The 139,397-nt window shown below is 44.5% G+C and overlaps 1 protein-coding gene across 5 annotated transcripts; it reads left to right on the forward strand.

The window, feature by feature from the left end:
- The first annotated feature begins 60,663 nt into the window (after positions 1-60,663).
- On the forward strand, positions 60,664-121,376 carry XDH (xanthine dehydrogenase). 5 transcript variants are annotated; one of them, XM_060169259.1, is made up of 36 exons: positions 60,664-60,705; positions 65,944-66,001; positions 68,867-68,963; positions 70,268-70,376; positions 73,596-73,722; positions 74,659-74,720; positions 78,204-78,272; positions 78,591-78,677; positions 79,720-79,861; positions 82,154-82,246; positions 82,831-82,982; positions 84,236-84,329; positions 85,948-86,057; positions 88,175-88,359; positions 89,810-89,984; positions 91,384-91,467; positions 93,305-93,474; positions 95,088-95,211; positions 96,899-97,018; positions 97,498-97,594; positions 98,575-98,699; positions 99,693-99,826; positions 100,241-100,328; positions 101,568-101,654; positions 106,857-107,048; positions 107,227-107,372; positions 108,163-108,244; positions 108,753-108,848; positions 109,485-109,613; positions 110,203-110,277; positions 112,557-112,609; positions 114,408-114,522; positions 115,165-115,230; positions 116,687-116,875; positions 118,178-118,354; positions 119,952-121,376. In XM_060169259.1, exons 1-36 carry the CDS (start codon positions 60,664-60,666, stop codon positions 120,000-120,002), a joined length of 4,002 nt encoding a protein of 1,333 aa, XP_060025242.1. In that variant the 3' UTR covers positions 120,003-121,376. The 5 variants fall into 5 exon arrangements, with proteins under 5 accessions (XP_060025242.1, XP_060025244.1, XP_060025243.1 ...); XM_060169261.1 differs by lacking the exons at positions 60,664-60,705; positions 65,944-66,001; positions 68,867-68,963; positions 70,268-70,376 and adding an exon at positions 68,993-69,023 and having other exon boundaries at positions 78,588-78,677; XM_060169260.1 differs by lacking the exons at positions 60,664-60,705; positions 65,944-66,001; positions 68,867-68,963; positions 70,268-70,376 and having other exon boundaries at positions 73,517-73,722; positions 78,588-78,677.
- The last annotated feature ends 18,021 nt before the right edge of the window (positions 121,377-139,397 follow it).

The following is a 139,397-nucleotide window of genomic DNA, read 5'->3' on the forward strand; positions in this document are numbered from 1 at the left end:
ATGACCCAGAAATCCCACTTCTGGGCATATATCCTGAGAAAACCATAATTCAAAAAGAATCATGCACCACAGTGTTCATTGCTGCTCTATTTACAATAGCCAGGACATGGAAGCAACCTAAGTGTTCATTAACAGATGGATGGATAAAGAAGATGTGGCACATATATACAATGGAATATTACTCGCCATAAAAAGAAACAAAATCGAGTTATTTGTAGTGAGGTGAATGGACCTAGAGACCGTCATACAGAGTGAAGTATGTCAGAAAGAGAAAAACCAATACTGTATACTAACACACACACACACACACACACACACACACATATATGGAATCTAAAAAAAAAAATGGTTTGAAGAACCTAGGGGCAGGACAGGAATAAAGATGCAGACATAGAAAATGGACTTGAGGACACAGGGAGGGGGAAGGGTAAGCTGGGACGTAATGAGAGTGTGGCATGGACATATATACACTACTAAATGTAAAATAGCTAGTGGGAAGCAGCCACATAGCACAGGGCGATCAGCTTGTTGCTTTGTGTCCACCTAGAGGGGTTGGATAGGGAGGGTGGGAGGGAGAGGAAAGAGGGAGGAGCTATGGGGATGTATGTATGTGTATAGCTGATTCACTTTGTTATACAGCAGAAACAAACACACCATTGTAAAGCAATTATACTCCAATAAAGATGTTAAAAAAAATAAAAAGATAATACCCAGCTCATAATGAATAGCCATGATGGAATTGTACCTTGAGCTCCATGGTCAGGCATTCAGTCTCAACTAGGGCTCAGTAGTAAGCCAGAAGCTGTTTCTCAAAGGCGAATAGACATTTGAAGAGGAGGACATGGCTTTGCTTCAAAACCTTAGGGTTGTGTACCTCTACTGGGGCTGGACAGAAATTCCATTCAGTATCCTTACCTGCTGCAGACACTGTGATCATTGCAGGCTCTTCTGGGTTACCAGGCCCAAGTGGCCAAGCAACTTTCATTAATCGGACTAATTGCAGAGGCTTCTCTTGCTGTTGGCTGAATTTGAATGAGGCAGCCTTGTGGGTTTCTCAATGAGTCACAGTAACTAATGCAATTAAATGTGGCATATGTGTAGCATGACCTTCCATTCCAATCTGCCCAGGCCAGTCCCAGTTGATTCTAAAAGATAAAATCTCAACCACCACAGCGTCTTTAATGTTTTATTCTCTTGGATGCTTTTACTTTTATATAGATCTTCACCATTTTACTCTGCTGGTAAAATACTTTGACTCTTTTATAGAGCTTCAGTACTTTACTCCCTTGGACAAATGTCATAGACCTTTATAGATGTTTATTATTTATTGGGCAAATACATGTCTCCTTTTGAATGTTTGCTATCAGCACCCATTTCAAATAGCTTATTTGGAAATTATCTAATTTATGATGGCAAAATCTAATCCCACCCTCCTGCTGAGGTCTTATCTCCCCTTTCTGGGGCCTCCTCCTCTGTTGACCTCAAGGAAATTCTTAGAGGATTCTTGGATTATATTTATGTAGGAAGGAAACATGAATGTGTTAAGGGTGTGGTAGTTAATGCCCCAAGCTGGTAAAAACTCACCACCTTTTTTCCTGCAGACAGTTTTTACAAATATGAGTCTTATTTTTTAACATCTTTACTGGGGTATAATTGCTTTACAATGGTGTGTTAGTTTCTGCTTTATAACAAAGTGAATCAGTTATACACATACATATGTTCCCATATCTCCTCCCTCTTGTGTCTCCCTCCCTCCCAGCCTCCCTATCCCACCCCTCTAGGTGGTCACAAAGCACCGAGCTGATCTCCCTGTGCTATGCGGCTGCTTCCCACTAGCTATCTATTTTACGTTTGGTAGTGTATACGAGTCTTATTTTTAAATTTGAAGTCTGAAGATTATCTGTAACAGTTGCTACCTGCCATTCCCATGCAAATGCTTTTCTAAGCCTACATGGAAAGTCTTGGTTAGGAAATTAAATTTTTTTTTTTTTGCACTTTGCCAAATGATTGTACTTCAGGCCTTGGAAAAAAATGCTTTGCATTTCAGGTTAAATATAAAAGCCTGTAACCATCAGTGACTCAGAACAGTAGAGTAGATCTGTAAATAACAGCCTTTCTGTTTAGGAAAAATAGTGCTTTCTCTCTGCAGGTGTAGAAAAGTCCCATGTCAGATGTGTAAGGCATCATTTTATACATGCATTAAGAATGCTGGTTTATAGTACTTTTAATAAGAAAATGAAAAGAAGTGTTCATAATGTAAAGGTTTATTTAAAGTGTAGTTGAGTTCCTTCATTACAAACAGTACTCCTAAAAGCATGCTTACCATATCCTTCAAATTTTACTATATATACATTTATCCACAAACTTTCGAGAGAATCTTTAAATATTACATTTCCCATTTTTAAGACAGATTATTTTGTGGATCGAAAAACAGTTATCTTTTTCGTAGCTCTGTTCAGAAAGCATTTCTTTTAGTTTTCCCCTCAATTTCTCAGTAAGTCATATTGTCACAGTATCACTGGCACTGACAGAGACTGATGAGTACTTTCTTTTTTTTTAAATAGTGTCATTCGTTTATTTATATATTTATTTTTAGCATCTTTATTGGAGTATAATTGCTTCACAATGTTGTGCTAGTTAGTTTCTGCTGATCAACAAAGTGAATCAGATATATGCAAACATATATCCCCATATCCCTTCCCTCTTGCGTCTCTCTCCCACCCTCCCTAGCTCACCCTTCTAGGTGGTCACAAAGCACTGAGCTGATCTCCCTGTGCTATGTGGCTGCTTCCCACTACCTATCTATTTCATATTTGGTAGTGTGTATGTCACTGCTACTCTCTCACTTCATCACAGCTTACCCTTCCCTCTCTCCATGTCCTCAAGTCCACTCTCTACATCTGCATCTATATTCCTGTCCTGCCCATAGGTTCATCAGAACCATTTTTTTTTTTTTTTTTAGTTTCCATATATATATGTTAGCATACGGTATTTGTTTTCCTCTTTCTGACTTACTTCACTCTGTATGACAGACTCTGGGTCCATCCACCTCACTACAAATAACTCAATTTCGATTCTTTTCATGGCTGAGTAATATTCCATTGTATATATGTGCCACATCTTCTTTATCCATTCATCTGTCGTTGGACACTTAGGTTGCTTCCATGTCTTGGCTTTTGTAAATAGAGCTGCAATGAACATTGTGGTACATGACTCTTTTTGAATTATGATTTTCCCAGGGTGTATGCCCAGCAGTGGGATTGCTGGGTCATATGGTAGTTCTATATTTAGTGTTTTAAGGAACCTCCATACTGTTCTCCATAGTGGCTGTATCAGTTTACATTCCCACCACCAGTGCAAGAGGGTTCCCTTTTCTCCACACCTTCTCCAGCATTTGTTGTTTGTAAATTTTCTGATGAAGCCCATTCTAACTGGTGTGAGGTGATATCTCATTGTAGTTTCGATTTGCATTTCTCTAATAATTAGTGATGTTGAGCAGCTGTTCATGTGCTTCTTGGCCATCTATATGTCTTCTCTGGAGAAATGTCTGTTTAGGTCTTCTGCCCATTTTTGGATTGGGTTGTTTGTTTTCTTGTTATTGAGCTGCATGAGCTGCTTGTAAATTTTGGAGATTAATCCTTTGTCGGTTGCTTCATTTGCAAATATTTTCTCCCATTCTGAGGGTTGTCTTTTGGTCTTGTTTATGGTTTCCTTTGCTGTGCAAAAACTTTGAAGTTTCATTAGGTCGCATTTGTTTATTTTTGTTTTTATTTCCATTTCTGTAGGAGGTGGGCCAAAAAGGATCGTGCTGTGATGTATGTCATAGAGTGTCCTGCCTATGTTTTCCTCTAAGAGTTTGATAGTTTCTGGTCTTACATTTAGCTCTTTAATCCATTTTGAGCTTATTTTTGTGTATGGTGTTAGGGAGTGATCTAATTTCATACTTTTACATGTACCTGTCCAGTTTTCCCAGCACCACTTATTGAAGAGGCTGTCCTTTCTCCACTGTACATTCCTGCCTCCTTTATCAAATATAAGGTGATCATATGTGCGTGGGTTTATCTCTGGGCTTTCTATCCTGTTCCATTGATCTATATTTCTGTTTTTGTGCCAGTACCATACTGTCTTGATTACTGTAGCTTTGTAGTATAGTCTGAAGTCAGTGAGTCTGATTCCTCCAGCTCCGTTTTTCTTTCTCAATATTGTTTTGTCTATTTGGGGTCTTTTATGTTTCCATACAAATTGTGAACTGTTTTTCTAGTTCTGTGAAAAATGCCAGTGGTAGTTTGATAGGGATTGCACTGAATCTGTAGATTGCTTTGGGTAGTAGAGTCATTTTCACAATGTTGTTTCTTCCAATCCAAGAACATGGTGTATCTCTCCATCTGTTTGTATCATCTTTAATTTCTTTTATCTATGTCTTATAGTTTTCTGCATGCAGGTCTTTTGTCTCCTTAGGTAGGATTATTCCTAGGTATTTTATTCTTTTTTTGCAATGGTAAATGGGAGTGTTTCCCTAGTTTCTCTTTCAGATTTTTCATCATTCGTGTATAGGAATGGAAGAGATTTCTGTGCATTAATTTTGTATCCTTCTACTCTACCAAATTCATTGATTAGCTCTAGTATTTTTCTGGTAGCATCTTTAGGATTCTCTATGTACAGTATCATGTCATCTGTAAACAGTGACAGTTTTAATTCTTCTTTTCTCATTTGGATTCCTTTTATTTCTTTTTCTTCTCTGATTGCTGTGGCTAAAACTTCCAAAACTATGTTGAATAATAATGGTGAGAGTGGGCAACCTTGTCTTGTTCTTGATCTTAGAGGAAATGCTTTCAATTTTTCACCATTGAGAACAATGTTTGCTGTGGGTTTGTCATATATGACCTTTATTATGTTGAAGTAGGTTCCTTCTGTGCCTACTTTCTAGAGAGTTTTTTATCGTAAATCAGTGTTGAATTTTTTTTTTTGGCGGTACGCGGGCCTCTCACTGCTGTGGCCTCTCCTGTTGCGGAGCACAGGCTCCGGACGCGCAGGCTCAGCGGCCATGGCTCACAGGCCCAGCTGCTCCGCGTCACGTGGGATCTTCCCAGACCGGGGCACGAACCCATGTCCCCTGCATCGGCAGGCGGACTCTCAACCACTGCGCCACCAGGGAAGCCCAGAATTTTTTCAAAAGCTTTTTCTGCATCTATCAAGTTTATCATATGTTTTTTATCCTTCAGTTTGTTAATATGGTGTATCACATTGATTGATTTGCGTATAATGAAGAATCTTGCATTCCTGAGATAAACCCGACTTGATGATGGTGTATGATACTTTTAATGTGCTGTTGGATTCTGTTTGCTAGTATTTTGTTGAGGATTTTGCATCTATGTTCATCAGTGATATTGGCCTGTAGTTTTCTTTCTTTGTGACATCTTTGTCTGGTTTTGGTATCAGGGTGATGGTGGCCTCGTAGAATGAGTTTGGGAGTGTTCCTCCCTCTGCTATATTTTGGAAGAGTTTGAGAAGGGTAGGTGTTAGTTAGCTCTTCTCTAAATGTTTGATTGAATTCACCTGTGAAGCCATCTGGTCCTGGACTTTTGTTTGTTGGAAGATTTTTAATCACAATTTCAATTTCAGTGCTTGTGTTTGGTCTGTTTATATTTTGTTTTTCTTCCTAGTTCAGTCCTGGAAGGTGGCGCTTTTCTAAGAATTTGTCCATTTCTTCCAGCTTGTCCATTTTATTGGTATATAGCTGCTTGTAGTAATCTCTCATGCTCCTTTGTATTTCCAGACTCAGTTGTTACTTCTCCTTTTTCATTTCTAATTCTGTTGATTTGAATCTTCTATTTTCTTTTCTTGTTGAGTCTGGCTAATGGTTTATTAATTTTGTTTATCTTATCAAAGAACCAGCTTTTAGTTTTATTGATCTTTGCTATTGTTTCCTTCATTTCTTTTTCATTTATTTCTGATCTGATCTTTATGATTTCTTTCCTTCTGCTAACTTTGGGGGTTTTTTGTTCTTCTTTCTCCAGTTGCTTTAGGTGTAAGGTTAGCTAGTTTATTTGAGATTTTTCTTGTTTCTTGAGGTAGGCTTGTATTGCTGTAAACGTCCCTCTTAGGACTGCTTCTGCTGCGTCCCATAGGTTTTGGGTTGTTGTGTTTTCATTGCCATTTGTTTCTGGGTATTGTTTGATTTCCTCTGATTTCTTCAGTGATCTCTTGGTTATTTATTAGCGTATATTTTAGCTTCCATGTGTTTGTATTTTTTATAGTTTTTTTTCTGTAATTGATATCTAGTGTCATAGCATTGTGGTCAGAAAAGATACTTGATATGATTTCAATTTTGTTAAATTTACCAAGACGCAGTTTGTGACCCAAGATATGGTCTATCCTGGAGAATGTTCCATGAGCACTTGAGAAGAAAGTGTCTTCTGGTGCTTTTGGATGGAATGTCACATAAATATCAATTAATTCCACCTTGTTTAATATGTCATTTAAAGCTTGTGTTTCTTTATTTTATTTTCATTGTGGATGATCTGTCCATTGGTGAAAGTGGGGTATTAAAGCCCCCTACTATGATTGTGTTACTGTCGATTTCCCCTTTTATGGCTGTTAGTATTTGCCTTATGTATCAAGGTGCTCTATGTTGGGTGCATAAATATTTACAATTGTTATATCTTCTTCTTGGTTTGATCCCTTGATGATTATGTCATGTCCTCTTCGTCTCTTGTAATAGTCTTCATTTTAAAGTCTATTTTGTCTGATATGAGAATTGCTACCCTAGCTTTCTTTTGACTTTAATTTGCATGGAATATCTTTTTCCATCCCCTCACTTTCAGTCTGTATGTGTCCCTAGGTCTGAAGTGGGTCTCTTGTAGACAGCATATATATGGGTTTTGGTTTTGTATCCATTCAGCTAGTCTATGTCTTTTGTTTGTAGCATTTATTCCATTTACATTTAAGTAATTATCGATATGTATTTTCCTGTTACCATTTTCTAATTGTTTTGGGTTTGTTATTGTAGGTCTTTTCCTTCTCTTGTGTTTCCTGCCCAGTGGAGTTCGTTTAGCATTTGTTGTAAAGCTGGTTTTGTGGTGCTGTATTCTCTTAACTTTTGATTGTCTGTAAAGATTTTAATTTCTCTGTCATATCTGAATGAGATCCTTGCTGAGTAGAGTAATCTTTTTTTTTTTTTTTTTAGTATGCGGGCCTCTCACTGCTGTGGCCTCTCTCATTGTGGAGCACAGGCTACGGACGCACAGGCTCAGCGGGCATGGCTCATGGGCCCAGCTGCTCCGCGGCACGTGGGATTCTCCTGGACCAGGGAACCTGTGTCCCCTGCCTCGGCAGGCGGACTGTCAACCACTGTGCCACCAGGGAAGCCCGATAGAGTAATCTTGGTTGTAGGTTTTTCCCTTTCATCACTTTAAATATATCCTGCCACTCCCTTCTGGCTTGCAGAGTTTCTGCTAAAAGATCAGCTGTTAACCTTATGGGAATTCCCTTGTATATTAGTTGTTGCTTTACCCTTGCTTTTAATATTTTTTTCTTTGTATTTAATTTTTGATAGTTTGATTAATATGTGTCTTGGCATGTTTTTCTTTGGGTCTATCCTATATGGGAGCCTCTGCACTTCCTGGACTTGATTGACTGTTCCCTTTCCCATGTTAGGTAAGTTTTCAACTATAATCTCTTTAAATATTTTATCAGACCCTTTCTTTTTCTCCTCTTCTTCTGGAACCCCTGTAATTCGAATGCTGGTGCATTAAGTGTTGTCCCAGAGGTCTCTGAGACTGTCCTCAGTTCTTTTCATTGTTTTTTCTTTATTCTGCTCCCCGGCAGTTATTTCCACCATTTTATCTCCCAGCTCACTTATCCGTTCTTCTGCCTCAGTTATTGTGCTGTTGATTCCTTCTAGAGTACTTTTAATTTCAGTTATTGTGTTGTTCATCACTGTTTGTTTGCTCTTTAGTCCTTCTAGATCCTTATTAAATGTTTCTTTTCTTTTCTCCTTTCTGTTTCCAAGATTTTGGATCATCTTTACTATCATTACTCTGAATTCTTTTTGAGGTAGGTTGCCTATTTCATCTTCATTTATTTGGTCTTGTAGGTTTTTACCTTGCTCCTTCATCTGTAACATATTTTTTTGTTGATTCTTTTTTTTTTTTTTTTTTTTTTTGCTGGGTGGGGCTGTATTTCTGTCTTACTGGTTGTTTGGCCTGAGGCGTGCAGCACTGTAGTTTGAAGCCAGTTGGATAGAGCCTGGTGTTGGTGCTGAGGTTAGGACCTCCAGGAGGCCTCACTCCAATTAATATTCCCTGGGGTCTGAGATTCTCTGTTAGTCCAGTGGTTTGGACTCAGAGCTCCCACCACAGGAACTCGGGCCTGACCTCCAGCCTGGGAACCAAGATCCCACAAGTTGGTGGCTTGGGGTTCCTCCTGTCCCTTTTGGTGTCCATGGTCCCTGGTCCCCCACTGGTGCCTGGTAGGTGCCCTAGTTGTGCAGAGACAGGAATTCTGCATCCTCCTAGTCAGCCATCTTGTCTCCGCCCTCTGCCAAGTACTTTCTTCCTTCAGTTTCTGACATATCAGTTGCCCTGTCTGCATAGAGGCTGCTCTTATGCCATACTGTCCCCTCGAATGTGCATCCACTGTGTGCAAGCAAGTACGCTAAGTCCTGTAAGAGCTACCAAATAATGAGATCCTACCAGGTGCTAGGCTTCGAGCCATCAGGCAGGCTGGCTCCTGAATGGTAAGCACACTCTGTGCTGGTAGTTGCCAAGTCCGGAATTCCGCACCTGGAGAAATTTTTCGGCCAATGGGGCAGCCACAGGGAGGTGAATGGGGGAGGAAATTAATTTTAAGGATCCAGTTTGAGGGCATTTTTATTAAGGTTAAGTAATGGGAGCATACACTGGCCCCCACTCTATTGCCATTTTCCCCATGGTTAGAATAAAATATGTAGATGTGGACGCTGGAGAAGAGTTATGATGAAAGAAGAGAAGGAATCTGGGGGTGGTGGACATTTGTAGGCAGAAAAAGTGACAAAGAAAGTGTTGGGAGGAAAAGCTGCTGAGGGTAAACCATCCTTTTCCTTTTCCTCCTGCAGAACAGGACACTTAAGAGGAAGATGGTCTATTTTGAGGGTAACACACCACCTACATTTGGCAGGAAACCAGACCCTGGCTAGGTGGTTGTGGGCCTGTCCTACTTGCTGTCCTATGTGGAAAATTGATTCTCCCATCGCTGTGAAACCTGGCATTGCTGGCTCTTGCTCTCATTTCCAACACTGGACTCTCAGCCTCCTGAAAAACACCCTCTCCACCTCTGGTGTCCAGTCCATTCAGTTACCCTGTAATTTTCATCTCTTTCTCCCTCTTCTCTTCTGCTTCTACTCAGTGCTGTATGAAGAGGTAACTGTGACTTTGGGGACCTCTTGAGTATCTCCCTCTGTGTCTGCTCCAGGGGTCCTGGGGGCCAAAGCTGAGTCACATTCTTCCTCCTTAACCAAAGCCAGCACCACGCTGAGCCACATCAGTGCCTGGGCCCAAAGGAAAAACGTGCACCCCTATAAATAGGTCTTTACCACTCTTTTAATTTTTTTTTTCCTGGAACATTCAAGAAGTTGAACCAATATTGAAAAATTAACCTCTCTGTGCCTCAGTTCACTCATCTGTAAAATGGGAGTTAATTACAGTCCCTGTCTCATAGCGTTGCTGTGAGGTTAAAGGCCTCTGGCTGACTGAGGCTGCTGCCTTTCTGCAATTCACTCGTAAGGCGCTGGAGAGGCAGTGATGAGCTGACTGGGTGCAGCCCTACTCTCCTGGAGCTGACAGTCTGGGAGGGAAGAGATAATTAAGCAATAACAGAGTAACTCATGGGGTAAATGGCTTCATTTTTCTGACAGAGAACAAGCCTCCACAAGCCCTCTGGGGTCAGAAAACTTAGAAGATCTACTTCACTGTCTTTCTCATCTATCTTTCTTCAGTAGATCCTGATACTGCAGTGAGCAGATCTTTGTAGAAAAGCTTAGGGCTGTGCTGTAAAGTTTTACAGGGTGGGGCTGCTGGTGGTGGTGGCAGGAAACCAGGCACTGTGTCATGGGTTCTGCTCTCATGCTTCCCTGTTTTATCCTGAGCAAGAGGTTAGTTTCCTTGCCAGGTCTATGATATATTGGGTGGTGGAGTTCCATGTGAGGGGGGTTCTTAACTCTCCTCTTCCCATTTCTTGCTGCCCTTTCCCTTAATCCCTTTTACACGACACTTGCACACACCCTGCATATATACATACCTTTGCCATAAGACATGCCACATTTCCCTAGAGAAGTAGTCAAGCCTAAGTTCTCATGAGCCCCCTCTGGGTCTTGAAAAGTCCTAGTTTCAGGTGGTCCCTGTGTGTTTGCAGCTTTTCCCTTTCCTTCAGTCATGGCTGTTTCAAGGAGGGGGCTTGTAGCTACATCATTCCAACCTCTGCCTCCATCTTCACATGACAGTATTCTCTGTCTCTATGTCTTTTCTTCGGTCTCTTATAAGAACATTTGTCATTAGAGTTAAGGCCCATATGAATAATCCAGGATGATCTCATCTCGAGATTCTTCACTTAATTATGTGTGCAAATATCTTTTTTTTTCCAAATAAGTTCACATTCACAGGTTCCAAGGGTTAGAATGTAGACATATCTTTTGCGGGGGTGGGAGGATGCCATTCAAACCACTATATACGCAATTATTTCTTACCAGGATCAGTGCAATAGCTTTTTTACTGGTCTCCATGTTTTAATTTTTGTATTTCCCTAAACACACACACAGAATTTATTTTAGAATAAAATGTAACTTCTTACCATGGCCCACAGAGTAGGTAAATCTAATCTCTGACCTCATTTATCAGATACTACTGATATTATCCAGGCTAGTAGGTGACCCTCAGACAGAGAAAAACAGGGGCCAATCAGATTCTCATGAGCATGGGAGGTCAGCCATTCTAAGGAGAGGTATGTAAATAACACACACACAAAGCTGAACTCAGTATGTATATTTCACGGAGGAGCGAGGGAACAGGCAGGGAGTGAGATGGCTGGGAACACTTCCAGGGGTTGGGACTCAGAAGGAGGTGGGCAGAGTAGACATCAGAGGGCGAAGTCAGAGACACACGTACGGGGTTTAGCCTTAGGTGGGTGAGTCCATGAAGAGGCACAGCATTGTTACAGCTACTGAGGTTAGTCTGTTCATTCCTCCTCTGCATCCCTGGGTCCTGCACAAGTGTAGTACCACCAAGGGGCAAGACGCCATTAGAGGGTGGTAACTGAACTGCAGCAGTCATCTTGTGTTCAGGGAATAAAGCCTTCGCAAAAGCGAATTATCCAGGTATGTGAATATCACAGCGGTGGAGTAAAAAGAATATGAATTAGACACCTGCTTTTAAGTTCCAGTTCTTCCACTTACTAGACTTGTTTAAGTTACTTTCCCTCTTTGGAAAATTCATCTGTAAAATGGGCATAAAAGCATCTGTGCTGGATGCTGTGGATTGGGTCACCCAGTCTCCATTTTAGCATTCTTCTCCCTGGAGAGGCTGGAAGACTAAAAACTACATTTCTCAGTTCAAAATATGAATTTGATTTTACCAATTTGATACACTTGTATGATTTTTAGAAAGCTAGAGGTAAAAGGAGGCCATTATCTGGGGAAAAAAAATTGTAGAAACACTTGACATCCCTACAGATGGTTCCAGGGTCAAGTCTCCAGTTTCCTGGGGATAGAGAAGGAGTGGTAGTGTCCACAGCTTCTTGGTATGACTTCTAATCCTGATCACAGATTGGGCTGCCCATTCTCCAGTTCTCTGAGCATGAGAAGTAGTTGGCAGGGCAGTGGCTTTTTGCTTCTATAGCTACAGTGACAGTCTCAGAGGAATAGCTCCCATGGTGGATCAGTTCTCCATTTCTGGGGATTATTCCAAGAGGACCAGTCTGGAACCTGATCCTTAAGCCCTTCTGATGATTTTGAAAAAGGCCTAATCTTAGGAACCAAATCCTTTCTTGCTTAAAATTCTCAAAGTAGATTCTATTTCCTGAATTGGAGAAAGGGACCCTTAGAAAGGCATGAGGGGTGTTGCCTGGGAAAGACCAGTTCAGCATGAAGAAGACTCACTATATACTATGGTATTTACCTTGCAGAGTACACTTGAGGCGCAGGTCTGGCCTTTGGCTTACCGTCTTAGGACCTGATGTATTAGGATTGATGGGGCTTGGACACTGACTCATGCTAACAAATCTCTCAAGGTGAGAATTTATGAAATCAGAATGCTGATTTAGTCATTTATAATGAGAAAGGCACTGCCAAGAAGACCAGATGCAAGTTTTAGCCTGACTAGAAGCTCTTGTCAATTGTGGTCAAGCCACATGGGAATTTAAATTATCGAAGGCTGCTCGGTGAACAAGCTATAGAAACAAAGAAAGAGCCACACGGAGATGGAGTTGCCTCCTGTGCCAGGCCAGCCATGGGTCTCGGGCACCTGGACGGTGTGTGGAGGGGACTCTCCAAAATGGTGTCCCCGAGGCCCTCCTTCCCATGCTTTTAAGGCAGACCAGAATTCCTTCCGATTCTAAACATCACAAATCCTAAGACCTAGGAGGCATTCTGCTCCTTAGGTAATGCCTAAGAATATCTCTATTCTGTTTCATAATTAGTGGATTCTCAGTTTTACATCTCATAAGATAAACTTACTTCTCCAATTTCCAAGGTCTTAGAGAAAAACTACCCAAAGCACATACTTGTCAAGGTTGTTGTGAGGATTAAATTAAGTAAAATCAGTGTATGTATTCAAAATACCTACCGTAATATCTGGCATATAGCTGCATATTTAATAAAATTAATTTTCTTTTTATGATCCTTCTTTCCTCTCCCAGATTTGAGCATAACTTTAATAATATTAAACATCTTAATATAAATCTTTGGAGAGTACATTGTTTACTTATCTGCCTTCCTAAAGAAAGGATACCAAACTTAACTTGGCTTTTTCTTATTGACTTTTGGTTATCAATATAAACAGCCATTACTTTTAATGTAATGATACTCTCTGGGGTTCATTTGGATATAGATTAACTTGTTTCGAAGTCAGATGGCTCTCCCTTCCTTTGTTTTTCTTGTTCCATGTCTCCTACTTAGGATTTATAGTCTCCTCCTTTAGAGATAATTGGTACTTTGTTACTTCTAGGTACTGCCAATTTGCCTGTCTTTATCAACCATGACCTACCTGTAGGTTACACATCAGGTACTAAGCCTTGTCAGAATTGCTTATCAAAGAAGAACTGTCAAAGCTCTGAGTGAGCATCTAAGCATTGCCTATGGGTTCTAGGCAGATGAGAGAAATTCTAGGTGGAGAAGAAGCAGTAAGTTTGAGAGCTCTAGACAGGATGAATACAGGGAGGCCAACCAAAAAGTACATGCAGGTGTCATAAGTCAGTCCAAAAGCATCCTGAAATCAGGAGGTCAGTGCTAACAAGTATAGCTGAAGTCCTATTGGAGCAGAGGCTGTTTTCTCTCTGCTGCTGCATACTGCCTGCCAATCGGGGAACTTATCATAAATATGAAAGAACTGCAGAAAGCAGGGAGAGGAGCCCAGATGAGTCAGTAAGAAAAGTCTTTTGGAAATTACCCTGTGGGATTTTAATCCTACAGCCTCCACCAAAAGAATAGAATGTCTCTTTGTAATTTCCAGACTTGGTTTTTGGAACTGCACCTCTTCTTCTTCAAGTCACCCTTATGTATTTTGAAGACATGAATATTAGCACTTCTTCTGGCATCTTAACTCTGCCTTGGGTACAGAGGTGAAGGCCTTCAATCAGCAGCCCGTAGAAGTCCATGCTCAATGAGAAAATGTAACTGGGCTTCCAAGAGGGGGCTAGGAAGTGTTGACACAGAGACAATGTTAGCGCAAGTCCGTGTGCCTGAAGCACAGTGAGGCCAAACAAACCGAAACGTTGGACTTTGGAGCAGAGAAAGTTGTATCGCAGGGCCACGCAAGGAGACAGGTGGCTCAGGCCCTGAAAATCCTTGCGCTCCCCAAACGATTTTGGCAAAGCATTTTTAAAAGCCAGGTGAGGGATGGGGGTCACAGGGTACGTGATCAGCTCGTGCACAAGTCTCTGATGGGCTGACGGTGAGGGAACAGGGTAGTGTCACAGGGGTTAACATTATTAGTCCTTAGGCTCCAGGACGTGTGGGGGCTATGTGCTCAGGGTCGTGATGTAGTTAACATCTTCCACTTGGGAGGAGGGTTCACATCTGTAAAACAACTCAGGAAATGTGCATCAAATACTGTTATCTAGGTACTTCAGAGAGGAGCTAAGGCAGAGGATATGGGGGAAGAGCCTGTCCTGGGAAGGCCCCATAGGGTCCTGCTCCCTTACAATTGGACTTGGAGGTGCAGGCAGGCAAGGGGGAGATTGCAATGTAAACATAGATTGCACCTCTCTAGGCAATCTGCCAGCAAAAGACTCAACCAGGACTTTGCCCTAATTTCTGTCTAACTCCCAGTATCTTTAGAAAAATATGTAAGATCTGAGCAAAGGTCAGTTATCATCAGGAAGAGTAGGCTTAATATTGATTAATGAAGAGTAAACTCAGACTCTCAGAGAAAGGATTATATTTAGCCAAACATCTTGATAAGCTATGTTTTGACATGAAAGAGTAGCCCTCAAAGAATTTTCTGGACTGGCTGTCATCAATCAAAGAAGACAAAACCATTTCTGCAAAAATCATGAAAGCAGAATTTTGAGTGTCCAGGGGCAACCTAAGAAGGAAAAAGGTGAGGACAGACCCGTCCCCTTTATTTTCCTCCTTCCACCAAAGGCACAAGGAATAATCAAAGGGAAAGGGAGAGGGGGTACTGGGGAGAGGACTTAGCAAGATGCACACCGCTGAGGAGAGGCAAGGAGAGGTTCTGTATCCAACCTTGGGGAATTGGTAGGGGCTGCGACCTCCATGTCTGTGTCCCAAGATCCTTAATAAAACCTTTCTCTTCATAACTGCTTACGTGGTGTTGCTTTGGAAAAACAAGGGAAAGGGACTGAGCTCTAGGTTTGGGTTGCTGCAAGATGGAGAAGAAAAAGCACTCCACGAGGGAAGATGGCAGAGAGTACGAGAATTCTGTGAAAGGAGGAGGTGGATTAAGCAGTTGAAGCCAAATCTGGCCTCTGTACCCCAACACTGAATGAAATCTCGGAGACAGAGTTTTGGGTAAAGTAGAAAAGAATAGCTTTGTTGCTTTGCCAGGCCAAGGCGGGACACAGTGGGCAAATGCCCTCAAAACTGTGTGTCTCAACCTGGAGGGGGTAGTGAGGAGTTTTATAGTAATGGTTCAAAGAGGGTGTGGTCAGCTCATGGACATTCTTCTGATTGGTTGGTGGTGAGGTAAGTGGGAGTCAACATCATTAACCTTCAGGTTCCATCAGGTCTGGGCAGCATACCATTAATTTCTCCCACCTGGTGGGGGTTTCAGTATCTGCAAAACATCTCAAAGATATTGTTATGTGTGTCCCTTGAGGGGGAAACAGGACCCTGCCCCAAGGCTGCACTATTGTTTCTTTTGACTGTTCCTGCCTTGTCTCCACATCCCCTCCCTTCCTTAATTAGCAACTGTTTGAACCTGCCCCTTGGAACTCAGGGAAGGTCATGGAAGCTGAATGAAGCCTATTTCCTGTAATCAAGAAATGGGAGAGACAGAAAGGCTTTTGCACCCAGGAGCCCCACAGGGTCCCGCTCAGTATCACAATGACTGGAATATATAACTCACTAAAAATTTCCAGTGATCATGGTGGAAGGAGAGTGCCGTGTGTTCATACTATGCAGGATCAAGTTCAACCCATTTTTATTTAAATCTCAAAGGACTGGCAGTCTGGGTGGGATCGAGAGCACAGGGCACCCAGAGTCAGTGCAGTCAGGAGCTACAAGGTTTGGCTTAAAGAAGAGGAGGGTGTCAAGTATAAGACAGCATAAGTAGACCCTTGTGTCCTGCCTTTGGAACAGATATTTCAACTTCTTACAGTTCCCCTTGACCTCTTGGAAGATGTTAATAACTTAACTTTCAGAAGCCAGAGAGGGAAGCTTTTCTTCTAGTACTTCCTAGACTTGTTTCCTCCCGCACTATGTTGTCTGACTGGCCAACACGGTTTTCTGCTAATTCCTAAAATAATCCCTGTACTTTCTTCCCATTGTGTTAATACACAACAGGAGATCATACTGACTCATGCTTCTCAGGCTTTAAAAAGCCCATAGCACCAAATAGTACTTCCTCTTTGTTCTCTAAGTCTTAAAAGACCTTTGATGGAGATCAGTAAAATTCTGTCCCACTAAATATGTTAACTGCAGGGTTTTAACTACTTCATGAAAGACCCTTTCCCTTGAGAAGAAAATATCTTCTTCCAATTAGAAACAACAGATCCTCAAGGATAAGTCACACAGCTCACTGCCTGGCGCCCACGTGAGGCTTCTCAGGACTCGCGTTTGGGTTTGAAGTCACTTTGTATAAGGGACTTCTCGTCATGGAAGGGGACAAAGCTGAGTGGAGGAGTAGGAACATGAGCTCTCTGGAAGGTTCTATGCTGCTGCCAAATGCTTCCACTGAAAGAGTGGAACAGGGTGTCTGTGAGACATTTTGACACCAGATTACCCAAAGCTTTTAAGAGCCTTAGTCAGGGCCAGAAACCCTTACTCATGAGTAAGGATCTTGTGTGTGAAAGGAATGTTCTGGCCTAAGTTTTTTCAACTTCACAAATAGAACCAGAGTGAAATCTGAGGTAAATAAAACTTAATGAGTTATAGCAGTGTTGTTCACAATAGCCGAAAGGCAGAAGTGGCCTAAGTGCCCATCGACAGATGCCTGGATAAACAAATGTAGTATTGTTTGGCCTTAAAAAGGAAGGAGACTCTGATACAGGCTACAACATGGATGAAACTTGAAGACATTATGCTAAGTGAAATAGCCAGTCACAAACATGCTGCATGATTCCACATGTATGAGGCACCTAGAGTAGTCACATTCACAGATACAGAAAGTAGAGTGGTGGTTGCCAGCATCTCGGGGGAGGGGAGAATGAGAAGCTATTATTTAATGGGTGCAGAGTTTCAGTATGAAAAGATGAAAATAGATCTGGAGATGGAGGTTGGTGATGGTTGCACAACTATGTGAGTATACTTAATGCCACTGAACTGTATATTTAAAAATGGTTACAATGGTAAAAATGATAAAATTTATGTTACGTATATTCTACCACAATAAAAAAAAGTTTAGTGAGAAAGATATTGTGCTGTTTGCAAAATTTTGCATTTCTTTAAATCATATTTTTCCACGTGTGTTCCATGAAAGCACTCATGAGAAAAAGATTCTGTTGTTTGAATCAGCTAGGGAACTCTCCATACACAAAGCACATTAAGTACAGAAAAGTCGCTGACAAGACCAGCATTGAAATTTTTAAAGCTTTGTTTAAGCCAGCTTTTCACATATGTATTTGACCCCAGAACACCTTTTTCTCAGAGATCCCTTAAATACCTGTTAGAACTGGTATTCCATAAAACATCAGCTTGGAAAGCACAATTTATTTATTTTTTAAATATTATTTATTTTTTTCATACAGCAGGTTATTATTAGTTATCCATTTTATACATATTATTGTATACATGTCAATCCCAATCTCCCAATTGATCACACCACCCCCCATCTCCCCACCGCTTTCCCCCTTTGGTGTCCATACGTTTGTCCTCTACATCTGTGTCTCAATTTCTGCCCTGCAAACCAGTCCATCTGTACCATTTTTCTGGGTTTCACATATATGTGTTAATGTACGATATTTGTTTTTCTCTATCTGACTTACTTCACTCTGTATGACAGTCTCTAGATTCATCCACATCTCTACAAATGAGCCAATTTCGTTCCTTTTTATGGCTGAGTAATATTCCATTGTATATATGTACCACATCTTCTTTATCCATTTGTCTGTCAATGTGCATTTAGGTTGTTTCCATGACCTGGCTATTGTAAATGGTGCTGCAGTGAATATTGGTGTGCAGGTGTCTTTTTTAATTATGGTTTTCTCTGGGTATATGCCCAGTAGTAGGATTGTGGGGTCATATGGTAATGCTATTTTTAGTGTTTTAAGGAACCTCCATACTGTTCTCCATTAGTGGCTATATCAGTTTACGTGCACACCGACAGTGCAAGAGGGTTCCCTTTTCTCCACACCCTCTCTAGCATTTGTTGTTTGTAAATTTTCTGATGATGCCAATTCTAACTGGTGAGAGGTGATACCTCATTGTAGTTTTGATTTGCATTTCTCTAATAATTAGTGATGGTGAAAAGCTTTTCATGTGCTTCTTAGCCTTCTGTATGTCTTCTTTGGAGAAACATCTATTTAGGTCTTCTGCCCATTTTTGGATTGGGTTGTTTGTTTTTTTAATATTGAGCTGCATGAGCAGTTTATGTATTTTGGAGATTAATCCTTTGTCCGTGGATTCATTTGCAAATATTTTCTCCCATTCTGAGGGTTGTCTTTTCATCTTGTTTGTAGTTTCCTTTGCTTTGCAAAAGATTTTAAGTTTCCTTAGGTCCCTATTTTTTTTCCATTACTCTAGGAGGTGGAACAAAAAGGATCTTGCTGTGATTTATGTCAAAGAGTGCCCTTCCTATGTTCTCCTCTAAGAGTTTTATAGTGTCCAGTCTTACATTTAGGTCTCTAATCCATTTTGAGTTTATTTTTGTGTATGGTGTTAGGGAGTGTTTTAATTTCATTCTTTTAGATGTAGCTGTCTGGTTTTCCCAGCACCACTTGTTGAAGAGACTGTCTTTTCTCCATTGTATATCCTTGCCTCCTTTGCCAGAGGTTAGTTGACCATAGGTGTGTGGGTTTATCTCTGGGCTTTTATCCTGTTCCACTGATCCTTATTTCTGTTTTTGTGCTAGTACCATACTGTCTTGATTACTGTAGCTTAGTAGTATAGTCTGAAGTCAGGGAGCCTGATTCCTCCAGCTCCGTTTTTTGCCCTCAAGACTGCTTTGGAAATTCAGAGTCTCTTTGTGTTTCCATGCAAATTTTAAGAATTTTTGTTCTAGTTCTGAAAAAATGCCATTGGCAATTTAATAGGGATTGCATTGAATCTGTAGATTGCTTTGGGTAGTTTAGTTATTTTCAAAATATTGATTCTTCCAATCCAAAAACATGGTATATCTCTCCATCTGTTTATATCATCTTTAATGTCTTTCATCAGTGTCTTATACTTTTCTGCATATAGGTCTTTTATCTCCCTAGGTAGGTTTATTCACAGGTATTTTATTCCTTTTGTTGTAATGGTAAATGGGAGTGTTTCCTTAATTTCACTTTCAGATTTTTCATCATTAGTGTATAGGAATGCAAGAGATTTCTGTACATTAATTCTGTATCCTGCTACTCTACCAAATTCATTGATTAGCTCTAGTATTTTTCTGGTAGCATCTTTAGGATTCTCTATGTATAATATCATGTCTTATTCAAACAGTGACAACTTTACTTCTTTTTTTTCCAAATTGGATTCCTTTCATTTCTTTTTCTTCTCTGATTGCTGTGGCTAAAACTTCCAAAACTGTGTTGAATAATAATGGTGAGAGTGGGCATCGTTGTCTTATTCCTGAACTTGGAGGAAATGCATTCAATTTTTCACCATTGAGAAAAATGTTGCCTGTGGGTTTGTCGTATATGGTCTTTATTATGTTGAGGTAGATTCCCTCTATACCCACTTTCTGGAGAGTTTTATCATAAATGGGTGTTAAATTTTGTGAAAAGCTTTTTCTGCATCTATTGAGATTATCATACGGTTTTTATCCTTCAGGTTGTTAATATGGTGTATCACACTGATTGATTTGTGTGTAATGAAGAATCCTTACATTCCTGGGATAAACCTCACTTGATCATGGTGTATGATCCTTTTAATGTGCTGTTGGATTCTGTTTGTTAGTATTTTGTTGAGGATTTTTACATCTATGTTTATCAGTGGTATTGGTCTGTAGTTTTCTTATTTTGTGACATCTTTGTCTGGTTTTGGTATCAGGGTGATAGAGATGTCATAGAATGAGTTTGGGAGTGTTCCTTCCTCTGCAATCTTTTTGAAGAGTTTGAGAAGGATGGGTGTTAACGCTTCTCTAAATGTTCAATAGAATTCACCTGTGAAGCCATCTGATCCTGGACTTTTGTTTGTTGGAAGATTTTTTTTTTTTTTTTTTTTTTGGTACGTGGCCCTCTCACTGTTGTGGCCTCTCCCGTTGCGGAGCACAGGCTCCGGATGTGCAGGCTCAGCAGCCATGGCTCACATGCCCAGCCGCTCCGTGGCATGTGGGATCCTCCCAGACCAGGGCACGAACGCATGTCCCCTGAATTGGCAGGCGGGCTCTCAACCACTGCACCACCAGGGAAGCCCTGTTGGAAGATTTTTAATCACAGTTCCAATTTCATTACTTGTGATTGGTCACCAACCTGTGATTGGTTCATATTTTCTATTTCTTTCTGGTTCAGTGTTGGAAGGTTACACATTTCTAAGAATATTCCATATCTTCCAGGTTGTCCATTTTATTGGCATAGAGTTGCTTGTAGTAGTCACTTAGGATGCTTTGTATTTCTGCGGTGTCATAACTTCTCCTTTTTCATTTCTAATTTTATTGATTTGAGTCCTCTCTTTTTTTTGATGAGTCTGGCTAATGGTTTATCAATTTTGTTTATCTTCTCAAAGAACCAGCTTTTAGTTTTATTTATCTTTGCTATTGTTTTCATTGTTTCTATTTCATTTATTTCTGCTCTGATCTTATGGTTTCTTTCCTTCTGCTAACTTTGGATTTCATTTGTTCTTCATTCTCTAGTTCCTTTAAGTGTAAGGTTAGATTGTTTATTTGAGATTTTTTTGTTGCTTGAGGTAGGCTTGCATTGCTATAAACTTCCCTCTTAGAAGTGCTTTTGGTGCATCCCATAGGTTTGGATCATCATGTTTTCATTGTCATTTGTCTCTAGGTATGTTTTTATTTCCTCTATGACTTCTTCAGTGATCTCTTGGTTATTTAGAACGTATTGTTTAGCCTCCATGTGTTTGTGTTTCTTACATTTTTCCCCCTGTAATTCATTTCTAATCTCATAGCATTGTGGTCAGAAACGATACTTGATATGATTTCACTTTTCTTAAATTTACTGAGGCTTGATTTGTGACCCAAGATGTGATCTGTCCTGGAGAATGTTCCATACGCACTTGAGAAGAAAGTGTAATCTGCTGTTTTGGGATGTAATGTCCTATAAATATCAATTAAATCTGTCTGGTCTATTTTGTCATTTAAAGCTTGTGTTTCCTTATTAATTTTTTGTTTGGATCATCTGTCCATTGGTGTAGTGAGTTGTTAATGTCCTCCACTATTATTGTGTTACTGTTGATTTCCTCTTTTATAACTGTTAGCAGTTGCCTTATGTATTGAGGTGCTCCTATGTTGGGTTCATATGTATTTATAATTGTTATATCTTCTCCTTGGATTGATCCCTTGATCATTACGTAGTGTCCTTCCTTGTCTCTTGTAACATTTTTTATTTTAAAGTCTATTTTATCTGAAATGAGTATTGCTATTCTAGCTTTCTTTTGATTTGCATTTGCATGTAATATCTTTTTCCATCCCCTCACTTTCAGTCTGTATGTGTCCCTAGGTCTGAAGTGGGTCTCTTGTTGACAGCATATATATGGGTCTTGTTTTTGTATCCATTCAGTGAGCCTGTGCTTTTTGGTCGTAGCATTTAATCCATTCACGTTTAAGGTAATATCGATACGTATGTTCCTATTACCATTTTCTTAATTGCTTTGGGTTTGTTTTTGTACATCCTTTTCTTCTCTTGTGTTTCCCACTTAGAGAAGTTCCTTTACCATTTGTTGTAGAGCTGGTTTGGTGGTGGTGAATTCTCTTAGTTTTTGCTTGCCTGTAAAGCTTTTGATTTCTCCATCGAATCGGAATGAGATGCTTGCCCGGTAGAGTAATCTTGGTTGTAGTTTCTTCTCTTTCATCACTTTAAGTGTATCATGCCACTCCCTCTGGCTTGTAGAGTTTCTGCTGAGAAATCAGCTTTTAACCTTATGGGAGTTCCCTTGTATGTTATTTGTTATTTTTCCCTTGCTGCTTTCAATAATTTTTCTTTGTCTTTAATTTTTGCCAATTTGAGAAGTACATGTCTCAAATTGTGTATGTATTGTGTAGTATGTATCTCTGCCTGTTTCTCCTTGTGTTTATCCAGTATGGGACTCTCTGCGCTTCCTGGGCTTGGGTGGCTATTTCCTTTCCCATGTTAGGGAAGTTTTCCACTATAATCTCTTCAAATATTTTCTCAGGTCCTTTCACTCTCTCTTCTTCTTCTGGATCTCCTATAATGCTAATATGGTTGCATTGAATGTTGTCCCAGAGGTTTCTTAGGCTGTCTTCATTTCTTTTCATTCTTTTTTCTTTATTCTGTTCCGCAGCAGTGAATTCCACCATTCTGTCTTCCAGGTCTCTTACCCGTTCTTTTGCCTCAGTTATTCTGCTATTGATTCTTTCTAGTGTAGTTTTCATTTCAGTTATTGTATTGTTCATCTCTGTTTGTTTGTTCTTTAATTCTTCTAGGTCTTTGTTAAACATTTCTTGCATCTTCTCGATCTTTGCTTCCATTCTTTCTCTGAGGTCCTGGATCATCTTCACTATCATTATTCTGAATTCTTTTTCTGGAACATTGCCTATCCCCACTTCATTTAGTTGTTTTCCTGTGGTTTTATCTTGTTCCTTCATCTGGTACATAGCGCTCTGCCTTTTCATCTTGTCTATATTTCTGTGAATGTTGTTTTTGTTCCACAGGCTGCAGGACTGTAGTTCTTCTTGCTTCTGTTCTCTACCCTCTGGTGGATGAGGCTATGAAAGAGGCTTGTGTATGCTTCCTGATGGGAGGGACTGGTGGTGGGTAGAGCTGGGTGTTGCTCTGGTGAGCAGAGGTCAGTAACACTTTAATCTGCTTGTCTGCTCATGGGTGGGGCTGGGTTCCCTCCCTGCTGGTTGTTTGGCCTGAGCGACCCAACTCTGGAGCCTACCTGGGCTCTTTGTTGGGGCTAATGGCAAGTCTGGGAGGGCTCACACCAAGGAGTACTTCCCAGAACTTCTGCTGCCAGTGTCCTTGTCCTCACTGTGAGCCACAGCCACCCCAGATCTCTGCAGGAGACCCTCCAACACTAGCATGTAGGTCTGGTTCAGTCTCCTATGGGATCACTGCTCCTTTCCCTGGGTCCTGATGCACACACTACTTTGTGTGTGCCCTCCAGGAATGGAGTCTCTGTTTCCCCCAGTCCTGTTGAAGTCCTGCAGTCAAACCACTCTAGCCTTCAAAGTCTGATTCTCTAGGATTTCCTCCTCCTGTTGCTGGACCCCCAGGTTGGGAAGCCAGACGTGGGGCTCAGTACCTTCACTCTAGTGAGTGGACTTCTGTGGTATAAGTGTTCTCCAGTTTGTGAGTCACCCACCCAGCCATTATGGGATTTTATTTTATTTTATTTTTATTTATTTACTTATGTATTTTGCATTACGCGGGCCTCTCACTGTTGTGGCCTGTCCTGTTGTGGAGCACAGGCTCCAGATGCACAGGCTTAGCGGCCATGGCCCACAGGCCCAGCTGCTCTGTGGCATGTGGGATCTTCCTGGACCGGGGCACGAACCTGTGTCCCCTGCATCGGCAGGCGGACTCTCAACCACTACGCCACCAGGGAAGCCCCTGATTTTATTTTGTTTGCACCCCTCCTACCCTCTCATTGGGGCTTCTTTGTCTTTGGATGTGGGGTGTCTTTTTTTTTGAGTTCCAGTGTCTTCCTGTCGATGATTGTTCAGCAGTTAGTTGTGATTCTGGTGCTCTGACAAGAGGGAGTGAGAGCACGTCCTTCTACTCTTCCATCTTGAACCAATCCCAAAATAAGTTGAGTTTTGGAAAGCACAATTTAAATCTTCCTCCAACCTGTAGAGGGGATGTGTCTGGAAAGTAATGGATTGTTTTCTTTGGAAACTGAGTTCTTTATAAATACATCTGGTGGACTTTGTGATTAGCAGTTAGAGATTAATTTGTTATGTTTTGTTAGTTCAGTAAAGAGACCATAAATAAAAAGCTCTCAGTGGATATGTCCTCTGACCCACCTACTGGAAAACTAGTAGGATTTTTGGATTTTCCCAATAATGGAGGCAACCTCTGTCACTCCGATGGTAGCTACCTGGATTGCAGGCATTTGATTTGCAAATATAATAAAAATCAGTCAGTTGACCGTAACTGTCCCACAACCAACATTTTTTTTTTTAATCTGCCAAGGGTTTCCCTTTGCCCTGATTGATGTAAGTGGTCATTAAGCCTGTATGGATGGAGAACCTAATGAAAGACATGATCTTGCTTTTGCAGTTACTATTTTATGCTTGGATTTTGACCTACATCTCCATCCAGGAACATTATTTCACAGTGTATCTCATGCCCACAAATCAACATTTTGGGCAGATTATTTCCACATTCTGGATTTCATATTACCCATCTTTAAAATAAAGAGCTTGGATTAGATTGCAAAAGTTCCTTCCTGTTCAATAAAATGCCTTTTTTTCCAGATAAAAGGGAGTAATTTTCCCTTTCCTTGCACGTCAACATTTCTGTCTTTACCTCATGAAGATTTGAGGTCTAGATACATCCTGTTTTATAAGCATTTGCAGTTTGCATACAATATATTTTATATTTCATACCTACCAAACGCTTTTCTTAACAGTTCTGTTGTTCTGACACATTTATTGCCATGTTTTTGACCAATTGTTCTTAAAAAAGTTGGAAGGTATGAAACTACAGCTATTTTAGAAGAGAATAGAACATTTAAAGTGAAACAAAGCAAAGTTTTAGAAACACCTACAGACATTCACAGAAAGATAGACAAGATGAAAAGACAGAGGGCTATGTACCAGATGAAGGAACAAGATAAAATCCCAGGAAAACAACTAAATGAAGTGGGGATAGGCAATGTTCCAGAAAAAGAATTCAGAATAATGATAGTGAAGATGATCCAGGACCTCGGAAAAAGAATGGAGGCAAAGATCGAGAAGATGCAAGAAATGTTTAACAAAGACCTAGAAGAATTAAAGAACAAACAAACAGAGATGAACAATACAATAACTGAAATGAAAACTACACTAGAAGGAATCAATAGCAGAATAACTGAGGCAGAAGAACGGGTAAGAGACCTGGAAGACAGAATGGTGGACTTCACTCCTGCGGAACAGAATAAAGAAAAAAGAATGAAAAGAAATGAAGACAGCCTAAGAGACCTCTGGGACAACATTAAATGCAAAAACATTCACATTATAGGGGTCCCAGAGGAGAATAGAGAAAGGACCCGAGAAAATATTTGAAGAGATTATAGTGGAAAACTTCCCTAACATGGGAGAGGAAATAGCCACCCAAGTACAGGAAGCACAGCGAGTAACATACAGGATAAACCCAAGGAGAAACACACTGAGACACATAGTAATCAAATTGGCAAAAATTAAAGACAAAGAAAAATTATTGAAAGCAGCAAGGGAAAAATGACAAATAACATACAAGGGAACTCCCATAAGGTTAACAGCTGATTTCTCAGCAGAAACTCTACAAGCTAGAAGGCAGTGGCATGATATACGTAAAGTGATGAAAGGGAAGGACCTAAAAACACGACTACACTACCCGGAAAGATCTCATTCAGATTCAATGGAGAAATCAAAACTTTACAGAAAAGCAAAAGTGAAGAGAATTCAGCACCACCAAACCAGCTCTACAACAAATGCTAAAGGAACTTCTCTAAGTGGGAAACACAAGGGAAGAAAAGGACCTACAAAACCAAACCCAAATCAATTAAGAAAATGGTCATAGGAACATACATATTGATAATTACCTTAAAGGTGAGTGGAATAATGCTCCAACCAAAAGACACAGGCTTGCTGAATGGATACAAAAACAAAACCCATATATATGCTGTCTACAAGAGACCCACTTCAGACCTAGGGACACATACAGACTGAAAGTGAGGGAATGGAAAAAGATATTCCACGCAAATGCAAATCAAAAGAAAGCTGGAGTAGCAATACTCATATCAGATAAAATATACTTTAAAAGAAAGAATGTTACATGAGGCAAGGAAGTACACTACATAATGATCAAGGGATCAATCCCAGGAGAAGATATAAATATAGATGCACCCAACATAGGAGCACCTCAATACATAAGGCAACTGCTAACAGCTGTAAAAGAGGAAATCGACAGTAACACAATAATAATGGGGGACTGTAACACTGCACTTACACCAATGGACAGATGATCCAAAATGAAAATAAATAAGGAAACAGAAGCTTTAAATGACACAATAGACCAGATAGATTTAATTGATATTTATAGGACATTCCATCCCCAAACAGCAGATTACACTTTCTTCTCACGTGCGCATGGAACATTCTCCAGGATAGATCACAACTTGTTTCACAAATCAAGCCTCAGTAAATTTAAGAAAAGTGAAATCATATCAAGTATCTTTTCTGACCACAATGCTATGAGTTTAGAAATGAATTACAGGGGAAAAAACGTAAAAAACACAAACACATGGAGGCTAAACAATACGTTACTAAATAACCAAGAGATCACTACAGAAATCAAAGAGGAAATCAAAAAATACCTAGAGACAAATGACAATGAATACACGACAATCCAAAACCTATGGGATGCAGCAAAAGCAGTTCTAAGAGGGAAGTTTATAGCTATACAAGCCTACCTCAGGAAACAAGAAAAATCTCAAATAAACGATCTAACCTTACACCAAAGGAACTAGAGAAAGAAGAACAAACAACATCCAAAGTTAGCAGAAGGAAAGATCTCATAAAGATCATAGCAGAAATAAATGAAATAGGAACAAAGAAAAGAATAGCAAAGATCAATAGAACTAAAAGGTGGTTCTTTGAGAAGATAAACAAAATTGATAAACCATTAGCCAGACTCATCAGGAAAAAGAAGGAGAGGACTCAAATCAATAAAATTAGAAATGAAAAAGGAGAAGTTACAACAGACACCACAGAAATACAAAGCATCCTAAGAAACTACTACAAGCAACTGCATGCCAATAAAATGGACAACCTGGAAGAAATGGACAAATTCTTAGAATGGTTTAACCTTCCAAGACTGAACCAGGAAGAATAGAAAATATGAACAGACCAATCACAAGTAATGAAATTGAAACTGTGATTAAAAATCTTCCAACAAATGAAAATCCAGGATTATATGGCTTCACAGGTGAATTCTATCAAACATGTACAGAAGAGCTAACACCCATCCTTCTCAAACTCTTCCAAAAAACTGCAGAGGAAGGAACACTCCCAGACTCATTCTGTGAGGCCACCATCACCCTGATACCAAAACCAGACAAGGATACTACAAAAAAAGAAAATTACAGACCAATATCACTGATGAATATAGATGCAAAAATCCTCAAAAAACTACTAGCAAACAGAATCCAACAACACATTAAAAAGGATCATACATCATGATCAAGTGGGATTTATCCCAAGCATGCAAGCATTCTTCAATATACACAAATTAATCAATGTGATACACCATATTGAGAAATTGAAGAATAAAAGCATATGATTATCTCAATAGATGTAGAAAAAGCTTTTAACAATATTCAACACCGAATTATGATAAAAACTCTCCAGAAAGTGGGCATAGAGGGAACATACCTCAACCTAATAAAGGCCATATATGACAAACCCACAGCAAACATCATTCTCAGTGGTGAAAAACTGAAAGCATTTCCACTAAGATCAGGAAAAAGACAAGGATGTCCACTCTCACCACTATTATTCAACATAGTTTTGGAAGTCCTAGCCATGGCAGTCAGAGAAGAAAAAGAAATAAAGGGAATACGAATTTGAAAAGAAGAAGTAAAACTGTCATTGTTTGCAGGTGACATGATAGTATACATAGAGAAACCTAAGAATGCCACCAGAAAACTACTAGAGCTAATCAATGAATTTGGTAAAGTTGCAGGATACAAAATTAATGCACAGAAATCTCTTCCATTCCTATACACTAATGATGAAATATCTGAAAGAGAAATTAAGGAAACACTCCCATTTACCATTGCAACAAAAAGCATAAAATACCTAGGAATAAACCTACCTAGGGAGACAAAAGACCTGTATGCAGAAAACTAAGACAGTGATGAAAGCAATTAAAGATGATACCAACAGATGGAGAGATATACCATGTTCTTGGATTGGAAGAATCAATATTGTGAAAATGACTATACTACCCAAAGCAATCTACAGATTCAGTGCAATCCCTATCAAATTGCCAATGGCATTTTCTATGGAACTAGAACAAAAACTCTTAAAATTTGTATGGAGACACAAAACACCCCGAATAGCCAAAGCAGTCTTGAGGGAAAAAAACGGAGCTGGAGAAGTCAGACTCCCTGACTTCAGACTACACTACGAAGCTACAGTAATCAAGGCAATATGGTACTCACACAAAAACAGAAACATAGATCAATGGAACAAGATGGAAAGCCCAGAGATAAACCCACGCACCTATGGTCAACTAATCTATGACAAAGGAGGCAAGGATATACAATGGACAAAAGACAGTCTCTTCAATAAGTGGTGCAGGGAAAACTGGACAGCTACATGTAAAAGAATGAAATTAGAACACTCCCTAACATCATACACAAAAATAAACTCAAAATGGATTAGAGGCCTAAATGTAAGACTGGACACTATAAAATTCTTAGAGGAGAACATAGGAAGAGCACTCTTTGACATAAATCACAGCAAGATCTTTTTTGATCCACCTCCTAGAGTAATGGAAATAAAAATATAAATAAACAGATGGGACCTAATGAAACTCAAAAGCTTTTGCACAGTAAAGGAAACCATAAACAAGACCAAAAGACAACCCTCAGAATGGGAAAAAATGTTTGCAAACGAATCAATGGACAAAAGATTATTCTCCAAAATATATAAGCAGCTCACGCAGCTCAATATTAAAGAAACAAACAACCCAATTCAAAAATGGGCAGAAGACCTAATAGACATTTCTCCAAAGAAAACATACAGAAGGCGAAGAAGCACATGAAAAGCTTTTCACCATCACTAATTATTAGAGAAATGCAAATCAAAACTATGAGATATTACCTCACACCAGTTAGAAGGGCATCATCAGAAAATCTACAAACAACAAATGCTGGAGATGGTGTGGAGAAAAGGGGACCCTCTTGCACTGTTCGTGGGGATGTAAATTGATACAGCCACTATGGAGAACAGTATGGAGTTTCCTTAAAAAACTAAAAATAGAATTACCATATGACCCAGCAATCCCACTAGTGGGCATATACCCAGAGAAAACAATAATTCAAAAAGACACATGTGGGCTTCCCTGTTGGCGCAGTGGTTGGGAGTCCGCCTGCCAATGCAGGGGACACAGGTTCGTGCTCTGGTCCGGGAAGATCCCACATGCCGCGGAGCGGCTAGGCCCGTGAGCCATGGCCGCTGGGCCTGCATGTCTGGAGCCTGTGCTCCACAACAGGAGAGGCCACAACAGTGAGAGGCCTGCGTACCGCAAAAAAAAAAAAAAAAAGACACATGCACCCCAATGTTCATTGCAGCACTCATTACAATAGCCAGGTCATGGAAGCAACCTAAATGCCCATCGACAGAGAAATGGATAAAGAAGATGTGGTACATATATACAATGGAATATTACTCAGCCATAAAAAGGAATGAAACTGGGCCATTTGTTGAGACGTGGATGGATCTAGAGACTTTCATACAGAGTGAAGTAAGTCAGAAAGAGAAAAACAAATATCGTATATTAACACATGTATGTGGAATATAGAATAATGGTACAGATGAACCAGTTTGCAGGGCAGAAGTTGAGACACAGATGTAGAGAGTAAACGTATGGACACCAAGGGGATAAAGCTGCGGGGCGGTGGGGATGGTGGTGTGATGAATTGAGCAATTCGGGTTGACATGTATACACTGATGTGTATAAAATTGATTACTAATAAGAACCTGCTGTATAAAAATATAAATAAAATTTAAAAATTAAAAAAATATCACGTGACTGTGGTCACAGGAGAAATGGGAAATCCTCAGATGCTTGAAATGAAGGGGTAACTGGAAAAAAGCAGTGAACTTTGGAAGCTGATGAGCACCTTTCCAGGGAGATTAGTGGTCCTGGAAGCCTTGCTTGGAGATTTTTCTTTTAACACCAAAACATTGGGCTGGGCCCTTGAGCAACTGAAACTGATACCACTACATAAATTTTGAAACCTTTAAAAGATTTGCATGGTGGTCCAGTGGGTAAGACTCTGCAATCCCTGTGCAGGGGGCCCAGGTTCATTACCTGGGCAGGAAACTAGATCCCACATGCCGCAACTAAAGATTCCACATGCCACAACGAAGATCCTGTGTGCTGCAATTAAGACCCAATGCAGCCAAATAAATAAATACTAAAAAAAAAAATAAAAGATTTGCCTACTAAGTAAAAGGGCAGAGTACAAAAAGTCAAAAACCCAAACCCATGCATCAGCACTAAGAGAAGATAAGAAAAATAAATACATAAATAAATAAATAACACCTATAAATGGCAACGTTCAAGGACAGCCATTATAAGAACTGAAATGGAGTGTAAATCTTCCAAACCAGAAAAGAGAAAGAAATTGAATAAGAAAATAAATATGTCACAGGGCTTCCCTGGTGGCATAGTGGTTAAGAATCCGCCTGCCAATGCAGGGGACACGGGTTCGAGCCCTGGTCTGCGAAGATCCCACATGCCACAGAGCAACTAAGCCCATGCACCACAACTACTAAGCCTTTGCTCTAGAGCCTGTGAGCCACAACTATTGAGCTCGTGTGATGCAACTACTGAAGCCCACATGTCTAGAGCCCATGCTCCGCAACAAGAGAAGCCACCACAATGAGAAGCCAGCGTACCACAACTAAGAATAGCCCCCTCTCGCCACAATTAGAGAAAGCCCGCGCACAGCAATGAAGAGCCAACACAGCCAAAAATAAATAAATAAAAAGAAAGAAAATAAATATGCCACAAATTCAATATTTTTAAAAAAGAAAAGAGAAAAAAAATCCTACAAAAGGTAACACAAAGTAAAATGGTAGGAAGAAGCCCAAACATTTAATCAACAAAATGTAAATGACTTAACTATGTTAGTTGAAATAGGCTTAGAAGGATTTTGAGAACAGTAATACAGAATTCAGCCATGTGCTTTTACAAAAGAGGTACCGAAACCTTACAGACCTGGGAAGGTTAAAAGTGAAAAGAATAGAAAAAGATGAAACACATAAATCCTAAACAAAAGAAAGCTGGTGAAAAGAGATTAATTTCAGATAAAATGGACTTTAAGACAGAAAACATCTTTAGGAGCAATGTAGTTTCTACATAATATTTTGAAACCTTTAACACTAGAAAGATGCTTTAACATAGTTTCAAAAACAAAGTAAAAATTGATAAAATTACCTAGAATTACCAAGAGGAATAGGAGAATTCAGCATCAGAGTGAACTATTTCAATAAAACATGTGCAATTATTGGGAGGTGAAACAGACAAATGTTAGGGTTGTGGTGAGGGTTAACTGATAAGCTGTATCATTTCACATATAAAATTTTGCCTGAGCGCCTGTTTAGTGTGAGGGCACTATTCTAGATTTTGGGTTAGAGGCATGACACACAGATGTGGTCCCGGATCTTGAGTCAGAGTCCAGGACCTGGGGGAGTGCGGAGAAGGGGGCCAGGACACCCCCTCTCCACGGTATGAAATTTGGAGGTATAGTTCACATACTTGGAACTTAGGTCTTCTTTGGGTCTCGTCTGTAGCACTTAGGAACCGCACGTATTGGGACAGTAGTTTAATCTCAATCTGTATATAAAATGGGATGCAGTGCGCCCCTCCAAGTGTAGGTGGGTAACATGACATAAGGTATTTGAAAGTCTTAGCACGATGCTTGGCATAAGTTCTCAGTAATTGATAGCATTTACTATAACTCATTATTTTTCAAAAAGCTCTGAATCAGCAGTTGCTGCTGAACCTGATGATAAAGTTTTAATAACACGCTGTTTGAAAGCAGTGGTACTTTGTGGGTGAATATCAGATGGATGAATCTATTTTCCCACAAATCCTAGTTTTCCAGTTTTTTATTCTTTTTATCTAACTTTATAGTTCTGCATATTTGAGGCCCACAGTAGGCAAACCTGAATGCTATGTTTACTTTTGGCAGTTCTTAGTGTGCTTAGAATTTTAGAGTCAGTGTAATGCAATGTGTCTTTCTTAGCATCCTGGTCAGAATGGTCAATGTCTCATGGCCATGCCTAGATCATCTAACGTGATATTTGCATAAAACTCAGAATCTGAAACCATTAACTCTTTAAAAAAATTCTTTCGTCAGTGGTTTCCTATTTATATGAGCTGCCATTTCATTTTAAGAGATTAGCACCAAATGTGGCAAGGATTCACAACAGAACAGGTCCCAGTGCATTTCTGCTATCTGTCGTTTTTTAAATACATCAATAAATATTTACTAAATTCTTCTTAGATGACAGACACTTTTCTATGTCAGGCATAGCAGAGAGCACAATCATGAATAAGTCATGATTCCTACTCTGGAGGGTCTCACTGTTTAGTGGGAGAAATAAGACAGATTAAAAAAAATTACTCTCCCTAAGATCAGGAAAAAGGCAAGGATGTCTACTCTCACCACTTCTACACAACACTGGTCTGGAGATAATAACCAGTGTAATAGGCAAAAATTTAAAAAGAGAAATAACATAAATAATGGATGAATAATTAAAACTCTTTATTCTCAGACAACTAAAAGCTTCTTTGTATTTTGTCACAGTCTTTGTTTTAAAGTCTAGTTCATCTGATACAAATATTGCTACCTCAGCTTTCATTTCATTTCCATTTGCATGAAATACCTTTTCCCATCTCCTCACTTTCAGTCTCTGTGTGTCCAGATCTGAAGTGAGTCTCTTATAGGCAGCATGTACATGGGTCTTGTTTTTGTATCCTTTTGGCCACTCTACATCTTCGATTGGAACATTTAGTCCACCTATATTTAAAGTAATTATTGATAGGTATGCAATATTGCCATCTTGTAATTGTTTTGAGGTTGTTTTGTAGTTCTTTCTTGTTCGTTTTTTCTTCTTTTTCTCTCTTCCCTTGTGATTTAATGACTATCTTTAGTATTATGTTTGGATTCCTTTCTTTTTGTGTGTGTGTGTGTGTGTATCTATTGTAGATTTTTGGCTTGTGGTTACTACAAGGTTTATATATAGCAGTCTCTCTCTCTTCCCATTTATATATATATATACTTATATATATATGTAATATATGATTATTTTAAGTTGATGACTTCAAGTTCAAATGCATTTTAACAGCCTTGAATTTTTACCACTCCCCAACGTTTAATGTTTTTGACATCATATTTTACATCTTTTTGTTTTGTGTATCCCTTAACTACTTATTGTAGATATAGATGATTGTACTACTTTTGTCTTTTATCCTTCCTACGAGCTTTATAAATGGTTGATCTACTACCTTTACTCTATGTTTGCCTTACCAGTGAGACTTTCCTTTTGTAATTTTTGTATTTCTAGTGTGGCGTTTCTTTTCTGCTTAGAGAAGTCCCTTTAACATGTCTTGTAAAGCTGGTTTCTTGTTGCTGAACTCTTTTAGCTTTTGCTTGTCTGTAAAACTCTTGGTCTCTTCTTCAAATCCGAATGATGGCCTTGCTGGGTAGAGTATTCTTGGTTGTAGGTTTTTTCCTTTCTTCACTTTAAATATATTGTGCCACTCTTTTCTGGCCTGTAGGGTTTCTGATGAAACTTAAGCCGATAGTCTTATGGGAGTTCCCTTGTATGTAATTAGTTACTTTTCCCTTTCTGCTTTTAGTATTCTCTCTTTATCCTTTGTCTCTGCCATTTTAACTACAGTGTGTCTTGGTGTGATCCTGTTTGGTTTGATCTTGTTTTGGACTCTCTGTGCCTCCTAGACCTGTTGCCTTTTTCTTTTCTCAGGTTACAGAAGTTTTCAGCTATTATGTCTTCAAATATGTTCACTGTCCCTTTCTCTCTCTCTTCTCTTTCTGGGACTCCTATGATGCAAGTGTTAGTATGCTTGATAGTGTACCAGAGGTACCGTAAACTGTCCTCATTTAAAAATTTTTTTTTTGCTGTTCAGCTTGAGTAATTTCCACTACTCTGACTTCCAATTTACTGATCTGCTCCTTTGTATCATCTAATCTACTCTTGACTTCTTTAATGTATTTTTAATTTTAGTTATGGTATTCTTCAGCTCTGTTTGGTTACTCTTTATATTTTCTAATTCTGTTAGAAACTTCTAACTTCTTACTGTGCTGATCCATTCAACTCCCGAGTTCTTTGAGAATCTTTATAATCATTACCTTTATAATCATTACTTTATTGGTAGATTGCTTATTTCCACTTCACTTAGTTCTCCTTCTGGGGCTTTATCTTGTTCCTTCATTTGGAACATATTCCTCTGTTGCCTCATTTTGTCTAACTATGTGTTTTTATTTCTATATATTAGGTAGGTCACTTATGTTTCCTGATCTTAGAGAAGTGGCCTTATGTAGGAGATGTCCTATGGGGACCTGCAACACACTCCTCTGTGGTCATCAAAGTTATATGCTCTAGGGCTGTGCTCTGTGTGGGTTGTGTGGGCCTTTTATTATAACGGGTTGACTGCTGTGGATACACTGGAAGGCATGGTTGGCCCCCAGCCCAGCTGGTTGCTAGGCCCTGCCTAATTCAGAGGCTGCCAGCTACTGGTGGCCAGGACCAGTTCCTGGCATAGCTGGTTACAAGGCCTGAGGAGTCCCATCTTGGTGCTGGCCCACTAGCAGGAGGATCCAGGTATTTAGGTAGCTGCTTGCAATACTGGGGTTTCCAGGGCTCATGCCCACCCACTGGGTGGCAGAGCCAAGTCCTGGGGCTAGGGCTGGCCCACTGGTGGCTGGCTGAAAGGCCTAAAATGTTCTGGAGCTGGTGTCTGCCTGCTGATGGGTTGGTGGGGTCAGGGCCCAGGGGGTCCAGGAACTATCACTGGCCCACTTGTGGGTAGAGCTGGGTCCTGGGGTTTCTGGCTGCAGGGTCCTGGAGGTCCTAGAGCTGGTTTTGGCCTGCTCTTGGGTGGGTCTGTGTCCCAACAGTGGATAGCTCAGCCCTGAGGGTCCCAGGGCTAGTGCTGGCCCAGTGGTGGGTGGAGCTGGGTTCTGGTCCCTCTGATGGCCGTGTCCTGGGGTGGTTGGGGAGCTAATGGGGGTCCATGGTGGCCAGGCTCCTGGTGGGTAGGGCTGTGTCCCCCTGCAGCCAGTAGCTCATCCTGGGGTGTCCCAGGACTGGTGCTGACTGGCTGGTGGATGGGTCTGGGTCCCAAGGCTAATAAACTAGAGAGAGGATTCCAAAATGGTGCTTACCAGCACTAGTGTCCTCCTGGTAAGATGAACTCCCCAAAATGGCTGCCTCCAGTGTCTATGTACCCAGGGTGAGTCCCAGTTGCCTCCTGCCTCTCCTCTCTGGGAGGCTCTTCGAGATCAGCAAGTGGGTCTGACCCAGGCTCCTTTCAAATTACTACTTCTGCTCTGGGTCTCAGCGTGTGTGAGATTTTGTGTGCATCCTTTAAGAGCAGAGTCTCTGTTTCCTATAGCCCTCTGGTTTTCTGCAAAGCAAGCCCCTCTGGCCTTTAAAGCCAAATATTTGGGGGACTCATATTCCCAGGGCAGGAGCCCTGGGCTGGGGAGTCCAATGTGGGGCTCTGACTCCTCACTCCTTGGGGAGAATCTCTGAAACTGTGATTATCCTCCCATTTGTGGGTCACACACCAGGGGGTGTGGGTCTTGACAATACTGCATCTCCCCGCAACTCCTACCCATTTTGTTGTGGTTCCTTCTTTATATCTTAAGTTATAGAAGATCTTTTGTGCTAGTCTTCAGGTCATTTATATTCATAGTTGTTCTGTAAATAGTTGTGATTTTGGTGTGACTTTGTTAGGAGATGAGCTCAGGGTCTTCCTACTCTGCCATCTTGGCCACTCTCTCCCATGTATTAACTTTTTAAGAACCCCAAAGTAGAGGATAATACAGAAGCTCTACCTGTTTCTCCCTACTACTAAACCCAAACACCTGGTGGCATTACCACCCAGTTTTCTTCCTCTTCTGTGTCTGGGAAGAAGTGTCCCTTCCCTTCCTCTGCAAAGCTAGTTTCCCCATTTGTGCTCTGGATCTCACCCCTTTCTTTTTGCCTTATGAGGCTCTTCGTTCCTTTATTAGGGATTCTGCCTCCACCTCTCTTTAACCCTTCACTCTCCATCGGATCCACCCAATAAATATTCAACATTTGTATACTATCCTTGTTATCCTCATCTCCTCCAAGTATTGCCCCAATTTTCTGCTTCCTTACTTAACTACACTTCATTCAAGAGCCGTCTGTGTCATGTCCTCACCTCTTATTAATCCTTCAGTGTATTCATTTTCAGCTTCTGCACCCTCCACTCTATAGAAACCCATTTTCCTAGGTCACTACGTGGTGCCAAAGCCAACAGTGATTTCTCTGTCCTTGTTTTACTGGACCTTTTCTTGGCATTCTAAGCTGTTGGCCACTTCTTCTTTCTTGAAATATATGCTTCCTCTCTTGGCTTCCATGGCACAATACTACCCTGGTTTTCTCCTAACTCCCTGGTCTTCTCAGACTTCTTGGCCAGCACCCCTGTTCTTCCTCCCCTCATCTGAACTCTAATACTTTGAGCTCTTCAGGAAGCAGTCCATGGACCTCTTCTCTTCTCCCTTTAAATCCTCATCCCATCCATTCCCATGACTTTTGACATTACTTTATATACTATGACCCTTAAATGAGTATCTGTATCCCAGACTTTTCTTCTGGGCCTCAGACTCTTATATTTAATGACTTATTTGATATTTCTAATATTAGATGAAATGGCTCACAGGAATCTCAAAGTTAACACGTACCAAAGGAACTTTTCATTCCCCTATTCCTGGCCCTTCATCATTCTTCATCTGGGTAAATTTCATTCAGGGAAAACCAGCTCTATCTTTCCTGCTACCTTTCCTCATTCACTGCTCCTCTTCTCCCAACACACATTCTAATTCATCACAAACTGCTATTGATTCTATATCTAAATCAACAGTCTTGGAATCATTACGGATATGTCCATATCCATCTCCAGAGGGCTACCTCAGACCACCACCATGTTTTGTTTGATTCCTGCCTAACCTCCAACCTGGTTTTACTGTTTCAACTCTTGCCCCACTTCAATCCAGTCTCCCTGTAGCAGTAAAAATGATTTATAAATGGGTGTAGGATAATATCTCACACTTACACATAAATTACACCCACCCCCCATGATGGAAAACTGTCAATGACTTATGTCAGTTAAAACACAATAAAACCCTTACCATGGTCTCAAGGCCCTCCATGATCTATCTTCTCACTAACCTCCCCTTGAACTGCTTTTCCACACTCACTACACTGATTTCCCTCCTCCCATCCGTACTTCAAGTAACCAATCCCTTTTTCCATCTCAGGGAGTTTTTACAACCTGTGTGCTCTGCCTAGAACATTCTTTCCACCACTCTTTGCCTGGCTAACTCAGTCAACACTCAGTTTTCTCATCACTTCCTCAGTATGGCCTTCCGTCTGCTTTTCTGTCCCTGACAGCCCAGTGTTTTCCATTGTAACAGCCCAATTTGTAAGTATATATTTATTTGTGTGTTTATTGGTTTAATTTCAGTTCTTTTCTAAATATATTTAATCTCTGGGAGGGTAGAGACCAGGCCACTTTTGTTTGCCACTGTACATCAGTGGGTTCAGTTCCTGGTCCATAGTAGATACTCAATAAATATTTGTTGAGTGAATTTATTGTTGAATATAATATACATAATGATAAGTTCTCCAACTCTAGGTCAGGATCAATTGTCTGTTTTTCTGTTTAACTGTCCCTACTCCCTTAATCTCTAGTACAGGCAGGATGTACCATTTCTTCCTACAAAGTTCTGTTTTAAAGCCCTCTGTATTTGCATTTACAATGCTACTAATGTCACGTGCATGAGAAATAAATCACTGTTCCTATAAATTATTGAGATTTGGGGGGCTGCTCATTGCCACCATTTAACCCGAACTGAACTGACTGATGGACTCACTTCCTTGAAGTTAGATGTAACCAGTGTTACTAGTTCTGCCAAGAAAATGTGGGCAGAAGTCACATGTATTATGTGTATCACTTGGTCACATCTCCCCAGGCTTCGGAAGTCATACTTCTGGGTCCAAATGCAGTGGGGCAGTAAGGAATCAGGAACAAAATGCAGAGGTTAGGTATTTATGACTTGGTAAAGAGAAGATGCCTGGAAGATCTTTCACATCTAATATAAGTGAGCCTTGACTCTCTCATCCAAATCCTTACTTCTGCCTTTGGGCCACCCAGCATTTTCTTGGATAGAAACAGAGCTAAGCGTCCTGAAGTCCTGGATGTCAGAGACTTAGTCCCATCTCTGCTTGGCTCCCCACACGTGAAGTGAAGGGACGTTGTGTACTTACTGCAGCCGTGTGGCCTAAGGCAGGCTCTCAGGAGGGGTTCATTCTCCTCATGCCTCCTGGTGGTTGCCGGTGTGTCCCAGTGTGAGATTCAGGAACTCTCCCCTAGGAAGTGCCTAGTTGATATCACCAGTTTATTGACAGATGCATCTGGCTGGTAGGTTCTTGGGAGAGCGGCTAAAATACAGTATAAAATACTGCCAAGTTCCAACTTCTGCTTCAGGAAACATTTCCTGAATACCTGCTCTAGTCCTGGAAATTAACAAACACTTCTTGCAACCACCAGATAAGGAAAGTATTATCTCCATTAGACAGACGGGGATGATGTTGGTTCAGAGACCACAGGGATCTTATCCACGGGTGCAGAGCTAGTGAGTGAAGAACAAAGGATTTGAACACAAATATAACTAAATGTACAACTAGGCTCTTAACATTCCCTTCTCTAAATCTCATCCCTGGAATCTTTTTCTTGAAAGCTCTTCCTACTGGCCTGGTGTTAAAGCAGATTTTTCAGTCTCCTGGAAATTATTGCTTTGTGACAAAAATTAGTTCATAGAAGTTTGATGGAAGAGCCCAGAGGGGCAAGCCTTGGGAATCAAAATAGTAACACCTTCTTCCCTGACTCCTGTTGGTTACTCCAGCACCAGCTGGGCTGGGCTGATGTAGGGATTCATAGAGCTCCCAGCTGGAGCCCCTGGCCCGAGACAGTCCTCTCTGGGTTACTTCATACACCTGAGCTGTCACTGTTGTCCAACTGAATACAGTAACATAATCCAGAAGAAAAGACCAGCTGTGGGGTCCGTCACCCCAGAACACTTCTCAGAACTAATTGTGGGCTTCCCAAATTGGAGGGCATGCCATAATTAAGGGGATCTGCTGGGGTAGCCACAGGCACCCACAGCTCAGACAGCGCCTCCCATCCCTCCCACCTGCTGCTGCCATACCTGTCCTCAAGGTGCTCTCCCAGCTCTTGAAGGTGACTAATTACTATGTGGTGGCTCTGCTGGGCATTTCAGGCCGGTGGTCACTTGGGCCTTCAGAGAATTCCTGGTGGGAATTTGAATGTCATGTCTGTGTTATGTTAATCTTTGTACAGAACAGTGTCTTCCCACCCTCTTCCCTGACATTTCCCTTCCTTTCAGTGGGTGCTGGTAGGAGAGGGCTGGATCTCCAGGCCCTTACTGAAGGAGAAGGCAGGTACTAGGTGTATGAAAGTGGATGCAAAGTTGGGCTCTTTAATTTAGGTAGTGTCAATTACCGCTTCTTGGAGTTTATATCTGCTTACATAGCCTATTCTTTTTTCTTTTATTTGAAGCAAAATTTATTTTTTTCATTTATTTTTTAAATTTATTTTTTATTGAAGTATAATTGAATTACCATGTTGTGTTAACTACTGCTGTACAGCAAAGTGACTCAGTTGTACATATATATACATTCTTTTTTATATTCTTTGCCATTATGGTTTATCACAGGATATTGAATACAGGTTCCCTGTGCTATAGAGTAAAACCTTGTTGTTTATCCATTCTATATATACCAGTTTTCATCTGCTAATTCCAAAGCTCCCAATCCAACCCTCTCCCACCCTCCTCCCCCTTGGCAACCACCAGTCTGTTCTCTGTGTCCCTGAGTCTGTTTCTGTTTCATAGACAGGTTCATTTGTGTCATATTTTAGATTCCACATATAAGTGATATCACATACCCTAGTCTTACACTCTGGAAAACTGGCCTTTACTGACGGGTGCTGGGCTTTAACTTATTCCTCATCTCATCTACGAAGTCCAGTACAGCACTGTGCTGCTTCCTACACAATATAAAACTGAATAACATCTTCCCCACCCCATGTCCAAACAGAAAGGGACTGAATGTGAGAGGGCACAGAGGGAACCTGGGGAGACCTTCTGGAGGAAAGGAGAGGCTCTGCTCTGACAGCCCAGCAGGGCAGTTGTTCCTTTCCAGAAGTGACGTAAGAAGAGATTGTTTTAGCTTTCCAGGGATTTTTGTAGGGTAGGAGCAGTCAAGCCTGTGGTCTACCCGTTCCAGTCAGAGCTGACTCGGTTGGGTGCAATTAGGTTTATATCATACCACTGGAAACCATGAGGCCATGGGAGTGGGCAGATGTTCCTGGCTCATCCTCTCTCTTCCTGGGGTTGGCTTTCTTTGAGCTACTTCCTGGTTTCCTTCCTCGTCCTCTGCCCAAACCAGTTTCCCCACTTTTCCTTTCTCACTTTCCTTATAATCTTTACTTGTCCATTTCTGGACCACTTCCATCCCTTTAGCAAACACTGTTTCCAAACCCCTTTCAAAATGTTTCTTATAAGAGAGCACCCAGCATTGCCCATGACAGATTTCCAGACCATGAGTAACTCCCATTTGACCTGCTGTTTTCTGGAAAGTCCTATTTCACTTAAGCTAGCATTTCTGGTGACTGGGGTTTACTTAAGCCAAACTCACTTCCCAATCCCTGGATTTTCATTGTTGGTTGTTGCTATTTTGTTTTATAAATGTTGAGGGTTTCCTCCCTGACTCCTTATTTGTCCAAATCCAATGTTGATTAGATCTCTGCACTGGTCAGTTACCAGGGTCTACATGAGCTTGTCAGTCATAAGAACAAGGGGGGTGCTCAAGTCATAATCTTGGGGATCCAGTAGAGAGGAAGGAGCACTGAAACTGGAATTAAAACCTGGGGTTCAAGTTCAAACTCTGCTGTTCACTCACCCTCAGATCTATTTCTTCAGATGAAGATGGGGCTTATAACATTATGTAATACTTATGAGGATACCATGAATTGATGTACATGAAAGAGCTGTAGTGCTGTACAAACCGTAGGGCATGAAGATGAGTGCAGAGAAGTATCACGATAAGAATAAATGTGAGATTAAGATGATTTTTCTCTCTGGATGGGAGGGAAGCAGACTTAGGTAAAACATGTGAGAAGAATCAGTGCCTTTCCCTCAGCCCTTTATAGCTGAGCAGAGGTCATTGAACAAATACTGATTGACCACTACTAGGGATACAAAAAAGTAACATCTAGTCTCTGTGTTTTATGCCGTACTAGAGGTAGACATAAAATACACTGGAAATAGATGAGAGAGCAATGAATTTTCCTAGGTGTGGTTGTGTGTGGAAGTCTGAGGCTATGGCCTTTGGGGAGCTGATTGCATTTAAGCTGAGCTTTCAAGGGTTTCATTATGGGGAGAAATGGGGAAAAGGGGTTCTAAGCTGAGGGAGTAAACTGGGAAAAGGCATTGAGGTTTGGTGGTGAGTTTAGGGATTGGGGAATAGCCTATTGGCCAAAAGATGGGTTCTGTGGGCTGGGTCCAGATGGGTCCTAATGGCACAACCCTGTATGCTAAGGCAAAGCGGTCTGTGCTGTGGACTCTTGGTCCTTCTCACTGCGCTTGGAATCTTTCTGTTTGCATTGGTTTGAGTTTTAGGAGAGGTTTTCACTTAAAGCTGTGAGTCTTTGCCACTGCTCACCTACTTTCCCTCCTCTTTAATATTTATACAAGCTGTTGGAAGTGCACCACTTTCCAGACTCACTCCCAGTATTTGCAGGGAGAGGGTACAAATGGAAGCCCATTTGCTCTATGTTTACATATTTAAAAGTTGTAAACCAACTTAACAAATGTTAAATCAAGAGGTTGTATGCTCCTCGCTTGACAAATGCACCTTCATAATCACCTTGAAGACTAGGTTTTAATTTATAGTTTACGGACGCTCCAGCGAACTGCTCTCCCCAGCATCATAGTGCATCTCCCCTTTCCACCTTGACTTCCCATCCTCAGCTCTATCCCACCCTGTGATGGTCTTCTCTCAGGCAGATGAGTGGCTAAGGCAGCTCACAAATCCAAGCTATGCCCACTGTCCCCAGGAGTCACCCTCTGGGGACCCCAGGTTGTACATATCAGGAGCCAGGGGTGGTCATACTAAGAGCACAGCTCTCCTCTGCGGGAATAGACCAAGGAAAATGGCCAGATTGGGCCTTGAAGTGAGCTGGGGCCATTCTGGGGTATGCTGTAAAAGGGGGAGTGATATAGGCTATGAGTGGTTACTTTCTTAGGCCTAAAGGACCTCTCAACCCATGGGGAGGGGAATAACCACAGGAAAAATGGAGAAGCGTCCTTTAAAAGGCAGTCCCAGGGCAGGGCCACATCTTGCTTGGGCCTCAGGGTGGGGCTGTGATGAGCAGCTCCTATCCTTGGTGAGTCCTACTTTCAGGGTTACTGGGCTGACTTTGTAGGCGCGCCCAACCTTGCCGGCAGGAAGACTTCTTGTCACCTCCATCCCCCAATAGATCTTTTAAGGGAGTCAACTCTATGCATTGGTGGACAAGAGTCTGACAACATATTTCATAACGCCATACAATGTTATGACTATTTCAGAGGCTTACTAAAGAGAGGATTACTCAAGGATACTCTATATTAGGAAATACTGGTCCAAGCAGTTATATGAAAATGATAAGCATAAACTAAAGCACTTCTATCATCTGATATTATTTTCTTTTCCTTAACACTCTGGCTACACTGATGTTGCACAAGAGTTGGGAGTGTCCTGATAGCAATGCACAACTTGCTCAGAGATGAGTGAGGCTCAGAGGACATGAATATAGAGCACCGTTGCACACTTGAGCAGGCTATGCCATTGGAAAGAAGGATGCAAAAAAAAAGTCCAAGTATCATCCCACACCATAATACCCTGGTATGACAGAGCTGCGAGAATACGTGGAGTTTATAGACGGGAAAGGGTCTCGCCGACAGAGCTGCGAGAATACGTGGAGTTTATAGACGGGAAAGGGTCTTGCCGACAGAGCTGCGAGAATACGTGGAGTTTATAGACGGGAAAGGGTCTTGCCGACAGAGCTGCGAGAATACGTGGAGTTTATAGACGGGAAAGGGTCTTGCCGAAAGTGTCAAGGAGGAACAGATCCTCGGTTGCACCTGAGTCTCTTGTCTCTTAGACTGAGACTCTTTCCATGGCTTCATCTCAATACAATGTTTGGTTGCCAGAATTTTCTAGATCAGTTGAATGAGGGCTCTGTTTCATAACAAAGGAATGGGAAGCTAGAAGATTTTGCCTTGGAAGAAGATATTCTTTTTGTTATTTGGAACAAGTTCACAAACTCTGCTCACAGACCCACCATTGAGGCACTCTGATTCAGCCTCCAGGCAAGGTGCTTCATGTATTTCCTGGGAGCTGCTACTTCCCTGGCACCCACACATGGCTACTGGGGCTGTGTGATTCAGTCACAAGATCCTTGTCACTGTAGTTCCTACTTCCATATGAGATTCTCAGAATAATGGTGATAATTAGATACAGGTGATGAATAGGGGACATTTAATATCACTGATAGCGATCAAGACTGAAAAATTATAGTTGCCAGGTCACTAAGGACTGTTAACTAGTCTGGTCTGGCTACTCACCTGGTTCTAGAAGACATCCGAGAATCACAGAGGTAGGAAATTAGATTAAGAGGCCCTGGAGTGGTCCCTGAGGTAACTTCGTCATACTTGGGAACCACTCTATTTTTTCTCCCTTTGGGTGTTCTGTCTTCCTTCTTGTCTCATTATGTCCTAAATCTATCAGGCCCACAAGTATCATCTATGGGAGGTTAAAACCCTTCCCATCCAGATTCATGTTCCCTTCGTGCTCCAGGAAGCTACCAAACCACCAAAGGGTACTGTTTTCCAGAAGCTTCCTTGTTCTCCTAGAGAAAAATGGCCAAGTCCAAGTGTCGGGTAGACCCTGCAAGAATGCTCCTGGCTTTGCCCTTCTCTGCACATCCTGGGCCTGGGCTTCTGGAGGAGTGGTGACAGTAGTCACATGTCCTGTTTCATCTGCTTCTCTCCTGGTAGAGTGAGGCTGGGACCTGGGACCTTTTTCTTGGTCCCCAGGAAGTCAGTTGTCAGATGGGTGACAGCTAAGATTGCACTGACTTCCTACTGTTTCTTCCTGTCTGTTTCTTCTCTCTCCCTAGAACTTTTTTACACTTTACATTTACTTTGGGATTATAGAATCCCTTAAGATTCTTGTAGTCTGACATCTTGTAGTCTGACAATTTCTGTTCACTGGGTGATCTGTGTCTTTGAAGCACTTTATGGGGACTGTAAGAGTAAAGACAGAGATGTAAACTATCTCCGTGTATTTTCAGAAGACAGGCCTGAACGGCCCTAAGCCTGCTTCTGCCATACTGCACACCATTCTCCTTGTTGTTTCATCCCCTGCTCTACTCCTCTGATTCTCTCAAGGTCAAAGTTTCTCACTGCTGATACCTCTTCAGTGTTAAGTGAGACCTTTATCAATGAAGCAGTTTCTCCCCTGCCTCCAGCCCCTATAATAGATGGTGTTGAGCTAGGAAAGCCTAGTCTCTGCTCTCTTTTGCTTTCAGAAGATTCTAGAATCAGAGGAACTTGGGTTCAAATCCTGGTTCCCCCTTACCAGCCATGTGAATTACATAACCTCTCTGAGTCCAGACAGCTTTTTCATATAGAAAAGAAGAAATGATATCTATCTTGTAGGGATATTGTAGAAAGTAAATGAGATCCATATAGAATACCTAATTTAGGACTTGGCATATATTAGTGGCTTCATAAATCTTTGTCCTCTTCAAAATGTCTCCTACTAGGGAAGTGATTTAACTTTGACCAGTAGACTAGCCTTAGGACTGGAGGCCTTCCATTGCAGCATTTATAGCAAGGACTATATACTCTCCTAAAAGACCTTAAGGTTACTTGCTAGATCAGTGAGGAGATGTGGTTGTCTTAATTTCTCCAGTTGTCACAAAATGTACTAAAATAAAGCTAACAGTATAAGAAATCTCCTTAAATCACTCGATGAGAATTGCTCAGCGTGCTGTGACGTGGATGCAGCATTATAGCTCATGAGATTACAATTCATGCTTCAGAAAAATGGCAAATATTATGCCATGAAACTTTGGGATTACCCACAAATGGCTAAAATCTCAAATATTAATCCACAAATGCCAAGGATCAACTAGCTTTCAAGACTCTGGAGAGAAGGGTAGATTTCTTCCAAAAGTGCAAGAAAGGATGGAAGGGAAGGTCCCATCAGCAGTGGACAGCATTGGCCAGGCATGGATAAGACCACCAGGAAGGACTCGTGCAGAAGGGAAGACTCTATGCAGAAGGTTGCTCCAGTTTCCTTTTCCTCTCCTTGAGCACTGGGAAAACTGAACTTAGTCTAGAGAACAGGTCTGAGGTGGCCGGCTTGCTCTCTGTCCCTGATTGCTCTGGGGACTGTGCTCCCTTTTTGGGCTTTATGCCTTGGGATGTAAACAGTAGTTTAATGGATTTTTTTTTTAAAGCAGGAGAGATGGTGTTCCTTCTTTTTTAAAAGAAACACAAAGCAAATAGCATCATTAGCAACACTATGTTCCTGTGGAGAGTTCTGGTTCAAGGACAGATTTAGAATGGGAGCAGCAGGTGATCCTCCTATACACTCTTGCACCCTGACTTGACTTCCCAGAGGCTACTGTATTAAAACTAGGGAGGCAGCCCTGGGAGGTCTGAAGGAAGCTCTCAAGTTTTCAGATCATAACTATTTAAAAAATATCAATATATATACGGGACTCCCCCTGGTGGTGCAGTGGTTAAGAATCCACCTGCCAATGCAGGGGACATGGGTTTGAGCCCTGGTCTGGGAAGATCCCACATGTCACGCAGCAGCTAAGCCCGTGCACCACAGCTACTGAGCCTGCACTCTAGAGCCTGCGAGCCACAACTACTGAGCCTGCATGCCACAACTACTGAAGCCCGCGTGCCTAGAGCCCATGCTCTGCAACAAGAGAAGCCACTGCAATGAGAAGCCCACGCACCGCAACGAAGAGTAGCCCCCGCTCGCTGCAACTAGAGAAAGTCTGTGCACAGTAACAAAGACCCAACGCAACCAAAAATAAATAAATAAATAAATTTATTAAAAATCACTATATAAGCTGAAATCTGCATCTTTGCTTTGGGGCGTGGTGATATTTAGGAGGGAAGGTAGTGTTCTGAAATGTTCAGTTTCTGAAATGTTGGCTCAGAAATCATGGGTTACCTATAAGGTAAAATGAGGGTGTTCTTTAAGCCTCTTTGACCCTACCAAAGCCTGTCATAGTGCCTGAGACAGGGCAGAGTCCTATTAAAGTTGATAAGTGAATGGGTGTGTGAATATTGCCTTGTGTAGAGGTTGCTCTGAGCCCATCCTTAAAACAGAATGTGAGGATGGGGACACTAAAGGCCAAGGATCTGGGAAGGAGACCAAAATAGTCTTCTTCTCAGGGGCCCACAATCCTTGGTGGCCATCATTTACACATGCAGCTTTGCACATGGGTCAAGCCAGACATCTGAGCCATGCTCCCTTGCCTTTAACTAACCTAAACCAGGTCCCCTCATTGCTCTAATTCATTCGTTTGTTCATTCAGTATTCAAGAAATATTTCTTTCTTTCTTTTTAATCATTTGCTCCATTTACATGAAAGAGACAGATTTGAGCTTATTTATAGAGAATTTGATGACTCTTGGGACTAACAAAAGACTACAAAGAAGAAATTTCAAAATACTTCTTGAATTAATATTGTGTTCACCATGCCCAGGCAGTGTTTTGCACTGACGAAAACACACATTAACACGTCTGTCTTTGGGGAACTTATTGTATTAGTGAATGTAATCCTAGATGTTGTAACAGACAGACCCAGAAATCTCAGTGGGTAAATACAATACAAGTTGATTTCTTGCTCCTAAAAAGTCAAATAAGCAATAAGGTAGGGGAGGAGAATGCTCAGATCATTGTAATATTTATTTAAGGACTTTGGCTGACTTGAAGCTCTGTTATACTTAGTGTGAGGCTTCCAAGATTACGCTGGACGTAGACATTAGCGATCAGAGAGTGGGAGAGAAAATGGCAATCTGGAGATTGTTAACATCACTTTCACCCATATTTCATTAACCAGAACGCAATGATATAGCTTTATCCACGTGTAAGGGGGCTGGGAAATGTCGCACCTGGCTGGTAATTGTTTCCCAGCAGAAACTCTCTATTAGAAAAGGAGGGCATGAATATTTGGTTGGCAGGTAGACACATCTGCCACACTTACCTTCTATTAGGTTCAGGTAGATAGACAATACACATTTAAGTGAGTACATTATATAGTATTTCAGATGATCATAAGAAAAATAAATCAGGGGAGAGGAATAGGGCTGCAAACAGTTGTGAAAATAGTTTTCCCTAATGGTACACATTCAGCCATATTGCCTACAGGTTGTATGTGAGTTGATCCTTTGAATGAGCAAAGTAGTAAGGACTCTCTTTCCCGAGTTGTGCTGGAGCAGCTCAGATTGGAAAGAGAGACTTTACTTGGTATCCAGACAAGCCCACATTGTCATCATCACAGTGATGATGAGATTATAGAGTTTATTGAAAGGTATTATTGGAAAACACAATATGTGCAGACAGATAAAGTGGGTTTAAATTTGCTTCTGGGCCTTTTCTACTTCTTTAGCTTTGTGTCAGCAGTACTGACCCAGGCAGAAGTTCGGGTGCTTTTAGTTTTGACTCTGTATCCACTTTTGGATAATACCACCTTGTTGATTCTAAAAGGATCTACTTCGCAGATGTACATAGAAAATCAAGGGTTGATTTTCTCAGTTGTAATAGAGTAATGTGGCCTTTATGCTGAGGAATACCAGCTGGTTACCTAATATCAATGACAGAAGTTTAGTTGGAAAGAAGCTGGTGAGGGACTTTAAATGGTTCTAAGAATGTATGGAGTGATGGGAGAGAGTTCCATATTTGGCAAAAGGCAGAGGCTTAGACATTTCTGAAAACTCAGTTCATTCCTTGCATTGTGGGCTTAATTCAATGGGCATTTATTGATCCTTTTTATATACCTGGCCCTATGCTGGGCACCAACAATATAGTAGTAAACGGTTCTGCTCCTGATCTCAGGGGCTCACCATCCAGGCCTGAGAGAAAGACTTCAACAACCAGAAGGCTGAATTTCAGCTGGACTGAGAGGACCCATGAGTGCTATGCTAAAAATCTTGGGTTTTATGCTTCCTAGTTAGTGAAGAAGTATCAAAGAGATGCTTTCTCTGCTGGGTAGTGGGTGACAGGTGTAGAAACCGGTACTTGCTTACTGTGAGACAGTTGGCAACTCAACTTATCGGGCCACCATTTTCTTTGTCTGGAGAGGGAAGATAATAACTTCCCTGCTCATCTTGCAGGGCTTTTATAAGGATGAAAACAAATCACATTGTGTGAAAGAAATGCTATTCAGTTGTTAAGAACTATTATTAGGACTGGTTAATAAACTAGACATCTGGGAGAACAAGGGAGGACTTAGGTGCTGGGCAGTGATGCTCTGAGAATATAGTGACATCTTTCATCTAGAATGGGCGTATGTAGGAGGGAAACCAGTCTTAGCTAAAAAAACAAAAACCCCAACAACTTAGTAAAAAATAATCTAAACAATGGAATATTTTGAAAGAAAAGTGATTTTTTTTCAAGTAAAGTTTGTTGTAAGTGAAGGAAGTGAACAGGGGATGCCTGTCAGACACAGAAACGATGCACATCTGGATTCAAAGAGAGGGAGTGAGCAGACCAGAGGCACTGCTGCACAGGCAGGTTTAGGGCTGGCAGTGAGACTTCTGAAGGGAGCTGGGGATCTGCCAGGGCAAAAGCTACCAGAGAATCAACTCAGAAGCAGCAAAGGCTCTACAGCTGTCGACCCAGCCCAGCGTAAGGCTTCAGAGAACACGCCAAAGCTTTCCTGAATAGCTCTTCCTCTTTTGCAGGGAGTGCTTGGCCCCAAGGGGGCTCACTCTTCCAGAAATAATGACTTGGCTCTTGGCAGCATTTTCTCTCTTCCTATCTTTTATGATTTCCTAACAGTGTTGTTCCAAGAGGAAGAGGTCTGTGTCCAGGAGGCCTCAGGGTTTATCTGACCTTTCTGTGGACTTTGGGACCTCACATGCCAATGCAGTGCATATTATAAACCAAGCAGTCCTTAGGGAAATGAAGGAAATTAATGTCATGTAAGTTATAGTTGGCCTATTTCAAGACCACGAAATCCCATTATTCAGCCCAAATCTGAGACTGCATCCCAACGTTGAAAGCATATACAGAAGGTCTTCAGCTTGGGGAAGACCTAATTTACAGCACCTTGAAAAACTGCAGAGAAAGACATGGTCACAAATATTCTTCTGAATTAGAAGTAATCATACTAAGTTAAAGTATCAATATGTCAGAGTTTTGTTAGATCTCAGTTTTATAGAAACTAGTTATTACAGACATAAAATCTGAATGACAACATAAGCCCTTATTGAAATGTTCCATAATAACAGTGGAATTTCTTCTCCAGATAAGAGAAGGAGGCTGATGATTGGCTGAGTGGGAAGTAAATCAATCCTTACAATCAGTTCTCTGTATCCATTGGTTTCAACTCCACAGATACAACCAACCAAGGGCAGGACATTTGATCCACGATTGGTTGAATCCGCATATGCTAAACTGTGATTAGGGATATGAAGAGCCGACTGTATTCATTGTACTCTAGCCATTTTACATAAGAGACTTGAGAATCTGTGGATTTTGGTATCTGGAACCAACCCACCACGGATACTTTGGGACAAAAGTGTATGTTGAGTATTTACTATGGGCAAAACATCTAACCTCTGCCTCATTTAATTCTTACTAGTGTGGATTCCTACACAGCTGGTATAGTTAGCCCCATTTCGTAGATAAGGATATTGAAGCCAAGAGAGTGATTTTTGCCAAAGGTCACACAGAACTGGTGGAGCTAATATTCAAGTTGTCTACCTAACCCCAAACCTGAGCTCTTTACTCAGCCTTCCCCCTTTACCTTGAGAGTGTCCTGGTGTTTTGGTTAGAGACTGGCTAGGAGGAAGTGGAGGTCTTGTAAAGCTGGGTAGATCAGTGAATAGGGGAAACTCCTCTCCATCACAGAGGTGTGGGCACTGTTGGGAGAATTGACCCGTTATAAAAAACCTACCCAAGCTTCACTCCTCTACCTCTCCCAAACTCCTTCCTTCTTATTCCTTTTAAGGCAGGATTTCTCCATTGACATTTTGGACCAGATAATTTTTGTTTATAGGAGGCTGTTCTATGCATTGTAAGGTGTTTAGTAGCATCCTTGGCCTCTATCAATTAAATACCAGTAGGAACTTTCCCCAGTCATGTCAATAAAACTGATGGAAGAAATGTTCACATATTGAGGTATGGGGAAGTAATTCTGGCTTATATATGATTTAACTTAAACTTTATGCTAACTAGAACAGCCTGTTTTGTGACCTGTTAAACTACATTATACATATGCTTTAACCATTGAAGAAAAGAGTGCACTGACCAGAAGTAAAAATGTCTATTTTAAAGATAAAGATTAAATGCCTCCATTCCTGAGACACCAGTGCTAGTACACTTCAATGACAAGGATCCTTTCCCAGGCGCCAAGGCTGTACTGACTTTTGGTGTACATGCTGATCTGTCATCTTTGAAATCTTGAAATAATGTACTCTTGTCATGTTTGATGTTCTTTGTTCTGACAGGACATAAAACTGTGCTGAAAACCATGCTTCTCAGGATCAGTTCCTCAAAGCAATCTGAGAGTCTGAGGCTGTAGTCCTCAGTTTAACTCCAATAAAGCTCTCTTCTATTTGTATGGTAGATTGATTATTGATGATTTCTTTGACGTTACTTTGTGTAGTCAACAAGTTATCAGAAAAACCCACCTGAGGTCGCCTGGAGTCTACTCTGGACTCAGTGCCTAGCACAGACCCCTTGAGTCCCCACTGCCCTGGCTTAACAGAATTCTTCTGCTGCTTTGGTGAGTTCTTCCTGATATATGGACCTCTTTATGTTAAGTTTGACGTTCCTGTGACTTTTGTTCAAGTTGTCATCTTAAGCCTTGAAGTTTTATTGTGGAACCGGTACAATTCCTAGGTAGAAAGGACCTAGGAGGAATCCCTAGGCAGGAAAAGCCTAGAAGAAATTTTTGTTATATTTCCTAGGTGAAAAGGACCTAGGGAGAATTCCTAAGCAAGAAAAGCCCAGAAGAAACTTTGGAGTGCTTTCCTAGGCAGGGACCTAGAGGTGATCTCTTACCCAGGAACCTAGAGGGAATTCCTAGGCAGGAAAAACCTAGAAGGAAATTTAGAGTTAAAAGTTTTGGCTGACCTCTTTTTCAAATTTGGCTTAAATTGGAAAGATTTGTATGTATATATTATGAAAAAGCTGTTTGAGAGCAAAATGAGAGACTGAGTCCATTCAGCTCTCAAAAGAAGGGACGCTAGTTCCTTGCAGACCAGAGGCATTCTCAGGCAACTGACAACCTAGAGGAAGTGTCTGAGAAATGATCGTCATAACGAGTAGTGGTCCCACAGGGAACCCCATCGTGACACTTTATGTAGTTTATAGCTGTCCTGGGGATGCACGTAAGAATTTGTCATTCGGTGCTCTGAACCCGCACAGTGGTTTTAGACAGCTGGCTGGAGAAACCGAGACACAAAAGAGCTGAACTGACTTGAGGGCAACACCTTGATGAGCTAAGCTCACAAGTAGCACACTTCTTTTTTTTTTTTTTTAAGTTTCAGTTAAAGTTAAAAATTTCTGCCAAGCCAAAACCTCCCTTACTCTACTTTCCCTTGTCCTATAAAAAGCCTGATCCTACTTCAGTGCCGGAATCATCTGGTCTTCCAGTAGCCTCGATGCTCACCCGCTGAATAAAGCCTTTAACAAATTTTATTCTGTCATGCAAGTCATTTTGTTTTGACAACTAACACATTCACTTTAGACTTTCATTTATCTTTTCTCTCTAGAGTCATATTTTCTTCTTTTTATTATTTCTGCTGTTTCATTCTGATTTATAAAAAACTTTTATTCTTCCTTGCCTTCCTCTGCATTTTTTACTTGAATATTTTTTAGATTTTATTTTGCAAATTATACATATTATTCTTTTTATTTTTTTATGCAGTTTTAATATTTTAACAAGCATTCTAACTTGAAATATAGAGTTTATCAACACCCCTAATAATACAAAGATTTAGAGCTTTGTAGTTGCAATCACTTTAAAAAATTTGCATTACTAATTTATTATTTATATTTATGTTGTTTTGCTTAAACCCACAATTAGATATCAGTGTTGGTGTTTTTGTTATTATTGTTAAATAAAATTAATTATTGCTTGTATTGTGTATTTTTTCATGACATATTTTCTAATATTTCAAATTTCCATCCAGTTAATCCTCCTTCCTTCCTTCCCTCCTTCCTTCCTTCCTTCCTTCCTTCCTTCCTTCCTTCCTTCCTTCCTTCCTTTCTTTCTTTCTTTCTTTCTTTCTTTCCTTCTTTCTTTCTTTCTTTCTTGTGAGTTGTATAATAGAAAACTGAAATTAGTCACATTTATTGATAACAGTAGAGTCTATCATAAAACCATAATTGTGAGTTACTGAAATAGGGGGAAATTGAGACCATTGGAGTACACAAAGTCTAGAAATTTAGATGCCAGTATGTTGGAGAAATCGTCTAAATGAGTTATAAAAATCACCAAGAATTACAACTGGGATAGCATTGGAAAAAGTGACAATAATCTAGTTGCTAAGACAGTCAAGGAAAAATGACCAGAGTTTGGCAGATGAATATTACAAGGCAAGGTAGCAGTCAGTATGACCTAATGTACTGTCATAGCATTCTTTTTTTTTAAAAACATCTTTATTGGAGTATAATTGTTTTACAATGCTGTGTTAGCTTCTGCTGTATAACAAAGTGAATCAGCTATATGTATACATATATCCCCATATCCCCTGCCCCTTGCACCTCCCTCCCACCCTCCCTATCCCACCCCTCTAGGTGGTCACAGAGCACCGAGCTGACCTCCCTGTGATATGCAGCTGCTTCCCACTAGCTATTTATTTTACATTTGGTAGTGTATATATGTCAATGCTACTCTATCACTTCGTCCCAGCTTACCTGTCCCCATACTCATGTCCTCAAGTCCATTCTCTACATCTGTGTCTTTATTCCTGTCCTGCCCCTAGGTTCATCAGAACCAATTTTTTTTTTTAGATTCCATATATATGTGTTACCATATGGTATTTGTTTTTCTCTTTCTGACTTACTTCACTCTGTATGACAGACTCTATGTCCATCCACCTCACTACAAATAACTCAATTTCATTTCTTTTTCTGGCTGAGTAGTATTCCATTGTATATATGTGCCACATCTTCTTTATCCATTCATCTGTGGATCGGCACCTAGGCTGCTTCCATGTCCTGGCTATCGTAAATAGCGCTGCAATGAACATTGTGGTACATGACTCTTTTTGAATTATGGTTTTCTCAGGGTATATGCCCAGTAGTGGGATTGCTGGGTTATATGGTGAGGAAACACAAGCTTTAAATGACACATTAAACAATTTGAACTTAATTGATATTTGTAGGACAATCCATCCAAAAACAACAGAATATGCTTTCTTCTCAAGTGCTCATGGAACATTCTGCAGGATAGATCGTATCTTAGGTCACAAATCAAGTCTTGGTAAATTTAAGAAAATTGAAATCATATCAAGTATCTTTTCCGACCACAATGCTATATGAGACTAGGTATCAATTACAGGAAAAAAAAAACTGTAAAAAATACAAACACAAGCAGTGGTTGGGAGTCCGCCTGCCAATGCAGGGGAGGTGGGTTCGTGCCCCGGTCCGGGAAGATCCCACATGCCGCGGAGCGGCTGGGCCCGTGAGCCATGGCCGCTGAGCCTGCGCGTCCGGAGTCTGTGCTCCGCAACGGGAGAGGCCACAACAGTGAGAGGCCTGTGTACCGCCAAAAAAAAAAAGTGATTTTGTCCTGAATCTGGTTATTTCTAAATGGGAAAGAAAATAAGAGACAAATTTGGATGTAGAAAGTTGTGGGAGGTTTGTGGAAAAGGCACCCTGAGAAAAGTGGTGGTCAGGACTGGCTGAGATTGAATTTAAAGGTAAGCTGCTGCAAAACTAGCATTTGGTTCCTTCCCTGTTAGGAGGACAAAGTTTTCTTGGAATATTGATCTGTTTTGATAACGGATTGTAAAACTTTCTTTACATTTTAAGCAATCTGTTGTCTTTCTGTATTTGCCTTTGAAATATTTTATTGTCACTTTGGCTAAGTGAATGACTAAACATTTTTTTCACAGTGACTTATTTGACTGTTTTAAAAACCTTTTTGATATCTTTGAAAAACTTTCCCAAACTCAAATTCTAAATGAAGTCTTTTGGTTTAGAACTAACTTTGAGATATTTTTCTTTCCTTATAAAAAGAGAGATATTAAATTAATTAGGCATGTTGTCATGGGAAGCACTGTCAATAAATAAAATATTCAGCTTTCTTTATGTAACAATAAAAAGTAATATTCAGCTTTCTTTAAGTAGTGTCCATACATATGGATACTACATATGCATTGTAAGTGTTCCAGAAATTATGTGAAATTCCTGGAAGTCTTATATGTCCTGACATAAAATGTTATCTGTCATCAAAATTGGGACTCACACTAAAGGGACTGAACTCAAGTATAAGGGGAATGCCCAGCAGACTTTCATGCAAAGGCAACAACAACAGATTATGGCATGTATAAAGTCCATTCTACTTCTGCAGAAAATTAACCCCTCATTGTCAGACTTTTGCCATCCTGATGTCCTTGTAACATGGCAACAGTCTGCTCCTAAATCAGAGGAGTTGAGATGTGTAAGGAATAGCTGTAAATTAAATAGTTGGGCCTTGGGAAACCCAAGATGACTGCTTGGCTCTTCCTGGATCCCTGGCAAACTCCATTTTTCATTTGATGGGTTAAAGCCTTCCCTTACTGCAAGGCTGGTGCCCTCACAATGACAATGAAACTGTTAGAAAATGTTTTCTACTTGGGGTATACCTTCCACAGTCTCCAGTGATCAATGCACCCACTTTCCTGTGTAAATTGTAGGAGCCTTAACAAAAACCTTGCAAACTTCTTGAAATTATCACTGACACTATTGCCTTCAATCATCAGGCAAGATCAACAGAACTAAAGGAAATATTGGACTCAAGAAGAATAAGAATTAGTTATATGGGATTGAATGAACTGATAAATATAATGGTAATTTTAGTGATTTTTTTTGTCTGAACTATTACTGGCCTTTCATCTTTATTTTCCAGATATAAGGAAACATTTCCTGTAAGCTAATTATGACTTACACCAATTTGGTAAATTATACCTTTGTAATCAGAGTTAAAACCTTTACCTTTTCTCCCTTCCTGATCCCACCAGAATTTGGAAACTCTTAATTAGTGAGTATTCTTATTTTCATGGCAATGCAATTATTTGCATGAGTTCAATAAGAATTTGTTCTCCTTATAACAAGACGCAGTTGGAAACACTGGCAATATTACTATGGCTTTGACCGAAATGTCACATTTGGGAATATACATAAAATAAAGTATGGCTAGATAGTTTTAAAGAACTAAGGTAGACTTTATGGAACCATATAGCCCCTTGAAAAAACAAGCTGGTACCTTACTTACCGGGTTCCCAGCAACCTTACCAGGTGATTAAGGAGGGCCACTTCCTGGCACTTGCAGGAACCTCAAGATATTTTGGATCTTGAGAAGAGAGAAATCCTACCAAACCTGTAGGTATTACAGGCAGAATCTGATGGCAAGTCCTTGGCATGACTTTCCTGGCCTTAAGAAGCCTGTTGAAAGTTCCATTTGGATTCCTTATGAGAAGGTCCAATGAAGTCAAACTTCAAGGAGTCCATATGATCAATTACACTTATGTTAATAGTCAGGCCAAGTTTATTGAAACCAGACTTATTTTGTAAACAGATTAGTCTTAATTTGGCTATATTTTGTAGAGATATGGATAATTTTAGAGGGAAAAAATTGTTTCATTAATATACCTTCATGTATATTAAGTTCTCATGATGTTAATTATCATTGAGATTTGATATTTATTGCTTAAGACTCATTTCCTAGATGGCTCCTTGTTTCTATGTTACATTATTGTGAAGTTTCACTGAATTATTTAGAAGACATTCTAAGCTTGGTTCTGAAGCTTACCTCAATAATCTATCTTTGGATAAAGATCAGATGCCCCATAACCTGCAATGTGTACAATCTCTGCAGGAGATTATGCACATTGGAAAAGAAATCAAACAAAAGATTCTTTGAAGCCATGTTGTAAAATAATGATACCTGATAATACCTTATCAGGTATTATCTACTAATCCATGTGCTCTCAAATTAAAGGGCATAGACTCATGGATTCACATCTCTCATTTAAAAAAGTCCCCTCCACCCAAGTGAACTTTAACACCTATTCCTGACCTGGCTTTCACTGACTGAGGCAAGTACCATCAAGCCAAGATGAGAAGAAGACATCAGTGGTAGACAACGGACCCAAGAATCTGGACCAAGCCTGTAAGACTCACTCTATCAACAGTTCAATTGAACTGTTTACCAAATGTTTATCTCTCTATCAAATTGAAAATTATTGTTTTATTTCTAGCTATGCTTTTGCACCAATGTTCAGGATGAAAAGAACATTGTGTAGTAAAGTTGTCACAGTGTATAGTTACTGAGGGCAATTTAACACATTGTTGGATCTGTCGTCAAATTCCTCAGTGAATACAAGACTGATTTAGGCCCCTCTTAATACCTGGCACTGACTTTTCTGATGTTCCAAACATTACCACTCATCTAGAATGACCTCTCTCTGGCCTAACATTTCAGGTTCAAATTCTTCAACATATTAATGTGTCCATCCCTTGTCTGATACTGTCCTCAGTCTTTAGAGACCAGATACAACATACTCTAGGACTGCTTCACTTTGTTCCTTACTTAATTAACAGATGCCTTAAAGAGAAAAACACGAGTAAATTATGCCAGCTACTCTTAAATGTCAAATGCCATACAGATAGCTTTTGGAAAAGCTGCAAGAAAAATGATCCGTGGTTTAATATTATGTTAAGAAAACTTCCAATTAACAAGGCTATCATTGAGACTGCTTGTGCTCCCCCAGGTTTTATCTTTGCATGTGGTATTAGAATTGACCCACTTTCCCAGAGATGGGCACATAAATGTCTTAATAGCTGGCAAATAGAATCATTATGTTTACTGGTACATTATGCTACCCCATTGTTTCTATATAAGGCAATAGATGAACCTCCTTTCTCTGTTCATTACAGAGTCAAGAGATCCATTTTAGCAGGATACCAAGACACCTGGTGGGGAAGTCTTTTGGGAATCTCGATTCGTAGTGCAGGAGTATATGTAAGCAGAGAGATGATCAGAAATCTATCAGTCACCATTGGTCAGATAGCTGAGGACACTGCAAAAAGCACTGCAGCACAACAGACATCCCTAAACTCCTCAGCCCAAGTAGTATTTGATAACAAGGCTGCCTTAGATTTTCTGCTGGCTTAACAAGAGTTGCTGTGCTATTGCTCACATTACTTGTTGCACTTATATCAACACCTGTGGAAAAGTAGGCATACACTTAGAAAAAAAATTCCCAAAAGGCAAAAAGGCTAAAAGATGTATGGGAAACTAACCCTTTAAATAATCTCTTTGGTCAGCTTCCCTCAGTAATAGGCCTTTTTTCCCCTGATTTGCTTTATAGATGATTGTCACTGTTGTAGTGTGTATTATTATTCTTTTCCTAGCTCTCAAGGTACTCATGACACGTATCACTGTTTGCTCTAAGTTGACTGCCCCAAACACAAGTATAAAGTTTGTGCAACAATTTGATATAATTGATAATATACCCTGTGTTTATCCATCATCATATACCTCTGTGTTTACTTTGGTTGATTAATTAATTACTCCCCAATGAGAATAATTAGGCAACTCTTTTCCTAGAAAAAAGAGGAAGTCCTAGCACCGAGGGACATGTTGGACAGGCAGCAACCACTCTGGCATCAAGGGACAAATACTTTGGTCATCACTGCTTTCTTTTGAAAGATTTTATTCAATCAAAAGAAATGATGGAAGAAATTTTCACATATTGGGGTATGGGGAAGTCATTCTGGCATATACATGATTTCACTTTATGCTAACTAGAACAGCCTGTTTTGTGACCTATTAAATATACGTTGTACACCTGCTTTAACTGATAAAGAAAAGGCTGCATTGACCAGAAGTAAAACTGTCCAGTTTAAAGATAAGTAGTAAATGCCTCCCTTCCTGGGACACCGGTGCTGGTGCTCCTTTCATGATAAGTCTCCTTTCCCAGGTGCCAGGGCTTTACTGATCTGTCAGTAAATGTGCTGTGTTATGTGCTGATCTGTCTTTTCTGAAACCATGAAGGGATGTACTCTTGTCATGTTAGATGCTCTTTTTTCTGACAAGATATAAAACTGTTCTGAAAACCATGTTTCTCTGGAACTATCGGAGACACTGTCTCCTGGAGTGTAGTCCTCAGTTTGGCTCAACTAAAACTCTCTTCTATTATTATTATTATTAATTGATTATTGGTGATTTCTGTCAACAAGACATATCCCCAGACATTGCCAGAAAGGCTCCTGGGATGAAGACCCCCTTCCCCAGTTAAGAACCACTGTTTTATGCTGACCAATCATCTTAGTTTGCCTTGGACTGAAGGGTTTGCCAGGGATTTAGTATTAAAACCAAGACAGTTGGGGACAAATTGGGATGATTAGCCACCCTACGAGTGGAATTTCATCTCCTGCTTAAATAAAGTCTGTGTGAAGAGTGGCATCGTGTTGATAACATGGTGGCTGGCCTGGCAGTCTTCAGTTTCTCTAGATTATTTCTGTACCAAGCACATCTGCCCAATACTGCTTTCTTCCCCATTCATATCTTTCAAGGGGTGTAGGGGAAGTGACCTACTTCACAGAGGCTAGCCTCGTAGAAGACCAGAGAGAATGCTGGTGTGTGTGTGGGGGGGGGGAGGGGAGGGGGGGAGAGAGAGAGAGAAAGAGAGAGAGTGAGAGAGTGTTGGGAGGGGCAGTTGGCCGCTGGACTTTAGAGCTCATTGGTGCTGCCTGGGTGGGTGATATGCATGTGTGTTTATACCAGGAGTTAATGGAGACTGGATGGGGGAAGGTTTTCAGCTCTGTGTTAATTTGGCCTATGCCTATGAGATATGCACATTTTATTTGGTACACTATTTTGAAATATTTTTATGAGTTATTCTGACAATTTAATCAAGGGTGTTTCCCTGAGAGAAACAAAAGGAAAACCTCAAAAGTGGTTTGTTATCAGGATTATTTTTGCTGTGCTTTTGAGAATACGTTTGCAATAGTAATAAAAATTTTGGTTGTTTGCTTATTTACGAAGCACTTCCAAAAATACATCATTTGTCACTCAGCCTTTTGCTCTTGATGTCATTCATTTGCCCATTTACAGGATGAAAATAAGTGCGTTCTGAAAGTGATAAGAGACCTGCTGAGGTCAAATGCAAGATTTTGCGTCTGAATAACTGGACTCTGCCTCTTATGACTCCAGACCCCTCCAAGCTCTGGGAGAATGAGTCCTGCATGTAAGTGCTGAGTCTGGGTTGCTGTAAACCTAAATGGTAAAATGACAAGTGTAGACGCGGAGGGTGTGAATCACCTCTATTGCCGTGACTGTCACTATGACCGTGGCCCTTCCGCCTTCTCCGTCTTCAGCAAGTGGGAGGATGAAGCAGGTTCTGTGAGGGTGGTTCCTAAGACCCACAGTCGTCTGGCACCAGCATCCTCCTTGCTGATATCTGCCTGTGTCTTCCTCTGTGCTCTTCGGCACAGGTGTTGGGGGTGTGATTTGCTGTGTGTGATTGTATTTTCCTTGATTATGTAAACGGGTGTCTTTTGCCAAGAACTCGCCATGCCCCGAAGCTCTGAGCTTGGTCCCTCCCATCGGCTGACTTCATTTCATTTTTTTGGGAGGCGTATTTTTCAAGTTGCAGAGCAGTAATAACTGGCAGTGCCTCTTGGGCATAAGGTACCTGGAGTTCAGGGACCCCCAACCCGTGACAATGACAGCAGATGAGTTGGTTTTCTTTGTGAATGGCAAAAAGGTAAGCAGAAGCTGACCCTTTCTCTGGTTTCCCTGATCCCCGGGAGGGATGTGTGTCCTCCGGAAAAGACCTGTTCTTGTTCTCTCTCTTTTGTGTTCTCCCTTATTTGTTCGCCATCTCTCTTTCTCTCTTCCTTCAAAGCTGTCGCTGCATTTGGGGTAACACTGGGGAAAGAAGACCTTCTCAGGGTTAGAACACAGTCAAGATACTCACAGGGTAAAGCAGTGATGGGGAGGGAAGCGAGAAGAAAGGCGTCTGTGAGCTCACCCATGCTCCTTGCCACCTCTTCGCGGTAATAGAGACACTGGCAGGAAGCTGAGAAAGGTGGGCAGGGTTCTAGGTGAGATTGGAGGTCACCTCCATTTCTGTGTTTAATCAAATGTATCCTAAGGCTTTTGTTGCTTTCTTTACTGAGAAAAGGAGCAGGAATGTGTTTTCTTGCTAATCTCAGGGTATAAGATGTACACAGCTTTTTTTTTTTTTTTTTTTTTTTTTTGCGGTACGCGGGCCTCTCACCTCCGCGGCATGTGGGATCCTCCTGGACCGGGGCACGAACCCGCGTCCCCTGCATCAGCAGGGGGACTCCCAACCACTGCGCCACCAGGGAAGCCCTCAGATGTACACAGCTTTGATTCTGATATTTCATCTGTGTAAATGTTAACAGCTAAGTTGTGTGAGGACATATACTGACATCTTGTGGCAAGCCACAATTTTTATTTCTTAAAGGGCACGCTTTTCTCCCCCCCCCACACTTAGTTATACATATACATATTGCAAACCTCTTACTTTGATAAAAATTGCTCACTTGGATTAACTTCATTGCTGCACAGGGACCTAGGGAAGGTGGGGATGGTAGGGCAGAGGGCGGTCTTATGATAAGGGTACCAGTCCTTGCAGCACCGGAAGGGTGAGCATCTTTGCGGATCTTAATGCAGGTGCAGGGAGAAGAGGGGGCAAGCACATCACCTTGTCTCCACTGTCCACTTGCTCTCCCTACGCGGGTGTTGAGGTGCTTGCATCTGCTTCAGCTCTCTTGTTGGAAAGGAAAGCGACAGTGAAAGGGTAGCATTGGCTGCATTGTGAATGGCCGTGTGCACAGCATGAGTGATGATTATACCCCATCGTCAGAGCAATTTTATTTGTTTTGCAGCATTGGCAATTTTGAGTTGAGAAACTGGGTGACTTTGGAGGCAATTTTCAAGAACTAAAATGCATCTAGTGCTTAAATTGTCAGGATATATTTGGGTGAGTAGCAGGGGAATTCCATGAGCCGCCACAATGTCAGTGCTCCCAGGACTGTTGAATTCAGTTTGAGTGGTATCACTGGGTGGCCCTGGGAACTGGGGTCAGCTGTGCTCTTCCAGGTGCAGAGCTGTCTCTCTGTGCCGACTTCTTTTCAGGATTGGTCTCTGGTAGCAAACTAAGAGGCAGGGCAAATCTTCCTTGTTGGTGGCTGTTAGACTTGCAGCCAAGAATTCCAACGACTTTGTCACATTCAGCAATTGCATTGTAGAGATTTAAGAAACAGTCGTTGAATTGGCTTTCTCGATCCATTACTTACACAGTGGCATCTTCATGGCATTTTTCTAAGCAATTTTTATATTGGGTGAGCAAACGGATTCAGTGACTTCCAAGGCACAGTCTCACTCTAAGGTTTGATTATTTATTAAGCCATCAGTTCAGGTGTGACGGTACAAGCTTCTGTTCTTCTTTGGGGACGGTTTGCTATGATGCACCGGATCTAGAAGCGAGCATTTCAAGGTGAATCTGGTTTGGTGAAAATTGTTTCCCCATGTATTTTATTTTCACCTTAGGAAAGCAATTTAAAATTTGTAGATAGTATCATTACATCAAACCCTACTATCTCTTTTTTTTTTTTTTTTTTTGCGGTACGCGGGCCTCTCACTGTGGTGGCCTCTCCCGTTGCGGAGCACAGGCTCCGGACGCGCAGGCTCAGCGGCCATGGCTCACGGGCCCAGCCGCTCCGCGGCACGTGGGATCTTCCTGGACCGGGGCACGAACCCGTGTCCCCTGCATCGGCAGGCGGACTCCCAACCACTGTGCCACCAGGGAAGCCCAAACCCTACTATCTCTTGAAGCTTCTACTACTACAGGTTTCTGTGATCAATGTCAGTGCTTTTAATTTTATAAACACGCAGACTTTTGAGAATCTGCTGGAAAGGTGGTGAGGCAATGCAAGGAGGGATGAGGTGAAAGCAGCGCTATAAAAACTAGACCAAGCGAGGGAATTCCCAGTCAAATAAAGACAGCTGTAAGTTTCTTCCTAATTCTATTCCCGAGATATTCTAGATCTTTTGTTACCAGATATTGTGCAAGGAGGTTACCAAAGAAGCTGTTGGTACTTAGTGACTCACTCTTAAATATGAGCTTCCTACTCTCCCTGTTTCAGACCACTGTCCAGGATTCTGTCTTCACTCACTGTGGTCCTGGAGAGGGTGTAAGATGTCAATGATCGGGCTTCCCTGGTGGCGCATTGGTTCAGAGTCCGCCTGCCGATGCAGGGGACCCGGGTTCGTGCCCCGGTCTGGGAGGATCCCACATGCCGCGGAGCGGCTGGGCCGATGAGCCATGGCCGCTGAGCCTGCGCGTCCGGAGCCTGTGCTCCGCAACGGGAGAGGCCACAGCAGTGAGAGGCCCGCATACCACAAAAAAAAAAAAGATGTCAATGATCAAATATCTCGAGGGCCTTCTGTGGTGGTGACAGGTCTTGGTGACAATGGTTTCCACATGTGATCTAGAGTCAGAGTCGAAGGGAAAGAGCTGCCCAGGATTTTGGTATCACCGTAGTGACCATCCTCTTGGAGGACAGGATTCTTGTTTTTCTGAACAGTCACTCTCTGGTTAGTGGAGATGGTGGCCCCTAGAGGTGTCTGGGAAGATTCGGCGTGTAGGGTGCAGTTGAAGGTGTCCAGGAGTGACCCCCACGAGAAGCAGCAGTCAGTGAGGAGGCAACAGTCACTCACTCACCCACCCACCTACCCATGTCGTCAACATTTACAAGCTCCTCTGAGGCCTGAGCCTATGGGACACATATGTACTGGAGGAATACAATCTCTAAGACCAGGCAGTTACCATTCAGGAGTTTATGAACTAGTTGGCAAAGTGGATTGTGATTAGGTAAGGTACCATATTCCAAAATGTATTTCAAAGAAAAGTATCCCCACCAGATACTCTTCTTAGCTATTCCTAGACCACTTTGTATAGTGTTGGCACGTAGTAGGTGCCCAATGAATGTGGACAGAATGAATGGATGAATATTAAAACCCTGAGAAACCCTCCACTAAAGAAACGTATTTTTCAGACTTTGTACTTTAAAGGTATTTTAAATTTACAAGGAGTTCAAGGAAGGTTGGACCACTTGTGGCTGGGGTGATAGGGACGTGTTTGGGGTCTTCTAATAAGTCAAGATGCAGGTGAAAGAGGAATGGAATGGCCAAAGGCACAGGAGTTAAAAGGTTTAAGTTGTATTTTCCCTGGAGTATGAAGACCAGCTTGGCAGGGAAGCAGGAGGGGAACAGGCTGAAAATGAAGACTGGGGACACATTGAAAAGGGTCTTGAAAGACAGCCTAAGGAACTTGGATGCTACCTTGAATATGTGGGAGGTCACTGAAGGCACTGAGCAGAGAACTGATGGGATGTGATAAAAGGAGAGCAGCAGGGCAGGAGGAAGGGGAGGCAGGAACCTCTTGGTAAGCTAAGAGGACCTTATTGCCATCTTTGAGAAAGGTAATAAAGACTTTTATTTTGTGCATTTATGATTTAATTTCCAAGAGAAAAGAAACAACTCCTTGTGTGAAATTTATAACCAGGAAAATTTGAACAAGCTGTACCTGTGGGGTGTAATCATAAAAGAAAATTAATTTTATCTTCCACTTTCCTTTCAACTTTATTCAAGGGTAAATTTTGGTAGTTTCATGACCTTCTGGATTACTCTTAGTGAACAAAAAATCCTATGGGCAATTATAAGTTGCCAAAAACAGTTTCATTTCAGGACAAAGAGGAGAGGGTAGTGAGAAAGTTCTTATTTATTAGGTGCTGGTGTAGGATGGCTTCCCGCTGCTGGGAACCTTCAACTGCAAGTCTCATGACATGGTGTAGGGGGCTGTTTTCTCAGTCTGGCTGTTCTCCCTCAGACTCCAGTTTTGGGAGGTCCACTCCACACAGACTCTGATGGAGGTCCCATCACCTCCTGTAGTCAGTCTTCCAGGAATGATTTAAACACCTCCAAGCAAGTTCTCTCTCTCACATATGGCCTGTGCTGGGTCCATGGCACAACAATTTCACATCCTTTGCTCTTCCAAACTCTGGAAGTGCACATCAATCCTTACACTACAATTCTTCCTCAGCTTGTCTGGTAAGACCTTTTCTATCTTTTAGCTAAGCCAGACCACCATATGCCCTGCAGCATGTGAGCTTTACATGTAGGGCTATAGAAGCCCCTCATGAAGTTGGAGGTGTGAGGCAGATACCTCCTCCTCCTACTTTAGGAAGATGTGAGAATCATAGTGCAGGTCTCTCTAAAGAAACTCTTATCACACATTCTCTCCCCTTAAGCATCCCAATCACCCGACCCTGTTAGGCGTGATGATGCATGAGGAGAAGTGAAACAGGTTTTCATAGATTTCCTTTGATGATTTGCATCTGAAACTAGCACCACACCTCATGGACAAACTTTCTGCCTTATTGAACATTCTGTTTGTGGGCCTTTGGTTTGAGATTTCTCCTCCATTTCTAACCTGTGTTAGTGCTGTTGACTGTGATGACCCAACGCACACCACACTCTGTTATGAGCACAGGCCAGCAGACTGGCCATCCACCGCCTGAGTGTCCACCCTCCAGGATGCAAAGCCAGAGGTCTGCATGCCACCGCTCCCAGCTGTCCCTGGCGTTCACAAATGTGCTCCAGCAGCTGGAAATGAAATGACTTGTTCAATTTGAAGGGAACTTTGCCTTGGTCAGCCCAGCACGGCCAGCGCTGTACCTAAGTGCTCTGTGGTGGGTCCAGAGCTGAGCACTAATGCAGAATTTTACAATTGCAGCATGTCCGCAGGTACACGATTTGGCTTGCAGCTGATATGCTCATCTTATAGAATTAAGAAAAACACCTTCGTTTTCATGATATATGTAGCACATCTCCATTAACTCTACAAATTCTTGGGTGAGACGATGACTAAGTATACCTCTGATAGAGTTTTCTTTGGTGTTTGCTTTTATAGGTGGTGGAGAAAAATGCAGATCCAGAAACAACCCTTTTGGCCTACCTGAGAAGAAAATGTATCCTGACTTTGGAGCAGGGGCAAGGGAGAGGGGGCACTTGGGGACTCGTTCTCTGGGCCTTACCCCATTTGCTAGTGACTGGTCTGGAGACCGTGAAGTGCAGAGGAAAGAGCACTGGGTTAGGGCTCTGGACCCCTGTGTCTTAGTTGCAACTCTGCCACTTGCCAGCTGTGTGACCTTGGGAAGTCATTTGAGGCTGGTGGGTCTGAAATTCTCAGCTGCCGAGTAAGAATATGGTTCTTGATGCTCTTCAAGTCTCCTGCATTTACGGTTCTACCCTGGGCCTGTAAAACAAGCAGCTCCAAGAGACCCTCCTTAGCTCTGGCAAGCTTCATGGTCATTCCCCTCCCCCCACCCCCAGGAGGAGCAGAGCCTGCCTCAGCAGACCTTTGTTAATACATAAATGGGCTTCCCAGGCAGGGTTTCTAGCTCTGCGAAGGTGGAGAGAAAGTCAGGGGAAGGGGTATTTTTTAGGGAAAATGATGCCTGAGGTGGAATCATGTAGAGGCACCATCCACTGTAGGAATGGCAGGCACTGGGAAGCATGGGGTGGGGGACTCCTGAGCAGGGTTGGGGTACTGCTCTGCTCCCAAGATCCCCCATCCCTTTTGTCCTTTCCTAGTAGGAAAGTATTCTGAGGCCCTGGAACAATACCAGCAGTAAAGCTAGAATAGGAGCTAACATTAATGGGCACTGACTACATATGGGTGGAGTTCAAGGTGATTTATGTAGGCTATCTCACTGATTCACAGCGATCCCTTTAACAGAGGAGGAAGCGAGGCTGGATGTGTTAAGGGATACACCTCCCCCTCGTGTGTTCTGGGCAAATGCTGGCAGACCTGGACTGAAGCCGGGAGCCATGCTCTGAACTTCCCACCCACACTGGAAACTCTCTAGGGGTCTGTTGTAGAATGATACTCATCCTGACCTCTGTCTATAAACCCTTGTGGCTCCCAGAGGCAGGGACGTCTGGTGGCTCCTTGCAGTGACATACTTTGGAACAACAAAGGATCGTTTCAGCACCCTCAGAAGCCAGCCTGGAATCCATGGCCTTGCCTCTGGTTCTTTCACCTCCTATCAGATAGTGGCTGGCTCTAGTGTACTTTGTCCTGGATTTTTGACCTGGTGGGGGCAGGTCTGGAGGTTCACAGCACATGGACCTGATGGCGTTTTTTGTAGACCTGGAGTCACTCAGTGGCATCAGGGGACTGCATGGGACTCCATTTCCAGCCCATCTACCTGGGTGGTCTGGAAAGAGAGGCTCACTCTTAGAGATTGTTGACATCAATTTTAGACTTCTAGTACAGTTTTGAAGACCTGACAGCCTCAGAAATTCCTGATCATAGCAGTTGGCTGGTTTAAAGGCCAAATCTCAAATGAACTCCAAACCTGAAAGTTGGCATGTAAATATGAAGTCCTGGTGGCTTACTGCTGCCTGTGTTGAGAGTTGATCTGTGGGAGTTCCAGGCAAGAGAGAAGACACTAGCCTTGACTTCTACCCTGGCTTCCAGAAGGATGCCCAGGCTAGCAGAAGACCTCTAGACTTCTTTGGGCTGCTTCCATTCATCCTCACGTGCCCCTAGAGTGGTCTAAACTGCTGATCTCATACGTCCAGACTAGTGAAGAGAATAACTCGAGATCTAGAGATCCCTCCCCAGCTGTGCTTTAAAAGAAGCAGCAGCATGGTGGGCGAGGAGTCAGATGGCCGTGTTCCCTAACACTCAAGGTGACACAAGTGGCTGTCACCTTGCAGGGCACACATTACATCTTGGGTCTCAGTCTTCCTCCCTTCGTTCCTTCATTCCTTCCTTCCTTTCCTTCTTTCTTTCTCTCTTTCCCTCTCTCTCTCTCTCTCTTTCTCTCTCTCTGTCTTCCTTCCTCCCTCACTCCCTCCCTCTCTCTCTCTTTCTCTCTTTCTTTCTTTCACCAATTCCTGCCCTACCTGCTAACCACATTATTATGAAGATCAAACGGGTCCATGGGTATAGCTGCTTTCCAAGTAGAAGATGCTTTATCGTTGTTAGTTATTAATTTTATCTTGAAATTAGGGAAGTGACCAGGGATAATAGCCTCAGGTCCTTCCATCTTCAGTAGGAAGATAGATGGCCTGGAGGCCTGTGGGCCTGAGGGGAAAGCAGCGATGGAGCCTGTGTCCCCGGGAAAGAGGCCGCCATAACTGCTGTTCTCCAGAATAGCCTATTAGTTAGGCACTTTGCAAGCGCAAAGTATCGGAGATTTTGTCTCCCCCAATATATAAGAGGTGGCTGCAATATTGGTTTCTGACCTCAAAAATATCTTCATTTTAATTTCCATTCACATATCCTATGGGATGGATATTCAGAAGCCCCTGGTCCAGCCTTAATTTTGGTCCCTGGACTTCATCAATCCAGAAGGTTTGGCGGGGGGATGAGGGAAGCCGAACTCAGCAAGTCCCATGCTGGCTTGAATGGCTTCCTTGCATGACCAGCTGGGGTGATGTGAGGGCTGGCCCACATACTCAGTCTTTGAGGTGCCTGATTTACCTGCCCAGTGAGACCACAGGGTTGGGGGACTGTTAAGACCACACCTAGAAGACCTTGATCCCAAGAAAATCTCCAGGATTAGAGAGCAGTGGAACTCCAGTCCCAGGGGTTGACACATGGGTGCTAGTGCCTTTCCTTTTCTGTACAATGGAATTGGCCTCATTCCCTGATCCCGTCTGAGTGGGAGGCCGTGTGGGTCTGCTGCCTCCCAGGTTGAGGGGCCTGAGCCTGCGTGTGGACGAATGGCTCTTCACTCGAAGCTCAGTGCAGGCATTTCCCAGCAGCCCAACAAAGACTTTTTTTTCTCTGAGTTCATATTCTTTAACCCTTAACCATCCAGTGGGGCTGAGAGGGACAAAGCTGGGCTGCGGAGAAGGCGGCTGTGGGGCCTGCACGGTGATGCTTTCCAAGTATGATCGTCTCCAGGACAAGATCATGTATCCTTTGCCTGCTGGCTGATGGCCTTTGAGGACCGTGAAGCAGGGGTCAGCTTTTGAGTGAGTGTGCGTGTGCACGTATACATGTAAGCCCCTGTGTTTCTAAGTAGACCTTGGTCATGAAGAGGGACATTATAGAATGATGTCTTAGGAAGTATCTTCCTGGCTTATAAATATATATGGACAAGATTCTGAACTGCTGAAAAAAATCATCTTTTTAAAATTCAGACTTATATCACATCCCATGAAATCCTTCAGTAGGCCTCCATTGCCCCCAAATTAAAGTTCCATCTTTTTGTTCAACATGTGAGGTCCTTCAGTTTTCCCCATCTTTCCTCTCCAGTTTTCTTTCTCTTCACGGGTCCAGCACTCTGTTCATGCAGAAACAATTGTGAACTACCAATGCTCCATGCCCATTCATTTCTTGGTCTTTGCAGAAGCTGTTTCCCATCTTGAATGTCCTTTTCTCAAGGACTTCTCTACCTGGCTATCTCTTACTAGCACTTTAGGACTGGGCAAAATATCACCTCCTCTAGGAAGCCTTCCTTGACCTCCCAAGACTGGGTTAGGTGCCCCTTGTCTCTGCTGGTGCCATGGTGCCCTGTGCATAGCCCTCCTGAAACACTTACCGTAAAATATTTAAATTTCATCTTCACACTGGCTTCTGTTTTCCTGAATTGAAGGCAAGCTATTAGAAGACAGAGATTCCATCTTATTCACCTTTATTTCCTCAGCCCTCGGCAGGGTACCTGGCACTTGGTTGGCCTTCAGTAACTGATGTTGTCTGTATGAGTGAATGAGCGATGAATAAAGGGATAGATGTGGGGAAACTATTTCTAAGGGGTTGGTGTCCCATGCCACCTGGGGATTTCCCCTCCCTCTCCCCACAGAGGAATGGGAGAAATGGAGGTGAGTGAAAGCAGAGAAGCAAAAGTGACAGGAGGTTCTGAAATTGAAGTGGCTAAGGACGGGCCCTGCAGAGAGAGGAGCACACTTTGGGCCTGGAAACTGCCAGAAGGTTCCTCTTGACTCAGCCTCCAGTGTCAGGCTAAGAGGCAGCTGAAAGTGACCCTGGGTCCCGTGCTCCAGCTCAGAGGCCTAGGGCGCACCGGTGTGTGACTCCACAGGACGCTGGAGGGGCTCGGGCGCAGAGTCTTGGGTAGAGAGGTGAGGACACCTGTAGAAAAGAACATAATATAGAGTGAAGAGAAGTGACACAGGCATCACAGATCTCCCAGACCCTGCACCCAGGTCTGCTCTGATGACCTGAGTGGTCGATGGAATGACCTTAATTTGGGTTCCAGTCACTTTTCTGCCAATGCCTGCCTGGCCCCCATTTGCTCCTTGCACCATGTTGCCGTGACAACTGTGGAAGGAATCGGAAGTACCAAGACGAGGCTGCATCCTGTGCAGGTAACCAGAGGCTCTGACCAAGGCTGCAGACTTGCTCTGGGTCGTTGGGCCGAGTGTCACGTCCCGGGCCAAGGTGGCATTCCGGCCCAGCCACCTCCCCAGATCCTCGTGGAGGTGAGGGGGTGGCTGTGAGGCAGGGAGTGGAGGCACCCGAGCCTGGAGCTCCCTCCTGTGTCTGGGTGGATGGTGACATTGCATGCCCCATGGGAACCAAGAGGTCAACTGGATCTGGCGGCTGGTAAGTCCAGCTGTGTCAGAGCTGGAGGAGGAGGGGCAGGGGGACTTCCTCACCTTGTGCCCGAGCCTGCTTAGGAAGCCCCCTTGCCGTCTCAGACTGAAGATTCCAAATGCTCTGCGCCCCTTGATAAAAAGCCCACCTACTCCCTGCTCCCTCCAGTGGTAATTTCATTGCACCTCTCACCTTTCACCCATGGATCCTACAGACATGGGCTCATTAAAGTGGAGGTTAGCAAGGGCTGAGTCAGAGAACAGAGACACGTGGGTGTCTGACCAGTGCTTTCTCCCTGATGGTACCAGGCACCTGAGGATGAAGCGAAATTGGGAACACTTTGGGGAGGAGTGGGCAGTAGTCTGAGGGGTTTGTGGAGAGAGAAAGGATGCTCGTAGACAAGGTGGAATGGAGCCCATGTGGGAGCAGAGCACAGTGGGAAGGAAAAGCCACTGTTCCTGGTGCTTACGTTTAGGGAAACTGAGGCAGGAGGTCCTTAGGAGATTGCATCATGGAAGGTGCCTGAGCCAGGCCCTTTTCTTAATCTTCCCTTGACTGTGTCATTCAGATCCTGCCACCCTTGTGCCCCTTATGTGAGTCTGGAGTCAGGATCGCCGGTTATATAATTAGCAAACTAATTATACTATTATATATTATAATTATACTATACAAACTAATTACATATTAGCAAACTACGTATAATTAGCAAACTAATTATACTCCCTGGAGGGAGCATCTTGGGCCAGTCATGTGGGGTCAGAGCGCGGTGGGGTGGTATTGCTTCACTGCCATGTCTTTGCTTCCTAGGCAGGAAAAGGGCAGATTACTGAACTTGTCCAACCTGCAGCGGATGTGAGAAGATTAATGAGGGCTTGTACTTTTCTTTGAAACATAGATGAAAGAAAGAATGAACCGTTTAAACACAGGGATTGTATCCGTACAATGAGGCGAAAACCCTCTCTTTCCGATGGAATAGATCCTTATTCCTGATGTACTTCTTTTGGCTCCAAATAAGCTGTAGATTCCACTTCCTCTTGTCCATTTATGTTTTTCTCTTGGCTTCTACGACACCACACTTCCCTCATTTTCCTCCTACCTCCATGCTTGCACCATGTACAGCTCTTCCTCGGCTCAGTGCCTAATTGCTGCAGCACCCTGGGCTCTGGCCTGGGCCCCATCTCTTCTCCGCCTTCACACTCTCCTGAGGTGAGTTTAATGCCATCTACACGTGAATGCATCATCTTTGTATCTTCAGTTTCGACCTCTCCTCAGAGACCAGACTCCTCTTTCCAGCTGCCTACTTAAATCGCTAGATGGATGTCTACTCTCAAACTTAACAAAACGCTATTTTCCCCCCAACTTCTTTCTTCCCTGGTCTTCCTCCGTCTGAGTCAGTGGCAAAAGCATCCACCCAATTGCTCAAGATAAAAATCTAGGAGTCACCTGTGATTCTTTCTCTGATACACCACACCCAATCCATCCAGAAGTAGTAACTACTCTACCTCCAAACTTTACAATGAAATCTTCATTTTTTTCCTCTGTTTCCCCCATTAATATTTGGTTCAAGTCACTATCCCCTCTTGCCTAGGCCACTTTAGTGTCCTGTTCCCCTGTTTCTTCTCTTGCCCCTACAGCTATTCCCTGCCCAGCAGCTACAGTGATTCTTTAAAAACACGAATTCGATCATATCAAGCCCTGCTGAAATTCCCCTTAAAGCCCTCTCGTCATCACACCCAGAATAACCATCCGGATCCCTAACCCTGGTTTATGAAGAGCTGCATGGACTGGCTGCTGCCTGTTCCCCCAGCTGACATCCCTTGTCCCAGGATTCCATCCACCCCGGCCTTTCAGCAGCTCTAGCGCATCAGACTTTCACACTGTCTGTGCTCAGAGCCTTTGCACTCGCTGTTCCCTCTGCCTGGGATACACCCTTCCCTGCTCCAAATTACGTCATTAAGTTCAACTGGAAGGTCACTTTTTCAGAGTGGCTTTTCTAACCACTCCAAATAGCCACTAGTCAGTCTGGGTCATGTCCTCTTGTACTAATTCTCTACAGAGCACTGACCTCCACCTCAAATTTTCTTCTTTGTTTTTGTCAGTATTTCCCCTACTAGGATATGAGCTTCATGAGACCAGGAACCTCATCTCTCTTCTTCACTCTCTGTCCCCAGTGCCTTTACCACTCCTGGTACATAATAGTTTCTCAGTAAATATCTGTCAAATGAATGACTAGCCATGCTAGGCACTGGGGATACAACATTCTAGCAATTTTACGTAATGTAAGTTCCAAGAGAGATTCCCAGAGATTAAAAAATAGTGTAGATGAGGAGAATCTCCTTGTAATAAAAATCTTGCAGGTTTGAATGAAAATTCTGTGACATTCAGTGCTTTTAGTGAATTCTCTATCACACATTTCCCAATTCTTAAGTCCCCACCCGTTGGACTTCAAGGATTGCCTTCACATAAGAATACAGCAGCATTCTAATTTGGAATAAAATGCATTCATTTGGTTGATTTTGGATTGTGGGGTCGTGTAGTTAGAAGAACCTGACACAGCTCTAGCATTCACCATGTGTGATCTTGCATACATGTCTTAAATCTCTGAGCCGGCTTCCTCCTCTCTCTGTTGAAGGGAATGAAGGGTGAGAAGCCCCTCTGGCTTTAACAGTCGTTGTTCTTTGAGGGGGCTGTCCTATTAATAACTCCCATGGGTTGACTCCTTCCTCTATGCCATGGATGATGTTAAGAGTTTTATGTGAATGATCTCACTGAATCCTCTAAGTGCTAGGATGGTCCTAAACATATAGACAAGGCTTAGTGAGGCTTGGTAACTGGCCAAGGTCACAGCTGGGAAGTGGCAGCACTACGATTTGACTTCACGCGGCCTGCTACCCTACGCTGCCTGTCGACATGGGCTGGCTCCAGCTGAGTCGCGAGGGAGCCTGGGAGGGTTCTGCAACACAGGTGTCTACGTCATCTGCCCCTTTTAGGAGAGAATCGCCAAAAGCCACGGCTCCCAGTGTGGGTTCTGCACCCCCGGCATCGTCATGAGCATGTACACGCTGCTTCGGAACCAGCCCGAGCCCACTGTTGAGGAGATCGAGGATGCCTTCCAGGGTATGGGCCTTGAGGCAGGACCTGGGAGGTGGAGTGGCAAGTGGGGCTCTGAGGAGGGCAGGGCAGGGCCAGAGTGGATGCCAGGCGTGGAGTAGGAGTTCCAGGCACCGCCTTTTGAGGGAAAGGCTCAGGCCATCCCACCATGTTGGTTACGATTGACTGGAAGGGTGGTGCTTTCTTAATTGGAAGAACACTTGGGTGGTTTGGAGACCTTCTGGGGTCTCCTGCCTTAGTGTTCATCTTCCTGAGGTGTCTTCTGCTCTCACCCCGTGCTAGGATGGGGTAGCCATGAGTGGCCGGAGTGGGAGGAGATCGTCTGGGAAACCGCACAGAAGCTAATGACATGGCGTCTTCCCTTGCTGCTTCCTCAGAGCAGGGTTCTGCAGGGCAAGGGCCACCTATGAGGAAGGAGGCCATGACTCTAAGCCTTGAGCAGGGACTGGCTTCCCACTTTGCCTTCTGTGAATGGGCCCAGATGGTTGGGCCTGGTATCTGTTCCTCTGAATTGATTCATTCAATCCATTTTAATGCATCATTTATTCAGTCAGTTATATGAAGTCCTATCATATGTCAGGCACAATACAGGGTACAGGGGACACAGGGATGAAAGACACAGTCCCTCCTCTCAAGGAGGTTGTACTCTGAAGGGGAAGAGAGCTTATAATGTAGTTTGATAAGCTCACTGATAAAGCTATGACTAGGCACCATGGGAGGACTTAGGAGGAGCACCTGATTCAGTCTAGGCATTCTAGCAAGGCTTCCTGGAAGAAGTGGTAGATGTTTTGAAGTCAGGGGTACAAGCAGGAGGAGGGTCATTCCAAGCAAAGAAAATAGAATATGTAAAGAGAGCATTTAACTGAGCTGGGAGCAAAGCCACAAACCCCTTAGCTGCTCCGGGGCCTGCGCTGACACTGCAGCTTTTTCCTTGGCCCACAGGAAACCTGTGCCGTTGTACAGGCTACAGACCCATCCTCCAGGGCTTCCGGACTTTCGCCAAGGTAAGTTGGGGCCCTGGGACAGCAGTGGCCCTGCTCCTGAAGCAGCAATACTCAGGAATCACAGCTGGGAGGGATGCCATGGGCCTCTGGGTTACAGAGAAAAATGATCATGTGGCCAGCTGGCGGGTCCTTCTGCCGCAGGTACCTGGCAAGGGCGTTGGGCTGTGCTGTTCTTATTCTGGGAGTTGGAGGGAGGTGGTGGTTCTCATCAATAGCACGGAGACTTTTCTTCCAGGGAAGGCCTGGAGAACTGGTTACTGGAAGGGGCATGCTGCCTAAGAGCTAATTTCCTCCAGGGCCTTCGGGCTTGGCATCCTTCCTTGGTGACCGGCATGCTCAGCCCCTGGCACAGGTGCTGAACGTGGCATTTAATAACAACCCAGCCTGACTCAGCACTCGAGTCCCTCCTCCTTTCCTGCCCCCGCTGCTTTCTGCAGCTGGCACTCTGCTGGGCTTATGAAACTGCTAATTAGATCTTCAGACGGTGTGCGAACCCCTGTAGTGTTCATATTCCTCTGCGTGAGAAACCACAGCTGGGCTGCATGGGCATCGGTTACATAAATGCAGACACACACCTGTCATCTGGCAAGGAGGACGGAGGGCTGGCTTCTCCTTTCTTGGCTTAATCTCCCCAGATTTTACCTGATTTCCCAGCTGGGTCAAGTTGATTCTGACTCCAATCAAACTGTCTCGTCTCAATTTGATTCTGGGTTAAGGGGAGAGTCACAGACTCCTGTGCCTTTCACTGACTGTTAGAGTTGGTACAGTACAAAAAGGAGTGTTGTGTCCAAATAGTCCAAAAGGGTGGAGATGGAGATGGAGCCTCTAAGGATGGAAAATGCCACATCCTGGTGAATGCTGTTGATGATGAGGAACCAGGAGGTACAGATTTAAATGAAAATGATTGAAAGCTTAGATTCAGAATCTGCAGACCTGGGTTCAAATCCCATTCCATCACTTAACTGATGCATGATAGTGGGCAAATTTCCTTGTTTCTAAAATGGGGATTGTAATAATACCTACCTTACAGTGCTTGTGGAAAGGACTTCTTGTAAAGCTCTTAGGACAATGCCTGGCACACCTGACATTTTCAGTAAATGGCAACATAAATTATGATGCTGGTACATTTTTTCCATTACCCATATTTGATCTTCATGTATTGCTTAGGCTTCCCTGAGAACCAGGGATTGTTAATCTTGTGCATGTACTTATTTCATAGGAGGCTTCTCAAAGAAATACAATCTGACCAGCTCTCCTAGTTTCTCCAGAGAGAAGGGCTTTTGAGTGTAGCTGACAATTATACTCCTTCTGTGGGTCAGAGTTTTATCATCATTTACACAGTTCCTGAGTCTATTGTGACACCATGGGAGGAGGTGAGCTGCACCCCCTTCACTCCAGCTGCCTGGCAGTGTAGAGCAGAGTAGAGCTGGGTCCTCCAAGCAGGCAAAATGACTGGCTCACAGAATGTGCTCAGAAGCTCATGCATGTTACTCCTTGGAGGCCCCCAAGGCCTTTATTCAGAGCCTTTTAATTGTTACCTTACACACAGTTCTAAAAAGCTCATCTATCTAGTTTTCATGGCCATAGCACACACCGGAAGAGGGTGAGAAGAGCATGCTATAGCGAGGCAGCCTGTTCACAGCAGGAAATGACAACATTCACCTAGCAGCAAGGAAGGAAATGGGGGAACCGTAAAAATAAGCCCAGCAGTTTTAGCCTACTGAGAAAAGTGGAAATCTCTCTGGGGAAAAACCCTAGCCTTATCTAACCGCAGTAGGCCTTGAGGGCAGTGACACATTATTGTACGTTACAGTAATTTATGTCATAAACACATCAATGAATTATCAAGGAAAAAGATCTAAGTAAGAAAGTGCTGACACTTTCATTATCTGAATAATCCACTTTTGCGAAATATATCCTTCCCCACAAGGACCAGGTGAGGGAGGCTGTTGTATTCCTGTACGCAGGGCCTGGTAATTTTCCACATCACTCCTCCAAAAAGAGAGATGCGAAGAGGCCCTCTCCGTTCTGTCCAGATTCAGAGGGGAAGGGCAAGGTGGTGGTGTGGCGGTGTAAGATAGACCGAGCCGCTCTGAGATCCAGTGGCAAAGCAGTGAATGCAAGAGAGGTCTGCACGCAGGGCAGCACGTGCAGGGGGGTGGAGGCAAGTCTGACAGTGCTCGCACGTTCTCAGAGGCTACACCTTCGGCCTCCTTGGCCCTCTGAGAACTTCCTCGGGGACACTGGTGGGTGGTGACTCACCCTTTGGGAAATGTCGGCGTGAATGGTGTCTTCCATGATTCACGTAAGGAAGGGCTACTCCCAGCCTGCTCCCCCAGGAATAGCTGCCCTGGAAATGTGTCTAGGTCTATGCCTGGGAGTTCCCCCACTTCTGCCTCTTAGCACAACTCCATGATTCTGTAGTGTCTGCTGGGGCTCTGAGCTGAGACTCCTGCCTCCTTGGGCTAGATGAGTCAGGTGAACACACCCTTTCCCACCTTCAGTGCATTGGTTTTGGGAGGTAGCAATCTGGGCTCTATTCTGTGCTCCGCCATTGGCACCCCAAGAGGTCCTGAGCAAGTCCTTTCCCCATAGGTGATGAGTCATCAGACCTGTACATATCCTCCAGAACAGGCCTGCAGTGAGGAATAAAGAGTGAGCTTTCTGGCGAGAAGTGCTTGAGAAGGCGTGGGAAGGCCATCAGGCACACTGGCCGGGCACACCGCTGGTCCTGAACGTCTTTGGCAGCAGCCCCCGAAAGACTCCAGCCTGGGAGGCGCCCAGCCCATTCCCATAGAACTTGATGGTTTAGAAGTAGAGGCATGAGGGGCTTCCCTAGTGGTCCAGTGGTTAAGACTCTGTGCTTCCCCTGCAGGGGACACAGTTTCGATCCCTGGTCGGGGAACGAAGGCCTCCTCAGGAAGCAGTACTGAAGAGGAATGTGGGCACAAAGAGATGATTTGATAAAATAGGACTAGCTTTTATGGAGAAATTTTCTCATAATTAAATATCCCTGCTGTTTCCAGGAGATGTCCTGTTTGTTTATTCTCAAGTTATTTAATCTATGTTAACGAAGTGAAAGTAGTTAAAGCAGAGGCCTTTCCTCTGCAGAGGCAAGTGGGATGGGGTGGGGTATCTGCTGTTCCTTTTGATGCTGGAATAGGTATCATACCCAGATTTCTTTTTTTTTTTTTTTTTTGCGTACATGGGCATCTCACTGTTGTGGCCTCTCCCATTGTGGAGCACAGGCTCCGGACGCACAGGCTCAGCGGCCATGGCTCACGGGCCCAGCCGCTCCGCGGCATGTGGGATCTTCCCGGACCAAGGCCCGAACCCGTGTCCCCCGCATCAACAGGTGGACTCTCAACCACTGCACCACCAGGGAAGCCCCCAGATTTCATTTGATAGTAATCATCTAGGTTCTTTAGCTTCTGTGAAAACTCTTTGCAAATATCTTTGTGTGAATGTTGGTCATCTCTCTAGGATGGTGGATGCTGTGGAGTAAATGGGAACAACCCAAACTGCTGCATGAACCAGAAGAAAGACCACGAGGTAAGTGGATCCTTTTCAGCCTGGAAGCCTGAGGGCCAACCTCAGATCAAAGGAGCCAGTGGGCTCTCTCCACACTCTGGGCAGTGGTGGCTGGAAGAGGAAACGGTTACGCCCCAGCCACGAGGGTGGTGAATGTGTACATTAGCCCTGGAACCTCTGTCAAGACCTCCTTGTCCCTTCTTCCCAGGAGATACCAGCTCCTCCACCAGCCTGCTGGGGTCTGTGGATGAGCTCGCTTGGACAGAGGGCTAGGCCAGCCCTGTGGGGCATTTTAAAGGAGGGGACAGTGTATCACTCATCTGTCCCCTTTTCCAGCAGGTCACTCTCTCGCCATCTTTATTCAACCCAGAGGAATTCATGCCCCTGGATCCCACCCAGGAACCCATCTTCCCCCCAGAGTTGCTGGTAGGTGATGCCCCATGAGCCCCTAGAGACCTGTTGGGTCCCACTCGTACCCACTGGGGCCTTTGTGTCCTCCTTGTCCTGTAGGTTTCAGCCTGAATTTCCCTTCCTTTCTCTGACACCCAAACGTCAAGTTCCTGTGCCACATACTCCCACAGGGACCCACACTTCTCTCCTTCTCACACGTGTCACTCTGAGGGAGTGGATCCCTTTGGCACACTGTGTACAGTAACAGGAGCTCCAGAAGTATTTGGTGACCTCCTGGCTAAATCTCATGTATAAGCCCTCAAGCAAGCCATTCTTCTTTCTGTTAGCAGTCCATTCATATACGAAACAAACAAACAAAGAGAGCTGTGTTCAAAGGACACAGTCCATGGCCTGCAGCCATGTCTTAAGGACACCTCTCACGCCTACTTTCTCACCTTGATGATTCTGCTCCTTCACTCCAACATCATGACCAAAATAATAATAATAATCAAGCCACTCTCAAGGCTTCTCAAGTGCAGATTTCTCAGGGGGTGGCGAGCTCACGAAGGCTGCTTTAGGAATTCAACAGGCCAGAAAGAACGGCTTTGCAGCAGACCGCCAGCATATCTTTCTCTGTGAAACCTTGAAAAACCATCAGTTTGATTTGGGGGTTTTCTCTCTCAGCCCCGCATCACCCCTCATGCTCTAGAGCCAACCTTCCATTGCCTTCCCTTCGGATCCGCCTCCCGTACCTCCTGGAGACAGTGACCTTCGGCAGGTCACATAACCTTGATCCTCAGCTTCCTCCTTCACCTGTAAAAGATGAGACTAACAGTGCCTCCTTCACTGAGATCTTCTGAAGACTAAGTGACATAATGTCTATAAAAGAGCTGCAACGTAATTCCTGCCTCGATACGTGGTGTCCTCCCTCCCTTCTCCCCTGACGTGCGTTTTCCATCTGAATTCAGTATTAAACAAATCCATAGTAGAGTTGATCCCCTTGCAAACTTAAAGCAATGGCCCTGGGAATGGCAGTGGGGAGGAAGAGGCAGCACAGTAAGAAAACTTCATTTTCCAGAGGCTGAAAGACATTCCGCTGAAGCAGCTGCGTTTTGAAGGGGAGCGTGTGACCTGGATCCAGGCCTCGGCCCTGAACGAGCTGCTGGACCTCAAAGCGCAGTACCCTGAGGCCAAGCTGGTGGTGGGGAACACGGAGATTGGTAAGGGCGCGGGGTGGCCCTGGGCCAGTCTGCCCAGTTCAGCCCCTGTGGCTGTGTGTCCTCTGTGTGTCCTCTTTTGCCCTCACTTCCCCATTTCATATGTGGAGTAGTAACACCTCCTCTAAGGGTTGTCCTGAGTACTAACTGAACTCCTTGCTGACTGTTCTCCGTAAGCACTGACAGGGAGCCTGCTCTGCGCTGGGTACTCTGGGAGAGCCAGGGGTACCCAGATCACCTGGACCAGACCCCTTCCCTTCAGTGTCTCCCAGTCTAAAGGCGGAGGGAGCAACGTAGCTTACGTGTCTGGGCCGGTGCCTGACTGACACTAGGGGTTCCATAAAGGTCACTCTCTTGCCCTCCCTTTTCTGGGGGTGATGTGGTAAGGCTAGGGAGAGGAGATGTCCAAGTGTGACTGTGCTGTGTTGCCCATGAGTGTGGCCACCTGCCGTGTGGTACCACCACCTGGGACCTGAGGCCCGCAGTACGTGAACAGGTCAAGGAGACACGAGATGTGCAGCTCTCGGGCTTGGTCCTTGAAGACACAGGAGCAGAGGTGCCCAGGTCCCTGCTCGTCTCCATCCATTTATAAACCTGGCCTGGCCCGTTTCCACTTGGCTGGACCCAAGCCCAGTGGGGATCCAAGGAGAGGATGGTAGCACAGCCGAGGTCTGCCTCAGAGGAACCCTGGTTTGGGGGAACTTGACATGCTTTTAAGCAGCCAAGTCCAGCTTGTGGGGGACTCCTGGCTCTGGCTCTGGAGGGACCCCCCAAGCCCTGGGTTCTGGTTGGTTCTTCAGCCACAGAGAGGAGGGCCTGGCTCAGGTCTGTGCTGGTGAAGTGCTGAGCTGGGCCACCCTTGTGAGCACAGGTGCTGTGCAGAGTCCCCTGCTGCAGTAATGTGACACATCAGGATGGCAGGGTGGCCTGTGAGACGTGCCTCAGGTGATATGACCACAATGGCTCGCCTGTGTAGCCATGACCCAAGGGCCCAGGGTCCCATGAATTAAGGTGGAGAATGACAGGCTGGAAGAATATTTGGGGTCCTTGGGTATATGACATGTTCCTCGCCACGAGTCACACAATGTCCTGGGCTCAGTTAGATTCTAAGAGAAAGGCATTCACAAAGATATTATAAGCTCCAAGTTAGAAATAATTGCTTAAGACCATGCCACAGCTCTACCTCCTCCCTCACACGCACTCCACACAGTGTAACCACTTACCGCCATGACGTCGGGGGAGGTGGGTCATGGAGAACCACAGCTCTACCTCCCTCCCTCACACACACTCCGCACAGTGTAACCACCTACTGCCATGATGTCGGGGGAAGTGGGTCATAGAGAACCCCTTATCAAAATGAGCCACTTAGTGCCTCCATCTGCATTCTTTGCCCTACGAGCTGATGTTCAAACAGGCCAGACTCCTCAAAGCCTGCACCTCCCTTCAGAGACCCTCAACAGCACCGGAAAGGGGCGGGGGGGGCGTTGGTGCACAGACATTTCCTTCTTACCCTTTTCCATCTACAGCCCTGTGGGCGGGGCTGGGAGAGGTGCTGTGCTAACTGGGTCTGAGGAACAGAAGCAGGTCTGTTCGCAGAGGTTTCTTACTTGATTCACCGGAAGGACAGAAACCAGACACAGACATTCAGTCCCACCAAGCCATGCACCTTAAGAACTCAGACAGATATTGGGGACCGGGAGGCCAATTTGAAGTTTTCTCCCTCAGTCAATTTTCCTGTTTTGTCTGAATGTTAGACTTTCATATCATATTACTATTACATCCCAATTCTAATAATTGCTCCGGTGCTGAAATATGCCCATTCTTAGCTGTGTAATTTGGGCAAGAAACTTAACCTCCTTGTGCCTCAGTTTCTTCATCTATAAATAGAGAAAGTCACAGTATTTCATAGTGTTATTGTGAGGATTGAGTTAAAATATGTAAAGTGCTTACAAGCGTTCCTGACTTATTTTCATGCCCTTTTTCTAGTATTGTGATTAAACACGCACATATGCGCACACGCACACGCACACACACACACCACACACACGAATTCGAGTTCATCTTATTTGAATTCCGATGGGTTTTTTTGAGAGGGAAAGACATAGCTTTCAGGCTGATTGTGCGGAAACTGCACTTATTCTCACATCTTGTCCACTGCACCCCAATCACCCCCAAGTCACCCACGGAGCATGTTATGATCGTGAATATGTCCTCCGTCCTGTGTGCAGTGGTGGGGGAAAATGCCCTGGTGACAAACAACAGACCTATAACCTGAGGCTTCTTGTTTCTCTTCAGGCATTGAGATGAAGTTTAAGAATCAGCTGTTTCCTGTGATCATCTGCCCAACCTGGATCCCTGAGCTGAATTCAGTGGAGCATGGACTGGAGGGTAAGGGGAAGTTTGCCTGAGCCCACAGAGGGGCTGGGACGCTGGAGGTGGGTCATGCGGGGGGATGGCGAGTGCCAGGAAAGACTCCTCTTTGGCTCCCGCTGCCGCCTGCATTTTTGGGAGCCGCCCTGCATGGGGAAGGCGGGCACCCTCAGTGCCCTCCTCCTTGGGGCATCCATGGTAGGAGCCAGCGGGCAAGGGGCTTGGGATTCTCCGTAGTTGTTCTCTATCCTGGCTGCATGTTAGAATCGCTCATGGAAATAGGGGGTAGGTGGGGGGAGTTTTGGGGTGCTTTTTAAAAAAAATGCCAAGACTTCACCCTCAGAGATCTGATTTTATTGAGTTGAGAACCACTGGTTTAGAGAAACGAGCACTCTGGTTGTAGGGTCAGCAGGCCTGGGGTTGAGTCCTGGCTCTTTTATTAGCTGTGTGGCATTGGGTAGGTCACTTGACCTCTCTGGGCCTTAATTTCCTCATCCATATAAGGATGTGCGTCCTGGTTTAGCCTTAGTGGGGCTGCTGTGTACGGAAGTGCTTTCCGAGCTGTGACGGGGATCGCTGTCATTCCGAGCGTGTGTTCCCAGGTATCTCCTTCGGAGCCGCTTGCCCCCTGAACTCTGTGGAAAAGACCCTGCTCGATGCGGTTGCTAAGCTTCCCACCCAGAAAACAGAGGTGTTCAGAGGCGTCCTGCAGCAGCTGCGCTGGTTTGCCGGGAAGCAGGTCAAGTCTGTGGCGGTGAGTCCCTATTTAGGGGCCCAGGATGCACGTTTTCATCGCAAGGCGAGGGGCGCTAGTCTGGACTCTGCTGCAGACCCAATGGGTGTCAAACTTAAGTGCTTAGAATTGCCTGGGGTGTTTGTTGAAAATGCAGATTCCTGGGCCCCACCCTCAGAGCGTCTGACGGCAGGTCTGGAGTGGAGCCCACGGGTCAGGTTTTAACAAGCCCCACAGGTGTTTCTGATGAAGGTGGCCTGCGGGCCACCCTTGGAAGCACCCACGCTGTGACTCAGTCTTTACCCCTGGGGTTGGAGCCACCTGCCCCCCTCTTCCTGGACTTGGCCAAGGCTGCCAGCAGGTGAATGAGAGATAAGTTAGGGAGAAGCCGAAATAGGAAGGGGGACTGCCTATCAGAGCTGGGGAGAGAACCAGAGGTAGACCCCCTGAGAGGAGGGAGAGGCCCACCTCTTGACTGTTTGTAATAAGTCTTCAGACTAGCCCCCAGATTCTGGGTTTGCAGACGGCGTTCTCACACCTGGCGCCATTTCAGTCTCACAGTTGTTGATGGAGTTGGGAGAAAAGCTGGCCCTCCCATTCCACTGCTGTTGTTGTTTTAAATTAGAACAAAAAACAAAGCAAAACAACCTACTCCCATTCTCATCACCCTACGCCAGGCACCTGTCTCCTTTGATTACAGATAAGGAGACATAAACCCAGAAAACTCTGCTGAGTTCCCAAGCTCAGATGCAATCTACTTCTGGGAAGGATTTTTTTTTTTTTCCCTGGAACAACTGGTTCTCTTCCTCTTTTCTAATAATAGGAACCTTGTGTCTGATTCTCCTTACATTCTTTGCCAAGGAAGCTCAGTTAGAACACACTGTTCATCCTTAAGGCTTCCTCCTCATTTTCCTTGATCTTTACCTTTTATTTCTCTTTTACTAAATCGCTATGGCCTCTGTGATAAACCACATCAACCCTTTCAGAAAGAGTTTGGGTGAAATCGATCAAACAAACAATTTAAAGGGGCTGATCCCGGTTTACCAACAGGTAAATTTCAGAGCTGAGAGCCAACCCCAGGCACTGGAATCTCTTGCATGTTGCCCGAATGCCCAAGTTCTTACTGTGCTGATCCTGTGTCTCCACAGGGGTGGAGAACCTCAGGGCTCTCCCTTCAGCAGGTGTCCCCCACCTTCTGTGTGTTCGGGAGCCGGCTGTGTGAGCAGGGCTTTCCTGGGGTGGGCTCTCTCACACGCGCTCTCTACTTGTCCTAGTGCATTGGAGGGAACATCATCACAGCCAGCCCCATCTCCGACCTCAACCCTGTGTTCATGGCCAGTGGGACCAAGCTGACCATCGTGTCCAGAGGTGAGCTGCCTCATACAGTGGTCAGGAAAGAGGGCTGGGGATGGGGTGGAGTCTCACAAGGTAGGTCACTTTCTGGAGAAGCAGAGCCCAAAGTTCAATGATGCAGCTGTCCTAAAGTTTGGATCTCTGGCAGCTGCAAAGGGAGATGTACCCAGGTTGGGGACCAGGAGAGCTGGACCATCACTTTATTAAGAATTCACAACAGGACCTGTCAGCCAGATGCCTTACTTAGTGGTGTGTGCTGGGGCCAGAGTACACTGCTCACCACAGCTGATTGCTGGGTTTTCAGAGAACCTGAACGTTTGTTAAACATGGCAGCTATTAAAACTTAAACTATATAACCTTACAATGAAATAAAGTATATTTAAAAACAAAGGTAATGGACTTATATACACTACCAAATGTAAAATAGGTAGCTAGTGGGAAGCAGCCGCATAGCACAGGGAGATCAGCTCGGTGCTTTGTGACCACCTAGAGGGGTGGGATAGAGAGGGTGGGAGGGAGATGCAAGAGGGAGGAGATATGGGGATATATGTATATGTATAGATGATTCACTTTGTTATAAAGCAGAAACTAACACGCCATTGTCAAGCAGTTATACTCCAATAATGATGTAAAAAAACAAAACAAAGGTAATAAGTACTCAACATTCACCATTTCCCAATTATTTTATTTCATTTTACAGTTGTCTCTGCCCTTGAGGTTATTTCCATTTATTATATTTGTAGAGGGAAATGCTGCATATGGGTGTATTCCTGTCCATCTTTCCTTGTTGGAGGGTCCCCAAGACCACCTCTGGGTTTGATGACTCTTAGGAGGTCAAGGAAGCCTCACAGGACTCAGCGTAGAGTCTTACTCATGGCTATGACTTATTACAGCAGGAGGATAGAAAGCAAAATCAGCAAACGGAAAAGATGCATGGGGCAGAGGAAACCAGGCACAAGCTTCCAGGGCCTCCGCCCAGGGGAGTCACACAGGACATGCTCAATCTCCCCAGTAGTAAGTTGAGCTGTGACAACACATGTGAAGGGTAGTCTACCAGGGACACTCGTTAGAGACTCAGCACCCAGGGCTTTTACTGGGGGCTGGTCATGGAACTCTGCCTGGCACGTACCAGAAGTCCAGACTCCCAGGAGGAAAGTCAGGTGTTCAGCATAAACCATATGATGTGTACAAACATTTCAGGCCCAGTGAGCCGTTCTTATCAGGGAATGGTGGGAACTCTCCTGAAATCCAAGGTCCCAGAGGATAGCTAGTGGCCAACCTTGTAAGCAGGACTTTCAGAGGAGGGCAGGGCTGCTGTGTCAACTCTTTGCTACCCTCCTTCCAACATCACACTGAGCGATGCTGCTCTTTTAGCTTTACATTGGCTGTGGTAGGAGTATCTATACCACATAAACTAGCAAATGCTTTGAATCAGGGTTTTTTCTCAAAGAACTGATTGTTAAACAGTCACCAGCACACCAGTGCTTAAGGATTTCAAATGGAGCACCTTGGCCCCCGTTGTACCAGCCACTGCCTCTGACTGTGGGCATCAGAGACCAGGATGGAGAATTCCACTGGTGGTCTGTCTTATGCTTTCCTCACATTGGTCCCTCTCTGTCTTGCCTCTGTACAGGCACCAGAAGAACGGTTCGGATGGATCACACCTTCTTCCCTGGCTACAGAAAGACCCTGCTAGGTCCAGAGGAGATACTGCTCTCCATTGAGATCCCCTACAGCAGGGAGGTGAGATGCTGTCAGAAACATCCTGAATCACCCCTACTCCTGCCAGGCTCCAGACAGGGAGACCAGAGCCTGCCTCGGGAGCCAAACTTAGCATCTCTTTACTTGAACATTGATGTTCTTGTCTCTGAACATTGCCTTTAACCAACCATATTACTCTCTGAGTAATATGGGGGCACAGGGCATAATCAATGAAACCAGAGAGGTAGATGTGTGATCCTGAGTGAGTCATTCATCTTTCTGAGCCCCAATTTCCTCATCTGTAAAATGGGCCCATGTTACTGACTGTGCAGGTTATTGCGAAGACTGAAAAGAAAGAATTCATAAGGTTCCTGGAAGATATCCAGGAGCTGGTGGAGATCACCAGCTAGTGCTAGTGACATAGTTCCAAGAACACATCTAGTTGTGGAGTATCCCTGCCCCAGTTTTCGTATGATGAAGTGTGGAGTTTGCATGCTGGGTAGAGAAGCTACCTGTGAGTCAGGTCCTCACGTGCTGACCTTGGGCTTGACAAGGTGCTTTTTCCCTGACCTTGCCCTGTGTTGTCTTGGATGGATTTCTGCTTCACGAGAGGGTTTTCTGGCTTGTTGGGGCAGGTCTGGGCTCCTCTGGCCGCCTTGCTCTTGTTCCTTGGGGCCTGTGGTGTCTTGAGCTGGTGTGGTTTTGTCCTACACATTCCACAGTGGGCCTTTTAGAAAAGTGATCTGTGAGAGCCAGGAACCAGCTGTAAAGGAGAGTATTAAGGGTTTACCAGAGCTTGTGCTTTAGCGAGTGTTACAAGGCGTGTTTTGCCCTTGCTGATTTTGACCTCCTTCATGAGAATACTAATTAAATTAAAGCAGTTATATCCCTGTAGTGGTTTCTTAATGATTTTCCAGCCTGTCCTTATAGACCGTTTTGAACAGGGATTCCCAGAGTTTTTGTATTTCACAGATCAGTAGATTTTTATTTTTTTTTTTAATTATGAGGTGGGGAAAGGAAGAGGAAACAGGCATAGCACTGCCCAGTTTTTATTTTGCCAGGTAGGGGCATTAACAAAAACATTTTATAAATGAAAAGAGGTTTTAATACCCAGAATTAGGTCTTTCTCAAGAAAGAACAGCTGATGACCTGATGCTGACGCTGCATGAACCCCGGGAAAAATGTTGCCGTGGACGAGCACAGTCCTGGGAGTGAGCGGCTGGAACCTCTGTTCCAGAACCGAGTTCAAGCTCTGGGCTGATTGCCCCAGGGCCATGTTAGACATCAGAAATCTAGACAAGCTTTCTCATTAGGAGGGGTCTCCATGGCTTCTTCAACAAAAGCCTGGGGCCATTTTGAACCTCAACAGTGGGCCTCCTTGCTTCTCCAATAAACCTTTCCTTAAACCTCCCACCTTTGACATTCATCAGAACTTGTGGTGCCAGGGTGAGTTCACACCTCGAGCAGAACCTGAAACAGCTGGTTCTTACCTGGAAAGTAACTCACGCTCTCCTCCTATCTCCAATGACAGAGATTGGTTGGATCCGGGGGAAATGTATGTTCAAAGCACAAAGGCAGCTACTGTTTCATAGTGAGTCTTTCTTTCAGGAAGCAAGATTTCTAACCATAGCCAGTAGACTGGTAGGAGACACAAGGCAGGGAGAGCATCTGCAGAAGCCACAAACACCTCCATCTGATGCTGGGTCTCAAACACCCTTTGGCATCACACTGTACCTGCTTGAGAGGTGGTCAGGCCAGTGAAGGCTTCAGAACAGCTCTGGGGAGGCCGGGTGGACATGATACCAGGCACCAGGATGGGGAAGCCGTGGTGGGGCTGCGGCAGTCTCTCAGGAGCCTTCGTGAAAGCACCTTGTCCCCTCCTGCTCTTTGGTTGAGAGCACCCAGTTCCCCTGTGTCCCTGATTTCCCATTTTCCAGACTGATAGGCAGAAATCCTGGCCCTTTCCCAGCTTCCAGGAACATTATCTGGAACTTCTCCTGAAAGGTGGCAGTCATGTCCCGATCGTTGACCTCTACCACCAGCTGTTGGCTGCTCTGTGATGGTCTCACCACCTCACCCCACCTGTGTCCCTGCTTCAGGCTCACTTTGCAGTCCTTGCAAAACAAGGGAGGAAACAGGTCTTCTTCTGTGATTTTCAGGGTGAGTTTTTCTCAGCATTCAAGCAGGCCTCCCGCAGAGAAGATGACATAGCCAAGGTGACCTGTGGCATGAGAGTCCTGTTCCAGCCAGGAGCCGCGCAGGTAAAGGAGCTGGCCCTTTGCTATGGTGGAATGGCAGACAGAACGATCTCAGCCCTCAAGACCACGCAGAAACAGCTATTGAAGTAAGAGCTAACGGCAAAATAAAACTGCTCCTGGTGCTACTGATATTATCACTGCTGCTGCTACTACTATGGCAACCAGCAGTATTACCATTGCTGCTACTACTGTTACTACTGTAGCTGCTTCTACGACTACTACTGTGATTTCTGCTGCCACTGGTGGTATTACTATTAATTGTGTTGCTGCTGCTGTACTACTATTCGCATTGCTACTACTGCGGCTATTACTAATACTATTACTACCTATTGCTGCAGCTACAACTACCGTTACTATTGCTACTACTGCTGCTGCTTCTACTACTCCAATTGCTACAGCTGTGCTACTCATATTATTTCTGCTACTATTATTACTGCTGTTCTCCTACTACCATTACTGTTATTCCTATTGCTATCACTACTATGACTAATATTACTATTGTGGCTACCGCCACTATTATAGCTGCTACTACCACTGCTGTCTCTTCTACTACTAATATACTATTATTGCTGTTACTCCTAGTATTACTACTACTGGGGTTACTGCTGCTGCTACTTTTAAAGATGCTACTATTAATGCTATTATTATTGCTGTTACCACTACTGTTACTGCTACTACAACTATTACTGTTGCAACTAGCACTGCTGCTGCCACTGTTACTACTAATAGTATCACTACTGCTGCTGCTGCTGCTTCTACTACCAGTAGTATCACTGGTGCTCTTGCTATTACTACTGGTGCTTCTCCTATTTCTGTTATTACTTCTGCTTCTACTACTATTACTATTGCTTTCACTACTACTATTACTGCTTCTGTCACTGTTAGTATTCCTGTTAGTATTACTACTACTGGTATTGCTGCTGCTACTATTGCTATTGCTACTATTACTGTTACTGCTGCTACACTATTATTATAGCAACTGCTATTACTATGGCTACTATATGGCAGCAGTTGTACCAAGCACTTTGCTGGCACTGTCCTATGTAATCCTCACAATAACCATATGGATAGATAAAGCTTAACTTTGGAGTTTGGTTCCTTGGTTCCAATTCCTGGCTCCAATACTTAACAGATGGGTAATATCAGTCAAGTTACTTAATTTTTCCATGTCTCAGTTTTCTCGTTGGTAAAATGAGTATGAAAATTTTCCCGACTATACCTTTTAATTTAAATTGAAAACGACATTTCATATAAATCACTTGGGACATTACCTAGTACATTATAGGAACTCAATAGATTTACCTATTATTTACCTATTATTATTTTTGTGGTCTTTAAAAAAATTGTATCTATCTTTAAAAAAGAGAAAACTGAGGCTCAAGGAGGTTCAGTAACTTGCCTAAAGTCACATAACTGTAAGTATCTGAGCCACATTTTGAGCTGAGGTTCATGACTCTAAGGCCCTGTGCAAACCACTCACACAATGGATTCTGAGAGCTGGGTGGGAGTGCTCTCACACAGCCTGCTCTCTGGCAGGTTCTGGAATGAGAAGCTGCTGCAGGACGTGTGTGCAGGCCTGGTGGAGGAGTTGCCCTTGTCCCCAGACGCCCCAGGTGGCATGATTGAGTTCCGGCGCACCCTCACCCTCAGCTTCTTCTTCAAGTTCTACCTGACAGTGTTGCAGAAGCTGGGCAAAGAGGACTCAGAAGATGTGAGTTTGGGGCCTGGGCAAGGCAAAGACTTCCTGCTGCACTTGTGTTTAGGGATCTGGGAAGCTGGCCGGGGTAGGAGAGTGCCGTGGACCAGGTGGTAAACGTTCCTCTCCTCTGGATGTCTAAGGACAGAGGAGCAGGGACCAGGGACACAGCCTAAGGAGCCACACGGAGATGGGAGCCAACTGGGTGGCTGAGAGGCAGAGCACTGGGCTGGGAGTCGGGGATGTGGGTTCTTGTCCTGGCTGTGTCATTACCTTAGGTGAGAACTTGAGTAGGTCACCACTCTTTCTATGTCTTAGCTATAAAAATCTGGGGGCGGGTAGACCAGATGATCCTTCCAGCAGTGTAGCTGATACAGCTGTGGTTGTGTAGTTAGAATGGGAATGTGATGTGATGAGAACGTGAGGTGGGGCTACTACAGCCAGGGGAGATGCACATCCAGGAGAGGATGCTAGTTGAGGTAGAGTCTTAACTCCTGAGATGGGTTTGCCAGCAAGTATTTATTTTGCACCTGTTACATCATAAGATTGTACTGTGTGCACTAGGGGTGGCAGCGGAGAGCCTAGTGTGGGAGAGAACAGGATCAATAAAGGTCAGCCTGGTGTGACAACTGAGGAGATGGAGTGGGGGGTGGGGCACAAAGGAGAGAAGGCTTCACAGCTGTGGGTGCAGCAGAGTGAGATCCCTTTTTATAAACATTTGTAATAGTTAATTTTTTCTGATTATGTAAGTAATAAATTTGTGGAAAACTTTAGAAAATACAGAAATGTATAAAGAAAAAATTAAAATTACTCTCAGATCTTAGATAAAGCCACTGCTAATATTTTTCCTTATTTCTCTCATCTTTTTTCCTATGTTTATCTGTCCATCTGTCTGTCATCCTATTTGTCTGCTCAATGTCTCTCTCTCTTTCTATCTGTCCTTCCATCTGTCTATCTATATATCTATCATCTTCCTATCTTTTGATCTGGATATATCATTTTCTGAATAGATTGGATGTCATACTGCATAGAGAGCTTCACGTTCCCCTTAATTTTGTTGAGATGATACTATGAGAATTTCCCCTACCACTAAATATTTCCCACAGAATTGAGGAGAAAAAGGATGACTTTTCCAGGAAGACTGAGGGAGAGGGATATTCCCAACAGAGAAAGCAACATGCATAAATACAGGAAGGAGGGAAACTTTGGTTTGGTGTGTCAGAGGAAGTAGGGTGCAGGGGTGGGGAAAGAGAAGCTGTCAGAGCCCACGTTCGGATGTTGAGATAGATCCAGCCAGTACCAGGAGTGTAAATGAGGAGATGAGAAAGTTGTTACTTTTACCACTTGGGAACAACCAAGGATGGGACCAATGATAGAAATAGTCATGATCACCTCTGTTATCTTGTCTCCACAGAAGTGTGGTAAACTGGACCCCACCTATTCCAGCGCCACCTTACTCTTTCACAAAGACCCTCCGGCCAACATCCAGCTCTTCCAAGTGAGTACAGACTGTATGTGGCTAATATCAGTGGCCCTTGCAGGGCACCTCAGATGGTGCTGACCATTGGTGAGTGACCGACTCACATTGTATGTGGGTGCTTAAAGCTCCTTACCGTTGTACATAAATGTCTAGTGAAGGAAATGGGAATTATATTAATGTGAATGCAGCCATTTCCCCCCTTGCTCACCTAAATTTCTCTCTTGGGATTCCTCTCATCTTCACCTGCTCCTTAAAAAGCATTTTTTCCCCATTTTGTTTTTTTCTAGTTCCTCTGCAGGGCTAATGTGCAAAGCTAGGAGGTCTCTTGAGCATGTAAACTAAACAAAATTTTTAAAACCCTGTGTATATCAACAGTAATTTTTTGAGAGGTATTAGTTAAAGGGTCAGCTGTAAATGTTTTGGATTTTTGTGGGCCTCATAGTCTCTGCTGCAATTCCTCAACTCCATCACTGCAGCACAAAAGAAGCAAGAGGCAATATATAAATGAATGCGTGTGGCTATGCACCAGTAAAACTTTATTTGTAAAACCAGGGAGTGGGGCTTCCCTGGTGGCGCAGTGGTTGAGAGTCCGCCTGCCGATGCAGGGGACGCGGGTTCGTGCCCCGGTCCGGGAAGATCCCACATGCCGCGGAGCGGCTGGGCCCGTGAGCCGTGGCCTCTGGGCCTGCGTGTCTGGAGCCTGTGCTCCGCAACGGGAGAGGCCACAACAGTGAGAGGCCCGTGTACCGCAAAACAAAACAAAACAAAACAAAAAAACAAAACAAAAACAGGGAGTGGGCCAGATTTGGCCCATTGTTGATGATTTGTAGACCCCTGCTCTAGATTGTAATGGTCCAAAGCATAAACTCTGGGCCTGACTGCCAGCACTTGAATCCAAACTCTGCTATCACATAACTGTGTAACCTTGGACAAGTTACTTTCTCTCGGTGCCTCTTGGGCAAGTTAATTGTGCCCAGTTGCAAATGTGGCTAATGAGGGCCCCTGTTTCACAGCATGGTTTTGAGGATTCAATGGGTTAATAAAAGTGAATAGCTTAGGTAGTTCCTTGTATATAGTAAACTCTCAATAACTACTAGCCATCATTATTATTACTTTGAAAAAACACGCAAAACAGTGTTTTATTATAAACTGAATACATTTTAGAACATTTTGAAAAATATGGAAAAACATAAGAAGATAAAAATCACCCCAAATCTCACCTCCAAGAGAAAATCATTATTATATGTTTGTATACTTCTTTCCATTTTTTCCTATGCATATATGGACATATCTGTACTATATTTATAACATTTTTCCACAGAATTTTGAATCATTACCCACACATACAATGTTGTATGTCCTGCTTTTACACTTAGCATGAGCATTCTTTCCTTCTAATTAACATTCTTCAAAACTATCTTTTGACAGTTGTGTGTTATTCCATCCTGTGAGCATAGCGTAGTTTATTTACGCAACTCTCAACAAATGGACATTTAGGTTCCTTGTTTTGTTTGCTCCTGCATATAGTCAGCCGTCATCTGTGGATGTGGAGCCCATGGATACAGAGGGCCGACTGTACTGCCCCATTTTATATAAGGGACCTGAGCATCTGCAGATGTGGGTATCCATGGGGCGTCCTGGGCGGATGCCCGTGGCTGACTGTATAGTGATACTGTGACCACTCTTCTCAATGCCTTCTTACCTGCCTTCTGTTTCTTTCACCCTGTTCCCCGCCTGCCTCCTCCATTCTCACTCCTCACATTTGCTTTGGCCTGAAGCTCTCCGTGGCTCCCTGGGGCCTCTAGGGGAACAGTGTCTCTGCAGCTCAGCCTGATTGGTGGCCATGTTGTTCCAGGAGGTGCCCAAGGGTCAGTCTGAGGAGGACATGGTGGGCCGGCCCCTGCCCCACCTGGCCGCGGCCCTGCAGGCCTCTGGGGAGGCTGTGTACTGCGATGACATCCCGCGCTACGAGAAGGAACTCTTCCTCCGGCTTGTCCTCAGCACCCGGGCCCACGCCAAGATCAAGTGCGTGCAGTCAAAACACTTGGGAAGGGGGGTGCAGGGAACACCTGCCAGGCCCTGGAGATGCCACGACGACAAGCCTCCTCCAGGGCCTCCCGGTCCAGAGAGGAACACAGGAACTCTTTTTAACACCAGTCTGGAGAGAAACAGGAGACGTGAGGGGCTCAGGGGTGCTGGGAGGGTGGGGGGATGACATTGGAGAGATAGGCAGGGGCCAGATCAGGAAAGCCCTGGGGTGCTGAACAGGGACACTACACTTGGCCAGAAAAGCAATGAGGAGCTGCTGAAAGGCCTTTCTTAGATCTTCACTGTGGATATTGGGCTAAACTTCAGTGCAAATCTTCAGGAGAACTTGAGTCAGCACCAAAGGGAAGAAGGAGGCCTTAGAGTGCCTGGCATTGACTTCCCATTCCAGTGCTTAGCAACCTGACCTTGGCTTGTGTGCTTAAGCTCTCATTTTCTCCATAGGGTACTTTTGTGAGGATCAGTGATAGTGTCCACAAAGGACCCAGCAGAGAATAATCACTTGTACCCATTTGTTGAACCTTGAGAGCCCAAATGGCAAGAATTTCTATCTCGATGATGATGGTGATGATAAAACACTCACGTCACACAATATTTGCTGCAGCCTGGTTTAAAGCATTTTACACACGTGGCCCTATCTCTTCCTCGCCACAACCCTATAGGCAGGTCATATTATTATCCCCATGTTCCAGATGAGGAAACTGAGTGGTACAGCAAAGGCCCTAATGTGCTGAATCTGGATAGGTATTAGCTGTGATGTGGGTGTTGGAGCTCTCCAGAGTAAATGCTTTTGGGTTCTCTTGTACTTGGAGACCAAAATAGGGCATTGTACAAGGTCCATAGGGACAAATGTGTCCTATTCATCTTATATCCCCCACAGCACTCAGCACAGCGGCCTCCACGTGGTAAGCATTTAATCAGCATTTGCAAAATAGGATAGGATAGGATAGGAGGTAGAAAAGGGAAGCGTTAGGGTGGAGGAAAAACTGTCAAAAAGAAGACAAAGTTATCCAATTGGGTAATGGGTCTTTTTTTTTTTGAAGATGAAAATGTTTTCCAGTTTAAGTTCATGGATCCCTGAATTCTATCAATAGACCCTTTGAGGGTATAGATCCCTGTTCTAGATAATAGTATCTGTTCTCCCTATGAAGGGATGGATGGGATTGGATGAGGAACTACAAGGAGCAAGATTTATAAGATATAAAAGTATAGCTGGGCTTCCCTGGTGGCGCAGTGGCTGAGAGTCCGCCTGCCGATGCAGGGGACACGGGTTCATGACCCGGTCCGGGAAGATCCCACATGCCACAGAGCAGCTGGGCCCGTGAGCCATGGCCACTGAGCCTGCACATCCGGAGCCTGTGCTCCGCAATGGGAGAGGAAACAACAGTGAGAGGCCCGTGTACCGCAAAAAAAAAAAAAAAAGTATAGCTGAAGATATTTTAGAAATTTTCTCTATTATACAGTCTTTTGGGAAAGAATTACTGATACACAGGTAGAAGCAGAGCATAGTTCATCACTGAGTCAGGTGACAGGTGACAGGTCTTCTGCTTGTTTTCCTCCCTGGCCCTTCACATTGCTCCTCCTCCTTGCAGATCCATTGATATTTCAGAAGCGCGGAAGGTGCCAGGCTTTGTTTGCTTTCTCTCCGCTGATGATATTCCTGGGAGTAATGAAACTGGACTTTTTAATGATGAGACAGTCTTTGCAAAGGATAAGGTACATCTTGGATTTTTTTTTAAAAAATATGTGAAGTTAGTGGAATGAGTATTTAAGTTTTAATTTGTGTTTTTTCCTCCAAATCCCTGATCTTGAAAAGATTATACATTTGCACATATCACGGCCATCATCCAATTAGCCAGTATTCAGGACAATCAGTAAAGGGAAAGAATATGCCTGGTAGCACTTTTACTTTCAACTTAATGTTTATTTATTTATTTCATTGATGGCTGCAGCTTGTCCATAGTATAAGACATAGTAGGATGACTCCATGCCAAAGTGGCATTAAAAAAAGGCCTGTGACTGTATTTTAACAAACAATCAGGTTCTTAAGTGTACAATATTAAACTCCTTTATTAAAAGAAAATAAAAATACACTAAACAAACCAAACAGAATAGGAATTACAATTACAATACCACCACTATGTGTATTGATAATTCACTTACATGAAAGTTTATCTATTGATTTCAACCATATATGGAGTTCTGCCAAAAAAAAAAAAATTCCGAACATTCAAGGCAGCTGCTACAAAAACCTATATACTCATAGGATAGTTGTCAGTCATTTTATAATTCCAGTACAGATCAAATGTTGCAAATTGGAGGTTGATAGGTGTTGGTGAAGGAAAAATTCAACTTATTATTAAGCTAAAAGTGAAGGAGGGAATGAAAAACTATAACCCTGAGACACAAGGACTCTAAAAGGAGAGCATTTGATAGAAGACAAATTGCTTTACAAACTTCAAGAGCCTCTAAGACCATAACTAGCATTATGGTTAGTGAGAATCAGCCAGGTTCAACAACCACTAGGCTAACCAATTAAGTCAAGAGCTTAACTGGGTCCTGAAGAGGTAATTATCAGAGACAAGACATGTTAAGTATTGGTTCCTATTGTCAGAAATCTCATCTTCCAAAGTGATGAGTTGGACAATTTTTTTGTTTATTTTTGGAAGGATGTTGGAAAAAAATTATCCCTGAAGGAGATCCATAAAGTTTCTATAGTAACTGAATTTATTAAATGAAAAGAAAACAATAATCATTAATTATTCTATAAATCTAACAACCAAAAAAACTGGTTTATAGGTCATCACGTCTAAGAGCCAGTATTGGGGAATGACCACTTTGGGGCATCTAGGTGAAATATAAGACATGATTGCTGCCTTTGAGAAACTTTTGGTATAAATCTGAGAAACAGAAGATAAAAGAGAGTAGAGTGGTAGAAAGAAAATAAAACTGGAAGTCAAGGGTTAAGATTTAGTCATGGTCTAGTAGTGAGGCAACTGTGATCTTGCCGTCTGGGTCTCCATCTCTTAATATGAAGAACAAGGGTGTTGGGGTAGATCTGAGTTGACAGATATACTTCATGGTGCCGTGCTTTCCATTCTGCTGCTCATGGCAGACATCACTAATCAATCACCACATTTTATCCTGGGCAGCTTCTCAAGAGGCTGCCATCAGATACTAGTTATCTCCAAGTCCTATTCCAGTTCTACTGATTCTAAACACTTATGAAGAAGCACATAACCCCAAATAGTAGGATAAGAACATGAAGAGGCCTCAGGACATTCCTTAAATGTACCTTAAAAAATTATGGGGGCGAGACTTCCTTTGCTTTTTTGAACAATCAGAAATAATTTGCTTCACGAGGAGCATGTTATGTTCTTTAACCATCTGGCTCTGCTCCTAGGTGACTTGTGTTGGGCACGTCATTGGTGCTGTGGTCGCCGACACCCCAGAACACGCACAGAGAGCCGCCCATGGAGTGAAAGTCACCTATGAGGATCTTCCAGCCATTATCACGATTGAGGTAACTGGGGAATGGGCTGCCTGGAGAGGGGAGAGCTACCTGTTCCTGGAGACACCTTTATTAGGATCCTCCAGAGGAGATTCAAACAGCAGGTAGAATCTGACCCGATAAGTTTTTAAATCTCCTCCAGCCTGCGGTTGTATGGTCCTATGAATCCTTCCCCATCATGATCCTAGACTCAGTCCATAAATGGCCAAGCTGAGTTCTTCCTTCCCAATTTCAGCTCCAGCTGGTTCCTTGAGGGATTCTTTGCTTTCCTCAAGATCCAGGGTTGTATGTCTATATCTAATGAAATAGAGAAATAGGACACCTTGGGCTACAATTGAGCTTTAAGTCTATATAAGAAACTTACAGAGATGGCTGTGTGACTTCTGTGGGAAGAGAGAGGTAATAATTCCAAGAGCTTCTCTTCCCCAATCCCTTTAAGCCACCTTCCGTCCTTTAAAGCCAAGTCACTGAAACTTCATTTTAATCCTCAGGATGCTATAAAAAACAATTCCTTTTATGGATCTGAGCTGAAGATTGAGAAAGGAGACCTCAAGAAGGGGTTTTCGGAAGCAGATAATGTTGTTTCAGGTATGGCCGCATGATGCAGCAGTGGGAATGGGGTGGCCCTGGTTTATGAGTTAAATTCAAGAGCTGTACCTGAGCCCTGGAGCAAGGGAGTGATTTCCTGACGTTTCCTAACAGAAGAGTCTCTCTGTTGTTTGTAACAAAATACTAGACAGGAGGCTGGGAAAGAACTTCAGCATCTTAACCTCTACTCTCCTGTCTCTAGACTGGACATACCTCAGTGGTTCTGGAGACATTATAATGTGTTGGATTTGGAAGACTGTCTAGGGAAGATAAGGGTCACGGATGTCTCTAACACGATATTGTAAAGCAATTATACTCCAATAAAGACTATAAAAAAAAAAAAAGGTCACAGATGTCTGACCAGTCTTGGGTCTGCCCAGCCTCTGGCTACACAGACGTCTGGTCCTCCCCATCTGCCTGAAGGCAGTCTTCACCCATCTCCAGCTAGTGCTCTCTCCTCTCCTCCCCCTTTCCCTCCCGCACTGGGAAATTAGGTCCAGAGCTCTCACCCCAGAGCAAGGCTGCCTATCAGCCCCCTTTGGGGATGGTTTTCTACATTGGTTTCTGTACATCGCTAAGTTACTAGTATGCCAGCTATCCAGCTGGACTGACAGCTTGGAGTCTGGGAGATGCTGTTTATTTTCAGCTTCTGAATCACATCTGTTAATTCCTTTTTTACTTTTTCCAAAATTTTACAATGATAGTCTAAAAAGCTTTCATTTCCGCTGGCTGCAGCAGGAAGGGAGCTTCACACCTGATGCATTTCAGTGTCGTTCTGATCTCTTTGTTAGCGTGCGGGGGGTCAGCTCCCAGATGGCTAAGACTTTGAGACCCTTTTCCATCCCAGTTGGGGAACTGAAAGGGTACCTGTGAACAGCTGGTAACTGCACAGGGCCCTGCATGAGTACATTCTCTCCTTAAGCGAACTCACCGCCTCTGCAGCATCGGGCTCACTGTGGGGAGTCTTGTTGCTTCTCCAGGCGAGTTGTACATCGGTGGCCAAGAGCATTTCTATCTGGAGACTCACTGTGCCATTGCTGTCCCGAAAGGCGAGGCAGGGGAGATGGAGCTCTTTGTGTCCACACAGAATACCATGAATACCCAGGTAGGTGTCCAGTGGGTCAACAAGGGGCCGGGGAAGAGGGAGACATGGGCTGATCCAGGAGGGCATGTGAAGGTAGTGGTTCGAAGCCAGGCCCTGTCACCAACAAGCTGGTGTCATTGAGCTTGTTATATAACTTTCTCATCTATAAAATGGGGCCTGCCCAGGACGTTGTAATGATTAGATGAGTTTTAAAACTTGGATAGAGCCTAGAAAATGTTAGCTTTTATCATTCCAGTGCTGTATTGCCTTGGTCAGATCATATCTGGCCTCAGTTTCCTCATCTATTAAATGAAGGGGTTGTGTTAAGTAAGAGCCATGGGGACCACTACATTAGCTGCAGTGGCTCAAATATTCCTCATTTCTCTATTGCGTGTAATAGGACAGTGGTTGCCAGTGTTTTGGGCAGCTGGTCTTACCCTCATGACCCACCAGTTCCTGGCCAAATGGAATAAATTTTGGCTCTGAAAGTAGGCTGTGAACAGCTGCTCACCCCTCTGGTTAAAAATGAGTGTCTAGGGGCTTCCCTGGTGGCGCAGTGGTTGAGAGTCCGCCTGCCGATGCAGGGGACACGGGTTCGTGCCCCGGTCCGGGAGGATCCCACATGCCGCAGAGCGGCTGGGCCCGTGAGCCATGGCCGCTGAGCCTGCGCGTCAGGAGCCTGCGCTCCGCAACGGGAGAGGCCACAACAGTGAGAGGCCCGCGTACCGCAAAAAAGAAAAAAAAAAAAAAAGAAAACAAAACAAACAAAACAACAACAACAACAAAAAAAAAAACGAGTGTCTGAATTCAGTGCACAGTGACTGATGTGCGCCAGACCCTGGCACCACTACCCAAGGGCTGCCCTGGGACAGGAGGGGGATTCTCGAATCAAGAAATTTCAGAGTTCATAGCAGTAATTAGGCTTCTGTGTGTCGGGTGGGCTCTGGGTCAGGCCTGAAGTAAGTCCAGGTGGCATATGCATTCACTGGGAGTATTTTGTTCTTTTGCCCACAGTCCTTTGTTGCAAAAATGTTGGGGGTTCCAGTAAACCGGATTCTGGTCCGAGTGAAGAGAATGGGAGGAGGCTTTGGAGGGAAGGAGACCCGGGGCATCGTGATGACTGTGGCTGTGGCCCTGGCTGCATACAAGTGAGTTCCCCCAGTGGGCTCTGGGAAGAGGAATAAGGCTGCCTCTGCCACGAAGGCTTCCTGGATTCCCCGCTTTGGGAAGTAGATTCCCCTTGCTTCAAATTTTCACAGCCCTCGGTTTTTAGAACTCATGGGCATAGGGGTGAGGGCAACATCACCTGGTTCATTGTATTCAAATGCATGTGTCCATGTCCTATCTCTCCTACCTGGCTGTGAGGACCCCAATGGCAAGGACACACTCCACACCCCATACCCCACACCTGGATGTCCCCCACCTTGTCCAGCACAGTGTCTAGAGGGCGAAGCAGTCCAGTGTACCAGGTGGAGAAAGAAGGCTTCCTTGCTGTTTGTATCCCTGAGACTCACAGGGCTGGGCTGTTGTAGAGGTTTCTCACGCTCTGGTACCTCCCCCAGGACTGGCTACCCGGTGCGCTGCATGCTGGATCGTGACGAGGACATGCTGATAACTGGCGGCAGACACCCCTTCTTGGCCAGATACAAGGTTCTAGATGTCGGGGGCTGTGCCGGGTGGGCAGTGCCCTCTGCTTAGGAAACTGGGGATAAAGATTCAGGGATCCTGGGATACACTCTGACTCTTGTCATGACTGCCTGTAGAAATTCAAAGAAGGAATAACAAGGAGAGAAATTCAAATCAACCAACAGCAACATAGGAGGGTGATCCTGGGGGAGGCTGGCAGGCCACTTCCCAAGAGATGCCACGGGATGCTGTGCGTGACTTCTGTGAATTCGCTGGGGTCCAAATCTGGTCCTTGTCCACTCAGGCTCGGAAACATGATTTGTCAGCAGATCTGGGGTGAATCCATCCCACAGGATGGCCTAATGTTAATGTGTTTACAGCCTGATGTCAAAGTCAGAATGACCACTTAGTAATCTCCAATGAGAAATGCAACTTTCCAGGGGCCTGGTCAGGTATAAGCTGTTAGGGTGCCTGCTTGGCCAGAACATGTATGGCTGGGCACTACCCAAGTGCCCTGTGGGACTGTCCCTTTTCTGGGCTTCTGTGGATGACCAACTACTGTTCTGACCATGCATTCTCCTCTCTACACACCAGTAGAACCTTACAGGTCCCAGTCTGGAGCTATAAACCTGGGAGCCCTCTGTCTCCACAAGTTGGCTTTGAACATCTCCTCTTTGGCCTCTTCTGACTTTATTCCATGATTTAACTCACCAAAAGGGATTGCATTTCTCTTATTCCCAAATTTTTGTGGGCTCCAAGAAAGTAACTTGGTCTTGTGGGGTTTCAGGTTCCTTGCTCATGAAATGGCCTGTCAGGGTTTGTTTAGATAGTTTCCACGAGGTTGGGGTTGTGAAAGCACTTTCATGCTTGTGCAAGGTGTAACTTTTGCTGTCTTCTGGCCAAAAGCTGTGAGCGAGTCTCCAGTTTCTCTCCTAGTTTCTCTTCCCAGCCCTCCCCTCCCTGACCTATCATGACCCGTGTTCTTTCTTCTACCTCCTCACTTCCGTTGGTAGAACCAGAAGCCAAGAGTAGGGAGGAAGGAGGAGGAGTGTAGGGAGAAGGGGCGTCCAGGGTCCATCACTGGGGAGATGTTGGCTCCTCTCTTCTTCACCTGTGAGGTCTGGTGATCTCTTAAGTTCGACTTTATTTTGTGGTGGGATGTCTTCTTCTTTCTGTTTTCTCCAGGTAGCGTTAAGTGGGAGGAGATGGCTAGAGACAGACAAAGGAAGGGGACAGTTGAGAACTCACTCTCCGTTTTTTCAGGTTGGCTTCATGAAGACGGGGAAGATTGTGGCTGTGGAGGTGGATCACTACAGCAATGCCGGGAACAGCCAGGACCTCTCTCTCGGTGTATGTAGGATGTGCCCTTGCATCCGGGGTGACTGGGAGGTCACGGGTGTGCCCCATAGCATGTTTGCACATGCGGGAATAGGCCTCCTCAGTCCTTACCTGTTGTTGCAATAGCCTCCTACTTGGTCCCCACCTTCAGGTTCTCCATCCTTGGTTATTCTCTAAAGCATGGAAGTGATCATATTACTTACCTGACTAGAAACTCAACCTTCTGGTGCAGGATATTTTGCCAAGCAAGTAAAGTTAGTTACAAAACTTTATGTATAGTATGAGTGCATGAATGTAATACTAATTTGTGTGTGTGTGTGTGTGTGTGTGTGTGTGTGTGTGTTTAATGATATGCATGACAAAAGTCTGATAGACCATACTCCAAACAGTGACTGGGTGGGATTAAGGGGGGATACTAACTGTCATTTTCTATATTATGCATTTCTGTGATGTTTGAATTTTAAATAATGACTTGATTTACCTTTTTAAAAATAATTTAATTGAAATATAGTTTGCATAACATAAAGTTCACCCATTTGAAGGACAGTTGACCTTTGAACAACTCAGGCATTAGGGGCACCACCCCCAACCCCACAGTCAAAAATCTGTGTTGGGCTTCCCTGGTGGCACAGTGGTTGAGAGTCCGCCTGCCGATGCAGGGGACATGGGTTCGTGCCCCAGTCTGGGAAGATCCCACATGCCGCAGAGCAGCTAGGCCCGTGAGCCATGGCCGCTGAGCCTGCGCGTCCGGAGCCTGTGCTCCGCAGGGGGAGAGGCCACAACAGTGAGAGGCCTGCGTACCGCAAAAAAAAAAAATTCTGTGTATAACTTTTGACTCGCCCAAAACTTACCTACCAATAGCCTACTGTTGACTGGAAACATAACCAATCACATAAACAGTCCAATTACACATATTTTATATGTTATATGTATTATATATGTATTTTTACAATAAAATAAGTTAGAGGAAAGGAAATGTTCTTAAGAAAATCATAAGGAGAAGAAAATACAGTACTGTACTATATTTATCGATACTGTAAATTTACATAATCTGTTTATAGGATGAACCGTCTGTCTGTAAGTACCTACATCAATATTATCTTATATGATACAAAACACTGTAGATGTTATTTGAATTACCAACACTAGACATCAACAATGAAAAGATAATGTGAAAGAGAAATTCATGTTTATTTACAGATACAGTGATTCATGCGTTGATAACGAAGAAGCAGCAGCATGATTGCTTTACGGTAGCCCAGTGTAATCAATACGATTGCTTCAGGGTAGCCTAGCCTATACACTAATGAATGAATCGTCATAAAATTTTTATGACACACAGTAATTTTTATGGCATATAGTATATGATTACAGTCATAGACATAATATAGTACTGAAAACATTGTTACATTTTTAAAAACTCACTTCCCTGTGATGATAGGCTGAGAGGCAGTTTCTCCAATTACAAGAGAGGGGCATACTGAACAGTAATATAATTCTTTGAAAGCAAAGTTATAAAACAGTAAGAAAACTAACATATTATTTTATATTTAAGATCACTTATGTTATACCTATGTAAGGATAGACTAATATCTACATATATCCTATGCATTCATGTCATACCTTTTCCTTAATTTTTTGGTATTTCTAGCCTCTTCAGTTCATCTGTGAAATTTTTCAAATTGTTGCAAATCTCCAAAATAATGTCCAATATCTTTATTGAAAAACTATGCTTATAAGTGGACCCACACAGTTAAAACCGTATTTTTCAAGGGTCAGCTGTTTTACAGTTTAACGGTTTTAGTACATTTAAGGAGTCAGGCAACCATTATTGCAATCCAGTTTTTTTAACCCTTCAATCACCTCAAAATGATCTCTTATGCCCATTTGCAGTCACTCCTGTTCCTACCCCTCAGGCCCAGACAACTGCTAATCTACTTTCTGTCTTTACAGATTTTCCTTTTGTGGCCAACTAATATAAACGGAATCATATACTATGTAGTCTTTCTTGTCTGGCTTCTTTTCTCTCAGAATAGTGTTTTTGAGGTTCACCCGTGTTTTAGCATGGATCACTCCTTCATTCCTTTTTATTGATGGAGAATATTCCATTGTATGAATAGACCATTTTTTGTTTTCCATTCACCACTTTAAGGACATTTGGGTTGCTTCCAGTCTTTAGCTTCATGGATAATGCTGCTTTGAACCTTCTCATATGACATATATTTTTGTCATTTTGAAAATTAACCAAGTTACCTTGGTGGTACTACCTTTTAAGTTTTTTAAATCTTAATTTTATAACCATATTAGTTATATATGCATAGATTCTTGTTAAAAAAGAAGTCAAACATTTCAGGAGAAGCAGAAGTTCCTCATTATTCCCACTTTGAATGTGCTAAGGGCTTCTCTAATTGGCTCAATTAGGAAACATTATACTTCAGATCTAGTGTAGGAAACTGTTCAAAAAAGAAAACATTTCTGGTAGTCTCACCAAATATAACACTTGCTTCTTGGTGTTGTAGGAAGATCAGGTTGAAAAAGATATAGGACTTATCCCCAAAGATTTTACAAGTGTTAAAATTCAATCCAGCAAATATTTATCAAGCCCCTAGGGTGATAACATATAGAAGAATATGGCATTGTTTCTGCCCTCTAGAAGGTCACAGTATGGTGGGGGAGACAGATAATAAAAGATAAAATGAAGTACAATTGACAAAGTGCTAAGGGAAAGCAAAAATGGAATTGAGACATATAAAAATCATGTAGGATGACTAAGACTGAAAAAAATCAAAGAACCCCAAAAGCAATTTGTGGGAAAGAGGCTATAAATGGGGAAGTAAATTAAAGCCAAAATGAAACGAACAAACAAAAGCTACCATTTAGCTCATCAGAGAGATGAGTTATCACACTTTAAAGAAAGAACAGGATGCTATAAAAATGAAGCAGTCTAAGAATAAAAATGAAGCCTTGTGAATTAAAACTGTGAAAGCAGAAGGGTTGAAAGAAACTTGAGGTGCTCTCTTAAAAAAAGAGAAAACAATGGGGAAAAATAGCAAGAAAATACAAGAAAATCTGAGGACCAGCCCAGGAGATCCAAATAATAGAAGTTTCAGAAAGAAAGAATAGAAAAAAGAGAGAGAAGGAAAACTATTAAGAAATAATTCAAGAAATTTCCCAAAACTGATGGGCATATATTTTGAGATTAAGAGAGCCCATCCAGTAACCAGCACAATGAAGGAAGATAGACTTATGCTAATTTACATTATTGTGAACTTTTAGAAACCTGAGGACAAAGGAGATTTTACAATTTTCAGGGAGGAAAAAAAACGGAACTCATTCCAAGAGTTGGAAAGGCCTTGGTTGGATTTCTCAATACTGGGGAGCTAGAATGCACTAGTAAAATGCCCTCAAAATGCTGAGGGTAAATGGGAAACGTAGTGCCAACCTAGAATTCTGTATACAGCCAAATCATGAATTAAGGGTGAGAGTAGAACAAAGACGTTTCAGACATGCAGGTTCTCAAAAATGTACCTTTAGATATACACTTTTGGGGAAAATGTTGACGGTTGTACTCCAATCATATAAGGGTGTAAAACTAAGAAAAGGGAAGACATGGGATCTAGAAACAGGAGATTCAATGTGGAGAGAGGCAGAGGGAATCCTTGGGATGAAAGTGAGGGGAAAACCCCTGGGCGACAGCTGAACAGAAGCCTAGGGGCTGCCAATTTAAATTGAAGTTGGCCAGAAGGCTCCAGAAACAATTTCTTCAAAAAGATGAGATTAATAGAAAATCAAATGTGTTTGAACATATTGAAAGCAAATTTGTAGTAATATGTGCATAGAAATGAAGCAAATGAAAAAAAGTAAAGATAATTGTTAACTCCAAGGGGGGAAATATTATCAAGAAAGAGAAGTAAACCTAGTATAACTACATGGTTCAGCTGTAAGTGATGTTTATAGAATGATTAAATGGACAGTTGATGAGAAGAAAGTATAACTATACAAGGACGAGGCGAGATAGGAAGCTGGTGTATATGTAGAGAAAGGGGGCTGGGTGGGAACTAAATCCTCCTTTTCCATGATGGGAAAACAGTATAAAAAGTCTAAAACTGAACAAGTCAAGAAGTGGCAATATAAGCATTATTTAGAGACGTGGAGGACAATGTAAATAGCTGACAGATATAAACATTATTTAGAGATGTGGAGGACAATGTAAATGGCTGACAGAGAATAAGTGGTTGCTTCTGGGCAGTGGAGGGAAGAAAGCGGAGGCAGCTGCTGGTTTGTATAACGTGGCTTACGGAAGTATTTGATTCTTTAAACTATTTGCAGTACAAGTTTAATGAGAATAAAGTCACCAATTTTTTAAAAGAGGCAAGTGATCAATTCCAACTAGAAGATCTGGGAGGGGCCCTCCATGTGGGAGCTGAATGGGGATTTTAGCAGGTGGATATGGTGGGGAGGGGCCTTACGGGTGAGAGTAACATGCAGTCAGAAAACAGGATCAAAAGTACATTGGGGGGACTTCCCTGGTGGCACAGTGGCTAAGAATCCGCCTGTCAATGCAGGGAATGTGGGTTCGAGCCCTGGTCTGGGAAGATCCCACATGCTGGGGAGCAACTAAACCTGTGCACCACAACTACTGAGCCTGCACTCTAGAGCCCGAGAGCCACAACTACTGAGCCCGTGTGCCACAACTACTGAAGCCCACGTGCCTAGAGCCCATGCTCTGCAACAAGAGAAGCCACCGCAATGAGAAGCCCACACACCGCAATGAAGAGTAGCCCCCACTCGCCGCAACTAGAGGAAGCCCGTGGGCAGCAATGAAGACCCAACGTAGCCAAAATAAATAAATAAATAAATAAATTTATTTTTAAAAAAAGTGTATTGGAGAAAGGTCAGTAAGTGTCTCGAATTCCATGCTTAAAGATATACAGACTTTACTCTGGAGATAGTAAGTGCGACTTTGCAGCAAGTGCTTGACCTGCTATGACCTTATATTTCAGAATGAGGCATAAGTTAGAAGGAGGAGACACAGAAGGCCAGGAGTGCACTAAGGAGGTTTGCAATACACCAGGAAAGAAATAATTTGGGCCTGAGGAAGAACAGTTGACTGTGGGGCTGGCAGAGGTGGGGATGCTCACAAAAAATTCCTTTTTGGAGGAGCCAATGAAATCCATGCATCGTTCTCTCCCATTTTGGTTTCTTCTGCTTCAGATAATGGAACGAGCTCTACTCCACATGGACAACAGCTATAAAATCCCCAATGTCCGGGGCACTGGGTGGCTGTGCAAGACCAACCTGCCCTCCAACACGGCCTTCCGGGGCTTTGGGGGGCCCCAGGCATTGTTCATTGCCGAGCACTGGATGAGTGACGTCGCAGTGACCTGTGGGCTGCCTGCAGAGGAAGTAAGCGGGGAATCTGGGGGCACAAGTCAGAGGAGGTTAGCCTGCTTTGTATCTTGGACATCTCCCGTGGGGGTAGAGGATGGGCAGGCGCTGGTGAGGGGCAGGAAGCTCAACTTCCAGTTATGCCCCCCTGGTCTCTTGCCACCGACCTGGCCTCAGTGTCTCTCTCCTTGGGAAGGTACGGAGGAAGAACCTGTACAGAGAAGGGGACCTGACACACTTCAACCAGAGGCTTGAGGGTTTCAGCTTGCCCAGGTGCTGGGATGAATGCCTGAAGAGCTCTCAGTATCACGTCCGGAAGAGTGAGGTTGACAAGTTCAACAAGTAAGCGCCAGGAGGGGAAGAGCCTGACGTTCTGGGGCTTCTCTGGGTTTCAGATTCTATAGCCTTCTTGCTGAACTCAAAATAAGAATAATAACTTAATAGGTAACCTAGGAGGCTGCTGTGTTTGCTAACTCATTCACAGCCATCTCTTTAAGATCCTGAAATGGTCTTCAGCCCTGGGGCTCGGGGCTCACAGCACTCAGCGTCATAGCACATCAGTGTGGTCCATCTTTATAGTTTGTCTGCCTTCTGGGCAGACGATGGTCTAGAGAACACCAGCCTGGGACTAAAAACACCATGTTATGTGCCTACCTCTGACACTAATCTATAAATGTGACCTTGGCAGTCACTCCATCTCCTTGGGTCTCAGTTTCATCATCTGTAGAGTGGGGATAATTGTGCTGGCTCTGTCTTTCTGACAGAGTTACTTGGATAACCAAATATACAGCACAAAGAAAGTATTATCATTATCATCAGCGAGACACCGTTCCTCCCTGCGGCGAGTAGAGTCCAAGATCACCAGAGCACTCTGACCCAATCCGAATCCCACTCAAGACTTTCAAGGGTGGGCCCTGTTTCAGCTCCACTGGAGGATCTAGAACCCAAATTTCCGCTGTTCTCATTTTGTCTATACAATTGAAGCACAACTCAGTTATGACAGAGACTAACTGGGCAATTCCAAGGATGCTTTGTTCCAATTTTACAAAGATATTGACATAAAATATGTTCAATCTGACATGAATATAGTGGAGAAGTTGCTATGAGAATTTTTTTTTTTTCTTCCCTCCAGGGAGAATTGTTGGAAAAAGAGAGGATTGTGCATAATTCCTACCAAATTTGGAATAAGCTTCACAGTTCCTTTTCTGAATCAGGTAATTGCTTTATATAATTTTGTCCATCTCCACTGCACTGGGGCCCCATTTCCCCCTCTGCTTGCAGTGTTGCAAGGGAAAGCCCATTGTCACGGGAACAGAGCTGAACAGAGGAACTCTTTGCTGTGTAAATGAAAGTTGAACTTGCGCATACCTAGTTGATCTGGGGTCAATGTCTAGTTCTTATCTTCCTGCCTATAGGACTATGGACATCTGTTCTGCCTTTCTGATCCCATTTCTTCGTCAGGAGAATCAGGACAAAGACCTCCCTCCCTCTTAGGATAGGTGACAGAGAGATACGAAAAAAATAAAGTAGTTTTGCAAACTACTGAAAGACTATATAATTAGACCATGAGATTTATACTGCTTTGATTTTTCTGTCTGAGGTTTCTATCCAAATTTCTACTGCTGGTTTTCTTTTTCCTGGGCTCCAGTACTTTTGGTCCCAGGCCTTAAACGGAGTTAGGATTTGCTGAATTTTCTGTTGGGTATCGTTCTCTTCCCTTAGGCAGGAGCCCTGATCCATGTGTACACAGATGGCTCTGTGCTGGTGAGCCACGGGGGCACAGAGATGGGCCAAGGCCTTCACACCAAGATGGTCCAGGTGAGCAGTCTGGAGACCATGGGCATCCGCCCCAGCGCTGTGGTGTCTGCGTGAGGGAAGATGCTGTGAAAAAGAGAGCAGTGCCACATACCAGAAGCAGAGGCAGGCCTAGGCTCTGGCCCTAGCCCTGCTGCTCATTTACATGTGACCCTGGGCAAGTCTTCTCCTCCTCTTGGCCTCAGTTTCCCCATCTGTGCAAAGGGGTTGGCCAGGTGATGATTCAGGCCACTTCCATCACCAGCACTCTAGGGCTCTGTGACTGTGTGTAAGGTGTGTGTTATGTGTATTAAGGTAGCTGGCTACCCTCACGCACACGGGACTCCTCCCAGGGGCGCTGAATTAGAGTTGGCATACCTGCTTGGCTTGTGGGTACTGGCCAAACTGGATTTTTTTAAAAGCCAGGGTTAGTTTAAAAAGGCATTGTTCATCACCATTACATTTATGACTTTTTTTAATCCAACCAAACCACTCCATAAAGTGCTGCTTCAGATTCAGACAGATGTGAGAACATCCGAGTCTCAGTAGAATTATGGTTTACGAAATGATTTTCTTTTCTGTAACAGTGAATCTGAATCCCATCTTGGGGAGAAGGTAGACAAGCCCTTCCCTAGGGGGTGACGTCCTCTCTGTTCGCAGGTGGCCAGCAGAGCTCTGAAGATCCCCACCTCTAAGATCTATATCAGCGAAACAAGTACTAACACTGTGCCTAACACCTCTCCCACGGCTGCCTCTGTCAGCACCGACATCTACGGACAGGCCGTCTACGTAAGGAGCCTCAGGGGCCACCATGCTAAGGGCCAGCCCAAGGCGGGGGGCATGGAGAGTCCCCGGGCCGGGGGCTGGAATGGCTCCTTGCAGGCTCATGGCTGTGGCCATGCCTCTGGCTCTCTTCTCCAGGGGACACCAAGCTAAAAGAGGGGTTCAAGAACCACAACCACTTCCATCAAGGCCAGGAAGGATGAACGTGGGAGGGCAAGGGTAGCTGGAGGGAAAGCAGGGGATTCTGGGAGGACACAAGACAATGGAGCGAAATTGAAATTCGATTGTGGGGTCAGCCAGGTCAGACCACGTGCTTTGTCTGATGTCATCAAACAAAGGCGTTTGACGGAAGAAGGCACCTCCTTAGGGATCCCTCAACATCTCCCCCTCTGTCAGCCTCAGGACTGGGTCAGGAAGTGCTCTCCAAGCAAGAGCCCACGGCTTCTACCCTGGGACTTAGACATTCCTAAGAGGGTGGCAAGGCTGTCTGAGAGGCACTCTGGGCACAGCGTCGCTTGCAGGTCCTCGGGGTTTTGTTTGGGTCTGGGAATGCAGAGGACTGATGTGTCTGCCATGTGGGGCATGTGTTCTTCAGGAAGCCTGCCAGACCATCCTGCAAAGGCTGGAACCCTTCAAGAGAAAGAATCCCAGTGGCTCCTGGGAAGACTGGGTAAGTCTGAGCTGATTCAAGTCGCTTTTGCAAATGAAAGTGAAGTTAAGAGCAGGGCTTTGTCCCCGACCCTGGGCAGGAATAGGAGGTCGGGATCTAGTCACACAGGCAAAGAGAAGTTGAGGAGCTCTGTGTACTTTCACAGGACAAGTAAATGCCCAGCCGTACTGGGCCCCTCTCTACAGTGTTCATAGTTGAGGGAAGTCACTTGAGGAGAAGTTTTGATCCAGAATCTTGACAGCCCCGTGGGAACTGGGGGTTCGGCTACCCTGAGCCTCAGAAGACGGGGTGAGTGCTACCTCCGCCTCACTGAGAAGCCTTGGTCCCTTGGGGCTGGTCCCCTGCCCCACTTGTCTGCAGTCTTGATGAGCCTTGTTTTCTCCAAACCTCCATCTCTTGGAGGACTGCCCCAGGAGCCTCTCCCCGTGCCCAGCTCTGGGGTCCGGAGACGCCATCTGGGAGGGGGCAGGGAAAAAGATACTGCCCACGAGTTTATATCATCTCTGTGATTTTAAGAGTGACACAACAAGCACTAATGATAAGAATGAGCCCAGTTCTCTGATTTCTGGTTCAGAAGCCTGCATGTCAGAAACCCTCAGAGGGAGGCTGCAAGGAAGTGTCTCTCAGGTGAGAGACCTCAGCTCCTCCCATGAGCAGAAATAGCCATGGTGGCCCTGCCTCACCTTCCCCTAATGTTGGAATGAAAGGACTGGATAGAACAGTAACACATAAAATGTGACCACACGTGAACCAGCGCAGATAGTACAAATCTCCCTCAAGAGAGTCAAAGAAAATAAGCTATTTCTCTCTGACTCACTCACCTTACTATGCCTCACACAACCTGCACTCCCCTGCCCACATTCATAGATACCACATGCATGTGGGTTGATTTGGGTAGTTTGAATTTTAGTATGGATTTGTAAGGCAACGTAATTGTTTTTAATAATGCCTTTCCAATCCGTTGACCTGGACTTTGTCCTCAACTATCGGCCATGTAGTCCAGTGTTCCTTATAAGCAGATAACCCCCAAAAGGCCATTATGAGAAGGGTGTGATCAGGAGACGACAGGCATCAAAGCTCTTTAGTGTTTGTACTGTACTGAAAAACAAGCCATCACTGCCACCCCTATGATCTATGTATATATTTGATATCATGCACATATAGTAAGGATCCTAGAGAAATTTTTTCTCTAAACCTTAGTTTTCTCATCTGTAAAATGAAGATAATAATCTTCTTAAGTGCTGACCTTATAGGATTGCACTGAATATTAAGTAAGACAGTATCTGTGAAGGACTCAATAGCATTTGATACATAGTAAAGTGCTTGGTAATTGACAATGATCATGATGCAAACTATATCAGTAACAAATTAAATCTTAGAGCTGTGGATATTGAAAGAAAGAGAGAGAGAGAGGAAGGAAGGAAAGAAGGAAGGAAGGAACGAACGAACGAAGGAACGAAGGAAGGAGGGAAGGAAGGAAGGAAAGGAAGGAAGGAAGGAAGGAGGGAAGGAAGGAAGGAAGGAGGGAAGGAAGGAAGGAAGGAAAGGAAAATTTATTATGTAGTTAAAGAGATAGAATGGATGGAGAGATGGGTAGCTTTATTAACAGGAAAGTATAAGTAGGAACACAAGGCTAACATGTTAAGTATCAAATGGGCAGTGTACAGAGCTGCTGTTGTAATGCCCAGATTAGGGAGTAATCACAGGAGAAGTGGATGAAGAGGCAAGCTTGTGCTGGTCGCTGAGGGAAGAAAAGGATTTGGACAGATATAGCAGAGGACCCACGTAAACAAAGGTGCAGACGTGTGGGGACACGAAGGATTGGGAGAGACTTAACACTTGATTTTGGCTGGAGTAGCAATGATGTGTGTGTTACATAAAGCCAGAGAGAAGACTGGGGTCCTGAATGTCAGGCATTTGGTCTATTGCTGTGTAGGCAATGGGGAGACGTGGAAAGCTCTAGAGGAGGGGAGTGACGTGGCTAGTGTGGTGTGTTAAGATGACCCCTCTGACTTGGCTGGGCTACACGGCAGGGTGAGGAGGCGACTTGAGGCAGGAAGACCAGTTAAGAGGCTACTGCAGCGCTCCAGGCTTCAGATGACGAGGACCTAGTGCAGGGGGTACGGTGAGAAGGGGAGGTAAGGTATGCAAGTGAGAATCACTAGGAAAGAGTTGATCAGCTTCCAGATGAGGAAGACGAGCTTCTGAAAGCTTAGTGCTGGGCCAGCGTTTCTGGAAACCATGGTTCCCCCTTCCTGACGGCCATTTCCTCTGCTCAGGTCATGGCTGCCTACCGGGGTACAGTGAGCTTGTCTGCTACCGGGTTTTACAGGTAAGTAAGGCGCTGATCTCGCCCGTCTTACAGTGTGTCGTCATCTTAACCTCTGCAGGGCCCTCCAGCCCTGAACTCTGTCAGCCTATGGTCAGGAGAGAGCAGTTCCACCACAATGCTTGTCTCTCCCATGGACCCCCACCAGCTTCAATTCAAAGATGCTCTAAAATGCGTGGCTCACCCAGCCATGCGCCGGAAGCACGAGCTGTTACATCGGAAGACCTCTGTTCTAGTTCTGGTCTTAGAGTATACTATTCCACCTGGGGGAATCACTGGTTCTCACTGAACCTGTCTCCTCATTTATTGACATAGCGGGTCAATTACCAGCCATTCGCCCCTCAGCGTTCTCCTGCAAGAACCAGAGGCGTCTGGTGTTCCGCATTACCCGTGTGTGTTACTTTGTGCTACGCGTCACATTTCTTTAAGGAGGCTTTCCTTCAAAAGAATGAGAGGAGGATTTAGAGCACATAGTCCTGTTACAAAATGCAGAATTCAGTGGACTTAAAGTGAGTTTTAGAAAAGAGCACATATCTTCTGCAACTTTAAAATTCAGTAGCAGAGACCCTGTCCATCTGATTTAGAAGCTGTAAAAAGATATGATCGTATCTACTGTCAGCCATAATGTTTTAGCTTTCTCTGGGAAATTTAACTAGTGCCTTTTCTTTCACAGATCAGTGGATTTGGAAAATAGTTCAATGTTTGCTTTAAAAGGTCTTGTGTGAATTTATGAATATATATAATATATATGTAATATAAATGTATATATATATACTTTTAGGGCAAAGCAATGTTTTGCCAGTGTTCCTTGGGTTATGTAATATTTGACCTACACAAACACAAACTAATGCAAATTTTCTCATAAGTTCCTATTTCATTTTTAGAGTTGATAAAACTGGGGTTATATCAGGGAACACCCAGATGAAGATGGTGAGTTCAGAGGTCAAAGAAGGTGATGATCTCCTGGGAGAAGCCTTTTCCCTCAGCCCTGTATTGGTTTTGTTTTCATGCAGATTCTGATCACATCAGCTCACATCATTATTTCTGTGGAGTGAATAGAATAGCACAGATACAGAGTGTTATAAGCAGAGAACACACACACACACACACACACACACACACACACACTCGTATATGTTGACTCATGCAAAATTGGAATCTTATAAGATATTTAGGATTGAAAAAGAAAAAAATTTATAAAAGAGCATCTGCTTTTATTAGCAACCCTTTGCTCAAATCATTTGTTGAAACTTAGAAGGGATCAGTAGATGAGGAGTAATACCAGGCAAGGTGGCTGCGTTAAGAGGCACCCAAGTTGGCACGAGGTACCGATCTTATTACCTTTCACCTCGAGAAAGGTGAGCAGCCTGTGAGCAGGTGAACTTGTATGAAAAGCTCACAAGCCGGCCCAGAAAGAACCTTTGGTTCTGAGATCTTGAATCCCTATTCAGTAGATCATTTGGAGTGTAGCTTATGTGTCCTTCATGAGCTCAGGCAGATCTGTCACCTCCATTTCTACCGTGTAGAGGCCAGCATGCTGGGAGCCTCCACTGCTCAGCTCTACAGAATGATTCATATAAAGGCCATTGGCAAAGTAGAGCCAGAGACAAGGGACAAAATGCTCCGGAGTGCCTGGTTTCAGGAACAGGTTCAAAACTCATGGACTTTTTTGAAGAACAGCTGAATAAAAAATAAAACCTTTAGCGTCTCAAGATTTTAGGGGACAAGCTATCTGTGTGTGTTTGAGTGGGGGGCATGTTCCTCTTAATACATGTGCAGTATTTTCTCTTTTCTCCCCCAGGACACCCAACCTTGGCTACAGCTTTGAGACAAACTCAGGGAATGCTTTCCACTACTTCACCTATGGGGTGGCTTGCTCTGAAGTGGAAATTGACTGCTTAACAGGGGATCATAAGGTAAGAAGTTTGCAAAACTTCAGTACTAAAGGGAAAAAGAGAAACGTCTGAAATTGCAATGCAAAGAGCCGATAGGAATGAACTTTCTGGTTGGGAAAATAATGTGTTAAATCATGCCTTGGCAAACTTCCTATAAAGGACCAGAGAGTAAATATTTTAGGTTTTCTGGGCCACAGAGACTCTGCCTCAATTATTTCACTCTGTCTTGTAGTGTGGAAACAGACATGAACGTGTGTAAACAGATGCTCATGGATGCGTTCCCATAAAATGTAATTTATGCACACTGAATGTGAATTTCGTATAGTTTTCATGTGTCACAACATATTCTTTTTATTTTTGTCACTCATTTAAAAATGTGAAAACCATTTTTAGCTCACAGGCCGTAGAAAAACAGGGCCTGTGGAATGTAATTTGTGAACCCCTTCCTTACATGATCGACCCAGACACAGACAGGTTCAAAGCCTCAGGAACCTGGGGACCTGCCCTTCCTACTCAGACTCCTGCCTGGGTGTGCCTGGAGTGCTCTGCTTGTGAAAGTACTACTCAGGTTGGCACTTAACAACCTAAGGGTCACCAAGACCCCTCTATCATTCCACACATCCCTTTCTTTTCAAACTGCTTTTATTTTGCTCTCTGCACTAGAACCTCCGCACAGACATCGTCATGGATGTTGGCTCCAGTCTGAACCCTGCCATCGACATTGGACAGGTAAGACTCCTGGGGCGTCAGAGTGGTGACAGACTTGGCCACTGATGTGCCCCACCACCTCCTAGGGTCCCCAGCCACAGCATCTTGTCCACTGTCATTTTTAAGCAGGTCTGAGCACGGTACCAAGTGAGTCTCCCTGAGTGGGATTTAGGTAGATGAGAGCCCACCCAACTCTCGGGGCGGAAGACAAATCCACGTGGTTAAACTTGGAAAGGGCACTCATACATCAGAAAACAAGATGATGGATGGTGGGAACACTGGGTGTGCACACACTCAAACGCATGCATGCGTGCACACACACGCACACACATGCATAGTCTGAGCGGGAGCATGGGGGAGTGGAGATTGAGTCTGGGATCAATGTGCAGGTCGTGGGGTCTCAGGTCAGAGGCATCTTCTCCCTCCTCATTCCTCTTCCACCGAGGACAGCTCTTGTACCCTAGGAGGTAAATGCTACCAAGCACGGGGGGGTGGAGGGTCCTGGGAGCGAAAGACATGGGTTCCAGCAAGAGGAATAAAGGGGTGGCTGGAAGAAAATCACTTTTGGAAAACATGAGAGTATTAAGCAGAGCAGCAGAACAGAAGAAGACAGAGGGAGGAATCGAGAACTGAGGTATTGAACATCCGGCAGATATGTGCATTGTTTCTCAAAACCGGACAGTTACTGAGTATAGAGAAACTTAGTCATAAATCTGTTTATTAACTCCCTGAACAATTGTGGTGAGGAACCCCTGCTACAGGCAGGCACAGGGCTCAGCACGGCAGACACAGATGCTCAGCACCTGGTCTCCCCCAAACACACTTGCTTAGCTACGATGGTGCCACATATCACGATTCTGAGCCGTGAAGCTGGGAGAGCAGACGTGTGGGCCAGCAGAGCATGGCAGTGCCCTTTAAGAGATCTGTAAGCTACAGCAGAGGCGCTCTTCTCCCAGAGGGCAGGCAGGGCTGGGAGTTCAGAAAGCCTCAATTCTACTGTCCAGGAAAGTCCTCCTCTCTTGTGGGGCTGCCCCAAAGCGCATGGTCCCACTCAGCACAGAGGAGGGGCGTGGGCCCCTGCGGCACACTCAGCCACCATCAGCCCACGAGCTTGCTTCTCAGCTCGGGGTCGCCATTTCTCCCCTGGCAACGTGGAAGGAACATCTCCGTCTGCCCTGCGGCAGGCTCTAATGGGAAATTACGCCTACAGCTGCGTGTCCCTCCTGGAATGGCCGACAAGTTCTGAAACTGATTTCAACGTCAGTGCCTTTGCTCTGCCTACACAGATGCCTGGCAAAGGCCCAGATCAGTTATCCTGGGCTGGGGCGGGAGCCAGGGAAGCAGTGGGGGGCTCTTTTCAGCTTCTTTCCAGGCTCCACTGCAGGTGGGGCTTGGTGCCCGCCGTGGGAAGCAGCACCTGTCTTTGGGTGAGGGGGGCGGGAAGGCAGGGTAGCCACGGTCTCTGTCTGCCCTGCAGGTGGAAGGGGCATTTGTCCAGGGCCTGGGCCTCTTCACCCTGGAGGAGCTACACTACTCCCCTGAGGGGAGCCTGCACACCCGTGGCCCCAGCACCTACAAGATCCCTGCATTCGGCAGTATCCCCACTGAGTTCAGAGTGTCCCTGCTCCGTGACTGTCCCAACAAGAAGGCCATCTATGCATCCAAGGTACTGTTGCCCTGGGTCTGTGCTACCTTCCAGTCTACACTGCAGGAAACCACGGGTGGTGATGAGGGGCTCCAGCCACCCGCCATGTGGGGGGGCTCGTGTGGAAGAGAGAGGAGAACCTGACACGAGCCTTGGTGAGGGCGATGGAGGGGTGGGCAGTCCTGCCTGGGAACATAGGGAACTGGGTCAAGGATGACACCACCTCTGTGTAGTCCAAGCCAGCTCTTGTGGGTACACTCAGAGGGATTCCTTAGTTCAGTCCTGTAGGTGGAATCCTGACCTACACCCCCGTCTCAGGTGTGCATCCCCAGTGCTTGATCTTAGAGATGATCTCACAGGTCCAGCACCCATGTTGTCTCATGAGAATCAGCCTGTTCACTGCACACGGGGCAGCGCCTCTGTGCACACACTTTCACCTCCTTCAGTGTCCACCACTAGACCTTAAGTCTTGATCAGCACTCCTGGATGGTTAAAACCATCCTTTATTTCCTCCATGCTCTGAATAAGTATGAAAAAATGGTTGAAAATCAATCAAGCTGATTGATGCAGTTGTTGGTCTAGGAAGGAAGACAGATAATTACTTGTAACCAATGAGACACAGCCCTTTGCTCATCTCACGGTTTACTTTACTGTGGGAGGGCCTGGGATACTTTGTGATCTTGCCATTGGCTCTTACACTTCACTGCACATCAGATCACCGGGTGTTGGAGCTCATGATAAAAATGCAGCTCCACTGGGCTCACCCTTAGAAATTTTGATTCGGTGGGTCTGCGGTACAGCCCTGGAACCTGCGTTTTTAGCAAGTGTCCCTAGTGATTCTGATACAGGCAGTCTGTGACCTATGCTTTGGGGGATAAAACCACCTCTGCTAGAAAATAGTTTCATTCCTATTTGTCACGATGTCTCTATTTCAGCAAATTGTGAGAATAATTATGCTGCCTGTAAGAGCTGGTGACAGAGCTGCAGGTGGACCATTCCCCTAGGCTTATTGCTGTGAGGAAAGGGTCAGATTTCTTTTTGTCTGTAAAATATAGTTACTTAATATAACTTTCAACGGTCCATCGTATTTGCACGGTGTCACCAGAGAAAATCACATAGTAAGAGTTGAAAGAAATATACCCACAAGGTTGAGTCATTTACTGCACTGATTGTTCTCAGCTTCTGATTAATTTTGACCGTTCCTCCTGTCTTGCTCAACGTAGCCACTAGTGCTGGCTGGGCTCCCCGACATCCCCAGCCCTGCAGATGTGGCAGCTGGGCCCTCCCCTGACTCCCCGCCTACACTCTGCTCTGTCCACTCAGGCTGTTGGGGAGCCGCCCCTCTTTCTGGGCGCCTCCATCTTCTTCGCCATCAAGGATGCCGTCCGCGCAGCTCGGGCTCAGCACACAGATAATAATACGAAGGAGCTTTTCCGGCTAGACAGCCCCGCCACCCCGGAGAAGATCCGTAATGCCTGCGTGGACAAGTTCACCACCCTGGTATGATGCCCCCTCCGTCTGGGGAGGCGGGGCATAGGCTGGGGAAGGTTCTGTTGCAGAGAGAGGGGTGAGACAGTAGGCTCTGTCTCAACTGGGAAGCCTTGGGTCCACGCCCGCCCTCTGCTATGCAGTTGAGGTACCTCCTCCAACCTGCAGGAAAATAACAAGAAACCCCTTAAAGCTGCAGCTTGCAGCTAGGCCTCCTGAGAGGAAGGAGGGCTGTTTGATGCACATTTATCACCCACAGATTTCATTATTTTCCATAACGATGAGGGTGATGGATAAAACTCCAGAAGAGCCTAATCTTTTGTGTCCATCACTGGCATTTTTGAGACCCTTCTTTGTTAAACACACTGTGTGAGGTACTAAGGAAATGGAGAGAAAAAGAAGAATTAATGAATGAATGAGATGGACCACATTTGTTCTGTGATTACCCTGTGCCATGCTGATACTGGGGACACATAAGTGCCCTTGAAGAGTTTGCAGCCTTTTAGGAAACCAGATGATTGCACTACGTGGTGATCGGTCACTACCTTGGAGGCGTGTGTAGCAGTGAACTCCACGGTCGCTGGAATCATTTTGGGGAAGCCCCTATGTGATACTTGTGGAGACAATGCCTGGCAAAAGGAGACTGTGCCAGGACAGTTTCATCCACTGGTGGCGCCTCAGAAGCAGCCCAGTCTCTGAGTTGGGCTGAAGTGGGCCCTGCATACACAGGACTCTCCAATCGCCTTTGCAGCCTCTACTGAGTTAGCAGAACTGGATTCTTCCTGATACCCAAGTTGGATTTCCTCTTGGATATTTGATAGGAAATTTGATAGGCCTTTGGGGTTTCAAGATGAAGTGGATACTCATGAACCCAGAGTTCCTGGGATGGGAAGGGTACAGGAGAAGCCCCGGGGGCAGGCAAATCCGCCATCAGTACTGAGGGTGAGGAAGGAAGATGGGTCCCCAGTCAGGCTGCCCTTTAGGTTTTCCAGTAGATTTAGCTTCAGGGTGAGGACCACACAGCCCACGCGCAGGGCTCCCAGGCAGTGAGATGCCCACGCCTGTGCAGCAACCTCCCCACCGTGGCCCCAGTGCTGACAGTTACCCAAACCCCATTCTCAGAGGGCAGAGGTGCTGCACGGCTCCCAGGAAGCGCACACAGATTGCAAAGTTAGCTCCTTGTATATAATCTGATGCAGAACTCAATGATTTGATGAGCCCCTCCTCTGAGGCCCTAGACCTAAAGCAGAGTTTCAAACCTAAGCCCCTTTGTGATGCCACAACACCCAGGTGATTTTAAATCCCTGCAGTGGATTTGCATGAGCAGCTGATCCAGGAGCAAGTGTGCTTGTGAAGGACTGTGTCACATGACAAAGGGCCCCTTCTCTAGTTGGTCATCCCTGGATCTCCAGAGCCTGCCACAGTGCTTACCACATGGAACGTGCTTAATAAAAATAAACGAATGACTAGGAAATTAAGGGGTCCTGCCCTGGGGGCACTCCCAACATCTGGGACTGCAGAGTGGTGTCTGGTCTTGGAATGGTGGCTGGCACTGGTGTCCTGAGCTATGTGCAGACCCTGCAGTAAGTTCTCTGTTGTTCCTTCCTAGTGTGTCACTGATGTACCAGAAAATTGTAAACCCTGGTCTGTGAAGGTCTGAAGAAAAGCCCCATTGGAGTCTTCTTATCCTACACTGGGGATTCCATGGAAGATGGCACTTGCTCTGCAGAACATGAATTTATAAAACCTGCAGGATGACAACGGTGTGATTCATCAGGACGGTGTTTGGAAGAACATTGAATGCATTGGAAGATTTTGATCAAAAATATGATTTATAAACACAATGATAAGCAAATTCAGAAATGTTAGGCCCAAGTGGCTAATAGGCAATTAGCATCATTTCATGTCTGTTGTAATCACGTATTTGAAATAGATTTAGGAAGTGTTTGTGCTATGTCCCAACTCACTGGACAGCCTGTATAACCTCAAGTGTTGACAGCATCTGTTCTTCAAAGAGGATTTCCACAAACCTCCAGAGGCGTAAACCAAAGTAACTCTAAATCTGTGAGCCTTCCTCAGAAAGCTTTTCCTTCAAACCAATGAGCGTCATATTATAACCTCATATCCACACTCAGATTTGCAATGGGACAGTGGGGTGAGATTCAAACCTCTAAGCACTTCATGGGAGAGAATAAAGAATGAAACAAATTCAAGGTTAATTGGATTTAATCTTCTTAAGCTGCATAAAGTTAAGATTATTCTATAACACCAAAAGCCAACAAACCCAGTTATTGAGTACCTACAATGTATTAGCTTCTTCCTCTTTGTGCATTAAAAAAAGATCAGGTTTAAAAATCTTCAACTGAAGCCGGTAGTTCCCATCTACAAATGAGGCTACTCGAATCAAGATAGGCCAGAGAAAAAACAGTCAAGGAGCCTGGGTTCTCATTCCAGCCATGTCTCTAATTATCTTTGTGACCTTAGGCTGTCACTTCCCTTTTCTGTGCTTCATTTTACTGCAAAATGAAAGGATTGGACTGGAATAATCTCTTAAGGTCTTCTCTGGATCTAAACGTCTATAAATATATGACCTAAAAACTCCAGTTACATAAGGGAACTGCAGCGCTCAGAGACTTGGTTCCCTTACTGTGATGTGCTATCTGGGCTTCATGAACTTGACTTAAATCCCCCCAAGTGTCTGAGGTTGGAAAAGAGAATAGGAGAAAGGCAAGCATCCCCTCTGCTTGTTCTGACGGGTGATTTCATCACTACCTGGTGCTAGGTGGACAGTGTGACCTTGTCATGTGCCTTCACTGTATAAAATATCCAACATTCTGCTGGATGGGATCCACGGTTCTGGCCACAGGAGAAGGATAGTGTAAACCACACAGCTGAGCCCGGCGCTTGATGTCACCAATAAATGAAACCGTCAGCTGGTTGGCATGTGAGAAATTTCATCATCATCATCACACCAGATGCTGACATCTGCCATATATTAGCCAACCTTCATTGCTAGAGAATGTACACACCAAACACTCACATCTATACACACACACACACACACACACACACACACAAAGGAATTTCTTACAAAATTCCTTTCTTCAGAATATTCTAGACCTTTACAGCATGATTAAAACTGAAGAGCTTTAGAAATAAAACCGGTATTTGCACTGAGATCCACACAGGTCCGTTTCATTGATTTTCTGGAATGTTCTAGGACATGGCTTGAAACTGAGATGTGTCTGTCAGCTGTTAGTAGTCTATCAGGGCTGAACAATGACTGAATTCCCTCTGAGCTTAGGAACAGAGGCAAGGCAGGGTGGTCGTGAAAATCAAACAGGCAAGTGCTTTGTGAGCTGTAAGTCACCGTGCTATTCCGAGGTGTTGCCTTCCTTAGACACCTGGCCTTGCCTTGTTGTCTTATCTGTAAACTGCTTCAACTCTGTAAAGTGAGGGTCCTTGGGCTTGGTGTTGCACAGGGGATGCCAGCACTGACTGCAGTATCTCACTGAAACCTGCAGAGGGCAGTAGAAGACTGGACATGAGACCATAGTCTCCAGCTGGCCCAGCTGCATTGCGTCTGCTGTAGGTTAGTTACCGGGGAGCTGATTTTACTGCCTCAGGATAGACCAGGTGTCTTCAAAGGTCTCTTCAAGAGCCGGATCTGAAGCTGATTTAGCGTTTCAGACTGAAGAAATCTCCTCAAAGGAGCTCTCAGAAGACATGGGTCAGCTGTGGGAGTCTGAACTCCTGGTGAATGGCTGGCAGGGGAAGGCAGGTCTTACTTTCTCAGCATCTACAACTTGCCAGGTGCCAATTTTCCTGTTTTACATACGGGGTCTCATTTAATCATCCCAGTGGCCTTAAGAGGTAGTACTTTAATGTCTGTAACGACATGAAGAAGAAACCCTACCCACAGCCGTGCAGTAAACGGGCGTTTACTCCTGGAAAACAAGCTGCGACTGAGCCATGGAGGCAGGGAAACCTGGCGTATACCGGGAGTCCATCTGCCTGTCAGAGTGGACCCGTGCTACTTAGGCTCCCAGAGGTTGGACGAGGCCCCTGATGGCCTATCTGTTCGCCTGTGTGCAGGTTAGGATTCTCACAGGGGCACGGCCAAGCCGTGGACTGTGGTCAGAAGGCAGTGATGAGCTTCAACCTACTGCAGCTAAAAGGTGGCTGGGGAGCCAGGACGGGGAGGACAGGATGGATGGAGGTCGTAGGAGGAACCGTGGGCAAGGGATAAGGACAGAAATAGTCCTAGCTGATGGATTTACGACTGGGAACATCCCCGGGCCCACGGTATTTTTATCTTTAGCGGAGGGGGAGCCTGGAAACCATTCCCTTTGCTGCCTATTTTAGATCCTGGGACAAGGCTGTTCGGAACATGCAGCTTCCTTGACCTGCTGAGGCTTGATGTCGCCCTGGGGCCCCCCAGGCCCAGGGACCTGTCCTTTTGTTTTGTCTCTATCCTGGCCTGGGGGAGTACATGCCCCCAAGGCAGGAGACAGATCCTGTGACAATCTCATCACCTGAAACAAAGCAGCCCACCCATGGGAATGGAAATGTCAGGAACCGCCCAAAGGGTTTTTGGCATCACCTCTGTCCTTGAACTGGCCTGGCCCTGACCTTGTCCAGTCTTCTAGACCAACTCAGCATCCTAGAACTGGAAAGAACTTGGGAACCATCAAACTCAAGCTTTTTGTTTAACAGCCAAGAATCGTAAGCCCAGAGAGGGTAACTGACTTGTCTACTGTCCCACAGCACTTTAGTGGGAGAGACAGGCTTCTGACAAGGCTGCCTGACTTCTGGTCCAGATGCTTTAAACTAAATCATACATCCACTCGTCAAGCGAGCCTTCTCTTAGGCAACCTTTGGGTCAAATTGTGGGGAAAATGATAGAATTCTAGTCATGTGGGGTGGGAAGACGATATGGACAGCTTGGAGCCCAAGACAAACACTGTGCCCTACTGTCGCCTGTGCTCTAGGACAGGGTGCTGCAATTGGAATCCTTCTGAAGCTCCACAGGTGGGAACAAAACAGTAAGTGCAAAACATCCCCTTGTTCCAAAGTGATGGGCTAAGTCACCTATGCGAGACTTGCAGAGGGGCTTGGCTGGAAACGGACTTTGCTGCCTTTAGCTCATCACCTACCTCAGGGAATAAAGAAATGAAATACAGAGTTTGAGATGTTGGAGAGAGAGTATGTCTTTGAAGACAACAAGATGTATATCCTCCTTGTTACAGAGAAAAGAGGGAGGGAGGAGGGGATGCAGAGAGAGAGAGAGAGAGAGACTGTGTATGGGGCAGCATTTTCCCCCACCAGGTCAGGGGAAGGGGAGCTTCAAGGGTCCACTCAGAGACCCACATCCTGAGAGCTTCTTGAGCGGCTGTGGTTGGATCAGCCTGAGGCAGCATAGCAGCAAGAGGAAGTGGGTGAGAGCGAGTTACCCATCCTCCAGTGTCAGGGCAAGGATACCAGTGTGGCCACACTGGAGGAAGCCACCCAGGAGGACTGCCTGGAGGGGGTGATGTAATCCCAACAGAGGGAGAGACCATTTTGTGCCTAGGGATCAAACTAGCCTCCGGTTAGCTTGCTCCAGGGTGGCCCACTGGAGCACCCTTCCGAGTGCTCGACTGTGCCTTTGTGATGGCCCCAGCCTGAGACCTGAGATTTCTCACTCAGAAGTCTTTCCTGAGAATGAGCCCTGAATGTTGGGGGAGGGGGCTTAAGCAGCCCAGGCTGCTCCCTCTGTTCTGATGCACTCAGAACACCAGCCCTAGAAGCACAGAGCGCGTTTCTGAGAGTCTGGGCAGCATGTGGCTTGCCGCCTTTTCCTCCTGCCTGCCCATCTCCATCACACCCTAGCGGGGCTGGAGACCAGGGCCCTTCCTCCGTGCAGCCAATTGTCCTCACCCATCAACAGCGTTGAACTGACCCATGCATGTGCCCTGTGTTCTTCCTCCCATGAGATGTGTATTTCCTGGGGTCCTCCTGTCCATGTGATGTACTGGAGGGAGGCTGCCTTTCCTTGCTTCCCACCAAGGCTGGAGTGAACACCTGCCCTGGGCAGTGGCACCAGCATGCCTCAGGCAGTGCTTGGCTATTTAGGAACTGAGTGTGGGCCGGCCAAGCCCCTCTGCTTCTCCTCTTCTTCCTCTCTCTTGGGCAAGTCACTTAGTCACTCAACCTCAGTGTTTTCATCTGTAAAATGGGCTTGAATAATCATACCAACCCTGCAAGAAAATTTTATTTCTAAATGGACATGCATGAGGTATCCACCGCAGCATGGGGAATCGTCCTTCCTGCAAAAAAATTATAAATGGAGATACTCGACTTTGGTACTTGCTTCTAGTCCTTTATCAGACCCACATAATTATTTTGTACGATAGTTTCTTAAAGCATTTCTATGTACTGAAACAATTATACACAGAAGTGGAACATCTTGTCTATTACTCATGTTTTGAGTGTTGTGTTTATAACCAGATACACTTTGAATTTGTTTGTTTCCCTGTGGAGGGTCTGTTTCCTTTAAGAACTTTTTTCTTAAATAAATTCAATTACAATGTGTACCAAATATAAGTAATATGGAGAAAAATAAAAGACACATATATACTTCCCACCCAGTTCTAAAAATGTTTGTTTGCCCATATTTGTTTCTCATGCTTAAAAATGAATAAGTACAGCTGAAGCCTTCCATTTCATTCCACCCCCGCCCTCAGACTTGCCTCTCTGCCTTAAGGTAGTCAATATTCTAAGGTTGGTGTATATCCTCCCCCTTCATGTTTTTATATTACATGTATATTCATTCACAGGCAACGTACAGTAGTTGTGCATGAATGTGTTTCAAAAGTCATACCCATCAACCACCAGAATGACTAAAATTAAAAAGACTAAAAATTCAAGTGTGAATAAGATGCAGAGTAACTGGAACTCACACACAGCTAGGAAAGTAAATTGGTAAAACCCTTGGGGAGAACTACTGAGAGTCTCTACTTAAAGCTGAAAGTCTGCATACCCCCTGACCCAGGAATTGCTGAGCTTATACCTCAGAGAAATGCATGCACATATGCACCAAAATAAAAGTCCAAGACTGATCATAGGAGCACTGCTTGTAATACCTCCAAACTAAAAACATCCCAAATGTAGATCACCAATGAAATGCATAAATTATCGTGGCACGTTCCTACAATGGAATCCTAGCATAGCAAAGAGAACGAATAAACTATAGCTACATGCTTCAACAAGGATGCATCCCCCCAAACATAATATGGAATTAAAGAAGCCAGACAGGAAACAAGCACACACTTTTTATGTATATGATCCCATGTATATAAATTTCAAAAATAGGCAAAACCAATCTATAGGATTAGAGGTTACGAGAGTAGTTACCTTTGGACGGGGGTAGTAACTAGAGTAGAGCAAGGTGGAGGAGACATCTTCTGGGATATTTGTTAACGTTCTGTTTCTTAACCTGGGTGTTGGTTACAAGGGTGTGCCGCTTGGTGAAAATTCATTGAATGGTTCATTATGATGTGTACATTTTTATGTATGTATATTGCTCTTCAATAAAATTTCCTTTGAAAAAAAACCCACATCCATGATATCATATGGTGAAATCCTTCTGCAACTTGCTTTTCCACTCAACCTTACGCTTTTAATATGTATTCATTTGATCTAGTTCAGCCATTTATCTGTTATGTAGTGTTTTATTATATGTATATGCCAAATTTTATTTTTTCTTCCTCATACTAGCGGATGTTCATGCTGTTTCCAATCTTTCACTGCTACAAACAACACTGTGGGAAACATCCTCGAACATACCTGCTTCTGCAACGGGTGAGAATTTTCCTCCACGGCCCATACTCCAAATTGTCATTTCTGGGTATGTCTACTTTGTTCTTTTATTTCTGACTCGTTCATGTTATGTTTTAGTTGAGTCTCTTATAAATAGTATATAAGATGAGGGTGTGTGTGTGTGTGTGTTTAAATGCAATTTGAGAATCTTTCTAACTGGCAAAATAAGGTATTTACAGCAGTTGTGATTAATAATGTATTTTGACTTATTTCTGTCATTTCGTTTGGTGTTTCTCTACTGACCATGTTTACTCTCTTTTGCCCATTGTCTTCCACTGGCTTAATCAAGCTATTTCTTTCCTTCCTGCCCTGCTCTCTCTACTAGTTTTTTTGTTCTACAATCTATTTCTACTGTTTTAGAGATAATCTTTAAATTTTTAACATGCACACTGTATTTAGAAAAGCCTATGTTTAATTAAATATATATGCTGCCACGAAACAGGTTAAGAACCTTAAAATGCATGAACTCTGATCATGCCCTCTCTTCCTCCATCTCTGTAACTGAGTAGTTTCACCTTGTTCTAACACTTTCTTTAGTCATTGTTGTGTTATCCTTGAAAAGGTTAGTTGTATTCATATGTTTACCTTTGTTTTCTCATCATTGCTTTTATATCCCACTCTTCCTTCTGGGTTCAATTTCCTTCATTAAGAGACACATCTTTTAGTAGTTTTTCAGTCAGAGTTTGTGAATGGTAAACTCCGTCTTTTTTGTAAAAATGTCTTTATTTTGCCCTCATCCTCAAATCATGATTTAGTTGGGTATTGAATTCTAGGAAGCAGCTCTTTTCTCCCAGTCCTTGCCATATATTTTTCTGATGTCAGTCAAATTGTCATTCTTTTGCAGGTAATACATCTCTCACTGGCTGCTTTTCTTCTGTTAAGGTATTTTAAGATATTCCATTATCTAGGTATGTGTTAACTGTTTATTATGCTTGGGATTCTCTCTGCTTCTTCGTTCCCATGTCAACATCAAAGGATATTGGTGGGGATCTACTCTGCTCGGTCTCTCAGGGACCAAATGTAACAGAGGCTCCATCATCTGGTAGTTGCATCAATGGGACTATGAGGTCTCTTTGGAGCTCTTGCTGACTTCAAGCTCCCTCTTCTTTTTGGAACGTGGGGGTGTCCCTTTTTTTTTTTTGAGCTCAGCTGGGTGTTATGTTACATTTTCTTCTACATTTCTATCCATTTGAAGCAGAAGAAGAACATTCATTTAATTAAAACTTCATGTTGCCAAGAAGTTGACTCTTTTAAGAGGTTATATTCTAAAACACTTTAGATAACTTTCAGTCCTATTTATTTTGCATATGAATTTACATCTCAGAGCCAACTGCCGGAGCATAATTCCAAACATCCCCATATTCATATATCCTTCTGTTGCCCATTCTAATTTTCCTTATGCTGTCAGTATCCATCATCAATCAGCTATTCCTTTCTATATTTACAAATATTTCTACGGTCCATCTTTCAATTCCTAATTGCCACAGTAATTCATCTTATTAAAACAATAACCATCCGTACAGGCTGTGAAACATACTTCCAAGAAAAATTTAGCACTGACTACACATGAGGTGCTGTGCCCTGGAAGGAAAATGAAGATGAATAAGCCCCAGTTGCTGCCCCGAGTAGCACATCATCTAGTAGGATAAATATGACATGTACATAAATAACCCTACTTATATAACCCAGGTGGACCATGGTAATGGCTGAAGAGGCTCAGGGGCAGAATGCTTTGAGACTTCAGAGGGGACACACGGATAGATGGATAAACTGGAGAAGGCTTCATGGAAGTGGCATTTGTACTGAATGATGGTGCTGAAGGATGGTGTGTTAATTTTCTATTGCTGCCACAACAAATTACCACAAATTTAGTGCATTAAAACTACACCTTGTAATGTACAGCATGGTGACTATAGTTAATAATACTGTACTACGTTGCCAGGAGAGTTATTATCCCACAGTTCTGTAGGTCAGATATGTGGGTACCATGCGGCTCTGCTGGCTCCTTTGCTTAGAGTTTCACAAGGTCAAAATCAAGGTGTTGGCAGGGCTGCATTCCTTTCTGGAGGTTCTGCAGAGGAATCTGCTTCCAAGCTCATTCAAGTTGTTGGCCAGATTCACTTCCTTGTGGTGGTAGGACTGAGGTCCTGATTCCTTACTGGCTGTCAGCTGGGGCCTGTCTTTGCTCCTAAGGGGACATTGACGTTCCTCCTCATGCTTTCCATATGCCCCACCCCTGCCCCCAGCAGTGAGGGCGAATTCTCTCATACTTTGAATATCTGTGATTTCTTCTTCTTGTCTCTTCTGACCCCAGCTGGGGAAATTGATTAGATTGGGCCCCACCTGGGTAATCAACCTATTTTCAGGTCTGTAACCTAATTTACATCTGCAAAGTTCCTTTTGCCTTGCAAGGTAAGGTATTTACAGGATCCAGGGATTAAGGCCTGGACTTCTTTGGAGAGCCATTATCCTGCCTACCTTTGATGGGTAGAATTTACATAGGCTGAGCCTGGCCAGAGGGCTCTTCAGGCAGAGGAAATGGAAAGAATGAACTTTGGAGACAGGAGACCTGCTGCAAGGAGCAGTGAGAACAGCCAGCCTTCCTCTCCGGGTGTCCCCCTAAGGAGCAAAGACAGGCTCCCAGCTGACATGTCTATTAATATTCTTCCTCCATGTTATTTTTAATGGATACATAGTTTCCTATTGTATGGATGGCACCGTGGTTTATTTAATGAATCCCCCCCCCACCCCGATGTTGACATTTGGCTTGTTCCCAAGTGGTTTTACCATCATAAACAATGCTGAGATGAGCATAACAAAGGTTGTTTTTATGGACACAGCGGACAGGATGTGCTCAGACTCCCAGCAGGAATGCAGAGGGGAGCCTGGGTGCAGTCACAGCTGCTGGGGTGAATGCCTTCTTGCCCGTGTCCCCGGCGGGGCCTCTTGGCTGTTCCCATGTGTGTCTTGTTTTGCAGTTAACTTGATCCAACTGCACCCAGGGCTCCAGTTGGGACCCTGGAGCTGCGGCGTGAGGAGGGGGTGTCGGAGCAGCGGTTGAGCGCTGCCGCAGACAGTGGGCGCTCAGGGTGCAAAGGCAGTAAAAAGGAGTGACGGTAGCTGTGTGCAGTGCAGGGCTGGTTAAATGACTGCCCGCAGCCGGCTGACCCTGCCCTTTATACTGCCACATGGAAAACCACCCTGATTACAATAAGCTATCATTCTAAAGCAAATTTTGGAGGGATTGTTTATATATGTACACACACGTCTGCTTTAGCTTTAAGATTACTCATGTTTTAACAGCAAGCTACATGTCTTAAAGTCTAGTTATTGGGAATGTTCAGGCCCCACTTGTGTTGGTGTCATTCTGCACCCCTACGTACTATAGGGCTCCCCATGTAATCCATAATAAACTAAATCGACAATGACAAACCCACAGTAAGTTATCATTAAAGACCAAGAAGAGCAGCAGTTCAAAATCATGACCAACTCAAGACAGTGATGGGCCTCTGACTACAGTGAGTCCTCCTAAAAGCATCTCTGGGCACTTCAGTGTCTTTGTGGACATGTGCCCCGTGGAAGTCCACAGAATGGCCACATGCTGCCATGCCAACCGGGGAGAACAGTGAGTTGGGGTCCACTGTAAACCCGACTAAATTTTTAATGTGAGTTTATAGATCCCAAATAATAGTAGTAATTCACTTGATAACTTACTTGGTAGGTATTTGGTAAATAATCTTTTGATATAGAAATAAAATTTTATACAAATTAAAGGGAGGATCAGTGAGGGACTTACCAGAAGGATCTTCCCAGTGCTTGAGGGGGTAAATATTATACACTGAGAAGCCTTAATCTAGAGCAACAGAATCACCTGAGCTGGTTACTGAAAATGCAGCTTCCAGGGCCCCCCCACAGAGATTCTGGTTAAATGGGTCTGGAGTGGGAGCCCAGGAATCTGCATTTTAAACAAGCAGGGAATACTGATGTAGGTGGTTCACAGACGCAAATTGATCAAAAACACCCTAGAAAAAGAGTGGGCCCACTCTAGGCCAGATGCCTGCGTACCTGCTATTCTGAGAGAATTTCCAGGGCTGGAGTTTGCCTTTATGAGTTGGAGGTGGGCAGGTGAGTCAGGCTGGTTTATACAGCCAGAGACAGGGAGGGCAGTGAGGAAGGGCCCAAGCAAGGTGAGCTCTCTATGTTGGAGAAATCTTCTGGTTTGATCCTTGAGTTGTGGCAGCTGAGAGAAAACTAAAATCCTCTTAGAGGGAATGGGACCAAGGAATGAGAGACTCAGAAGCCAAGGCTGGAGATGCAATGTGAGAGGGAGAAGACCTCACAGAGAGTGCTGGAAGGACACAGGGGAAGTGATAAAGGAAAAGGAATGTACATCCACACAGCACTGACTGTGGACCAAGGGCTTTACCTGTCTATCTCACTCACAGCTCACCACAGTGCTCCGAGCTGGCAATAGCATTCCCTCCTACATGTGCAGAGAGGGTGGCTCGGAAGGTTAACCAACGGGCTGAAACATAGCTGGCCGTCAGGATTCCATTCCAGGGCCATATGGTTCCTGAGCTCTGGCTCTTTACCTAGAGCTTTGAAAGATGAGTAAGTTACGTGCAACCACTCTCTCCATTTATTCGTTATTTCATTTATCCACCCAACAGGAATGAGCTGCTACTAAGTCTCAAGGCACTGAGATAGGGTCCAGGGATTGACTGGTAAACAAAAAAGACATTATCCTAGATTTTAATAGACGCATACATTAGACAACCACACAGGTTAACTATAACTTTGCAAACAGTTGTAAGAACTAAAAAAGAAAATTGCAGGCTCTGTACAAAAGAAAGCAGGGGCTCTTATTTTAGGCTGGAGGATCAGAAAAGGCCGCTGTGGGAATGTGACATTTAAGCTGAGACTTGAAGGATAGGTTGGAGTTAGCCAAGCTCGAGTGTAGGGAAGACTGTCCCAGAACTTCTGTGATGATGGGAATATTCCGTATCTGTACTGTCCAGTATGGTACCAATGAGCCACATGTGACTTTTTTTTGAGGTACACGGGCCTCTCACTGTTGTGGCCTCTCCCATTGCGGAGCACAGGCTCCGGACGCGCAGGCTCAGCGGCCATGGCTCATGGGCCCAGCCGCTCCGCGGCATATGGGACCTTCTCGGACCAGGGCACGAACCCGTGTCCCCTGCATCGGCAGGTGGACTCTTAACCACTGCGCCACAGGGGAGCCCCACGTGTGACTCCTGAGCCCTTGAAATGTGTTTCATGCGACTGAGGAACTGAATTTTAAATTTTATTTAATTTCAATTAATTTAAGTGTATATATAAAAAAGCCATGTGTGGCTAGTGGCCATTGTATTGGACAGCCCAGCTCCAGAACAAAGGGAAAGTTTGTGCAAAGGACCTGCGGTGGAAAAGGATTTGGTGGCTTCCAGGAGCCTAGTGTTGGGCTGCAAGGGGGAGATGGAGAAAGGTGTCCAGGCCTTATGGGGGTTTTCGATTTTACTGCGATGGGGAAGTTGATGAAATGTTTTCAGAAGGAGAATATCTTGGTCAATTTTACTTTTGAAGAAGCTCACTCTGTGCTACGCCAAAAGGATCATAGAGGGTGAAAGTAGGAGAAAAGAAACCACAGAGGAGGGGATGGTGATGGTTCAGCCTAGGGCGGAAACTGGAAATGAAGAGAAGAGGACAGTTTTGTGCTACCATTTTCAGGTGGAATCGACAGAACATGCAGTTTAAAAGAGACAGAATCCAGCTCCCCAGACCTGTGTTGACTAATATGGTAGTCACCAGCCCCTTGTGGCTACTTACATTTAAAGTAATGAAAATTAGGGACTTCCCTGGTGGTCCAGAGGTTAAGACTCCATGCTCCTAATGCAGGGGACCCAGGTTCGATCCCTGGTCAGGGAACTAGAGCCCGCATGCTGCAACTAAAAGCCCACGTGCCACAACTAAAAGATCCCACACACGGCAGCGAAGATCCCACATGCTGCAACAAAGACCCGGTGCAGCCAAATAAATTAATTAATTTAAATAAATAAATTAATTAATTAAAATTAAATGAAATAAAAAATGTTGCTTGCCCACACAAGGCACATTTCAAGTGTTCAATGGCCACACCTGGCTACCGGCTGCCGTTACTGGACGGTGTAGCTTTAGTGAACATGTCCATCATGGCAGTAACTTCTACTGGCTAGTGCTAAGATCATTTGGAAAAGTATTTAAAAATGGGTCTATAAGAAATCAAAGAGGTCATTAAGTCCAACACCCTCATTTTAGAGGTGACCTGTTGGAGGATGCCCAGGTGATGTCACTAGAGGGGCACCCACACAGGCTCTCCTATGGCAGCCTCCTACGCTCGCTGGCTTTGTAAGCATCATTGGCAGAAACTCCAGCTTTCCGGCCCCTGGGAGGCTCAGGCCTGATCCTGACTCAGATCACTTGATCATTGCATAGCAGCCTGGAAGGAGAAGGAAGGGCGAGATGTAAACAAAACATAGAGGGGTGGGATAGGGAGGGTGGGAGGGAGGGAGCTGCAAGACGGAAGAGATATGGGAACATATGTATATGTATAACTGATTCACTTTGTTATAAAGCAGAAACTAACACACCATTGTAAAGCAATTATACTCCAATAAAGATGTAAAACAAAACAAAACAAACAAACAAACAAAACCATAAGCACCATTATTGTTTCCAGCTAACATGGCCCAGGGCTGGAGGCCCAGAGGATGTGTCTTTAGTCCTTTCAGCAGGAAAGGATGCATTGCCTCTGGAAACCACATACCACATGGGGAGCCTCATTTTGTCATTCAGTCCCATCCCCTCACTCAGCCTCTCCAAAGATACCAAAGAAGTGGGTTCCAAAGAAACACTACCCGCTCACACTTTACACTGAAGTCTGGATCCCAAGTAGATCTCGTCATCAGAGAAGGAACAAGAAAAGAAAAAAGAAAGGAAAAAACTGAACTAGCGAAGCTTCCTGGTGACCTGGTAATTTTGGGAAGAATTAAGTGAGTTCACAGGAAGTAGGTGAAACGAAAAGAGAAGCCTCTGAGCTTCTGGTTATGGGCTTAGCTTCGGATGAGTCAAATGGAGGAAGGGGTGGGGGAAACTGTGTGAGGAGCGGACTTGGGAAGGAGACGGTGGAGGACAGCAGACGTCTAAGGGTTCACGATACCCCCCCCAACACCCTGATTTGCTCAACCTGGGACAGACTTTACTATGGGACAGAGGGTTCATCTCCACCTCGCCTCCCACAGCACAGGCTGCTCAGGAAGACCACCACATCCCTCCTCAGTGGAGGCAGCGGTGCCCTGACAGCCTTCCAGCGTTTCTTGTTGCCCTGAGCCTTCCTGGGCTGCAGAGAGATGATTCATGACTATGACGTACCCATATGTCATCCCCCTCAGACGATGCTTGGATTCACATCCCTTACGTTAGTGTTTTCACTAACCTTTGAGTAGGCTAACGAGCAGTGCTCCCATTAGTTGAGCCCCATCTACGTGCTGGGTGCTGTGAACAGTGCTTCATGTGCAGTAGCTCAATCAAACATCATGAAGAACGTGAGGCTCAGAGAAGTTACAGGAACCACATGATCCAGCACTTGTATTCTTTGGTATTTACTCAGATGAAAACTTTACTCCATACGCAAACCTGCACGTGGACGTTTATAGCAGCTTATTCATAATGGCCCAAACTTGGAAGCAACCACGATGTCCTTCAGTAGGTGGGCCGAGAAGTAAATCATGGTACCTTGGGACAATGGATTATCATTCAGTGCTAAAAACAAAGGAGCTATCGAGCCATGAAAAGACATGGAGGAACCTTAAATGCACATTACCCGGTGAAGAAGCCTATCTGAGAAGGCTCCGTAGGATATGAATCCAACTATATGACATTCTGAAAAAGGCAAAACTATGGAGACAGTAGAAAGACCAATGGTTGTCAGGGCCGCACAGGCTCAGCGGCCGTGGCTTACGGGCCCAGCCGCTCTGCGGCACGGAGCACAGAGGATTTTGAGGTCAGTGAAAATATTCTGTGTGATACTATAATGGTGGATACATGTCACTGTACCTTTGTCAAAACCCACAGAATTGTACACCACCAACAGTGAACCTTAATGTCAACTGAAGACTTCGAGTGATAATGCCTTTGGGTGACGATGTAGGTTCATCAGTTGTAACATCGGGGCAGGATGTTGATGGTGGGGAAGCTCTGGACTGGGGAGATGGGGATATGGAAGTCTCTGTAATTTCTGCTCAGCTTTGCTGTGAACCTAAGACTGCTCTAAAAAATAATCTACATTAAAACATTTCAGTGCCTGTCCAAGGTCCAGCCTGAGTGGAGAGTGGAACTGGGACCCAGTGCGGAGCTCTTTAACCCCAAATACCCTGATCTTCACCATCACGCGATCCCACCTCAGTGTAACCTTTCATATTATACTTCACAGATACTTTTGTTTGTAATTCACGGTGACTGTATGATGTAGGCGTTAATCCTATTTTCTAGGTAAGGAAATAGGCTTCAAGAGGTTAGCTAACTTAACTTACAAGTTGGGTGGGTGAGCAGCTGAGTCAGAACTTGAATTTAGGTCAGCTGACTTGCAACTCTGTACTCTCAGATAACACCTTGATCCCCCTGATCCAGAAACTCATCTGACCTAGAAACACGCAGAGTGGTGTCCGCACTGATTGCCTTCACCTCCCAGCTACTACGTGACATTTGCAAGATGTTGAGTTATTCCATGAGCTGCTAGCGGTGGAGGGATCCCTGTGTATCACAGGACTTGGGTCATTCTCCACCAAGGCAAGATGCCATTGGTCCACACCCAGAATAAAGGGGTGTGTGTTACATGGAGAGAGAAGGGACAAGGGAGGTGACTGGGCTTGTGTGCTGGGAAATTGAGATGCAGGACCAGCACCTCCCGCCTCACCCCAGAGGCCTCGGCTCTTCTTCCCACTGACATAACGGGCCGCCTCGTGGGTGGCCAGACCTCCTGGCTGCAGGGGAAAGCTCGCGGTAGGAATGGAGAGGCCCTTTGGAAACACTGGGAGCATTCAGAACTCCCTTCTTCCTAGGTCCCCTCCCTAACGGGAAGTTTGACAATGCCCTCTTCTCCTCTGTACACTGAGAACTTCCCCGATTGAAATCCTGACCACATGCTGGGCTCCCCCTCTCCTCTTTCTTTCCTCTGATTCCAGGCCACACTCCTTTCCCTGTTCTCTCCTAGGAAGGGAGGAGATGAAGGGTGCCCCCCCCACCGTCTGTCTGTCAGGTTGGTGCCTTCTTTCTTGACCAGTCTACGCTCTGGCCCACCGATTTCACTGCTCTATGAGGGGACAGCCTTCGAAATAGTGAAATGTTGAGCACACAGCCACCCTGCTGCAGAAAAACAACTCAAAACTTAAGGTGATAACCACAGGGGTTGCCAACATGGAGTCGGGCAGGTTGGACACTGCCCAAGGGTGCCTGGCACCGGGGGTGAGTGGTGAGTGGGGTCTGAAATAGAAACCTTGGTATCTTCACCGGGCTGCACTCCCTCAGCCCAGAGGGGCATCTAACGAACACAGACGTGCCAAGCTGCCTGAGGTATTTTAAAGGCGGTGGTGATCACTGTTGTAATCGGCATTGCTGTTGTTATTTTTAGTCCTAATACTTGACCCAGCATGGAAAGAGGCTGAGCTTGGGAGTCAAGGCCCTGGGTTCCATGTAACTTTTCCACTTATAGGAGGTAAGGACTTTGTAAGTCTCTTGGCCTCAATTTACCCAAAATGCTTCCAAATACATATTTTCATTGACTTTCAGAAAAGAAAAAGAAAAAAAAAGTAAAACTCTGTAAGGAAAGTAAAGCTTGAACTACCAGTCCCATTTCACAGAGGCAAAGTTAGGTGATTTGCCCAAGGCCACCAAGTTAGTAAGTGGTGGAGAAAGCATGGGACCTGGGTCTTCTCTTTTGGTTCCAGCCTACCTCTCTCCAGCACCCACCACCCCCGCTCCAAACCCGCCACTGTGTAGCAAACCTGCACACACTAGTATGACATCTGAAGCACTCTCACATTTGTTATCTTATTTGAGTCTTAAAATGAACCAGACAAAGAAGACAGTGGATGTGTTTAGGGCAGGTCCTGCTGATATCTTGTTTAATCCAACACTAGGGGGATGAGTGTCCAGAATTAGCCACGAACACAGTGAATGAACACAATTCATGGGCCATTCGCTAAACGATACTCTCTTATTTTTGCACAGCCCTTTGCAGTTTAAAATGTCCTTCCAAACATAATATTTGAAGCTCTCATTGGCTCTCCCACACAACCCAGGAAGGAGCCGGGGCAGTTCAGACCGACGAGGGTGCGGCTGTGAGAGGAGTGCGCTGACGCCTCAGCTCACCCAGCTGCAGGGGCAGAAGCGCAGGTCAGAATCAGACATTCTGGTGCCGAACCAGCGCCCCGCCCAGGGCTCCCTTCTGCCTGGAGCCATGCCCTAACCTATTGGTTTTCAGAATGCTTGAGGGCTTCCTGGAGGTGACTCCAGGGCTTCCCCCTGAGGTTTGTGTGTATGGGGGCGGGGGAGGGGATCATTTGCGTCTGCTCTAATAATATTAAGTTTTTAGTAGATAATGCATACATAGTGAACAGACTTCAGACTATGTATTTATTTGGCCAAGCACACGTGTGGGTGCTTGGCCCTGTGCCCGTATGCCAGACAGAGGCAGGATCCGCGTGCGGTGTGGAAGCCTGATTAGAGAGCGCTCTTGGGATGGACATCTGTGGAAGGAAGGGAAGGAGGAAGCAGGACTGAAGTGAGGGGAGAGCTGCGGGCTGGTGCAAAGCTGACGCTGACACACACACACACACACACACACACACACACACACACACACACACACACACACACACACACACACACACACACACACACACACACACACACACACACACACACACACACACACACACACACACACACACACACACACACACACACACACACACACCAGCTGTAGCTTATCATTCAATGGCCCTTCTGTGATCCCAGGTAGAAGTTACCCTTTAGAAAACCCATTGGATGAAAGCAACAGGTTTTTCTACTTTTTATTTCATTACAATTTTGACAGACCTTACTTGGGTTTCTTTCTAAGTAAGAATCAGCCGGCCTCCTCTATCATTTTCTTCTAGGCCCTTCCAGGCTCCAGAGACACTTCTGCTCCCAAGTTTCTTTGCTGGAGCCCCTCAGAGCAGAGGCCCCCAGGCCCCACTGGAGGTGACTGCTTTCGCTTCCAGGGGCTGCTCTTGCCTGTCCCAGAGCCTGTGGCCTCACCCTCGGGCCCTGGTGCGGAAGGCATTCTTTCAAGGGCTCCAAGTATTTTTAATCATCCGTGTTTATGGGACCTAGAATGGGGCAGGGCTCAGTGGGCGCTCTGTGGTTTTTTTCTTTTTCCTGGACAATCAGCTGGGATTGTCAGGAATTCCAGGCTGTGTGTATTTACGGAAGGCCATGGGGTCCTGAGAGAGGAAAGTGACATGCTGACCTCCCTTCCCATGAGCCCCTGGGAGCCTAGAGCCTTCTCCTTTCCGCTCCCCAGAGCCTGGGGCCCCAAACCCAGGACACCATCCGGGGGCAGGGGCGTCACTGAGATGTGCAAGGAAGGGAGGGGAACTTGGCCGCAGAGCCTCTAATCTGGGGTGTCACCCACCTCTGCCCCTGCCCAGTCGGCAAGTATTTCCAGAACATCTCTTGTGGGCACGCAGTGCTTTCCTCAGCCTGGGGAAACTGCTCAACTCAGGGCCACTGAAGGAGGGAACCAAGAGACAGAGAAACCGGTACAGCTCTGACGGCCAGAGGCACCCAGTAGATGCTCGCGAAGGGAGCGATTATTCCCGGCCCGTATCCATAGCCTATTGCCAACTCTCTATGTGAGCTTCTTTCATTCCAGCCCCACCTACAGCTCCCCCGGGCCACAGGGCAGCCCCCCCAGAAATGTCAGTGAGCTGCAGCGTGGGTCTGAGAAGCACGTGGCTGACCACCACCTCCCTCCCCGCCAGCCCCAGGATATTTTTGCAGGGTGCTTACCAGTCTGGGCCCAGCCAAGATCTTCTTTTACCCAGTAATCCTGCTGGCAGACAGGTGTGAAAGGAACCGAAAGCAGACATCACGGTCTGTTGATTTAATTATTGCTCTTTGGAGCAGCTGAGGTTTGGTCTGGAACGCTCCTAATGGCAGGTGTGTCTGCGGAACAAGGGCAGACATTGTGAGATTGAAACGGGGGCTTGACAAGCCACAGCTGACAGCACTGTCAGAGCAGCCGGTCAGGGCGGACTCTTCTGGCTTTGACACCCTTTCCTCGTGCCTCAGGTGTGGGCCGTGGTGCTCAGATGAGCTCCCGTGCTGGCCAGGAGGAGCCTGCAGCCAGGATGGGGAGGACGAGGCAGGGACACCTCCTCGGGGGACGCTGAGCCGTACGTTGCACGGCCCAAGAGGTGCGTGTCCTTTTCTTTATTCACTCAACAAACATTTGTTAAGCACCTATATCATTTGCCGAACGTTGTTCTTCCCTGGGGATACAATGGTGAGCAGGGAGCCACAATGGTGAGTGGTCAAATGCCCCGTCTTCCTGGAACTTTTGTTCTCTGTTGCCCTTCGTCTGGTGCCCCTGTGTGGCCATGAGTTTGCAGATGAGAGGAAAGCTTTTCAGGTGCAGAGTCTCTGAGAACAAGCGTCTTGCAGAACGCGGCCCCAGGCCTGACATTATGCCGGTGTGGGCCCTGGAAGACCCCAGTGAAGTGTGGTCCTGTCAGCATCCTTCAGGCAAATCCTGCCTCCTCAGGCGCCGGGGAAATGGCTGGCTGTTCGTGCTGCCCCGGGTGGCCATTTCTGAGGGCCTGTGTTTGGTGGGGGAAGGGCAAACCACGGGAGGAAAACCGTGGGCGAGCGCGGCCATGCCCCAGGGTGTTTGTGTAGAATGAACTAACAGGAGTAGCGACCTATCCATTTGTCTTTGAGCTGTTCAGAGACTGCGGGTCAAGGTCTTTGTCGGGGTCTTTGTTGGCACCGTAGTGCTCCAGCCCGGGCCACCGTAACCCTCACCTTCCACCCGAGCCCGTGTGAAACAGCCATGCCGCCTCCGCGTGGCCTGTTCAGGACATGCTTGACTGCCGCGGCCCTGATGGCGTTGCTCTCG

Source organism: Lagenorhynchus albirostris, chromosome 13 (genome assembly GCF_949774975.1).
Source record: "Lagenorhynchus albirostris chromosome 13, mLagAlb1.1, whole genome shotgun sequence".
Lineage (NCBI taxonomy): Eukaryota > Metazoa > Chordata > Mammalia > Artiodactyla > Delphinidae > Lagenorhynchus > Lagenorhynchus albirostris.

Coding starts and splice junctions, on each gene's coding strand:
- XDH (XM_060169259.1), top strand. CDS start 60,664: ATGACAGCAGATGAGTTGGTTTTCTTTGTGAATGGCAAAAAG. Junction 60,706..65,943: donor TCTTTGTGAATGGCAAAAAG/GTAAGCAGAAGC, acceptor TTGCTTTTATAG/GTGGTGGAGAAAAATGCAGA. Junction 66,002..68,866: donor GGCCTACCTGAGAAGAAAAT/GTATCCTGACTT, acceptor TTAACCATCCAG/TGGGGCTGAGAGGGACAAAG.